The sequence below is a fragment of the Podarcis gaigeae genome (genome assembly GCF_964106915.1).
Source record: "Podarcis gaigeae genome assembly, chromosome: Z".
Classification (NCBI taxonomy): Eukaryota; Metazoa; Chordata; class Lepidosauria; order Squamata; family Lacertidae; genus Podarcis; species Podarcis gaigeae.
The window spans coordinates 18758833-18897390 of NC_139691.1; the positions used below are offsets into that span (position 1 = coordinate 18758833).

General features: G+C 44.8%; 3 protein-coding genes across 17 annotated transcripts; 2 read left to right on the forward strand and 1 right to left on the reverse strand.

Annotated features, from left to right (window-relative positions):
- The first annotated feature begins 10061 nt into the window (after positions 1–10061).
- Positions 10062–49419, forward strand: SEC16A (SEC16 homolog A, endoplasmic reticulum export factor). 14 transcript variants are annotated; one of them, XM_083721985.1, is made up of 32 exons: positions 10062–10162; positions 15614–19323; positions 21182–21324; positions 21930–22018; positions 23478–23598; positions 24727–24913; positions 26088–26250; positions 26365–26507; positions 27590–27651; positions 27751–27889; positions 28290–28532; positions 29131–29228; positions 29904–29985; positions 30370–30487; positions 30626–30737; positions 31252–31357; positions 32697–32837; positions 33686–33799; positions 34393–34600; positions 35281–35520; positions 36625–36713; positions 37937–37990; positions 38649–38798; positions 38933–39010; positions 39110–39166; positions 39478–39589; positions 40747–40893; positions 41862–41956; positions 42426–42500; positions 43523–43582; positions 46007–46069; positions 46681–49419. In XM_083721985.1, the coding sequence occupies exons 2-32, from the start codon at positions 15688–15690 to the stop codon at positions 46747–46749; spliced, it is 7194 nt and encodes a 2397-aa protein (XP_083578111.1). In that variant the 5' UTR covers positions 10062–10162; positions 15614–15687; the 3' UTR covers positions 46750–49419. The 14 variants fall into 14 exon arrangements, with proteins under 14 accessions (XP_083578111.1, XP_083578116.1, XP_083578106.1 ...); XM_083721978.1 differs by lacking the exon at positions 10062–10162 and adding an exon at positions 10924–11072; XM_083721987.1 differs by lacking the exon at positions 10062–10162 and adding an exon at positions 10924–11072 and having other exon boundaries at positions 40750–40893.
- Positions 49420–50417: 998 nt separating this feature from the next.
- On the forward strand, positions 50418–61749 carry INPP5E (inositol polyphosphate-5-phosphatase E). 2 transcript variants are annotated; one of them, XM_083722288.1, is made up of 11 exons: positions 50418–50605; positions 52025–52921; positions 54026–54149; positions 54866–54963; positions 56170–56294; positions 57664–57783; positions 58451–58558; positions 59301–59459; positions 59565–59680; positions 59890–60026; positions 60684–61749. In XM_083722288.1, exons 2-11 carry the CDS (start codon positions 52185–52187, stop codon positions 60814–60816), a joined length of 1857 nt encoding a protein of 618 aa, XP_083578414.1. In that variant the 5' UTR covers positions 50418–50605; positions 52025–52184; the 3' UTR covers positions 60817–61749. The 2 variants fall into 2 exon arrangements, with proteins under 2 accessions (XP_083578414.1, XP_083578413.1); XM_083722287.1 differs by having other exon boundaries at positions 50419–50605; positions 59298–59459.
- A 3044-nt stretch (positions 61750–64793) lies between these two features.
- On the reverse strand, positions 64794–73324 carry PMPCA (peptidase, mitochondrial processing subunit alpha). The gene is made up of 13 exons (XM_083722345.1): positions 73203–73324; positions 71471–71673; positions 71026–71105; positions 70511–70593; positions 69822–69916; positions 69191–69291; positions 68375–68638; positions 68132–68224; positions 67916–68034; positions 67617–67707; positions 67206–67268; positions 66839–66983; positions 64794–65320 (listed from the first exon to the last, which is right to left on the reverse strand). The coding sequence occupies exons 1-13, from the start codon at positions 73247–73249 to the stop codon at positions 65151–65153; spliced, it is 1554 nt and encodes a 517-aa protein (XP_083578471.1). The 5' UTR covers positions 73250–73324; the 3' UTR covers positions 64794–65150.
- Positions 73325–138558: the final 65234 nt, after the last annotated feature.

Consider the following 138558-nt stretch of genomic DNA (forward strand, 5'->3'; position numbering starts at 1 on the left):
AACGAACTTCTGGAACTGATTCCATTCAACTTCCAAGGTGCCACTGTACATTGCTTCAAGCAGCAAAACACTTTTTGTCTGGAAAGGCTTAAAGTTACTTAAGGGTATATCCAAGTAAGTTGGCGGATGCATTGAAATTAAGATGGATAGGTATTCATTTCACTAGGTCTACTCTGAGTAGGATCAACATTGGATGTGATCCCTTCTTTTTAAAAAAAAACATTGTAAAAATTAACTTCAAGCAGCCAACAATTTTGAGTAGTCTTGCATCTTGCTGATTCAGCAAAATCCTGCCTAGATATTACAGGTATACTCATTTATCAGGATGTAAAAAAAATGCAGAGCATTTGCCATGGAAACTCCCCACACACACACACAATTTAATGAGAGTCCTTTGAGGGATACCCTTTTAAGCACTGACCCTGAAAGGTGAGCCCTCCTTGCTGCAAAACAGAAGCCAGGTTGCAAATTTAACACTGGCCGCTAAATCCACCTTGACAGGTGGGGCCTGCATGTTTCAGCCACTCTGAGATCTCTGCTATTGACCTTTTCCACTATAAATAAAGGAGAGGCAGCAGCAGATCCCCACTGGGGGGTAAACAGCAAATCACCACAAAAGGAACTGTTTCTCTGACCAAACACCAGAAACCTGGAAGTGAATGTTCTGGTTTGCAAGCGTTCTTTGGAACCTGGACGTCCGACAGGGCTTCCCCGGCTTCCGATTGGCTGCACCTTGGTTTCCAAACATTTTGGAAGGCAAACGGACTTCTGGAACGGATTCCGTTCAACTTCCGAGGCGCCACTGTACATTGCCTCAAGCAGCAAAACACTTTTTGTCTGGTAAGGTTTAAAGTTACATAAGGGTGTATCCAAGTAAGTTGGTGGATGCATTGAAATTAAGCTGGATAGGTTTATACAATAATAAGCAGGCAGAAAATATAAGATCCCTAGCTTGGGATATGGGAAAAGGATCTAGGGGTCTTAGTAGACCTCAAGCTCAACATGAGTCAGCTGTGTGATGCAGTGGCAAAAAAGGCTAATGCAGTTCTAGGCTGCATCAAGAGAAATATAGTGGCCCAATCAAGGAAAGTTACAGTCCTTCTCTATTTTGTCTTGATCAGACTACAACTGTAGTACTGTATCCAGTTCTGGGTACCACAATCTAAGATGAATATTGCCAACCTGGAACATGTGCATAGGAGGGCAACCAAGATGATCAAGTGTCTGGAAACAAAGCCTCACGAGAAATGGTTGAGGGAGATGGATATGTTTAGTCCAGAAAATAGGACACTGAGAGGAGATATGATAGCATCTTCAATGTCTAAAAGGCTGTCACATGAAAGATGGAGTAAGCTTGTTTTCTCCTGTTCTGGAGGGTAGAACCCAAACCAATGGCTTCAACTTACAAGAAAGGAGATTCTGACTTAACATCAGGAAGAATTTTCTGATGGTAAAAGCTGTTTGAGACTAGTTTCTCACCATCTGGCTCAACAAATCATGGGGTAGAATCCAGCACCACGGAAGTGGACTTCTTGCATAAAAGGACTTCACCTTTCTCTCCTCATTCCTATAGCCCTCCACCCAAAGTGTTCCCCCAAAATCTGTTCTGGAGAGTCCCCACACCCTCTGGAAGTCCTGTTGTGTAAGCAAATGACATAAAAGGAGATTCCAGCTAAACATTAAGAAAAACTTTATGATTGTAAGAGCTGTTTCATAGTGGAACAGACTTTCTCAGAAGGTGGTGGACTCCTGGGAGAAGAGGAATGTTTATGCCTGGTGCCTAAAGATATGTAATGAAGGCATCAGAGAAGCCTTCCAGGAGAGCATCCTACAAACGGAGATGGCTTGCACTCATGTTGTCACCCTCTTGACCTCTCATGGAGGGCCTCAGATGGTGATTGCAGTTGTTCATATGGGGAGAGGTGGCCCTTGAGGTATTGTGGTCCTGAGCCGTTTACGTCTTTATAGGTCATGGGAGTGGTGGGGTGCAGGAATACCAAAGAAGGATGTCAAAAACATCAGAATGGCCAGTTCTAGAGAAGGTGTAGGCTTACAGCAAAGCAGCCTGCCAGTTCTCCTAGCCTTTGCAGATGTGAGACGGACACTGCAGCAAGGAGATGGCTTGTCTACACCCAAGCAAATGTCCATGCATTCTTTATCCACAAAGCAGCATACATCACCAGACTGCCCATCACTTCACCTAACCAGATGAGGGCATAGGTGGCAAAAACTCAAGTCTTACAGATGGCTTCCCTTTCTGGGCTCAGAGCCCAGCACCTCAAACCCCACAGATAAGGGTAACATCAAAGCAAGACAATTTGCTTATATCAAAGCAAGTGATATATGAGCTCATTGCTGCAACAGCTACCAATTAATTGTGGGCTTATCTTGACTACCAAGATGGCATTAGCAAATCTTCCAGAACAGTTCACCTTCAGTTCAACACAGGGGCCTATCTAGTCCAACCTCTTGTCTCAAAGCAACCAACCAAAGGGGATCCTGAAAACACAACAGCACTCCCCTCACCTTTGCAAACTATTCAATCCACCTCTGATATTGGAGGCAGTCAACAGCCATCATGCCTATTAGCCAGCAGTAGTCTCTTCTTCTGCTGTGGATTTGTCCAATCCTCCTTTAAAGCCATCCAAGTTGGTGGCTATTGGTGCCTTCTGTGGGAGCAAGCTCCATAGTTTAGCTATGGTCATTGATAATAAGAACCTGGCTGCTGGGTCAGGAATAATGTGGTCACAGGCAATTTTAGGCTAGTGCGATCAGTGTAGCTGCAGTGCTGCAGAACAGAGTGCGAGAGGTGGCAAGGGCACCATGTTTATTTAGCATTTCACAGGGCACCACTGATGGGGATACATCCAGTCCTGCATTCTGGCCTCACAGTGGACAGACAGGTGCCACAAAAGTAGGGTTGCCATATTTCAATGAGAGAAAAGTTATTGAGCATTTTTTAAAAAAGAAATCTTAACAAAAGACAATGTGTTTTTGAGCTGTTTTAACTGAAAATCACCAAAATCTATGCTGCCATGACATTTCAGCAATTTCCACCCAGACACTGCTTAAGGGGGCTGAATACCGCCTATGTCCAGGAAAGGGAAAGGGTAAAAGGCGGATCCAGCTGATTTTAAACAGATTCTCATAAATTCATATGATTTTTTCATTCAAATTAAATAAAACCAAAATGATACTGTAGATCATGTCTTACTCTATAAAAAAGGTAAAGGGACCCCTGAGCATTAGTCATGACCCACTCTGGGAAGGGAGCCGGCGTACAGCTTCTGGGTCGTGTGGCCAGCATGACTAAGCCGCTTCTGGCGAACCAGAGCAGCGCACAGAAACACCGTTTCCCTTCCTGCCGGAGCGGTACCTATTTATCTACTTGCACTTTGACGTGCTTTCGAACTGCTAGGTTGGCAGGAGCAGGGACCGAGCAACAGGAGCTCACCCCGTCGCAGGGATTCGAACCGCCGACCTTCTGATCGACAAGTCCAAGGCTCTGTGGTTTAACCCACAGTGCCACCCGTGTCCCTCTTACTCTGTAGGCAGCATCAAAAAAATCATGCATCCACTGTTTCGTGGGGCTGCAGTGGCGCAAAAACATGGTTAAAAAACACGGATCCTTGTGGATCCTCATGATTTTTGCACTAGATCAGCCCAAAGTCACCATCAGATCAAACATCATCGCCATGGGCACAGCCTGCACCACAAAAATCACGGATCCACGGCTTCCTGGCCATACCGTGGCCCAAAAACGTGGTTCTGAAGCACGGTACCTCATGGATCCTCACGTTTTTTGCATTGGGCCAATCCAAACTCGCTGTCAAATGGGATCCTCATAACAGAGGGTCCTGGTTGCTCTTGGGACCAAGAGCTCACCTGACAGGGTTAAAATGGGGGGGGGAGGAGCAGGAAGTCCTGGCCATTCCCCTGGGATCATGCCATGAAGTTTTAGCCAATAGCCAGTAGGTGGCGTGATCCCAGGGGCTTTTAAAACAGCAGTGTGATGCAAGTGGGGCACTTGTATTTGCACGGCTGAACACCTGCCCACCCTCCCTAGTTTAGGTCTTGCTTTGGTTTGGGTCGTCTGTTTTGGAACAGGGGCTGGGTGGGAATTTTTTCCATTTGGCAGATTGGCTTTAGCCATTTTGTTTTCGCCTACCTCTTAGCAAATCATCACAACTTGTAAGGTGGCAGTTAGGCATTGGATCCGTTGGATTGTGGGGAGGAGAGGTGCGGCCATCACCTGCCCCTCCAGGAACTGGGTATTCCGTTAAAGGAATTTGGGGGTCCTGGATCTCATCCGAAGTCCGCTTGAGGGGCCAGGACCACAGCAACCCCGGGGTGAGCTTAGGTTGGTCCTCATCAACCTTGCTCTCTCGTTTGGTTTACCCCATTGGACGATCACCCTGAGAGGTGGAGTCAGTTATAGTGGGGAGTCAATGCCTGTCAATACCACTCACATGATTGTATTTCAATAAAGTTGTGGCCAAAATTTGCCCCAAAACTTAAACTAATATGTGTCCATGTGTATTTATTTTGGGGGTGGGTCTGGGGCCTCGAGATGCAATCACACATCATGTCCAGGGGCACAGCCTGCACCCAAAAAAACCTAAAATCCATGGCTTCCTGGCAACCACACTACATGGCCCAAAAACATGGTTTTGAAGCACGGATCCTCAAGGATCGTCACACTTTTTGCAATGAGCCACCCCAAACTGACCGTCAAATCACACATCATATCCAGGGGCACAGCCTGCACCACAAAAAACTCTGATCCACGGCTTCCTGGTCATGCCATGGCCCAAAAACGTGGTTTTGATGTACGGATCATCAAGGATTGTCACACTTTTTGCAATGAGCCACCCCAAACTCACTGTCAAATCACACATCATGTCCAGGAGAACAGCTTGCACCACACAAAACTCGGATCCACGGCTTCCTGACCACTCCATGGCCCAAAAACGTGGTTTTGAAGAATGGGTCGTCATGGATCCTCACGCTTTTTGCATTGGGCCAACCCAAACTCATCATCAAATCACACATCATGTCCAGGGGCACAGCCTGCACCAAACAAAACTAAAATCCATGGCTTCCTGGCAACTCCATGGCTCAAAAGCGTGGTTTTGAAGCACGGGTCCTCATAGATTCTCATGCTTTTTGCATTGAGCCACCCTAAACCCACAGTCAAATCACACATCATATCCAGGGGCACAGCCTGCACCACAAAAAAACTCAGATCCACGGCTTCCTGGTCATACCATGGCCAAAAAACGTGGTTTGGAAGCACGGATCCTCAAAGATTCTCATACTTTTTGCATTAGGCCAACCCACACTCACTGTCAAATCACACATCATGTCCAGGGGCACAGCCTGCAACTAAAAAAACTTGGATCCAGGGCTTCCTGGTCATATCATGGCCCAAAAACATGGTTTTGAAGCATGGAACCCCATGGATCGTCACACTTTTTGCATTGGGCCAACCCAAACTCACTGTTTTTTGTGGTGCAGGCTGTGCCCTTGGACATAATGAGTGATTTGACAGTGAGTTTGGGGTGGCCCAATGCAAAAAGCATGAGGATCCATGACGATCCGCGCTTCAAAACCACATTTTTGGGCCATGTTGTGGCCAGGAAGCCATGGATCCTAGTATTTTGTGGTGCAGGCTGTGCCCCTGGCTATGATGTGTCATTTGACAGTGGGTTTGGGGTGGCCCAATGCAAAAAGCATGAGGATCCATGAGGATCCGTGCATCAAAACCACGTTTTTGGACCACAGTACGACCAGGAAGCCGTGGATCCGAGTTTTCTGTGGTGCAGGCTGTGCCTCTGGACATGATGTGTGATTTGACGGCAAGTTTGGGGTGGCCCAATGCAAAAGCGTGAGGATCCATGAGGATCCGTGCTTCAAAACCACGTTTTTGGGCCACGGTATGGCCAGGCCCCTTCATGGATCACTGCCTTGCCGTGGTGAAGGGGCTTGAATAACTCAGAGAAGCTATGAGCTATGCCGTGCAGGGCCACCCAAGATGGACAGATCATAGTGGAGAGTTTTGACCAAACGTGATCCACCTAGAGCAGGAACCGTCAAGCCACTCCAGTATCCCTGCCAAGAAAACTCCATGGACAAAGACAACAGGCATATAAAAGTTATGACACTGGAAGATGAGCCCCTCAGGTAGGAAGACGTCCAACATGCTACTGAGGAAGAGCGGAGGACAAGTACAAGTAGATTCAGAGCTGATGAAGCGGCTGGGCCAAAGCCGAAAGGACGCTCAGTTGCCGATATGCCTGGAAGCGAAAGGAAAGTCCAATGCTGTAAAGAAAAATATTGCATAGGAACCTGCAATATGACATCCTGGGCATCAGTGAACTAAAATGGACGGGAATGGGCGAATTCAGTTCGGATGACCATCACATCTACTACTGTGGGCAAGAATCCCGTAAAAGAAATGGAGTGGCCCTCATAGTCAACAAAAGAGTGGCAAAAGCTGCACTGGGATGCAATCTCAAAAATGATAGAATGATCTCGATACGAATCCAAGGCAGACCTTTTAACATCACAGTAATCCAAGTTTATGCATCAACCACTGGCGCTGAAGATACTGAAATTGACCAGTTCTATGAAGACTTACAACACCTTATAGAAATGACACCAAAGAAGGATGTTCTTCTCATTATAGGGGATAGGAATGCTAAAGTAGGGAGTCAAGAGATAAAAGGAACAACTGGCAAGTTTGGCCTTGGAGTTCAAAACGAAGCAGGGCAAAGGCTAATAGAGTTCTGCCAAAAGAACAAGCTGTTCATCACAAACACTCTTTTCCAACAACCCAAGAGACGACTCTACACATGGACCTCACCAGATGGGCACATCAAAATCAGATTGATTATATTCTCTGCAGCCAAAGATGGAGAAGCTCTATACAGCAAAAACAAGACCTGGAGCTGACTGTGGCTCAGATCATCAGCTTCTTATAGCAAAATTCAAGCTTAAACTGAATAAAGTAGGAAAAACCACTGGGCCGGTAAGATACAATCTAAGTCAAATCCCTTATGAATACACAATGGAAGTGAGGAACAGGTTTAAGGATTTAGATTTGGTGGACAGAGTGCCTGAAGAACTATGGATGGAGGCTCGTAACATTATACAAGAGGCAGCAACTAAAACCATCCCAATGAAAAGGAAATGCAAGAAAGCAAAGTGGCTGTCCAACGAGGCCTTACAAATAACGGGGGAGAGAAGGCAAGCAAAATGCGAGGGAGATAGTGAAAGATACAGGAAATTGAATGCAGATTTCCAAAAAATAGCAAGGAGAGACAAGAAGGCCTTCTTAAACGAGCAATGCAAAGAAATAGAGGAAAACAATAGAATGGGAAAAACCAGAGATCTGTTCAAGAAAATTGGAGATATGAAAGGAACATTTTGTACAAAGATTTCCATAAGAAAAGACAAAAGTGGAAAGGACCTAACAGAAGCAGAAGACATCAAGAAGAGGTGGCAAGAATACACAGAGGAACTATACCAGAAAGAAATGGATGTCTCATATACCCCAGGTAGTGTGGTTGCTGACCTTGAGCCAGACATCCTGGAGAGTGAAGTCAAATGGGCCTTAGAAAGCACTGCTAATAACAAGGCTAGTGGAAGTGATGATATTCCAGCTGAACTATTTAAAATTTTAAAAAATGATGCTGTTAAGATGCTACACTCAATATGCCAGCAAATTAGGAAAACTCAGCAGTGGCCAGAGGATTGGAAAAGATCAGTCTACATCCCAATCCCAAAGAAGGGAAGTGCCAAAGAATGCTCCAACTACCGCACAATTGCGCTCATTTCACACGCTAGCAAGGTTATGCTTAAAATTCTACAAGGCAGGCTTAAGCAGTATGTGGACCGAGAACTCCCAGAAGTGCAAGCTGGATTTCGAAGGGGCAGAGGAACCAGAGACCAAATTGCAAACATGCAATGGATTATGGAGAAAGATAGAGTTCCAGAAAGACATCTACTTCTGCTTCATTGACTATGCAAAAGCCTTTGACTGTGTCGACCACAGCAAACTATGGCAAGTTCTTAAAGAAATGGGAGTGCCTGATCACCTCATATGTCTCCTGAGAAATCTCTATGTGGGACAAGAAGCTACAGTTAGAACTGGATATGGAACAACTGATTGGTTCAAAATTGGGAAAGGAGTACGGCAAGGCTGCATATTGTCTCCCTGCTTATTTAACTTATATGCAGAATTCATCATGCGAAAGGCTGGGCTGGATGAATCCCTAGCCGGAATTAAGATCGCCAGAAGAAATATCAACAACCTCAGATATGCAGATGACACAACCTTGATGGCAGAAAGTGATGAGGAATTAAATAACCTTTTAATGAGGGTGAAAGAGGAGAGCACAAGATATGGTCTGAAGCTCAACATCAAAAAAACGAAGACCATGGCCACTAGGCCCATCACCTCCTGGCAAATAGAAGGGGATGAAATGGAGGCAGTGAGAGATTTAACTTTCTTGGGCTCCATGATCACTGCAGATAGTGACAGCAGTAACGAAGTTAAAAGATGCCTGCTCCTTGGGAGAAAGGCGATGGCAAACCTAGACAGCATATTAAAAAGCAGAGACATCACCTTACCAACAAAGGTCCGTATAGTTAAAGCCATGGTTTCCCAGTAGTGATGTATGGAAGTGAAAGCTGGACCATAAAGAAGGCTGATCGCCGAAGAATTGATGCTTTTGAATTATGGTGCTGGAGGAGACTCTTGAGAGTCCCATGGACTGCAAGAAGATCAAACCTATCCATTCTTAAGGAAATCAGCCCTGAGTGCTCACTGGAAGAACAGATCCTGAAGCTGAGACTCCAATACTTTGGCCACCTCATGAGAAGAGAAGACTCCCTGGAAAAGCCCCTGATGTTGGGAAAGATGGGGGGCACAAGGAGAAGGGGACGACAGAGGACGAGATGGATGGATAGTGTTCTCAAAGCTACCAGCATGAGTTTGACCAAACTGCGGGAGGCAATGGAAGACAGGAGTGCCTGGCATGCTCTGGTCCATGGGGTCACGAAGAGTCAGACACGACTAAACGACTAAACAACAACAACAACATGGCCAGGAACCCGTGGATGCGTGATTTTTGTGGTGGATGCTGTGCCCATGGCCATGATGTTTGATCTGATGGTGATTTTGGCCTGATCTAGTGCAAAAATCATGAGGATCTGTGTTTTTTGACCATGTTTTTGCACCCCTGCGAAACAGTGGATGTGTGATTTTTTTGATGCTGTCTACAGAGTAAAACATGGTCTACAGTATCATGGTGATTTTATTTTATTTAATTTGAATGAAAAAATCATATGAATTAATGAGGATCCGCCTAGATCCACCTTTTACCTTTTTCCATCAAGAACTACAGTATACAACTTTTAGAAGATATCTGAAGGCAGCCTTGTATAGGGAAGCTTTTCATATTTAATATTTTGTTATGCTTTTATATTTGCTGGAAACCGCTCAGAGTGGCTGGGGCAACACAGTCAGATGGGCGGGGTACAAATAATAAATTATTATTATTATTATTATTATTATTATTATTATTATTATTATTATTATTCAGTGTGGATGCAGGTGCAGATTTGGTTAGCATTTTAGCACAAATGGCTTGAGCCTCCACCCTGACCTTCAAAATATTTCCAGGCATCTTCTTCATGTAAATTAAATTTGGGTTGCAAAACTTTTGCGGAGAATTCTGCGAAGAATTTAAAACTAAATAAAAAGAAAGTGTTTGTAATAAAGTGGGGGGGGATGAGCGTCCTTCCCTCCGGGTCTCACAAGCTCAAGAAATGCGTGTAGGGCGAGGGAACTCTGTGCATGCTCAGATGCACGGTGGGGCTCTTAGCCAGCCTACTCCACGCACTAAAGATTCCGAGCTGAAAAGCCGGGGAATGATTTCAGCTCTTTCCGCCTCCTCCCGCCGGAGAGTTCCGAACTTCCTTAAAGGGATCGCCGTGGCCTCTCCTTTAACTGACTCATTGATTGGGGGCGGAGGACGGAAACGCGAGCAACGAATTACTGACGGCGGACGAAACCGTAGAGCTAAGAAAAGAAGGAGCAGCATGCCCACCCTTCAATTCCTGTTTCCTCTCACCGGAACACAAACACAGATGACAGGTAGGCGCTCTCATCCCAATTTCTATGGATCGATTCTTCCGATTCTAACCCACCCAAGAAAGGGCACCTGTACGTTAGCATACCTCTGTCTCGGGAGATCATGAAGGCGTGTGCTTTTGGGAGTTTAAGAGAAGCTGTTAAACTGTTGGAAGGTTACAGCGCCTTATGTGGCTGTAGAGACTGATATGGGAGAGAGATGTTTTGTTGCATTTGGAGCAGATGAAGGCACCCGGTTTCGCTGTTACAGCTGCACCATGGCGATTCTTCTCTCTGTGCTCCTCCTAGCAGTCATTCCTCCTCTGAGCACTGCTGTGGATCCAGCCACTCTGATCATCTGCAAGGGATTCACGCACGGCGAGGTTGATGTTGCCAACCTTCATGTCACGTTTGCAGACATCTTTGTAATGTACATAGCGATTCTCCCCTCGAAAGAATCCTGGGAACTGTAGTTCACCACACCTCAGAGCTACAGTTTTAGCACTTTTAAGCAAGCTGCAATTCCCACGATCCTTTGCTGGGTGGATTGGAAATATGATTTAAATGCAAGGCATTTCAGGCAGCCAAAGTTTCCAGTCCTCGTGGCTCTTAGGGAGCAAAAGGGGCGCGGAGTAAAAAAGAAAGAAAAACCTTCGCAAGTGAACTCGGAAGTGAAATCGTGCACGAATCTATATTCATCCCTTTTCGTAAGTCTACATGCATCTCTACCTTGTGTAGGAGCCGGCCAAAGCGGGGGGCGGGGGGCCGTGATGGCGTCACACGCATGGTTAGGGGCGTACGTGACACGTCTGCGCTGCCGGATGTTCCAAGATGGCGGCGGCGTTTGCTGCTTTTGCTTCTGCCTGCCTGTCACCGAGGCACCGTTAAAGCCGGTTGGCGCTGCTTGTGCTACTGCTGAGCGAGCGGTAAGCAGGTGAGTCCCCCCGGGGGTGTCGGGGGCGTAGGAAGGAGAGGGCGGAGTAAGCCGGTGCGGGGATAAAGGTGGAGCCTCCAGGCTCAGCGGCAGTCTACCTGGCAGGCCCTTCCTTTCTCCCACCCTCTCTTCTATCCGTCGCATGCTATTGTGGTGAAGGAGAATGTTATAAGGATGAGGATGCGGCGGTCGCGGGTGGGCTTTCTTCACGAGAAATAAATCAGCCTCTCAGGGCGAGGTTGTGACTTCTCTTGCATGCACGCAGGAGGGGCCCAAGTTCGGCCCCCACTCGTGCTAAGTTAAATATGCTGGCATTCTTGTTTAATTCAGCCCTTCTATTCATAACCACGAGGACCCGAAAATTATTCTAAGGGGAGGATGTAGCTCAGTGGTTAGAGCCTGTGATTTGCAGGGACAGGCTCCTATGGCGAGGCTAGGAACGTCCTGTGAGTCTGAGGCTGTCCAGTGCTGCTGCCGCTCCATGTTGACAGTGCTGAGCTACATGAGTCAAGTGATGTGACTAGGTAGAAGGTAGATTGGGAAAGGCTTCAGATCACCAGGTAGAACAGTTGCTTTGCATGTAGAAGGTCACAGGTTCAATCCCTAGTGGCAATTCAAGGTAGGCCTGAGAAGGACCCACCTATTTCTGAAACCCCAAACTATATTACAGCAAGTCGCTTCAGGACACCCATGAGTGTGAGAAGCTATATATAACTTAGAACAGGCTAACCAAAGTTAACTAAGTGGTTTGAGAAAGTTTAAAGGATTTTCACCTGAAGTCTAAAGAATATAAACTTGGCCTGACATGAACCTTATAGGAACACTGGGAACTGAATCAGACCCTTGATCTTTCTAACTCAGTATTATCTACACTGATTGGCAGCAGCTATTCTCCAGGGTTTCATGTTCAGAGGCCATTCCTAGCCCTATGTGGAGATGCAGGAACTGAACCTGGCATAAGGCAGGTGTTCTACCACTGAGCCACAGCCTGTCAAGATTTTGACTTCTGCTGCAGGCACCCTCCCCCTTAATACATAGCTGTGGACTCTGAAGAAGGATATCTGAACATAATTCTGATTTGCACCACTAAGGAAATTTTTGCACAGGAAATATATGGAAATGTCCTGCCAAACACTTGGCCAACTGCGTCAGACCAACACAGCTACCTACCTGAAACTTGTGCAACTCGTACTCTTTCCAGTGAGAGATGGCATCACCTGTTGAGTTTCTGCTCATCATTCTACAGGGGGGGGGGGACAGGTGCTAAGAAAAAGGGAGCCAATCCAGGAGTGCGGTGTAAAAACATCAGGACTGCTTTGTTGGTCTATATCTTAATCCCACATTCTGAGTCACTCAAAACAATTATTGGCAGTGATAAAAAGGGTGTTTGCCTGTGAGTGTGGTTAAGAGTTGCGGGGGGGGGGGGGCGGGGCGTGTTATAGAGTAGTGGATCTCCCTTGCAGACAGAAGGTAAGGTTGGGAGAAGCTCCTATTTGAAATCCTGGAGATTGGTTTAGTGGTCAGATGAGGTGAATAGACAGGTAGCATATTCAGTTTGCCAGGGAATTTCTAGCTGCCTTTTCTTTGAGCCAGGAAGCATCCCAGCCTTTTACAACTTGTGGTTAATAACAGCCCTGATTTTGCTTAAAGGGAGATTTTTGGATGAGTTGGCCTGAAGCCAAGGCCTGAAAGTCCAAACGCTCATTTCTAAAATCTCACATTTCTCGACTTCATTCACTATCACAGCCCCACACAGCTAACCAAATGAATTGGTCCAATTAAAGGATATCTCCTGAATCTGATTTGACCTTTGCAACTGTGATTTCCTTGCAGCTTGTGCACTGGCTTTAATTCAAGTATGACACGGGATGAAGTGTTTAACATGTGTTGTAAAGAATAAAATCTTATTTTCTTCAATCAAAAAAGCAAGTCTTTGAAAGCTTTGTAAATATTGCTTTAAAACTTTGTGTGTTTTAAGGCGGTGCGCGTGCACACACACACACACACACGCACACACACCAAAAAGCAAACAAACATGGATGTTGTGAACTCCATAAAGACATGAAGGTGTTGCTTTTAAAAGCCAAAACTAAATCTAGTGGCCTTTCCTGAAGGCATCTGCATCTGCATTCTTTATGCAATGGTGCCTTACAAATAGGGTAGTATGTTCCATGAAATCCAGAGCCCACACCCCACCCCCACCCCCGATGGCGGCCCAGACTCTACCTGAAGGCATCCTCCCCTCCCCTCCCCTCAATTATTGGTTTCATCGTTCCAGCTTCTCTTGCTGTCAAGAAGCTTCTTCTGACATTGGACTGGATTTTCTCTCTTCCTAGAACTTAAACCCATTACTTCTAAGTAATTTAGTCCTGCCCTCTATGGCAGCAGGGAACAAGTCATTTCCCCCTTCTATATAATGGCCCTTCAGGGGTTTATAGAGCACTGTAATTCCGTCTAACAGTCTTTTCTTCTGTTGAGTAAACATTCCAAGTTCCTCAAAACTTATTTTTCCATGCTGTTGACTATTTCTCTCATTTAGAAATCTTAAAGGAAGTGAGTGCCCAAAACTGGACCTGGAACTTCAGATCAAGCCTAAGTAGGGCAGAATAAAGTGGAGCTCATCATGTCCAGTGTAGATCAATTGCAGTCAAAGACTCATAGAGGAAGGAGCCCTGAGGATCATAGTCAGAACCTCTGCAATGCAGGAATATACAGCTGTCCCATATGGGGATTGGACCTGCAACCTTTGTGTTACCAGCACCATGCTCTAACTGACTGAGCTATCCAGGCCAGAATCCTTTCCATCTGCACTGCCGCCAAGTCATACTATACGTGGGCATTTGATCCACATGTAGTCCCTCCTCCCCACTCAGAACTCTTGATTTGGCACTCTGATTGTCTCCCTTTTAATAAAAATTAAACTAGGTCATACTTAAACAAAATATCCCAGGGGAAGTTTGTATTGGAGAAGCTTATCAGAAAGGGTGATGCTATTCTGCCTTTCTTGGAAGATTGTTCAGAGCTGGAGAAATTCCAAGCTCATCTTCAGACACCCCTGTGACTCCCATCAAGATCCACTGATCCCATTCTTCTTCATTTTAAAAATGGAGGGAGTTTTGCCTTTCTCTTTGGTTGGAAGGGTTGCCTGTTTTGTTGTGTGCATACCTGTTTGAGGGTGGGGGAGTTCTAAGCAATATCCATTTTTTCTTCTCTGAAATAGGCATTTAGCTTTCCAGAAAGACTGGGGCCCCTTTGCTTTGGGGTTCTAGGAACACGTAATAGTGCAGTGCATTTCAGATGAAAGATTTTGGTTCTGATCTAAAACCTCAGGGCAGCCATGAAAGTAAGCCTAGGAAAGCCCACTGCCATGTTTGCTAGCTTTCCAGGCTTCACATGCCAAGATTAGTTGTTTGGTACAACACTGTAGCCTAAAATGAGAGGAAGAAAGCAAGGCTTTTCTAAAGTGGGGGAGCATTGTTGTTGTTCAAGCACAATTGAAGCAACCATGATCAGGGATGCTGTGTGTGTGGAGGTCATCCCTCAACATCTGGAGGGCCACTGTTTAGTTGGACCTCTTTTTATGATTAATACACCCTACCAAGTTGCTTGCACAGAAACTTAGAGGTGATGAGGAGAGTGCCTGTTTACACATTTGCAGCAGGGCCTCCCTAATTTCAGGACATAGCCCCCTTGATTCCAGTGAGTTACCAAGCTAGGTGTAAACACTCACTGCAGGGTTGTATTTCCAAAGGGCTGACGTTTAGCAGGGTTTTGCTTATCATTTTAAGAAGGCTTCTGTCTTGATAGAGTAGCACTTGAAATTGTTTAGTGGGAGCACCTGGCTATAGGCATGTGCTTCAGTGGACTTCCTTTTCAATGCGGCCTTCTGTGAATGGAGAGCTATTTTCAGATTCTCACAGTAAAAAATTAATTGGCAGCAAATGAAAAATGAACTTAAATAATATATGCAAGTTAATGATGTGGACAACTTCCCACTCTGTTTTTCTATGATTAATTTTCAGCTTTTGGAAACAGGATATTTCTTTTTTTAAAATTATGTTATACTTCATAAACATTAATGTAGCAATGAAGGATTTCCTTGTTTCTCCAGAACTTGTTGATGTTAACAACTCTTCAAGCATGCTAAAATTGACATGTTGAATTTTCTCTGCCTTCCTTCCCCTCCCCTTAAAGTCTAATGTGGTAGAATAACATCCTGTTGAGTTGTCACATTTTAAAATATTTACAAACATTCCAAAAAATAATAATTCGTGAGTAAACATTTGCATTTTTAATTGTGATGAACAAGATGAACAAAAAAATCATCTTGCATAGGAAATAACCCTGTACTGGACTTGTTCCTCGAATTCTTTGGATGACAGCATTTCAGTAAACACTCAAAAGGATCCCCCCCCCCCCATCATAACAGTGACTTTTGGCAATGCTTAGTTCACACTTCTTATGAAGTATGAAGCCTCTTTAACTCTTTGTCTTCTCTCTCTCTCTCTCTCTCTCTCTCTCTCTCTCTCTCTCCGTTGCAGTGAGTGCATGAAGTGAAGCCAGTTCCACAGCATCCTCCAGTAATTCTCCTGAGCAACTCAGCTAGGAGTCTGTCATGCAGCCTCCGCCACAAACCATCCCCACTGGGGCAGGCGGGCCCCCTCCACTGGCAACATCACAGAACATGTATTGGCGAAGCAATCCGTTCGGCAAGCGGGCCACCGTGCCAGTCTCTGCAGCCGCAGGCCCGGTGCAACCCGTGACAGACCCCTTTGCCTTTGGCAAGCAAGCCCCACAAGGCACCCAGTTTGCTGCCAGCAACAACCCCAGAGGCAATCCACCTGTTGTGCAAGACTTTTCTCTAGCAGCGTTTCCTCCACATGCAGCAGACAGTCCTCATGGTCTGCTCTCATTTTCCCCAGCAGCGCCTGCCTCTCAACCTGGAGGAAACAGTGCATTTTCGAGTGTGGCAGCCCCCATGCCATTGTTTGCTCCACAAGTCACAAACAGTGCCGAAACGCCTTTGAGCATTGAGCCTGGCAAGCGTACCCATAGCCCTCTGGGGCAGCATCATTCCATGGGGATCGCTCTTGAAAATTCTGTCAGTGGGCACCAGGGGTTGGCTCCTATGCCAGACAGGCCTCTGAGCAGGCAGGAGGCTGGTGGGAATCCAAGCAACCCTGCTTCCCTGTCAGCATCTTTGTCTTTCTTCTCTCCTGCCCAGCAAACTGTGCCTCAGTGGAAACCCTCCCAAGGGAGCTCAGGGCCACCTCAGGGCCAGGCTTATTCTTCCTACCCAGAGCCACCATCCCAAAACACCCACTATGCTGTAACTCAGTCTGCTGCTGGTGTTTCCCAGCCAGGTCCCCACATGGAGCCCCATCAGAATTCTCTGCAGCAGCCTCTCATTCACAATGCTGCTCAGGCCCCATTGACGTATGGCGATGTCTCCAGCATGACTTCCAGCCAGAGCTCTGGTCACCATCACACTGCTTGGCAAAACACAGGAGCAGGGTGCCCTTGGCCCAGCCACCTCCCTCAAGAACACTTTTACCTGCAACCTCTTGAAACAACTTACACTCTTGGCAATCCCACCACTCAAGAAAACGACTCCTCAGCTGAACCTCAAGGCGCATCTGAAGCGGCCAGCAGGCAGTGCCCGACCAATACTGATTCAGGTACAGTTTCCATGTTTTTCAAAGGAGATGAGGCTGAGAATGAGGAAATCCTTTCATCAGAAGGAGCTGAGCAGGCCAGCAGCAGCGCTGACACTTTTCAACAGACGATGGGCCACACATACTACCAGCCCCTCCATTCTCAGCAGATCCCGGCAGCGTCTTTCTCTCCTATGCAGGCAAGCACAGCTGAGGGCCTGGAAGCTCAGCATCCCTTCAGAGCCACCTGTGAGCCACCTGATGCCCAGGCTGGCAAAAGTGCAGCCTTCCTCACTGAAGACAACGCCAGCCTTGCCGATGCTCGAGGGCCTGTCAGCACGCAGTACGAAAACATTGAGAACCTGGAGTGCGTTCCAAACCAGGAAGTCCTGCCGAGCGAGCCTACAAACCAGAGTCGTTTGTCTCCCGGGGTGGCCCCAGATCCGACCAGGTACACCTCACTGCTAGGCCCATCACTGCCGAAGTCTAGCGCCACCAGCCGTCTGGAAAGAGGGCCAAACCTTGAAGCGCCTGATCTGTTGCCTCACCCCATCCGGTCCGACAGTGTCTCCTCCAACTACAGCAGCCTGAGCCAGTGGAGTCTCCCCAGCGCATCTCAGCCACAGGAGCTGGGCACATTTATCCAGCAGGAGAGCGGGAAGCTCCCAGAGGAGGAGGCATCATCGTCTTCCTCCATGGGCTTCTTCAAGCAAATTGATTCCTCCCCTTTGGGAGGGGATGGTAGCAGGCAGAGCCCTGGCAAGAGTTATCACCATAGCGGCCCTCTGTCCCATGCACCCACCCCAAGCCCCCCCAAGCCCATGGGGGTCTTTCAGACGAGCGCCAACAGTTCATTCGAGCCTGTCAGGTCGCATGGGTTGGGGGTCAAGCCCCCTGAGGCCGACCAAGCGAAGATGGTGGCCGAGCTGAGAGAGAGCCTTTCAAGTGCCAAGAAGAGCCAGGCCACCCCAGTCGCCTCACCGGGGAACCTGGAGCAGCCTCCCGATAATCTGGAGACCCTTTTCGTGCCCCGGGACTACCCCTTGCCTCTCACATTGGGGAGTGGTGCTGCAGGGCCTCTGCAACCCAGCGGTGGGTCCTTGGTGGAAAACGTGCAGTCAGTCCCTGAGAAGAAACTGCCAGGCAGGGCCCAGGGAAACAGGAAAAAATGTGAGAGCCCAGCCACTACGCTCTGGGCCCAAAGTGAGGTGCCAAATTTTGGGGGGAATGTGCTGTTGGCCCCGGCTGCTCCAGCAGTGCAGGTGCCGACCAAGCAGGCAGCCCAGGTGCTCCAGCCACCCGAGGAAGGTTTGCCTGGCCAGCAGTCCCTCTCACCAGGGTCCATCCCCCACCCACCATCCCTGGCTGGGAATGTGTCTTCCGAAAACTTGGAAAACCCTCCCAAACTGGGGGAAGAAGAGGCTCTTCGCTCCCAGGCGAGTTCGGGTTACGCAAGCCTCCTCTCCTCCCCACCTACGGAGGCTCTGCAGAACCAGCCCGTCCTGATCGCCCAGCCGAATCAAAGCTACAGCTTGGCTCAGCCAGTTAATTTCTCCCTCACTGATCAGCTGAGCAAGAGTGAAAGCAGCCACTTGGCAAAAGATCCCGGGGGTGGCAATAAGCCTCTGCTGGGCTTCCACACTAGCAGAAACCCTCATAGTGAAACCATGCCTCTGGGGCAACCCAGACCAGCAGGTCAGGCATCTGTTTCTGCTGCTGCTCTGTCAAATTCTAATTTTTTACAAAATCCTCTCGGCACTTCTGAAATGGCCTCGAATAAACCTTCCACCTCACTGATTCACCCAGCCTCCGAAGGCACCTTCAACTTAGCTTCCGAAAGCCAAAAGGCTAGTGTTTCAGAAGGGCTTCCTTCAGACTTGTCTGGCAAGTCTAGGTCTAATGCCTCCAGTGTGACGTCAGCCCCTCTGACCCTCGCTACGGGCCCTGTGAACAGCAGTCCCAAGAACTCAGGCAGTCAGGAGCTTCCCAGAGTGCTAGATTTCACGGTAGCAAAGTCCCTGGAGCAAAGCAGCACCACCAGCTGCACCCAGGTGCATAACCAGTCACTCTCCAGTGGGCTGGTGTTTGGTCACCCTGGCCGAGGGGAGAATGAGGTTCAGGATCCACAGCATTTCTATCAGCAGGTCACAAAAGATGTGCAGCCTCCGGGTGGCACTTCCCCCCTGCAGCAGCAGGCAGCATCCTCAGGGCAGCCCCATGCTCCGTCCAACCCCCAGGTGCATCCTGCAAGCAGCTCTGCCCAGCAGCCACCAGGCCACAGGACTTATGAGGCTGATGGGGGTTTGGTAACCTACGCTCAGGCGTCCATGGAGAGCAAGCCGGTGTCGTCGAGCCAACCTCAGAGTGCTCCGGCTGCCACCAGCCAGACTAATGCAGTGACAGTGGCTGGTCAGCCAGCCGGGATCCCCTCTCAGCATGAGCCGCAGCACCCGCCGCCTTCTCAGACCCCCTGCCAGACCACCTTCATCCAGCCACAGAACCCTTACTACTACTATGGGCACCCCTACAACAGTTATCCTTCGTACCAGACGCCATACCCTCCAGTGGACCCCAGGACTGCTCACCTTTATTACCAGGTGGGCTCACAGGTTGTTTTTCCTCTGTGCCGTTCTGTGGTTGGCTGTAGGTGGGGTGGTGAGGTGGTAGGGAGGGTGGGCGTGTTAGCGGAAGCCCAGGGGGGAAAGCAATGGCTGGCTTAGTGAAAAAAAGGGGGGTTGCTTCCACATTGAAAATCTTCCTTTCCCCTTCTCTCAGTTTCTCTCTTCTGAACAGCTGATGGACAGATGTCAGCTGAGAATCACAGAATTGTGGAATTGGGAGGGACCTCCCCAAGTATCATTTAGTCCAACCCCCCTGCAATGGGGGTATTATCACAGCTAAATAATTTAGTTATTCATTTATTCATTCATTGAATTAAACTTCTTACTTGCCTTTTTGATCATCAGATCCCATGGTGGGTTATTTACAAGCATTAAACAAAAAAAATATGAAAACAATTAAAAGCAGTTCCATATATAGAAACATAGAATTCTGCAGTTGCAAGGGACCCCAAGGCTCATCTAGTCCACCCCCTGTAATGCAGGAATCACAGCTGAAGAATCCCTGATGGATGGACATACAACCTGTTTTAAAAACTCCAGTGAAGGAGAAAGTTCTGAGAAAGTTCATTCCACATTCTTAACAGCTCTCACCATCATAAAATCCTTCCTAATATTTAATCATAATCTCCTGACTTGCAATTTGAAATCATTAATTAGTATCCTCTGGAGCAGCAGAAAACAACCTTGCTCCATCTCGCATGTGACTGCTCTTTGAAGATTGGCTCCCACGTTGAAGATGGAACAAGCTTAGAATCATAGTATTGTAGAGTTGGAAGGGACCCTGCGGAACATCTAGTTCAACCTCCTGCATTGCAGAGGAATCTCAACTAAAGCATCTATGCCAGATGGCCACCCAACCTCTGCTCAAACACCTGCAAGGAAGGAGAGTCCACCACCTCCTGGGGGAATCCATTCCCCTGTCAAACAGCTCTTGCTGTCAGAAAGTTCTTCCTGATATTTAGTTGGAATCGCCTTTCTTGTAACTTGAATCCATTGGTTTGCGTCCTCCCCTCCAGAACAGAAGGGAAAAAAGCTTGCTCAATCTTCCATGTGATGTTCCTTCAGATATTTGAAGATACCTTGGTTTTTGCTGCTCCAGAGGGGGTTGGATGAAATCCCAACTGCAGACTAAGGTTCCCCACTCCTGATGCTCTCAAAATGCTTTCAACTAGAACTCTATCCCTGATCAGTTTCTGTGCGAGTTGCCAGGAGCTCTAATGCCAACATATCTGGAGTGCAGTGGCATGTGGGAAGGTCTAGCTTTGCCTATCATTTGAATGTGGCCAGAGGACTTGGCTGGTTTATGCCGCTCTTTGACTAGAGCCTTCTCCCTGCACCCAGTTTTAATTTGTTTTTGTCTTTTTTACTTTTGGCTATGCTTGCACAACTACCAGTTTCTGGAAACCACAGGAGGGGAGAATTGCTGTTGTGCTCGGGTCCTGCTTGGGAGCATTTTCCCATTGGGACATCTTTTTCCCCCACCGTGAGGACAGGAAGTTGGACTGATTGGGCCTCTTTTAGCCTGACCTGTCAGCCTTGCTGTTACGTTCTTAATTAGAAAGACATTCAGGGTGAAGGGATTTAGAAACTTCAAAAACCAGCAAAGGGGAGGATCATGTGGGTTCCCCCAAACATGTGATACCACTTGGCAATTGTTGAAAGGAATGATGGCCTAAACCCCCCCATTTCTCCTGACATCTGAGCCTTTATTCTTTCCAAAGCTTCTCTAGTTAGCAGTTGGCAAAAGGTCAGCTGGGAGAGGAAGGGGATCTAGATGTGGTGGACTTCGGCTCTTAAGCTTTCTGTTGAGTAATATATAACCTCTTGCCTCTAGGAGCATCCATATGGCCGATATGATCCTGCCTCCCAGCATTATGACACCACGGCACCCAGTAGGAACGCTAGGAGCTATCATCAGGGGGAGCCAGAACGCCCCAGCTCCAGAGCAAGCCACACCTCTGATAAACCCTCCTCCAGGTGTGCAGTCCTTGAAAGTGGTGTGGGGTGTGTGTGTTTATGTGTGCACCCCTTTCTGAAAGACACTTTAGCCAACCCTCACTCCATCCAGAAGTTTCCTGTTCATTTTTAAAAATGAAAATACTTCTATATTGCTTTTCATAAATAAATAAAATCAGAGCAGTTTACGACAATTGTGCATCAAACCATAAGACAAGCACCATATAAAAAAAGTAAACGTAAATCTGCTAACTATCGTGGAAAGTTGCATTCTTAATTGCCTGTGTAAGCCTGATGGAATATGAGCATTTAAAAGTTGACATAGAAGGCATCCGCCTGAACCTCTATTTGCAGAATAAATTTATGGCTGCTGCAGTGTGAAACTACAAAGGCCTGTTGTGTCCTGGCTTTACCAAGCAATCTGGTGCTTGTGAAGTGGTTCTAAAGCATCAGGAAGAACAAAGTAAATGGGAAGCCATCAGTTAAATTTTAGCAAGAAACAACCAGTTAAGAGCTTCAAGTTGTGTGATATCACTGCAGTTCAGTTGTGAGCTTATGGGCATGGATCTCTTTGATGATTGATGTTTAAAACAAATAAAACAACTCGCTCTTCCTTCCTCTTGCAGGCAGGGATATCCTGAAGATTACTACAACACCAAAGGCGGATGGAATGATTACTACTCGGACTATTATGTAAATCCCTATGATTATGGAGGTAGGGAATATCAGTGGGTTGCTGGTTTTTTTTGTCCTTCAGCAAAACACATTTTATAACCATTGCTTCATCTTATAGTTAACCTAAATCTAGCATTACATTCTCCCTTTTCCGCTGAGGACCCTTATAACGTTTGCAGAGTTTCAAAGATGGAGGCAAGCAGCAGGTTTATAGGGACGATCTTGTACTGGAGAAGAGCATGGTTGCTTAGGAATATTGGAAGATGCATCACATTGAGTCAGACCATTCTTCCATGTAGCTCAGTCATGTCTGCACTGACTGGCAGCAGCTCTCCAGGTTTTCAGGCAGGGAGTTTTTGCCAGCCCTACCTGGAGATGCCCCTAGAGATTGAACCTGGGACCTCCTGCATGTGAACCAGATGGTCAGCCACTGAGCTTTGTGGCCTTTCCTTTAAAAATAAAGTAAAATCTTAGTCATCATGGCTGTGAATAAATACCTTGGGCAAGATTCTTGTGTGGGAGGTTACAGACCAGATACAGGTGTACCTTAGAGGAAATGGATTTTGTAGATCCATTTCAATCAGGGTTTAGGCCCAGTTTTGGCACAGAAACTGCTTTGGTTGCCCTGTCACTCATTGTGCTCATGAAGCCAGTAAGGGAGCTACTGATGCTAATTTCAAGTTACCAAGTGAAGTTCTTCTTTGAACCTTTTATACTTCACTGACCTGGAAAAGTGTTTTTAAGATTTGTGAATAATTAATTTGTAAATCTACAGTAGCAGTTTTCTCATTCATGATAAAAGCTAATCCCTAGGTGTGGAATTGTATGTCAGTAATGAAATTGGCAACTTTACAAGTTTGAGGAGGAAAAAACCAAGCAGCATTGGTTGTAAGAAAATGGATTTGTATGTTTTGGAATGATGCATAGCAATGCCCCCATTTGCCTTGCTGAGGATGTTTTAATTTTATTATATATTTTGAGATGGATTTGTTTTGAAATTCCCAGGCTGTAGCCTTATGGATACTGACTTGGGAGGAAACCCTGTTGAACTCCCTGAGTGCCTCCATTGCTAAAGGTGGAAATGCGGGGTGTGCATGTCCCAGTAAATGAGCTCAGAGGTTAGGGTTAGGGTTACCTTGCATGGGATCTGGCTAAAAAATAATCTCAAACCTAAAAATAACATTTTCTGGAGAGAGAAAGAGGGCACTTCTTTGATGGCAAACTCGATCCTCTTCAAAACCTGACCCCATTAGTTTTCAGAGGGGACATTCCAGTTCTATTCTTAATTATAGCTGAAACAGCCTCAAGTTCACACAACTCTCTTATACACACCTTGTATAATAAATAGAGGGATGCCATTTTTAAATTTGACACGCCTGGATTTTCATATAGAATGCTAGCATGTGCTCTCTGTTTCTGGCAAGTCTTAAAATGTGGCTTGAAATGGTTGTGTGAAGCTCCTGGGATTACTGATTCTCTCCTGCCTTTGCCCTCCTAAGGTCCAAGCCGTTACCCATACGACGCCAGGTACAGAGACCCCAGTGTTTACGACCAGAGGTACTGGGATTACCCAGAACAGCACCCTTACCAAAAGAGAGAGGCCTATCCCTACACAAACAGGTTTGTGAACCTCTGGATGTCTGGAATGGTCTTGATGGGTGTTTATCAAAACACCAAGTGCACCTCCCACTCCCAGAGGATTGAAGCTCGTGAAGTAGCAGGATCACATTCTGGGCCTCACATTTGAGTAGAAAAAGCCCCTCCTTGGCAGGGAACTTCCTCTGTCAGAATTCTGCTGCCCTTGCAGGACCTGGCCATGGCAGCAGTGGCAGAAACAGCTAAGGTTCTCCTGGCTTCTGAGCCTGCATGCGATCCCAAAGGACTGGATGTCCAAAGGACTGGCAGAGGCTGGAGAACTTCAAGTGGATTGAGGTGTCTATCTGTCCTTTAGCTGTGATTCTCACATTATCTGTGATTCCTGCATTGCAGATGGATTGGACTAAATGACCCTTTGAGTCCCTTCCAGTTCTACAGCTCTATGATTTTGCAGACTTTGAAATCTCCCTGTAGTAGTGTGGAATACAGGTGACATCCACACCACACACTTAAAGCACTACGGTATAATGGTGTTTTTAAATGTACGGTGTAGATGGGACCTAATCACATTCACACCATACATTGAAAACAACATGACACCACTTTAAAAAGTCATAGCTAAGAAGTGTAGTTAAGGGTTCTGAGAGTTGTTACAAAACCCCTATTCCCCTCACAAAGCCACAATTCCTAGAGTTCACTCAGAAGGAGATTGATTGTTGAAACATTGAGAATTCTAGCTGTGGGAGGGGAATGGGAGGGGGCAGTCTCCCCACAACTCTCAGTACCCTGTACAAATTACAGCTTCCGGGATGCTTTGGGGAAAGAAGCCTTGAGTGTTTGAAGCAGTATAGCGCTGTGAACGTGGCCTCAGTTTTACAGTGGAAATTAGGATTTGAAGGGCCCTGTTGCAGGTCCACACCAAGTAGGCAGAGCTCAGCAGTGGCACCAGCAGGGCCTTTGAGGGTTAACAAGGCACTCTTGTAGGCCCCTGGGCCCCTGTCCCTTGTAGACTTTATGTGCCAGCACTGACCCCTTAAATCAGGCTCACTGGCAGCCTGTGCAGTACTTCCAGGACCTCTCAGTTTGGAGCTTCCCCACAATCCCAAGGCCTCCCTTGCACTTTCTTTTGTGTTTTGTTTCCATGCCTTGCAGCCACGACCAGTATGAGGAGCACTGGCAGTATGACCCCCGTTTCACCGCCAGTTTTGATGACCTAGAGCCTCGCCGGAACCTCTATGGGGACGAGTTTGACCGACACAGTGTTCACAGCGAACAGTCTGGCCACAGCCTGCGCAGCTCCCACAGCCGGCGGAGCAGCTTCAGCTCGCGCTCCCAGCAGGTAAGACTTTGTCCTGTCTCTGGAGAATCACCTGGCAGCACCAAAGAACCCCCAGTGCTGCAGTCTGGGTTCCCCCCTCCCCCTGCACTAGCTGTGCCTCAGCTGGGTCTCGCTGATTTCTCTCTCCACCTCCACCACCAAAAGAAACTGTCCCAGAGTTGTTGTTGTTGTTATGTATTTATTTATATCCCTCCTTCTTCCCTGACAGAGACTCAAGGTGGCTTAAGGATAAAATAAGAACAGCTAGAAACCTATGTGGGAGGTGGAGAAAATAATTTAAAAAGCAAGTAAACATTAACAGAAACACACACGCATATATATGATTTATTAAGGCCTACAAATAATTACAATAAAGATGTCACAGCACCAGCTCTTTTCTTAATAAAGATATGATGATGATGATACTATTAATACTATTCTTATTGATGTTCAATGTTTCATATCTTGCTTTTCTCAGAAGTTGGGGTTCAAGGCTTCCAAAGTTTAAAAACATCATTGTAAAATATAAAGTAATAAAAGGAAACTAGTTAAAAACAATACAGTGGACGCTCGGGTTGCGAACGTGATCCGTGCGGGATGCACGTTCGCAACCCGCAGTGTTCGCAACCCGCATTGCACACACACAGGTTGTGATTCGGCGCTTCTGCGCATGCGTGACCGCCGAAACCTGGAAGTAACCTGTTCCTGTACTTCTGGGTTTCGGCAGTCCGCAACCCAAAAAGACTCACCTGAAGCTGCTGTAACCTGAGGTATGACTGTACATCAAAACACATTTAAAACCAGCAGTTAAAAACTGAGTTTGCTCCGACAGCAGCCCAGTGGTTAGCACCACCTGCACCTTAGTCTTCCAAAGGTCGGTCTGTACAGGGAAGTCTCAGCCTGCCAGCAGAATTATAGCAAGGAGGGAGCCATCCTGACCTCTCTTGGGAGAAAATATCCTCAGGGAGCAGCTGAAGAAACTTCACTCTCTCTCACGTCACCCCCAACCATTCTTCTGATGTGGATGGCACCTAGAAGGTGCTTGACTGAGGATATTAGAAACCTGGGCAGGTCCTTGTGGTTTATTAGGACAACCTGGGCTCTCACTTGAAGGGCGGTGAGTAGCTTGTACCTTGCCATTTCCTCTGCTCAAACTCTGGCCCTTAAGCACTTCTTCCTTATGTTTCCCTTCCAGAGCCAGCTGTATCGAAGCAACCATGACCTGACAGCTGGCACCTATGAAGCGAATCACCAACCAGTCTCACTCCACACAGAGTATTCCTATGACCACTTTGGCGAGCAGTCCCCTTTCATGGACAGCTATGCAACTCAAGCTGCGTGGATGACTGTGGAACAAGGTAGCACCTGGGCGACTTCTTGGGTTTTATGCATCCAGTAAGGTGCAAACAGAGAGCCGACACCTGCCAGATGTTTGTTCTTAACCTGCCTGCCTGTTTCCTTCCCCATCGCAGCCCCTTCAAGGCCTCTGCCGCCTGAGAAATTTTCAGTGCCCCATGTCTGCTGCAGGTTCGGTCCTGGGGGCTACCTGATCAAGGTCCTGGCAAACCTGCCTTCAGAGGGGCAGCCAGCTTTGGTTGAGATCCACAGCATGGAGGTAAGGGAGGGGAATGCCTGCCTCAGCTGTGCTCCACCCAGGACTCTGTGTCTTGCTATTGTTAATGCTACAGAATCTCTCACTGCCTTACCAAGTTTGCAGGCTAAACCATCCTGTATAAAACATTGCTCTGTTCATTTATTTGTTGCATTTATATCCCACCTTTCCTTTGAGGAGCTCAAATATGAGGCCTAAAGTGGTGGAATGAACCAATTATTTAGATGGTGCAAAAAAGTTAAAATGGAGCTTTGTTGGAAGAGCTTCTATTTATTTGTTGAACTTGACTAATTAAGACTCTTTTTAAACAGACAAAATAGAGGAGGAGGCTTTCTAGGAAGCTTCCGGTTCATGCCCAGCTTTCATTGCTGTCCTTGCTGGTCACACACTTGAAGTGCCAGGTGATCTGGGACAAATGTATTTAATAATAATAATAATAATAATAATAATAATAATAATAATAATAATAATAAATAATGCTTAATAACACTTAATGTGTGTAAATGGCCAGCTCGTTTTTTAAAAAATATATGATGATATGCAATGAAACAAAGCTTGCCATTAATTTCACTAAGCCTTCTAAAATATTTATCCCATTGCTTTTCTATATGTGATGTGGTAGTAAACTGTACTTTATATTAATAAGTGTGTGTGTGAATACACACAACTGTTTTCATGGTTTTTATATGTAGTTATCTGTTTTATATATGTCCTTATATTGAAAATAACTTTGGCTTGCCTCATGAAATAATAAATTATTATTAGTATTTACCATGACATTTGTCACTTCAGGGGTATATTTTAGAACCCACCATATTTCTGTGATTGTAAGCTGTTTTAAACTGGTTTGCATACTGTGTTTTAATGTTGTAATCCTGCCTGGGACCTTTGGCTGATGAATGGGCAATACATTACTATTGTTGTTATTATTAATAGTTATGTCCCCCTTAATTCAGCAGAGCCCACTCCCCCATTGCTGAGTTCCCTAATTTGTGAGTTCAGCAGGGTCTAGTTAGTGCTGCCTTCAGTGTAATGAGATGCATCACAGACCCTGTCCATGATGCTCCCCTCTGCTTGCCTTGCAGATGGTGATGCAGCACTCTCTGGAGCAGGAGGAGATGAGAGCCTTCCCTGGCCCCCTCACCAAGTATGTGAAGCACTTGCCTTTCGTCACATTGCTCCGAGCTGCCTCCCTTGGAGGCCTAGTTCCCTGCCTCACCACTGCTTTCTCTTCTCCTCCTTATAGAGAAGAGACTCACAAAGTGGATGTTATCAATTTTGCCCAGAACCAAGCCACCCGGTGTTTTCAGAATGACACTCTGATCGACAAGGAGTCTGCCCGGCTCCTCTGGGACTTCATCATTCTCCTGTGCAGACAGAATGGGGTAAGAGTTCTGGGCTTCCTGCTAAATATCTGAAACAGTGAAATGCTTAATATCCTGCAGATTAATCCTTCCAACTCACTGTGCTTTCAGTTTTATGGGATGGTTGCAGTGATGTACAGGGAAAGGCATGCCCTGCCCTGCCCTCCCACCTTGAGCTTTGAAAGAATGCCTGAATGCAGAGCTAAAGAATGATAATCACTCATTGGGTATAGTCTACCAAACAGTTAATTTTACTAAACAAAGCAAAAGTCACACTTGACTGCGAACTCAAGTCCTGCAGTTTCTGGGCTAAGGGGGACCAGCTAGATGTTTCTCTCCCCACCCCCTTGCCAGGTTGTGGGACGTCTCCATCCAAGCTGCCCTTTTGAAAGAGTGTTGCTGTCCACTGCTTTCCTTGCAGACAGTGGTGGGCACAGACCTTGCTGAGCTCCTGCTGCAGGATCATCGCACAGTGTGGCTCCCAGGGAAATCACCCAATGAAGCAAACCTGATTGACTTCACGAACGAGGCCCTGGAGCAGGCAGAGGAGGAGTCTGGAGAAGCCCAGCTCTCCTTCCTCTCAGACAGCCTCATCGCCACCATTGGCAACCTCGAGAAGGAGACAGACCGGTTCCGGGAGCTCTTGCTCTATGGCCGCAAGAAGGTGACGGGCTAGGGATGGCTAATTTCCTTCTTTCTTACATAACAGTAATACGTATGTGTGTGTAAAATTTTAGTGTTGTTACTGAACCAAAGGCAACAAAAACAGCACTATGACTCCCAATTCTGGAGATACCTTAATCTTTGTTATAATAGTAATTTCCACCTTACAATGACAGATGTTTCTGTTAAAAGGAAGGGAGGAAGTGTTTCGCATGACATTAGTGCAAACTGCTGGGTACTGGTCCTGTTTGGTTTTGCATTTGTGATGGTGGTGATGTCCCACCAACTCTCCAGCAAAAGCATCCTTGTGTATTCTTCTTCTTTGCCAGTCATAGCTTGCATGTTGGGTTTTCAGTGAGGGCGATACACCACACCCTTCTATACCAAGATGTTGAAGTAGCCCCTTTAAGGTCTTTCTAGAAGCTGGCATTGACCCTAGGTGCTGACACCAAAAGAAATCTGATTAAAGGTTTCTCAGTCAAATGCTGGTTTCTTCCTGAGCATGTGTTAGAGTGAGGAGGAGAGCTATGGGTGCTGAGCACACCCCAGGGGAGATCCATGCCCAGCTTGACAAGTTTCTGTCCCCTCCCGCTCACCAGGACGCTCTGGAATCAGCCATGAAACACGGGCTCTGGGGCCACGCTTTGCTGCTGGCCAGCAAGATGGACAGTAGGGCTCACGCAAGAGTGATGACCAGGTAAGAGATACCTACCTCCATGTGCACTCCCAGCCCTTTTTCCAGTGAACTTCAATACATTTTTAAAACTCTGCTGCCGTCACCTGGTTACCCACACCTGTTCTTTACTCATCTCTTGCCTGGAGTAAGCAAATAAATGCGCTTACCACAATGGGTACACGTTCTCTCTCCACTATCAGAGGCAATATGCCAATGAATACCAATTTCTGGAAATCATAGGTGGGGAGAATTGCTGCTGTTTCCTCAGGTCCTGCTTGCAGGCTTCCCATCGTGGACATTTGCTTGATCACCATAAGACGGCTGGACTGCACAGTCTAGCAGACTTCTTATGGGTGGCTTTAAAAGGGATTTACTAAATCGAAGGAGGAGAAGGCTATCGGTGGCTACTAGCCACAATGGCTTTGTTCTGCCTCCACTGCCAGAAGCAGTATGCCTCTGAATACCAGTTGCTAGAAACCACAAGTGGGAAGAGTTGATGTTGTGTTCAGGTTTTGCATTTGGGCTTCCCATTGGAGAAACGTGTTGGTTGCTGTTGGACTGGCATGCTGGACTTGATGGGTTCCCTTTGCTTGATCCAACTGCTGCTGCAGGGCTCTTATGCCTTCAAAGTGCCGTTGGACTCTCTTAATGTCTCCTTAGAAAGACCCCTGACTTTGTGTGTTCTTGGCTTGTCAGGTTCGCCAACAGCCTCCCAATCAACGACCCCCTGCAGACTGTCTACCAGCTCATGTCCGGGAGGATGCCCGCAGCATCCACAGTGAGTCCTGAGTGAGAGCTTGCCTTGTCCCTGCCCATTGGAGGAGGCCACAATTCCTCATTGGGCAAAGGGCTTTCAGTTTTGTGCGTGCTTAAACAGGAATGTACTGTTAAGTGCTCCCTTAGCAGCCATGCACTTTGTGAATTTGTAGTTATTTATTCGTCAGACTTGCAGTGGCTCATCTTATTTTATATCTTTATACCTCCATTCACATTAGTCCCAAGGCAGTGTGCAAAACAATTGTAAAAGCAAAACAGTAAAATCACAGTACAGTGTTGTTGTTTTTAATGCAGAAACAAACTGAAAGGCAGAGGTAAAGACTTAGCAGTGTACTGGAAAATTCATTTATCCTGTCTTTCTCTCCCTGCCACCCCACCCTCCTAGTGCTGTGGAGATGAGAAATGGGGAGACTGGAGACCCCACTTGGCAATGGTCCTTTCCAACCTGACAAATAACATGGAGGTGGAGCACAGGACGATCATCACCATGGGCGACACGCTTGGTAAACCACAGAAGCAAATCCCACCTATGGAGATTGGGGTGGGAGGGAAGAGTGATCAGTTTCTGGGAACAGAGGGCCCCTGGGCCTCAGTCCTCTCCTGCCCCCGTTTTAAGGGATGCCTTCTGTCTTTTGCCACAGCTTCGAGAGGCCTCCTAGATGCTGCTCACTTCTGCTACCTGATGGCTCAGGTTGGATTCGGAGTCTACACGAAGAAAACAACTAAGCTGGTTCTGATTGGCTCAAACCACAGGTGGGTGGGGAGGAATGGGTTGCCATGAAGCCCTAAGTAATAAATTTATAACCCACTTTCTAAAGAGGGGTGAGCCTTCACAAAGCAGCATGAAACCACCAAATAACCAACACAAACACAGCTTCAAATGCATTGAAGCAGCCACCCTTCATTATCACCATTTTTTTTTAAAAAAAGAGCATTAAAGCTGCCTCTCCCTGACTCATGGTTGTGGTTGTTGTGCAGGAAAGCCTTGCCTTTGTGTACATTTTGATATGCACCTATTGCTGATCCCTGGGCCAATTGCAGCCTTGCTGAGGGACTGTGGCTTGTCTCTCTGCCCCTGTCCCAAGTTTCTATCTCTGAGGCCAAAGAAGGGCCATGGCAATGAAATTTGCTGATGGAGCTGTTCAAGGGGTGCCAGAGGGTCTTGCGCCTTTTTCTACCTCCATATTCTAAATGGCCTTCAAGTCAAGTGCCTGTGTCTCATTCACAAAATACTTTCCTATCCCACCCCCTTCTGTTTACCTTTCAGTTCACCTTTTTCAAAGTTCTCCACTAATGAAGCCATCCGAAGGACAGAAGCCTACGAATATGCGCAGTCCCTGGGGACACAGCCATGCTCGTTGCCCAATTTCCAGGTTTGGGGTGCCTCATGTCTTCTCAGTCTCCTGGGTGATGGCTGCTCTTTGTCCCCTTGTTGTTTTGCAGTGGTTGCAAATGCTTGACAGCTGTTGTCCCCTTCCACTTTGATCTTGCTTATAATGTGCAACACAGCTCAAGTTCTGAGAAAGCATGGAAAAGGAGCACCTTGCCCCTGCAGTTCAGGAGCCTTTCTTGGGAATGTGTGCTGGAGGAAGCTCCTTTTTGGCTTGTGTGTGCTGGGGGCGGTGGCAACCCCTAGCCCCACCTCCACCCCACCCTCTGGGCCACACAGCTTCAGGGCAAGAGAGAGGGAGAGGAAGGAAAAGCAAAAGATGGGAGTGGCCACAGAAGCTGGGAAAGGAGTGTTTCAGGTTGGATGCATGGAGCTGTGGAGAGATCAGATCATTTTTTTATACCATCGCAGACTTGCTAAAACAAGAGCACACACAGGATAAATCCTGAGCATGAAAACATCTGCTTGCTTAAAATGCATTGTAATACAGTTTCAAAGGATTTAGCAAAAGATAGAAACATAAGATTAAAAAATTGCAGCTAAAATGAGAGCATCGCCTTAGAATCCTAGAATTGTAGAGTTGGAAGGGACCACAAGGGTCATAAAGCCTCCCCCCTTGCAATGCAGGAATCTTTTTCCCAGTGTGGGGCACAAACCAAACAACCTTGAGATTGAAAGTCTCTTGCTCTGCCGACTGAGCTATCCCTCAGATCTTGAGAGACATTTGAGCAGAGGAGAGGAACTTGGCCACTAAGCCTGTTCTTTAACACCTGCTGAAAATATTTCTGTTTTGCCAGCCCTACACGGGCAGTTAAGAAGACATCCTTCTACAACTGTTAATTGCTGTCTTATTTCTAACTTTTTTAATGGCTTTTATTGCAAGCTTTTAAGGTTTTATTGTTGTGACCCATTTTCATTTTTTTAATGAAACATTGATCATACAAATACCTTTCTTAATTAACTTGCTTGCATCAGCCGAAAGCTATTCCAGGCACGATCCTGGTGTCCTCGAAGGGTGTTTCCTCATAAGGGGGCAAAGTCCCCTGTTACATTCCTCTCTATGAAGGCTACATGACCCAGACATGAGCTGTTGAGAAGAGTCCGGAGTGAACGCCAGGGCAGGGGCTGGGCACTAGGCACCTTGTAGGTTTGGGCTGCTTGAGAAGAAATGACAGCTCTGAGGTTCTGGAACATTGGTGCTGCTTGTGCAAGCAGCATGTCTACGCCAGGCACCCTCATGCTTTTAACTGCTGCTGCTGCTGCTGCTGCTGCTAAGGCCATGCTCCCAAATCACCTAAGATTCAAAATCCTCTTTCTTGCAGGTTTTTAAGTTTATCTATGCCTGTCGACTGGCCGAAGTGGGGCTGGCCGCACAGGCCTTCCATTACTGTGAAGTGATTTCCAAAGCCATCCTCAAGAACCCCTGTTACTATTCCCCGGTCCTGATTAGTCAGCTGATCCAGGTACAGTATATTGGGGGTGGGGGTGGGGAGGTTTAACTGCCTTTTTCCAGTGCTGTGTGTCTTGGTTAAGGTAGGCCCCTCCGAACACAACACACAGCCCTCTCCAATGTTTCTATGAGCAGTTAGTCCCTGGATATCTTCAGTAGAGAGGGAAACATAAAGTTAGAAATGACTGCAGTCTGTGCTTGAATGCAGCATATATTCTGGACTTGTCCCAAAACTTAGAACATTCTGGGAAGATACAGCAATGAAAATTTAAGTAATACCTGACTATAATTTACGTATGGAACGTCAGATTTTGCTATTCAGAAACGTTAAAGAAACTGTACTAATAGAGGACAGGGAATTGATGCAACATCTCTTGCTTGCTGCCAGAATTATTATCTGTCATGACTGGGGAGGAAATGAGAACACCATCCATGAGGAATGGATAACTAAAATCTGGAACATAGTTAACTTAGTTAAGCTCACATATATAGTGAGAACCAGAGAGGGCAGACTAAAAGATAGTGTCTTCATCAGGAAATGGAGGCTTTTTATAATGTACTGAAGTAATAAGGTACAGGAGAATGTTAACCCATTTCTGTCACTTGAAACTTTGTGATGTTAATTTATTATGTTGGATTTTAGCATGTAAATTTATTCCTACATGTTTAGCTATCCCGTTCTACTTTTGTCTTATTTAGTTTTATTTGGCATCCGCTATTATACTTTGTTATGTATTACTATAAATAAATATATGTAAATCTTTAAAAAAGTGGTTGCAGTTGCCTGCCCCAACAGAGCAGTCCCAGAAGCTCCCTTCTCTCTGTCCTCCTTTGACCATTTCCAATGGTTCTGCTTCACAGATCTCCCCTCGGTTGCGGCTCTTTGACCCTCAGATAAGGGAGAAACCTGAGCAGGAATTTTTTGATGAACCTGATTGGTTGGTACAACTTCGAAGCTTAGATGGGCAGATCAAGGTGAGTATGCTGTCGTCCCATAAGTTCAGTGTGTGAGATTCCCACGCATGTTCATTCAATCAGTGTAGCCCCGCTTTGTGCAGTATAAACAGAAGTGAGCTGAGGGTTTCAGCTGAAAACCTTTCCCTTATTTTTAAAGAGTTGCTTTGAAACATTAGCAGCCTTATACCTCATGTTGCTCAGGAATATTAAGAAAGCAAGAAAAAACCAGTGCAGTTTTGAAATCAGTTTTGAAAGGTTCAATCCACCATCTTGATTCAAAATTGCATCCTAGGGTCTCCAGACATGGACCAAAACTTGCTCCTTGATCTCAAGAACCATTGTACAAAAGAAAAAGAACCCTGTCTGTAACCCTGAAGGGATCCATTGCCAGTCAGTGTAGACAATATTGAGCTAGATGGGCTCAATGCTTTGACTCCTTGTAAGGCAGCGACCTGTGCTCCTCTCTCTCTGACTAAGGGATGGAGGTCACAGAGGGGCCTTTAACCTAGAAACCTTTTGCAGTGGTGGTCTTGGGCCTAGCAAAGGGAAACATGTAGATATGTCTGTCAGTTGAAAACTGCCATCTTTGATTTTTTTTTTTCTTCTCCCAGGAGGGTGGGATCGCTTACAGCGCAGGGAGATCCACACCTCAGCAATATGCCTGCAGCACACCAAGCTCTGAACTGGACCATGTCAGTCAAAGCGAGGGGATGGGGGCTGGCCATGAGATGCTATCCGGCTCTGACAACCCACTCCTGGCCTCTTTGCTTCCTGGCACAGGTCACCCTGTGCAGCCGAGTGTCCAGCTGATGCCTTCCGGTGGGTGTTCCTTGCCATTGTTTCATGGGGTAGGGAGAGGTCAGAGATGGGGCAGGGAGAATAAGAAACAACAGTGAATTGTAGGGTGGGAACCATTTGTCAGCAGTGTCCACTGTTGGAATGTGGTGGTGGGCTCCCCAGGACCCTTTGTGCTCCCAGTTTAAGGCCTTGTTGTGTTTGGTGTTAAGTACATCAGAGGAGCCCTGATGAGTCACTCCAGTGGCCTAACTAGTCCAGCTTCCTGTCCTCACAGTAGCCACCCAGATGCTGCAGTGGGAAGCCCACAAGCAAGAGCCGGATACAGTTGCTCCTTCCAACTGTGAAGGCAGCGCATAGCCATCGTGGCTAGTAGCCACTGCTAGCCTTCTCCTCCTCTGTGCCAGTAGTCATCACTTGGTTGGGGATCCAGTTTGCTCTTTTTGGTTATGATGTCTCAAGGCACACAGGCTGCCTGGGTGGAGCTTGTTTCCACAACCCATGCAGTTCATTGATAGTAGGTTTGACCTGCCAGCAGCCACTGAGCTGCTTCTGGCCATGCAAATTGACCCAAATATATTCTCATCCATCAAAGAGGGGTGGAATATTCTTTGGATTGATAGTGAGTTGTTCTGGGCTCCAGTCTGTTGTGGGTTACAAACATCCTAGATGTCCATTTACCTTCTTTGTCACTCCCTCCATAGCTCCTCAGGCCATCCTTGACAGCTCAGTCACTGCGGCACCTTCTTCCCATTCAGAGGCTACTGGCCATACGCCTTTCTACCCTGCGGCTCCTCCTTCTACAGGGCCAGGACCCAGCTATGCCCATGCCTATGGAGCCGAGCAGAACCCTCCATACCCCACAATGGGGATGGTGCCACAAACAGGTCCATCCTCTCAAGCAAATGAACTTCAGCTGCAGGAGCAGCTCAACCAAGATGCAGGTTTGTCCTGGCATTGTGGCAGGGGCGGGGTGTGACAGAAAGGGGTCTCTCTGCTTTTTTCCATTCTTGGAGAGCTGCACATGTTTCAAAGGTCCCCATCACTTGCTTATGTCCTGCATTGCAAAGTTACGGTCACATTGGGGAGTGCCATACAATATGGAATGTCCACACCAAAATATCATAAGAACATAAGAAGAAACCAGCCCTTGACCAATGTTCTGAACCGCAGGCCTAAAGAAGGGCTTGTATGAGTGGTTGAGTGCAGGGACACTAAAGAAGAATGTGAAAAACATCAGAGTGGCCAGTTCTAGAGAAGGTGTAGACTTACAGCAAAGCAGCCTGCCAGTTCTCCTAGCTTTTGCAGATGCAGGATAGACAACATAGCAAGCACATGGCTTGTCCACACCCAAGCAAGCATGCATACATTCTTCATAAACAAAGCAGCATATGTCATTTCACCTGACTAGATGAGGGCATTGATGGTAGATACCCAAGTCTTAAAGATAGTTCCCCTTTCTGGGCTCAGAGCCCAGCACCCCAAGCCTCACAGATAAGGGTAACATCAAAGCATCATTAGCCTCTATAAAAGCAAGTGACTGTAAATATATGTGAGCTCATTGCTGCAACAACTACCAATTAATTGTGGGGTTATCTTGACAGCCAAGATGTCATTAGCAAAGCTTCTGAAACAATTCACCTTTGATTCAACACAGACAGTAGCCCATCTCGTTCAGTATCCTGTTCTCACAGTGGATAGTTAGATGCCTTTGGGGATCTGAGCAGGATCTGAGCACAGGAGCCCTCTCCCCTCCTGTAGTTTCCAGCAACTGATGCTCAGAAGCATGGCTGCCCCCAGCTGTGAATACAGAGCATCGTGGCCACCCTGACTAGTGGCCATTGCTAGCTCTCTCCTCCATTAATTTGTCTAGTCCTCTTTAAAGCATCACCCTCTAGGTTGATGGCCATCACTGCTTCCTGTGAAAGCAAGTTCAGCAAACGTTGAGCTGGTTTATCCATTGATGCAATTTAATGATGCAATCATTCTTGTGCCTCCTTCCAACCCATTGCATACTCATCCTGATGTGTCTTTTATATCTGCCTCAGGAGTGCAGGGCGGCTCCCAGGAGACTCAAGCTTGGAAGGCCAGACCAGAGCCCAGAGAGGATGACTTCTATGGGAAGATGGCAAGCATGGTATCCATCCTGCTCTTATTCTTTTTTTAACTTTTTTTTTGTTGGGAGCACATAATGGCCATTAATTTGGAGCCAAATTCCACCCATGCCCCTGTCTGAAAGCTCTGTCCTTCCTTCCTCTCCGGTTTGTAGCTCAGGTTTGTACGAGGGCCAAGCAAAGGGGCACCTGGAGGTCCGCTTCTGGGTTCTGCTTTCGAATCCGTCGCTCGGAAGTGCTGTCCTCCCAGCTAGCTGTGCTGACGATGAGTGTGTGGCCATCCTCATCTGGCACACACATAAAAGGGTTGTACCCAACGTTAACCCGATACTCGGAGGAGACCCAGTGAAATTAATGGGACATGACTGATTTAGGCTTATTCATTTCAGTGAGTGTACACTGAGAAAAAAATTTGTTGTGTACAGCCCAGAAAAAAAAAGGTCTGGTATTGAAGGCGTGCTGTGAATCCCCACCCTTGTTTGTGTGTGCTGTGTGCATGCTCAGACGCCAGGGGCATGCTGAAGCAGAAGGCGAGGTGGCTCATTGGTAGAGTGCTGCTTTGAATGCAGAAGGACACAGGTTCAGTCCCTAACAGCATCTCCAGGTAGGGATGGGAAGGGCTCCCTGCCTGAAACCCTGGAGACAACCCTGAGCTGGATGGACTTGGTATAAGGCAGCTTCTCATGTTCCTAAGACCGTTTGTTTGGCAGAGTAGTCCCCTCTGTTTTAGGTGTGTGGGCCAGATTTTCTGGACACCCCCCCCCCCAGGATAACCTAATCCTCCTTTCCACACAGTCATACTGAAGAGTGGCCAAGAGCAGAGGAGCCAGGTGGTCAAGGGGGGAGTCCAGTCAAGACCTGCTACAAGCGTGGAGCTCCTATAGTCTTCTGGATATTGCTGAACTGTTGTTATAAACATTAATTACCTGCCCTTCACCCTAAGGTCCTTGGGTGGGTTGCAACTTTAAAACACAATATTAAAAGCAGTTTTAAACAACTGAAAACTTGCAACTCCCATCATCACACTTGCCACATTTGCTGGGGCTAATGGGAGTTGTAGTTCAGCAATTTCCAGAGGGCCAAAGGCTCCCCACTCCCAACCTGTTGTATCAGGCTCACCATACAGCCTTTGCCTTCCCACTTAACAAGCTCAACTTGTGGCTGAAGAATGTGCTGGTCTGACTCTGCATCCGCTGTTAGTAGGTTGGCTTAGCTTGCTTGTTGATGTACTGGCTTTGTGTCTAAGCAGGGCTCGGGCCGACGATCCAGATCCACCTCCCAGTCTTCTTCAGTTAACATGGTATGCCATGCGCAGACTCCCTACCTCTGTCGCTCTGTCTGTCTGTCTGTCTCTCTCTCTCTCTTTCATTCCTCCATTTTTAAAAAATATCTCACCCTTTCTTCACACCTCCATGCTGCATTGGAACTTTTTCTCTGCCCTGATGAACCTTGGGTTGTGTCCAACTAAGTTCTACTCAAGAGTAGACCCACTGAAACTGACGAACCAAAGTTAACAAAGCTGGTCAACCAAAGTTACCAAAGTAACCAAAGTTAGTCAACATCCATCCATCCATCTACAGTGGTACCTCGGGTTACAAACACCTCTGGTTACAAACACTTCAGGTTACAGACTCCACTAACCCGGAAGTAGAACCTCGGGTTAAGAACTTTGCCCCAGGATGAGAACAGAACTCATGCAGCGGTGCAGCAGCAGTGGGAGGCCCCATTAGCTAAAGTGGTACCTCAGGTTAAGAACAGTTTCGGGTTAAGAATGGACCTCCAGAACAAATTAAGTTCGTAACCAGAGGTACCACTGTATTTCAGCGGATCTGCTCTTGAGTCAGACTAACAGGGGACCCAGACTAACAGGGGACCCACAACACTTCTTGGCACCTGCTGAAGCTTCCTTCTCTTTTGGGGTTGTAATGTTATCCTGGTTCCTTTTGTAACAATTGCAGGGCTTCGGGGTGCGATCCCGGACCACCTCAGAATCCTCTGTGCACTCTGTTGGGCGAGAGAGACGGAACTCTGCAGCCAAGCAGCCCTCCCCACCCCCACCGCCCATCCCAGAAGGGAAGCCAAGCAAAAAAGAGCCTGAGCCTCGGAAGGTAGGCCAGCATTCAAGGTAAAAGTAGCAGCTTCATCTCTGCCCCCAGCTTTTCCAATTGGCTGGGTTTGTTGGGGGCGGGGCCATTGTCTTCACCCTCTTGCAAGACTTACCTTTCTTTTCTTTTCCCTGCAGAGTGGAGCAACGTGGCTTGGCTGGCTGATGGGGAAAGGCAAGAACGAAGCTCACCTCCCTGATGATAAGAACAAATCGGTAGGTCTACCCTGAATCCCAGTGGTTGTGAGTCCTTAACTGAACATCTGCACAGCCTGCCTGGTTTGCCTCCTAACCAGTTCCTATGTGTTCTCCTAGATTGTCTGGGATGAAAAGAAACAGCGGTGGGTCAACTTGGATGAACCGGAGGAAGAGGTAAATACTGGACAGAGCTGCAGTTCCCAGAGTTCCCTGTAAAAGAGGGATTGGCTGTTCAACCATTTTGGAAGCTGTAGCTTTGCGAGGGGTCTAAGGGGTCTCCCAGCAACCCTTGGCACCCTGAATGAATTCGCAAAATTATTCAGGAGAAGCCGTGACCGTCCAAAGTGGTATCACAGTGCATGATGTGAATGTGACAGATAGTCTGGGGTCAAGCAAAGAGCAGAGTTTAGTTCGTTTCCTTTCCTAATGCACCTGCCCCAGGAGGTGGCCTTGGTTTCAAGGGTCTGTTTTCCTCCTACTTCCAGAGCAAGCCACCACCTCCACCTCCTTCAGGGTTCCCTCAGGTCCCTCAAGCAGTTCCCTCTGGATCAGGAGGACCTCCCAACAGCTCCGTAAACATGTTCTCCAGGAAAGCAGGTAACTGTTCAGGTGTGAGCTGTGTTTTGGGCATTAATAGCATGCACAATAGACATGTTTGTTTGTTTCGGTCCTTGGCAGAGAATTCAATCTTTGCCAGTCATTACAGATGCAAGAAGCTGCATGTCAGGTCTGTTACCCTTACGCAAAATTATGTGTGAAACAAACAATTACTAGGCAGGGATTAGGCAGAGAAGTGTGTGTGTGTAATTATTATTTGACAACTATTAACAATAACCCACAGAACTACAGTATTTCCTATTTAAAATACCTTGCATACCTCAAAACCTACTGGAATCTGCTCTCAGAGTAGGCAGTTACTTTCCTGACAATAATGTATAAGGGGCAACCAGTTTTCCCAGATTTTATTTCCATATTCACTTGCAATTCTTGCTCTTGGACAAGCAGTTATTTTTTGCCATTATGACCAAAGGCCAGGTTTTTAAAAAAACAACAACAAAAAACTTTGTTAGTTGTTTTTTCAATATAAAGTGAGTAGTTTAAAAAACAGTTTAAAACAACAACACAGGAATTGAAAGTAATACAGCAAAGGTGGCTTCCTAACATCAAGGGGCAGGGAGTTCCACAGGGTAGGTGCTGCCACACTGAAGAATTGGTTCTTTGCAAGTGTGGAATGACCATTACATGGCTATTCTACTGGCACCTGTTGTTCTCCGCACTTCACACTCTCAGCGTTAGTGAGCTTGAATCCAGCTGTCCTGCTTAGAGTAACTGAAAATTCATTTATTTATTTAATTTATATGCCACCTTTTCCTCCAAGGAGCTCAAGGCAGTGTATATAGTTCTCTTCCTTCTTTGTTTTAATCCTTACTACACCAGATTCATAGGTAGTGACTGTGACCCATGGTCACACCTATTGAGATTTATAGCCAAGTGGGGATTCAAACCCTAGTCTCTCCCAGGCCCCAATCCAACACTTAACTGTTACATCATGCTGGCTCTCTGTGAATGAATGGACCTAAGTTAATAATGTCCATTAGTTTTAATGGGTTTGCTTGGACCCTTGCTAATGTGATTATGACTATTTTTGGAGCGTGGTCTTGCTTCCTGGTTGCCCTCACCCACCCACTCCCTGATCTCTACCTTCAGACTCCATCACTGCATGGTGATAAGCTTTCCTCCTTGCCTCTTTGCAGCAGCAAGCAGAGCCCGGTATGTCGACATCCTGAACCCTGGTGGGGCCAAGTCACCCAGTGGTGGTGCTGCGCCCCCTGCTCCATCAGACCTCTTTGCTCCCCTGGCCCCCATGCCCATCGCAGCAAACCTCTTCGTCCCAAACTCAGGTGAGTCGAGCCTGGAGAGGCCTCTCCCTGCCCCAGCCCACCTCCTCTGCCTCCCTTCCTCTTGTATAACTGTTTGAAGATCAGTCTTATTCCTCTTGTTTAGCCTCTTTCTTGTGCTATATGGAAAGGAGGAAATAAAAGTGTCGTGAGTTTTCACAGTCTTCATGGGAACTGCCATTTGGTGGGTGGATTCGCCAGCAGCTATAAGTATTTCTCTCTCTCTATAGGTGCCTTGGGTTTTATAATAATAATTTTTAAAAGTGGGATTTGAAGGTTGAACTAGATGACCCTTGGGGTTCCCTTCCAGCCCTACAATTCTCTGGTTCTTCCTTGAAATTTGAAATTTCCTTTACCAGTTGACTTGATGTTTGAACGGCCAGCACTAGAGAATATATTCCCCGATTGATCAATAGATCTAAAAGAGTAAAAGCCAAGGTGCTAAATAAACATGAGTTTCTACAACATAAAAATGAAAATACTAAAAAACATATTTAGAGTAGAGTATACAATATGAAGCAAACAATCTTTTATGGCTTCGTAACTCTGAAATGTAGACACTGTGTAGAACATCCCATTAACAAACAGCAATTAGTCTCCCCACCCCCACCCCTATTCAGTTTAGAGGGTGAAACTTTTTATCGCAGACAGCTGTTTTCTGGCAAATCATGGAAAGCTCTAAAGTGCAGAGGTGGCTAATTTGTTTCCCTCCAAACAACGTTGGACTCATCAGCCCCTGAGTCAGCATGGCTGATAATCATGGATGATGGGAGTTGTAGTCCAGCAGCAGGTGGAAGGTCTACTTGCTACTCACAGGGGCAAAGAGGAGTTATCCTTTGCTTGTGGTCTTTTCTCCTTGGAAAATGGGCTGCTCAGTCTTGGCCTCTCCCATGCGCACCTTTGGGTGCAACCACCCTGTCTGAAGAGATACAAAGCTTGTTTTGTGTACTAACTTGGGGTCTCTCCTGCAGTTCCAGAGGATCAGCTGCCTTTGGAGGAGAAAGGGGCGGGAGGGCAGCTGGTGCCAGGAAGCCAGAGCAACCCTGGAGTGGCTGCAGAACCCTCAGTAAGTTGGATTTGCAGTGTTAACACGTTCTCAGAGAATATTAAGACTGCCTGTGGCTACTAACTTGATGGATATGTTCTGCCTCCAGTGCTGGAGGGGCAGTGTGCCTCTGAATCAGACCACACATGTGGGGGCAGTGCTGCTGTTGTGCTCAGGTCCTTCCTGTGGCATAATAGGCATCTGGTTTGCCACTGGGAGAACAGGAGGCTGGACCAGATGGGCCCGCTTTGGCCTGATCCAGCATGTCGCTTATAAATCTTTAGGAGGTTACACAACCCTTGTTGGGGACTGATATGGATTTGTCCCATAGCAGGATTTCTGTTTTAAGAAAAGAATTTCGTAAAATACCTATTTTTTTCAAAAGCCTATTGATCTTTGGATTGTTGGTAGCATTTTGCTGGGCCTTTAGGGTCCCATTCCCTGGTTTGTTCTGCCACCTAATTCTGCTTCTTTGTTTTTCTCCCTGGAGTACTTAAATTCTTCCGTGTTGCCACCTGGCTCTGAGCTCCCTCCCTCCAACCCAGAGGACTCCCAGCCTGGAGAGGTAGGTCTGCATGGCCAAATGGGTGGGTGGGTGGGACCACTACAGGCAAGTCCTAAACCCTTAGATAAAGGGACAGCAGCAGCAGGTAACTGAGTCATGAGCAGATTTGCCCCTGAAGTTTCGTGTTACCTCCAAAATCAGAACCAGGAGTAGTTGGCAGAGGCTTTTCAGATCTGTTTTGGCATTTGGAGGTAGTCATCTTCCGAAATCCAGTTGCTAGAAATGACAGGAAGAGAGAGTGTTCTTGTGCTCAAATCCTGCTCTTGAACTTCTCTTTGGGGCATCTGGGTGGCCACTGTGTGAACAGGAGGCTGGACTAAATGCCACACCTTTGGTCTGTTCCAGCAGGCTGTTCTTTCAGGCTGGGCAGGGGGTGGGCGTGGGGGGTGCTAATTGAACAGGTCTCTGCATAAAAGAACAGAGGAGCCTGCCTTATCATTGGCTCAGTATTGTCTACACTGACTGGCAGTGACTCTCCAGGGTTTTCATACAAGGAGGGACATTTCCAGCCCTGCCAGGAGAGGCCATGGGGGCCTGTACCTGGGATCTTCTGCATGAAAAGCAGTTGCTCTTCCATTGAGCTGTGGCTTTTCCCCACAGGAAGGAGGTTGTGGAGGAAGTTTCTTTTTTTATGTGAAAAGGCAGGGTGGTAGATTCTCCTCTTTCCCCCTCTGTGCATGTGTGTGGTTTATCATATTAAATGCCATGCAGATGCATAACCGTAACCCCACTAGATTTACAAATCGTAGGCAGGCACCATTACCAGCTGCATCTTGGGTGTGTTTAACCAAAGAAGTTACTCTCCTGCCCTTTTATTTTTTATTTCTGCAATTTAAGCTAACTTACCTCCTTTTGTAATTCATATCATTTAACCATTGGTGCTGGAAGGTCCTTTCTCCACCCCATTTATTGAAAATAGGAGAACAGAGAGCTTGAGGCAGAAGCCTGCATGATGACTTTTTGATTCCCTTTTTTTGTGTGTGTTGTTGTGTGTGTATGTGTGTGTTTTTGCTGTTTTGTAGCTTTCGCGCTCTAGCTCAATGAGCTCATTATCACGTGAAGTAAGCCAGCATTTTAATCAGGTACATTTGGCTGGCCATCCTTCCTTAACCCTGGCTCTCTCCCTCTTTGAGTTCTCTCCTCATCCTCCCTACCCTCCATCTCTCTCTCTCTCTCCCCCCTTTTATGTTTGCTTTACTTTTTAATACACATCTTCTCCTACCTGCATTTCATGGGACTAACATGAGGCCACAAAGATGAAGTATTCCTCCTTGCCTTTAGAGAGTCGCAGTTGTGATCCAAGTTTAGCTAGGCTCCTTCCTCTCTTAGTAATCCTTCCCTTTGAGAATTTTGACTGCATTGGACATTCCACCTCTTTCTGTGGGGGACAGACACAACTTACTTAGTCTTTGCTGGAAGAAATAACTCAGGACTGAGAGCTGGATTTATTCCAGTCCTCAAAATATGGTGGTGACCCCCCCCCCATATTTATTTGTTGGAATTCTTGGACCAGCTTTCCCCAACCAGAAGCGTTGAACTACAGCTTAAAGGGAAGGCTGGTTTAGACAGTGTTTGATATGAATATTCAGGACATTGTACTTCAAACAGGAAAAGCATAAAGATAAACATGATGAATCTTTAAAGCTTAACACAAAGAACATTGAAACCAATGCAACAAAGACTCAAGAGCAGCATTGAAGAACCCAACAAATTAAACTCTCCTCATGTCAAACACTCAGATATAAGTTTTTACTGCCCTTCAAATACTATTGCAGTGGCTTCCTCTAACCTTGGTGTCTTCCAGAAGTTGCTGGACAACAACTTCCATGGTCCCTAACAGTGGGTGAGCGTGATGGCAGTTGTAGTCCTACAACCTCTGAAGTGGAGTTAGCATCATAATGCTGAAGGCTGTTGTACAAGGGGAGTGATACTTGGGGACATGGAACATGTGCCATCCCCAAGTGGACATGTTGCTGTTCTGCTTAAAAATAATTCTCTCTCTCTGAAAGTCCTTGATTCCCTGGGCAAAAGAGGGAATGTGGCAGACCAAGGTTTTTACAGCCACTGCATGGTGGTGCATCAGATGTACCAAAAGCATTCTGGTCTCTGTGTGATGCTTTGCAGGGGAGGTGTTGACCTGAGGAGAGCCAGGCTGGAGGTTCCGCCCACAGGGCCAAGATGTCACTAGCTGCCTCTGTGTGGTGGTTTATTTCGAAAATTTATAAACAGAACAGGCACTGTTACAGGTGCCACATAATACCCATTTCCCATTTGTAAGAACTTGGATCTTCTAGTCAGGTAGCACCAATGCACTTTGGAACCCCCTGCCTATTGATGTCAGACCTTTCCTGTACTCTTTTCAGCACTTGCTAAAACATTGTTGTTTAGATGAGCCTGCCCAGATGTTTAGAAAGTTGATGCAAGTTTTAATCTGTTTTTAGTCTACTGTTATTTTTACATTTTTGAAATTCCTAAATCATTACTGTAAATTCTTCTTAGTGTCAATTTTATTCTTTTGTTTTATTTAATTTTTGGTAAACCGCTTTGAGGTTTTCCTTTTGGATGTGAGGGCACGATCTGGCTGCGACATCTGTCACCCCATTTGGTCTCCAGCGTTTTCTTTTTACATTTGAGAGGTGTATAATTTTTATGAAACAAGCAAACGGGTCTGGATAGTCTTGCTGAAGCAGAAAAGTTTTCAGCAGGTATCTAAAGCAATAGAGCAAGAGGGCGCCTTCCTAACACCAATAAGCAGGGAGTTCCAGAGTTCCTACCACACTAAAAGACTGAATTTTCACAAATGTGGAATGGACGCTGTGGTGCTTCTAACAGCGCAATTTCTGGAGATCGAAATGATCTGATAATCGATCTGTCTGGGTTAAGGCCTTTTACGTTTGGAGGAGCCTCCAAAGCAGGTTTTCTTCATCTGGGCCTCTTAGCCTTTAAAATGCAAGGAGCGCAGAAGTCTTTCCCCCAGCTCTGTGAGGGAGAAGCCAAATGCTTCTTATACTTTCATGGGGGGGTGGGGGGCTCCTCTGATAACATGAATTGGGGCGAGTCCACCATGCGGTTCTCAAGCAAGGCATAAGCCTCACTAATGCAGGTTGCTGGCTGGTGCTTCCTCAAGCAACTGGCCACCATTAACCCCTTCTGCTCTTCCTCCCGCATGCCCCAAGCAAGCAAGTCATTTTGGGTCTGTGCATGTGCCTTGGTTTGGCGATGACCCTGCACCCTGCTGCTGCTGTTGAGAATGTGGGAAACTTCTTGAAGCGCTGGGGGGGGGGCAAGAATGCGTGGGTTTAGTTCCTTTTGTGTGTGTGTCTTGTGTGTTTCCATCCATGTATAACAACAAACTTCTGTTGCTCTGCACCTACTTGGGAGCGCTGGCGGTGTTATGCAACCTCTTCCTTCCATCTGTCAAGTGCACAAAATGAACTTGGTAAGAGACGGTGATGCCTCTTTTTGTTTGCATCTCACTAATGGAAAGCTCTCCTTCTCCACTGCAGCCACCTTCAGGAGGACCCCCAGCCGGCACAGTCCAGTTTTACAACCCTTCCCAGTTTGTGCAGGTAACGTTGTTCATTCCTGGAAACACACAAAAAACACATGTACATGCCCCCTGGTAAGGGAGATCCTCCCTCTTCTGCCCATTCTACAGAAGGGAGTTATGAGGGTCACAGAGGAGTTGTTGCAAAAACATCTCATAATTTACATCCTGAGCAAAGCCTATATTCTTTTGGGGGTGGGGTGAGTAAATGGTCAAGAGCAGGGAGTGGCGGGAAACCTTTGGGCCTCCAGGTGTTGCTGGACTACAGCTTGCCTAAGTTGGCTTGGCAAATTCTCCCTAGGTGTTGTGAGTTGGTGTCCTGCAACATTTGGAGGAACCACTGACCAGGAGACGTTTCTTTGTGTCTCACCTCAGCCCACAGGTTTGCTTGGGGGATGCTTTTGCAAAAGCCTTTCAGCTTTGGGGATTCAGGTTGATTAGTCAAAGGGAAGTAGTGTTCCCATACATTTATGAAAATGTCCCTGGTATGAACTGCCCAGAGACATACGAGTATAGGGCGCTGTACAAATTTAATAAATAAATAAAATGTTCTGTTTGTGGGTTGTTGATTTTTTTCTTCTCTTGTGTAGGTAGAAATTGGATTCAGCTTTGTTTTTTCTTGTCTTTTTCCAGTCTGCTGCAGCTTCAGGAAACTCAAGACATGGCAGAATTGGACAGAGAAAATACCCCACCTTAAAATAGCACCCAGCAAGTCTGTCACCTGGGCCGTCACACATGAATTTACAAAGAATTTCTCAAAATCCCATGCCACGTACAGAATCTGTCCTCTCTCATATTGAGGGGAAGATTCGTTTTGGTGGCTTTTCCCACTGAGACTCTTGACTTGCATCAGTCATCAAATGCACCCTGTTACGTAAAAGCCAGCTGGAGTGTTCTAACTCCAGAGAGAGACAAATCCCCAGTAATGAAATGGCTACTCTCTGCTGCAAGAATCAAAAGAGAGGTGGGGAGAGGGCTGTCCTCCCCCCCCCCACCCTTTGGCTGACTTTGATTGGAATCCATATATTCTTCAGTGGTTTCTGAATGCTTTAGGAAAGGGGAGCTCTTTCCCAATATTTAGGGGGATATTTGTCACCTTTAACACTGCAGTTTGTGGCCTTACAGGGATTGGGGCACAGTTTTATGCATATAAAACCACCAGCCTGCATTTGTTGCTTATCCTGAAGCATTTAAGAGATATTTGGCTGGGATTTTTCTTGACATATTGACCTTTCTCCCACAATACACCTCCTCCCTTTGAGTGGGAGGCAGGAAACATAGCTCATCCAAATAGATATATGTATAATGAATTAAAAAAAGGAAAAGGAAAACTGTGATTTGTAATTAAAAATTAATTGGAAGTGGATTTTCTCTAGTATGTATGTAGTTTGTGTTTAGGCTCCTTCTGCAGCCACTGTATAGTTAAAAAAACAAACAACTCCCAGAAGCTCTTTATATCGTAGATGATGCTCTTCTCTCTCTGGCGATTCCTCTTGAAGTGCAATATATCTCTCTCTTTCTCTCTCTCTCAAACTCTTGGTTATAAATCTCTAAATTAATGCAGTAATGGTTTAAAGGTTGTTGTTCTTTAAGTAGGGGAGGGTCTTTCTCTTACTTCATGATCAGAATCACTGTGGTATTCTATTAAATCAAGCAGATTTTGATTCAGCCAACCTTCCCTTTGAAGTAGGCCACACTCACACCCTCTTAAGCTTGACAGAACCCCAACAGGAGGGAGACTTAAATATTTATTTATGTGCTGGGTTAAGATTTGCTCTGGTAGTGATGGAGCCAATTCACTCACCCACCACAACCAATCATGCTGAAGAGATGAAAGAGATGTTTAGTTGGAGGCACTGTTATGCAGTGGTTCAGCTCTTTTCTCCTGCATCATGTCCAGAAAGGAGTGGGAAGTGAATGGACTCCTGGGCACTCACTTGTGGGGTGCCTCAGGTATCTGTCCTCTCCCCCATGCTTTTGAACACTGAAACCACTGGTAGAGATCATCAGGGGGTTTGAGCTAGATGTTCACCAATATGTGGATGATACCCAGCTTTACCTCCTGTTTAAATCAGAACCAGTGAAGCTGGTAAAGATACTATGTGGGTGTCCAGAGGCAGTTGGGGGATGGATGGCGGCTAATGGATTGAGGTTGAATTTTCACAAGACAGATGTACTGTTTCTGGGGGACAGAGGGTGGGCAGGTGTGGGGAATTTCCTGGTTCTGCATGGGGTAACTGGACTCCTTAGACCAGGTGTGCAGCCTGGGAGTCATTTTGGACTCACTGCTGTCCATTGAGGCATAGATCAACACTGTCCAGGGCAGCTGTCTTATCAACTCCATCTGCTATACATGCTGAGACCCTATCTGCCTGCACACTGTCTCGCCAGAGTGGTACATGCTCTGGTTTTCTCCCGCTTGGACTACTGCAATGTGCTGTATGTGGGGCTACCTTTGAAGGTGATTCGGAAGCTACAACTAATCCAGAATACAGCTGCCAGACTGGTGATGAGGAGCAGCTTCTGGGGCCATATAACACTGGTCCCAAATTATATCTACTTTGGCTCCCAGTACGTTTCCGAGCACAATTCAAAGTGTTGGTGCTTTAAAGCCCTAAACGGCTTTGTCTCTGCATACCTGAAGGAGCATCTCCACCTCCATCATTCAGCCCAGACACTGAGATCCAGCTCTGAGGGCTTTCTGGTGGTTCCCTCACTGCGAGAAGTGAAGTTAGAGAGAACCAGGCAGAGGGCCTTCTCAGCAGTGGCACCCTCCCTCTGGAATGCTCTTCCGTCAGATGTCAAAGAAATAATTATCTGACTTTTAGACGACATCTGAAGACTGCCCTCTATAGGTAATTTTAAATGTTTGATCTTAATTGTGTTTTAATTTGTTGGAAGCCACCCAGAGTGGCTGGGGTAACCCAGTCAGATGGGCAGCATATAAATAAATCATGATTATTATTACTGATTTATTAATATTGACTGGAGTCTTTATGGGTTATCTCCACATATTTGGAATCTGGAAAGCCTTAAATATATGACGAAGGGATTACTTGTGTTCAGGAGGAATTGTTAACGATCCACCTTCAAGAGCCCTGGACTTTTTGCTGACAGTGTGATGATGGCTGCTTCTTTTTTTACCTTCCAAGTCTTCTCAAATACTTGTGCCCCACTGGCCATTCTGCCCTTTTTGTGCAGCTGTCTCTGATTCTGTGTCTTTTCATGTGGACCCGCCAAAACATGTTCTCAGCTCAAGAGGTTTTCCTTGGCACAGAGAGCCTTCTCCCTGTCCTCTCTAAATGTTAGAATCAACACACTGTACATTCTTTAAAAAATAAAATATTTTGTGCTCTGAAGCACGTTTCACAATTTACTTTGCTTGTGGTTATTGAGGGGTCACGCAGAAGAATTGGGGTTCTCAAAATATATACCAAAGGGGATATACCAAAAATATACCAAAGGGGAGGGGCTGGTCACAACAACAGAAGACCCTACCATGCGCCACAGTAGAACCATAGGCATCTCCCCCTCAGCACCATGTTTTAAATAATGCTAATAAAAAAGCTGGAAAACTAGGATTGCCGTCTGCTCAGAGCATACCTACAGAAATCAATACACTGCCGTTAGTCGTGTCCAATCAGGTTCAGTGGGTCTGCTCTTAGTAGAAGCTAACAGTGGACACAGCCAGCTGGAGCTTGTGGCTCCTCAGCCTTACCTAGCTCACAGGGTCATTGTGAAGATCAAAGTGGGAGAGTTGGAACATAAATGTAGTAAATGAGTAAAACTCTGAATTTGAGAGGAGCAGGGGGAGAGCTGTGGTCCTTCAGGTGTTATGGGACTACAACTCCCATCATGCCTGGCCATTGGATGTGTTCTCAGGGGCTGATGGGAGTTTGAGTCCAGTAATCCCAGGAGGGCCACAGAGGTGCTCCTGCTTTTAAAGTCTTTCAGCCCACGGCTACAGTATGGGATTAACATAGGGATCCCTCACACAATGTACCACGGACACTTTTAGCGGTTCTCAACCTGTGGGTACCCAGATGTTGTTGGACTACAATTCCCATCACCCCTGAGCTCTGGCCTTGCTAGCTAGGGGTGATGGGAGTTGTAGTTCAACAACATCTGGGTACCCACAGGTTGAAAAACCGCTAAAAGTGGTGCCATACTATATAAAGTACTACTACTAATGTTGCTGTTGTTTCAAAGATAGAAAGGCAATATCCATTTATTTTAAAGTATTAAAAGCCCACGTCGTCGTGGTCCGTGGTGGGGAAGACACCCCCTCCAGGACACCTCTACAGGTGTTTCGGAACTCCAACTCCCATCATGCCCTGTCATTGGCCGCCCTCGCAGGGGCTGATGGGAATTGGAGTCCCCGCCGCTAGCCCCATCTCTGAGGCGGCGGTTCCGAGAAGGACTCGAGCTTCTGGCTCCTCTCGCGGAGTGAGGCGGCTGGGAGGAGCAGCAGGGAGGCCCCGCAGGAGGAGGCAGAGGAGGGCAGCGGCGACGAGAGGCCGGGGAGGAAAGCGGCCTGGCCTCATTCAGAGAGTTACAGGTTTGGGGGTGCTGATGGAGGCGGGGGGTGGGACTGGAGGGAAGAGGATGAGGGTGGGGGCTTGTCCCGGGACAGGGTGTCTCAACGCACGTTGTGTGTGTATACGCATGTTACTGTGTTACATATTATTGCTGTGAATAATATGCAGGGAAACGGTTTGAATCGCTCCTTCATCGGCTGCTTTAATACAAATGATATTTTTTGTTGGTTAATCACAATGACATATATATTATCTTGGTGACAAACCGCAATTCTAAAAGGGATCCAGCGAAAACTTTGATAGAGTTCCATTTCGGGCTTACATGCGTGTGTGTGTGTGTGGTTGTATGAAATACTGTATCACAGCAGCATTTTATTTTTTAGGTCAATATAAATGTATAAACACACACTGCAGAATAGTGGACACGACTAACTTAGTTCCATTAACCTCTAGTGGGTCTGCTCTATTCTCTGGTATAACATAGCTGGGTAGCTACTTAAACATCCCATTGAAACTCACAGTGTATGCTAAAGTTTTTACAGTTTCAAAACAGACCCTTGTTCTGCTGGCATCCCTCCTTTTGAGCTCTGGATCACTGCCTTGACAAAGGCCTTAGGATAGAGCCATCAGCCACTGCTGCTTAGCGTGCTTGAGCCTACAGAGGCAGCTGCTATTCCCATTTTATAGACAGGGCTAAAGAGGCTAAGCAAGAGCGGCTGTAGAAGAAGCAGGTCTTGAATCCAGTCCTGTCTTCTTCCCAAACACTGGGCCACATTGACTGCCAACCTCATATTTCTTGATTCAAGCAATCCCTGAGAAACCTGCTATGGAAAAAGGTGTGTTGGCTGAGTCAAACTGTTTGCTTGTAGCTATGGGTCCTTGCAGCTTCTCTAGGAAACGGAGGGGTGTGACTGAGCCTTAGAGTGGCAGCACCTTTCCGGAGCTTTAGACTTGAACAGCTACTGCCAGGCAGATTCTGTGTACACAAACACTGTCACTGCTCATGACGGTGTTCCCATGCAGTTGCAGGCTGTGGAAATAAAGCACCCCTGAATCAACTGATGCACCCTCATCCCAGGTTCCTGACTTGTGAGTCACTCAGCTGGCCACCTGTCAAATGGGAGTGATCTGGCTAATCAATAATATATTTAAATTATTTGCTTGTTACATCTTTGTCCTGCCCAAAGGGAGCCCAGAATGTCATATTCACAGTCCAACACGATAACAACATAAAACACCAAAAGCACTCCTATAAAAACTAATAAAAACAGTTATTCTAGAAAGCAGAGATCCTATGTGGAGGTTGGGAGCTTTAGATGGGAAGCCTTTAATAATGCCTGGAGATCTTGGCTAATCTTTTTTAAATAATAATAATAATAATAATAATAATAATAATAATACAAAATACATTGTTGTTGTTGTTGTTATTTTATTCCTAGGTGGATCCCAGCAATGCATCTTCATGTTCAGGCAACGGGCCTTCCGTTCCTGACACTGGTGTCCTGATTGGGGTTCTTTTCCCACTCAGGAAAACATGCCTAAGGTTGTTGCCTTGACTTCCGCATAGATGGGATATCCAATGGATTTTCCTAGGGGACAATGGAGCACACACCGAACACTGAGGACAAAGTACCACAAAACATACCACCCAAGGAGGCTGCTCGGGCTGCCAGACAGGAGGCGGGTGACAACGTGGATTTCCTCTCCAAGCACCAGCAAGAAATCCAGGCTTCCTTTTTCAACAACGCTTTGGAAAGCCATCTAGAAGGGTTCCAGGCCCACACAGAGCTCAGGTCATTCACCCCAAAGCCTCCCCGCAAGCCCCCAAGACTTGAGCGAACCTCTTCTCTCGATGAACTGATCTGGCGGAGGAGGAGGCTCTTCAGGATGAGCCGAGACAGCTTGGTGGATCCCTCCGAGATGGGCTCCTCCAATGGATCCCTCCAAGGGGAGAATCCTCTGGGACAGATGGCAGCCTCCACAAGCAATTCGCACTGTGACCAGGAATCCCTCTGTGGCTTGCAGCAAGCTTCGGAGGCGCCCCCCACCAGGCATGGCAACTTGCATGGGAAGCTGTCTAGAGTGATGCCCACCCATCCTCCGCCCCCTCTGGAGCTTGATGGCTCCTTCCCTTCTCTGAGGACAACTAATAGGATCGACCCAGATTGGGCGGATTACAGGCTTTGCTCCCAGAGTGCCTTTCCAAGGGCAGGCAGCAGCTGGAGTGACACCAGGCTCCACAGCCGCGGGATGGTTTGTGACAACTGCTCCACCACCTCCATGAAGTCCACTTTCAGTCTCTTGACCCCCATCCGCGTCAGGGATGTGCGGAACAGGTAGGGTCCTTGTAGCGTGGGGGGAGGTCAAGAGGGGGAGTTATGAGGAGCATTCCTCCACAGGTACACTTATGCTAATTCTCACTGAGTGCTCAGTGAGGTGGGGACGGAATTTTCTGTTGGAATAAAAAATCCCTGAGGTCGTCCCAGGGAAAGACAGGAACAGGAACAGGAGTTGGCAGGAATCTGATAACCCATTCTCATCTCTTTCCTGAAAGGGCCCCTTAGATTTTCAAAATATATTTGATTTAAACTTTTAGTTCATTTGCTTTCATCTTTTTATTTCCCATAGCTTATGAATATAAATACACACAAAAAGAAATAAATAGCACTAAGAAGCACAACTTGTTTGAAGAAAGGAATGAAGGGGGGGGGAGCAAATAAATAGAAGTACATAATATATTTTACAGGATTCCCAGTGGTGTTTATGATTCAGCATCCTGCTATATTTTGTTACACCAATACATAATAGAAGGGCACTACCTTTCAACTAGGTAATTCCCCACCTGCCTGCCTTCCCTGACTCTCATAGGATGTTTCCCAAACTCTGTTTTTGTTTTGTTTTTCATTTCCCAAGGAAGAAAGAATGAGGAAGGCAATCTGGGATAGTGGATTGTAGCATTACAGTTGTCCAGGTGACAGCCTTGGCCAGCAAGGCCCCAGCTCCCCTTAGACTGACATGCCAGCCAGCGCCTTGAGGGTGCAGATCTGGCCATAGTGACACATGCTTGAGTTACATCTTACAGTTTGATTTACTACTGCATATTCTCAATGGGAGGAGTTTGGTCTTGAATCTTGAATGCTCCTCAATTGGAGGAGTTTGGTCTTGAATGCAGTGAACAGGTTATGTGTTGGGTTTTAGGAGTGTATTCCTTCACTATCACAGTGGCATTATCAGCTGTTGTTCTGTTTCCAGACCCATCTTTCAAGCACCAAGAGTGCAGGATGTGGCAAGCACACCTCCACCTGTAAAGAAACCCCACCCAGGCAGGACATTAGTTCTGTTGCATCACTGGGCAGTTTTTACTTCAGCCTCAAATGAAGCAAATTTATAATATATATATATATATTTAAGAAATAACAATGCATTATCTTTACCTACAGAAGTTATTTGGAAGGCAGCCTTTTGGCGACTGGTGCACTGCTGGGAGCAGAGGAATTGAACCGGTATTTTCCTGACCGGAACATTGGCATCTTCGTTGCCACCTGGAATATGCAGGGCCAAAAGGTGAGGGAAGAAAAAGGCTGGCTGGGGGCTTTGCCTGGTGATTGGCCTTTGATCCAGGGAGCCTGGCCAAGTCAAGAATACTTATTTGGAAAGGGCCATCATAGCTCAATGGCAGAGTACCTGCTTTGCATGCATAAAGTCCCAGGTTCCATCTCCAGAGGCATCTTCAGCCTGCAGAGCCACTACTGCCAGTCATTGTAGACAATACTGAGTTAGATGGACTGACTCAGTATCAAGCGGCTTCTTATGTTTCTATGCATAGTTGTGTCCAAAATTGTCTGGGAAGCCTCTTCCTCCCTCTTGTCATGCACATCCTGCAAATCTGGCCACAATAACAGCTTTGCCCACATACAACAAGCAAGATGGCAGAGTAGCTCATTCCTGCTCACATCCCTTGTGACATTTTACATGTGCCACTTAAGAAGTGTAGACGTTCCCTGGTGATGCCACTTTATGATTCCTGTTTTGAACTTGTTTTATACCTTTATAGAAACCTTATTGGAAGCACACCAGGAGTGCATGATGTGTGTCTGTAAACCTAAAGAACTCTATTGGTTTAATGAACCTGCATGGGATTGATTAGTAGTCAGCTTGCTGGTTACATCCCCTAAACATGTTGGCGCTTGTATCCTTGAGAGTCCATTCCTTCTCCTTCCCTATCACCCTCCCACTTAAGTACTCACCTAGAGTTTGGAAAAGTCTTCCTTGTCTTGCAGGAACTTCCTGAGGTGTTGGATGATTTCCTGCTGCCGCCAGGCCCTGACTTTGCCCAGGACATGTATGTGATAGGGATCCAAGAAGGCTGCCCAGATAGGTATGGAAACCAAGAGAAGCTGGCTTTGGCCTCGTAACCCCCACCCACTGCACAGAGGGTGGTTTGCCTGCAAGGGGTCGAAGTCTGTAGCTGAGCACTGCCACTTGACCTCATGCAGGGCAATGCTCCCCTTGTAGAGTATAGCCAGTACAGACCTCCTGCTGCCTGATGCAAGTGTACCCTGTTTCTTCAGTTTGGATCATTGTCAGTGTCTGAAATAAGGGCTCCTGGGAGGCAGGAGGCCTTTGCCTCGCCTCTGTTGTGGGTGGAGCTGAGAGTTCCTTGCAAGGATTAGGAAGTCTGGGGTTGCATCCAGTACTAGTCCTACTCAGAGTAGATGCATTTAAGTTGATGGACATGGCTAACTGTCAGGGCTTGAGTCAAGTGTAGGTCAGTAACAAAAACAACAAATCACCCGAGGCCAGTGAAGTTAAATCTTTATTCAAGGAAACCAGCCACAGAGCTCAGGCCTAGTGGTCTCAGCAACTTTTCCTAGGAGGTCTTGCCCCAATGAAGCAGTTGCAAGGACTAAAGTTTCCTGCCTTCCCACCCCTCTCTAAGACTTCTTCTCTCCAGAGTTTTCCCCATGCAGTCGCAAACCACATCTGCACACAACTAATCACTGCTCTTTTCATTTCTCTGTGCATTCTCAGAGAATGGGTGAGGGGAGCTGGTCGCAGAGTAGGCGGAGATTCCCTGTATTCTTCAGCAGCCTCTTGATCCCTTTCCTCTTTAGCATCTGCTTCAGCCTCAGTCTGAACTGCCCTCTGCCACAGCCTGTTCCTGCTCACTAAACCCTGCCACCTCTACTACTGCTGACACCTCCTCCTTCCAGCCTGCTCCTTCTCCCTCTGACCACGCATCATAGTCTCAGCACAAATCCTCTGGCTCTGAGCCTTCCTCCCTTAGGGGTTCCCTAAGGGGTTCCCCAGCTCCTCTGCATCCAGCCAGTCCATGACACTAACTTACGTTCATTTATTTCAGTGGGTCTGCTCTGAGTAGGACTTTGCTGGGTACAACCTAAATCTGGGGGCACTGCTAAGGATTCCCTGCACTTTTAAGAACAGTGTCAGACATCCCATGTCATGTAAATGAGCCTGACACACGTCACTAGCAAGCCTTTTTGAAACATGTCTGGTGGAGTTCAAGGCTGGGTGAGGAGAAGCTCGCGCAACAGGTTTCCTTTCCTCTGCTTCCCCCTGCCAGGCGTGAGTGGGAGATCCGCTTGCAGGAGACGCTGGGCCCCCATTACGTCATGCTCTATGCGGCATCTCACGGTGTACTCTACATGTCAGTTTTCCTGCGGAGGGACCTCATCTGGTTCTGCTCAGGTGGGGCTTGCCAATTGGGTGGTCTTTGAAAAAAGTTTAAGTCATTTATGCATTGAATTTCTTATCGTTGATCTTGAATATGTAGTTTAAGTATTTTTGTTGCTTTGCATTTTTTTTTAAATTTAAACATATTTTTAATTAAAGGTTTCTTGGTTTTCAAAAGTATGTGCAATGTCTCTTTTTTCAAGTTACATTTTCTACAGTTCAGTTTCATTTGATGAGACATTAGTGTTATATTAGGAAGAAAAGGGGGAAAGAGGTGAAGAGGGGAATGGGCGAGGGGGTGGGGGTGGGTGGCAATGCTTCTACTTAGTGTATAGGTGGGGTTTTGTGTCAGCGTCACTTTTGTGGGTTCTCGTTACTATTCGCTTGTGTTCCTTTGGTGGTGAGAGAGGCTGGGGTTGGCTAGGGTGTGGTTGTTTGTTTGTGATTGGCCATGGTGAACTTTGTTTTCATGTGTGAGTGGGGTGGGTGGGTGTTTTTGCATCAGATTAACCACACTGATTTGTATGCTATTGGTGGATTCTTGTCGTCTTGTTGGGTTGTGTATGTGATAAAGGGGAGCCATACCGGGGTGAAGGTGTTTTCTTCTATTTGTCCCCGTATCAGTTTCAGTTTATTAGTTAGTTTTTCGTTGCTTTGCATTGTTAAGCTGCTTTGATTATTACTTGGATAGAAAAGCAAGGTATAAGTATTAAATCTAATCAAGCTGGATTCAAATTTATTTAGGGACAGTATTTATTTATTTATCCTTTAAGGGTCAAGGCAGCTTCCAGCAAATTAAAATAAACCATACATACTATTTTCTCATTCTTACTATGTTTCACAGAATAGGACAAAAAGGAAAAAAAATGTGCACATAATATATTACTCTTTTTAAAGTAACAAAAATAATAAACAGGGTCTTAATGTCTTCTCCAAACTTCTAATTCCAAACCAAAATTAAAATTGCTCTTTTTTTCAATAATTCATACAGAATATTTCCCCATGCATGGTTACAATAAATTAATTTATATTATACATTACTGCTATATCCCAAATCCTAGAAAACCATCCCGAAGTAGGGACTGGGAGATAGGAGAGAGAGAAGCTAGCCATTTATAATCAATCTAATTTTAAAAATGCCCATAAAACCGCAATATCCAACAGAATTAAAATGACTCAAACCCAGGGGTCGGTTGTTACTGTTTTTCTTCAATGTGATGAAATCTGCACCAATATAAGCAGAAGCTTCAACTTTTCTTGGAAGGAAAGTCCCTTGTTTAACCACCACCACTGGCCTGTGATCTTGGTTTATGCCAGAGGTCAGAGTTGGCCACGAGTTGGGTGCATCACCTGTGACAGGCATTCTCTCCCTCCTTCCTTCCAGAGGTGGAATATGCCACCGTGACAACTCGCATTGTGTCTCAGATCAAGACCAAGGGGGCCCTCGGAGTTTGCTTCACCTTCTTTGGCACTTCCTTCCTCTTCATTACCTCCCACTTCACATGTGAGTATCTCCCCAGGCCCCCATCCCCATATATAAGCAGCAGATGGGGCAAGGAACACTGCTGCCCCTTCTTTCCAGGATCAATGGTTTGAATGGGACCTGTCACCAACATCTCATTTCAAGAGCAAGCTCTAAAATGAACCATGCAGATCAGGCTGGGTATTTGTGGAATATGGGACTGTGTCTGTGAGAGAGAGACGGAAGCAGAGGAAAGGCAATTGACCAGATGTTTTCATCCAAGTCATAGATTACATAGAGCTTCTCTATGGGGTGGAGAAATTAATGTACTATCCTCTGTTGGCATTTCTGGGCTTTGTCCCTCTCCCCAGTCTTTGTCCTTTTCCCATTTTTCTGTTGCTGGATGTCTGTATTTGTATGTGTGGCATTTCTGGATCCTTGGACAGTCTGTTTTGAGGAAAATCTTGCTTAACCTGCTTGATGGTGCTGACTGCTAAATTGGGCTGCCTTGACTCAGCCTTGTGGACCACACCCCATCCTGCCCAGGACCTGTGCAGTACAGCTGGGTTTCAAAACAGAATCCATCGCCTCTTATCCATATAGGAATCTCTTGATAATTAATTGCCAGAGCAAGCTACCCATGAACTCTGTCCCCTGTCTCCTGTTTTCAAGAGGCCTTGCATTAAGCAGACTGTCTTTTCTTTTTCAGCTGGAGATGGCAAAGTGTACGAGAGGGTCCTGGACTACAACAAAACCATCCAGGCTCTTACACTCCCAAAAAACATTCCAGATACCAACCCCTATCGCTCCAGCCCTTGTGAGTAGCTTGATGACTGGAAAAAAGGCCCTTTTTTGTTGTGTGAAATACTTGCAATTTTGTAATGAGCTGCTCCTTCCCAGTAAATGTAAACCACCATGGAAAACTTGGTTCTAAAAAATAAGCTGATTTTCCTCTCCAAATCAGTGGTCTAGTCCTCATGTGGTTAATGGTAAACACAGTTAACACAAGCCAAAGTGAATGTTTTTGAGCTCCTCCTTCCAGCTGCAAGGCAGAGCCTGAAATTTGCTGGCGTTCCTCCTGCTCATGCATGTCATGCTAAACCACAGTTTAGTGTGACGTAGAGGAACTGCCAATTACATGCAATGGCTTTCCACTAACTAGAGGCTGAAACTTCTAATCTGCTGCCCTCCTTGCAGTGAAGGAGGAGGAAGTCCACAATCTTTAGAGAGATTGAAAACCTCATCACTTATAGTTTCTTTTCCTTTGGCCCAGTAAACATAAGAGAATGTATTTAGGCCACCATAAAGCCCTTGAAGAAGGGAGCTCCAGAGCTAAGCTGCTGTAGAGGCATCCCCCTTAATTTAGGATGTTAACAGTGGCAGTACTTAGCAGTTTATTTACGTGCTTCTTGAAGGTCAAGGCTTGTGACAATCTCATCAAACTCCTGCATCTCACAATTTGGTTGCTGAACTTCTGCATCTTGGATCTTCAGCTGAAATAGGGTCATGGTAAGATTCCTCACCTAATCCCAGCTCCCTTTCATTTGGCTCTGCAGCAGACGTCACAACCCACTTTGACAATGTATTTTGGTTCGGGGACTTCAATTTCCGCCTGAACGAGGATCGGGAGGTGGTGGAGCAGATCCTTAGCCAAGGGCTGGAAGCGGACATGTCTAAGTTGCTACAGCATGACCAGTTGATTAAGGAAATGGCCAGTGGTAAGGAGAATATCACAGCCATGTTTCCACCCCCAAACTAAAGCTTGATTCCGCCCTGATGAAGCCATGGGGAAAGTTGACTCTTTGCGTCCTTCCCTCCCACAGGATCAGTTTTCAAGGGATTCCAAGAGGCTCCCATTCTTTTCCGCCCTTCCTACAAGTTTGATGTTGGGCAGGACTCCTACGATACTACCTCCAAGCAGAGGACACCATCGTACACGGTAAGAACTTCTACATGAGCAGCAGACAGCATCTCACCTGGAAACTTCAGGAAGAATGATATTGTGCCTTGGTGGGAAAGAAGTACAGCACTTACCACTGAGTGTCTTTTATGCTTGTGAAAAGGAAAGTGCCCTTGGAAGAGAGCTGGCTGTTTCTCTGCTGTAGCGATTAACTCACCTTTCCCCTCTTTGCCCCTTGGACTTCTCAGGATCGTGTGATCTACCGGAGCCGTCACAAGGATGACATTCAAGCTGTGAAATACTCTTCCTGCCTTGGGATCAAAACGTCAGACCACCGGCCTGTATATGGGTTATTTCGTGTCAAAGTCAGGCCTGGAAGAGACAAGTTAGTATTGACACTTTGCATCGTGGTGGCCTTTGGCATGAATCTGATGGAGGGCTGGAGGTGAGGGGTAGGTACTAAGCAGCCTCCAAGAGAGAGCAGACTGGTAGCACTTGTTCCCCTGCTGTAGGGAACCACATTGGCACAGGAATTGCGTCGTGGGCAGGCAGCACAGGTCTTGCAGACTAGTCCCCAGAGATGGATGTGTGGTCTAATTCAGTAAAAAGTCTTGATTTTGCCAGTAGCATGATTAACCAGAGTGGCTGGGGCAACCCAGTTGGATGGGTGGGATATAAGTAATATATTATTCTTATTCTTATTCTTATTATACTCTCAACTCCTCTCATCCTACTCAGCCACTGGGGCTGGTGGAAGTCATAGTCCAGCAGCATCTGGACGTTCCCCACACCTGGCATGGATATCCCTTGACAGCAAGGATGGGGAAACAGAGGCCCTCTGGATGTTGCTGAATAATATTCCCCACCATCAGCACCAGCATCTTCCTTGAGCCTTGACAATGCTAGCTACTGGGGTTGCTGGGAGTTAAGAGTTCAACAAGTGTTGGAGATGCCAGGAGTCCTGCTTTTATGGCTTGTGAAGATGCAGCTTCCTCCACCTGCGTGTCACTTCCCACCTAAATGCTGCCTTGTCTCTTTCCAGCATCCCACTGGCTGCTGGCCTGTTTGATCGAGAACTCTACTTGATTGGCATCAGGCGACGTATCACCAGGGAACTTCAGAGGAAGCAAGCACTCAAGGACCAAAAAGCCAGTGCCGTCTGTTCTGTTTCCTGACCTCAAAGGGCCATCCAAAGAGGGCTTTTCTGAGCTGGGCACAAGAGGAGCTTCTGACTGCTCCCCGCAGTGAAAGGGCCTGTGCAGGAAAGAGCGCCAGCATCTGTCGCTTGGGGCCTCCTGCCATCAGGTCTTTGAAACTGCCTTGTCGCTGCTGTGCCTGGAAACATGGAAGGAATGCTCTTGAGGTTGACAGTGACTGGCTCTTTGTAGACACTTGATCACAAGAAGGCAACAAACTTGTCCAGTGGAGCTGGGGGGAGACTTTCCTAGACTGAGATGCTCCCTTGTCTCATTGATGCCGTTTTGGGAAACTTGTTGCCTGAAAAAGGGTCATGGGCATCCTTTTTGTGTTTTAAGACCATGTGCTCACACCTTGGTTTTCATCAGGTGCCTCTGGGGACCAGCTCTGGGAACATTCTGCATCTGTATTTTTACTCCATTCGTTCCCTGCCACCAAGAAGCTGAATATGCAGAAACATTTGAGCATGCTGCTAGCTTCATTTGCCCCCCAAAACACATGGTTTTCTCAATTCCAGAAAGAGCAAAGTTCCCATTTGGAACAGGCACATTTATTTTTGAAGTAGGAAGTGCCAGGGAGAGTGCTGATGGCATGTTGCAACTCCTGGGAAGGGCCTCGGATATCTTCCCTCATTCCCAGACCTGGGCATAGATTAGTAGTATTAAGAAATAGAAGGCTTTCTGGTTTCATTGAACCAAGAACCTTTGTTGCTTGTCTCTTCCCAGCTGGCTACAAAAATCAGTATTCTTTGTGGCAAGACCAAATTTTGACTTGTCAACAGGTGCAAAGCAGGGCCGCAGGCATGTTGGAGCTTTGGGTTTACCCTTCCACCATTTGGTTGCTTGTTACTGCTCTGGACTGCATTTGTGTCCATAATTTAATAAACCAAGAGCTGGATTTCTAAAAACTTATTTCAAATGTGTCAAGCTTTCCTTCTTCTTCAGCTGCAGTTTGCATTGTTGATTCACCATCAAACATCCTCACAAAGCAAACAGAAGGCATTCCATCAGGTTAGGATAAGCTTTCAGTCATTTAAAAAAGGCAGGACCCCACCCCTAAATGTTGTGACATGTTAAACTCTGCTCAGAGTAAATAATGCAAAAGGAAATTAATATGATTCCATGTTAGAGTAGGAGCTTGTGTCTTTAATAGGTTGAATTTTGTGCCTCGTGGCAAATTTCACACCTATAAATGCCCCAAAGATGCAGGAATCTCCCCTGTTCATCACTGTTGTGCACAAATGGATTTGGGATAGGGGGACATCTTTCTGGTAGTGACTGGTTTGAGTCGCCCCTCTTTCACAGAAGTTAAAACTTGGCTTCCATGTGGCAGGGGCCACCAATTTGAATGTCTTTTAAAAATTAAGAGTCCTGATGTGCCTCTGTGGATCTACCAGTCACTATCAGCCATGATGGCAGTGTACTGCCTCCGTTTTCAGTCACTTCCTTTTTTTTAAATATTTATTAAAGATTTTATTAATACAATAAAGAGAAAAAACAAAACAAAAAAAGAGATAGAATTTACACCTTATACAAAAAGCATACCACAACAGAATCAAATAGATAATAACCATATTTTCTTCGCTTTTTGGACTTCCTCACATCTCTCGTTCCTGCGTTCCTGATTTATAAAACTTTAACCAGCAATTTATCACCTTGTTTCAATTCTTATTTTGTAATTTTCCAATATTGTGTCCCTAACTTTAAATACTTTTATCTAAGACTTAAATACTTAATTTAGACATAATATTTATCCAAAATTTATCTTTTTCTTAAATTTCACTTGTTCTCATATTCTTTTCAACTAGCTTAGTGGTGCCATGTTATTTTCAGTCTTGCATCCTTCTTAACACTCATACAATTTGCAATATTTTTGTAAATAGTCCTTAAATTTCTTCCAATCCTCTTCCACTGCTTCCTCTCCCAGGTCTCGGATTCTGCCAGTCATTTCTGCTAGTTCCATATAGTCTATCAGTTGCATCTGCCATTCTTCCAGCGTGGGCAAATCTTGGGTCTTCCAGTGTTTGGCGACAAGTATCCTTGCTGCTGTTGTTGCATACATAAAGAATGTTCGGTCCTTCTTTAACACCCTCTGGCCAACAATGCCCAGAAGGAAGGCCTCTGGTTTCTTAGGGAAGGTATACTTAAATACCTTTTTCAGCTCATTATATATCATTTCCCAGAAAGCCTTAACCCTAGGGCAAGTCCACCAGAGGTGAAAGAACGTTCCTTCAGTTTCTTTACATTTCCAACATTTATTGTCAGACAGATGATATATTTTTGCAAGCTTGACTGGGGTCATGTACCACCTATATATCATTTTCATAATATTTTCTTTCAAGGCATTACATGCCGTGAACTTCATACCGGTGGTCCATAACCTTCCCCAGTCAGCAAACATGATATTATACCCAATGTCCTGTGCCCATTTTATCATAGCTGATTTAACCGTTTCATCTTGTGTATTCCATTTTAACAGCAAGTTGTACATTCTTGAGAGTACCTTAGTCTTAGGTTCTAACAATTCTGTTTCCAACTTCGATTTTTCCACCTGGAATCCTATCTTTTTATCCAAATTAAAAACCTCTTTAATCTGAGCATAATGTAGCCAGTCTCACACTTTATCTTTTAGTTTCTCCAAACTCTGCAGCCTCCAATTATCTCCATCTTTTTCTAGTATTTCCCAATATTTCGGCCGTTTTCAGTCACTTCCTGCCTCTGAAAACCGTTTTCCAGAAACCACAGGAGGGGAGAATGTTGTTGTACTCAGGTCCTGTTTGTTGGGTTCCCATCGGGGCATCTGCTTGACCACTGTGAGAATTGGATGCTGGACTAGATAATCCATTGGCTTGATCCAGCAAGGCTCTTTTGTACATGATGGGGCATTGCAAGCATACTTGAAGCTACCACTGGCTAAGCTGCTGTAACTCTATAGAGGCAGAGGAAAAGGCTGGCCATGGGTAAGTGGGCAGTAGGAGAGGAAAAGAATCCCATTCTTCAGATAGCCCAAATATTCTCCTGAGGCTTCCAGTCACTGTTAAGCACTTTACTCTTCCTGCCTAAGTGAAAGACCATAATAGTGGCATATACTTCTACACAAGTACTGTAGTAAGAATGTACTTCTACACCACTCTGTTTGTTACCCAGCTGAGGGACCACCTCTTAAATAAAACATAGAACCAAGGAAATTAATTCAAGTCCAGGAGGAACGCAGCATTGATTGTAGCTATTGCAATAGGCTAGAACTCCCAGTTAAGAAGTCTGCCATGAGGAGCATCAGAACAAGGGCTTTTTGGCAGCACACAAAGAGCCACAAAATATCTAAACATTCTTAAAACATAAACATCCTTCTATGTACATCAGGAAAGGTTATGGGTCATGAGAAGTAAAAAAACCACACACAACAAAAACCACGCATGGCTCCATATCAGTATCTTCACCCTTGCAGTCACTTTGGAGTGGCCCAAATGTGGCCAGGCCACTGGTCTCAAATGTCATGCTTCTATCACTGCTACTCTGGCAACCAGGTCTTTGGGCTATTGACATGCCTTCCTTGTACTCACTTCCCTTCTACTTTCTCCCAAGAAGCTTCAAGGATAGCTGGTTTTACAGTCCAGAACTAACTCATGATAGAACAACATCCTGGAGGGCCATCTGTGCCACCTTGTTAGATAGGGAACCTCACACAGCAATCAAACCTTTCCCTTTGTGCAATCTAGCTAAGAGGTTAAAAGCAATTAATAGTGAAATATTGAAATGTTACAATCAAAAATATACACCTTGGGTCTCTAATTTTTATATCAGTATATTCCTGTGGCAAAGCAAAAATCAGTATGTAATCACAACACGTGACCTGTTATATTATTTGTGTTCTTTACTACCATGGAGTGGAACAGGTCTTTGTCGCTGGGCTGCAGGCACCTGATTTAGGACAAAAAATCAACACAAACAGAAACTTTGAGAATAATAATAATAATTTTATTGTCTAAACCCTGCCCATCTGGCTGGGTTGCCCCAGCCACTCTTGGGTGGCTTGCAACACATATAAAATCAAATCAGCAGGCTGTAGTTTCGTGGACAGCTCTTTCCACTGTCTTTTCACTGGTGCATGCTTTGCAGTTCGTTTAGGAAACTTAAGAAGAAGCTGTTTCCAGAGACAAAGGTGCTTGAGGTGACAGGCCCAGAGTGCTCTTTTCAAAGTTATGAAGGTGCCCGGAGAACCTTCACAAAGCTTCCTCTCCTGGGCTCACACACACGGGAGCTGCTTTGGCAGGGAAACCACAAATCTTGACAAGTGGATCCAAGAGGGCTTGTTAACGGAAGAGCCGATACATCCTTGGAAGCCGCCCATCCTTGCTGGAAAGGGCTGCCTGGATGTGTTCATAACTGGGCAGCTCAGTCAAGTCCCCCAGGCAGGCTACAGCCGGCTTGTTCCTCAGCATCTTTGTCACCACCCTCTTGATGTCGCTAGCATTCACTTTGCCTAAAGAAGGGGAACAAAACTATCAGGCATGGCTTCAAGGGACATTCAGAACCAATACAAAGCAAAGCCACATTGCCGCTGTTTCTGCTTATGCAAATTTAGTTTTTAAAATTTGGTGCTGAGTACATGTAGGTATTGGCTATTGGACTGTAATGGTGAACTGTAAGAACAACAGGCAAATGCTTCCAGCCCAAGGGTCGCACCTTCCAAAGGCACTGAGTAGGGATAGAGCAACAGATGCAAATGTTATTCTGTTAAGATGGGAGGCAACATTCCAGTGGTGTAAAAGCCAAAGGTGTATTTTCACCCATACATCTCTCTAGCCTCCACCCAGCCAAAGCAAGAAACATCAGCACAGCTAAAGGACACGTTCCAAGCAGGCAAAGGCACCCAACATGGTGCAGAGCACACCCTCTGGAAAGTCATGAAGGCTGGATTGTGAGGCCCAGAGGGATGCATTCAGCCTCAGAGCTGGAGGCTCCTCACCCCACTATTAGCAGGAGATGAAACAAAAAAAATTCCTTCCAGTAGCACCTTAAAGACCAACTAAGTTAGTTCTTGGTATGAGCTTTTGTGTGCATGTACACTTCTTCAGATACACTGAAACAGAAGTTTCCAGACCCTTCTATATAGTGAGAAGGTGGGGAGGGGTATTACTCAGAAGGGTGGTGGGAATGGGTGATTGGCAGATAGCTGTGATGAGCCTGTTGACGACTCTTAACGACTGCAATAGGTCTTACAGGAAAAAGCAAGGGGTGAGAAGGTGAAAAATGGCTTTGTCATGTATAATGAGATAAGAATCCAAGGTCTTTGTTCAGGCCAGGTCTCTCCATGGTTTTAAGTTTGGTGATAAGCTGCAATTCAGCAGCTTCTCTTTCCAGTCTATTTCTGAAATTCCTTTGTAGTAAAACAGCTACTTTGAGATCTTGTATAGAATGTCCTGGGAGATTGAAGTGTTCTCCTACTGGTTTCTCTGTCTTGTGATTCCTGATGTCCGATTTATGTCCGTTTATTTATGTACTCCTCCTGTAGCAGGAGATGAGTTTGGGATGACTAGCACAAAAAGGGAAATCTAAACCAGGAAGGAGGTGCAGTAGGAGCAATGGAGATCAAGGGGCCAGCAAACAGCAGTCATGTGGCCCAGAGAAAGAAAGAAGTGGCTAGAGAAATGAGAGGGATTTAAAACTGCATTAGGAGCCAGAGCTTTGTGTGTGTGCCCAGGAGTGTCAAAGTGATGTGGGCACAATGAAGCTGGTCTTGGTAAGAGCCCAAAATAAAACTGATGGTTACAAAAATATATTCTCCCTCAGAAGAACATGAGAAGCTGCCCTCTAGCTGCATATTGTCTACACTGACTGGCAGCAGCTCTCCAGGATTTCAGGCAGAGGGCATTCCCAGCCCAACCTGCAGATGCTGCTGGGGACTGAACCTGATATGTTCTGCATGCCAAGCAGGTGCTCTGAGCTATGAGGCCCAGAAAAAGAAGAGACCCTAGAAAAGCCAGTCAGGTTTACTTACCAATCAAGACACAGAGCTCATGGGGCAGCTTCCTCATGCCAGTTGCCAACACCTGCCTTCCGACATCCTCAAAAATAACCGGCCGAGACTCCAGGTTCATCATCAGCATGGACTGCAATTGAGTCTTTGCTCGCTCAAGTTCAACCTGGAAGAAGAGACCGAGGACAAACGCAACCTATGTTTCAAGCTTTTGTTTCATGTGCTCCATGGGGAAGGAGGGAGCAGGGTCGGTGACCAAAGGCACCAGAAAGTCATGAGCAGCACAAACCTCCCCAGGAGCTCCTCCCAGGTACCCAGATGGGAATTTGCTGCTGCTGCTCTGTTTAAGAACAGCAGGTAAATTCTAGGAATATGGGGAACAGCTAACCTCTCCAACTGCTCCTGCCATTAAAATGAATTCCCGAGTGATTATTTCCACCATTTCTCGAACCTGGAAACAAATAATGAAGTAAGTAGATGAAAAGCAGCAATGAAGGTGGCTGTCAAGTAGGGACAGGAAGGATGGAAGGAAGGAAGGCAACTGTATAAAATGCTGATCACCAATGAGTTCTTCCTGGAACCCACAAAAGATGAAGAGTATCACCCAATCTTGCCCCACTGAGAGCAGTGGGATTCCAGGGCTGCCTGCATGCCAGCCTGGAAAGCTTTTAGCTGTGGTTGTAAATGCATCCCCACACTGCAGTTACCACAGATCAGCTCATGAGGTGGCCAGAGGAGATGCCCAAGACTGGACACCAAGTGGTCTGTGATGTGAAATCAGTCCAGGAAAGCCACCCACCTGTCTGGGGTCTGCACTGGCATGGATGCACAGGAGGCCTGTGTCTTCGTAGCTGTGGTGGTAGGCTGTGGCATTGTACATCCAGTGATGCCTGGAAAGCGGAAAAGCTAAGGTGAACTCCCACAGGCAACAATTCTTGCTGACTCCTCCACCCTCATCTTGCTCTTCCCCTCTGCTCAAAACCTCCCGTGTACAAATGTGCAATTCATCCCAAATGCAGAAGCACAAGTCTGGGATCTCAGACAAGAAGGTCTTGTGAGGGGATCTGTCACATTGCCCCTTGAGCAGAAGAGACTCACCGGTTGAGCACGTTGAGGTACAGCCGGGTGAACATGCCTTTGCCTGGCCCTCCAGCAGAAAAAGACCCACCTCCTCCCATCATCATGTTCAGGACGGCAAAGGGGATAAAGTCTTCCTCCTAGAATGTGGGGGAGCAAAGGCAGTGGGTGGCTGAGAGTTCGGCGTAAAGGATGTGGAGTGCAAGCAGAGGCTTCAGGGGGCGGAGAGGTCCTTACCAGAAATGAACAGGTTTCCAGCCCAATCATGATGTGGGTCAACTCTGGGATAGGGGTGGGCCCCAAACTCACATCTGACATGTCTTTCTCCAGCTGCAGAGGGAGAAAATAATCAGAAAAAGAAAACAGATGCTCACCGCAGACTGTGGCTTCTTCCAATACGAAGCTTGCGCCACCAATTCCACCTGGAAGCACTTCTTTAAGCATCCACTGGCTAGCAGTAGTGGATTTTCTCTGGCTTACCTTGAGGATCCCTCCTGTGTACTGGGCGACAGACCTGTCCACTGCTGCAGCTGTACTGCTCCCCCACACAGGCTCAGCTCCAAGGAAATACTTCCGGGCGCAGTCCACCAGCTGGTCGTGCTCGATCCCAACGCCAGCCAATACCATCCTATTGGGTGTGTAGTAATTCCGCATGTATGAATGGAGAACCTTCCTGTCAATTTTGTCTATGTTTTCAGCCGGGCAGAATCTGTTCAATCCTACCGTGTTTTCACTGAAAGCTGCCTATTGGGAGAAAAAACGGATGGAGAGGCTCTTTTTTGGGGGGAGGGGGAAGTGATCCACAAATTCATTTGCATTCCCTTGCCTTATAAGAGATGAGTCCCAAGAGTCTAATTAGCAAGAGATTACCACTGGCCTAAATATGTTTATCAGGCAAGACAATAAAAGTTTTTGCCTTCAGCAGAAATTCAACTCTTGTGAACATAGAGCACCAGCAACAAAACCAGTGGCTTAATCACAACAAGATGGAGATCCTCTAAGTGAGCTGTTCTTGTGTCCAGGAATTAGGAAGGTAGCCTATCCTAGAACAGGTACACAGTCTGGGAAGGCTCTCAGAACCAGCACTGGGCAGCTGCTCTGGTAATGCCCCTATTTGGCCCACTGACAGTGTCGTTCCAAAGAGCACCCTCATAGTCAGTTCAAGAGATAAGCGGTCTCTTAGCTACTGCTCTTTTTCCTAAGCTGTGCAGCTGAGGGATTCTCAAGCATCACACACAAAGCGCTCAATTTCAATCTCAAAAACATGTTCCTGGAACAGATTCAAACAGGACCTACTGCATGAATCATCTCTGTAAGCAGTGGCTCTGGATCAGGCCTCATGTTCAGGTCCTCCAACTCAAAGCGGACCGCCATGCGTGTCATCTCAATTTCCTCATCTGTTCCAAGAGAAAAAAGCATCCTAAGAACATACGAAGAGCCATGCAGGGTCAGACCTGTGGCCCATATAGTCAAGCATCTGGTCCTCACAGTGGCCAATGAGGTGCCTCCATGGGAAAGGCGCAAGCAGGGTCTGAGTACAAGAGGGTCCTTGAATGCAGCTCACAGAACCAAACTCAAAGCAAGGCCACTCCTTGACCTTTTGGTCAGTGTACAACAGCACATTTACTGAAGCTGCATTTACGACGGCACATTCACATGCCGTTCTCATGTGGAAGGAAAGTCCTGCCTGAACCGCAATATGGTCCTCAAAACAGAGCCAAGCCTCTGAGTTGCCAACAAATAAATTTCAGAGGACATGCATTTATGTCCCCATGCTACTCTTCTCCTGCCCTGAATCCCCATATTCATGCTATCTGCTGCAGCAACCATAGCCCCTGTTATGTCTTTATCTGTGGAAACAGGGGCTCCCCAAGCCAGGGTTTCAGTCCTCTCTCTCGCTACAGTCTCAAGATTTGTACTGCCTCACCTGATAATCTGGGCTGTAGCACCACATCAGACAGCAGACTGACAACAGTATCCAGGCCTTTGGCATCGGCTGAAACAGCGTACATGGTGGTGTCCCTGCAATGGTGGATGAATTTGGGTTGATGAGCAGTTTAGGACATTCAGCCTCAGTGAAGTCATGGCCCTGAGACACCTCCTACATTGCTGTGATTCTGCTGAGGCCCTTTCTTAAACTATATGAAAAAGCAGTCTTAACTGCATGTGAAGAAATGTGCACCAGACTTAAGAAACCCTGGAAAGCTGCTACAAGTCAGAACAGTTTTGTTATTTATTTACTGCATTTCTATGCCAACTTTTCTCCAAGGAGCACAAAGTGACCCACGTTGTTCCTTCCTCGCTTAATCCAGGTTAGGTTGAGAGAGGCAGCGACTGTCCCACAGTCACCCAGTGAGCTTCATGGTTAAGTGGGGATTTGAACCCTGGTCTCCCAGGTGATACTCTAACCACAACACAACACAGGCTCTAATCTGAACCCTAAAAAGGATTAACATAAGAGCCTGGCGTGAAAGTAGGTCCAACAGTAAAAGGCCTATTTTAGAGGTCCATTTATTGTTTAGCTTTTTAAAAGAGTGAATAAAATACAAATTCGACAGATGCCCATTTGTTTCCTGATCATTTTGTCTTCAGCAGAGGATGCTTAGATTGACATACCTTGACGCCTGACAATCACAGATGCCACCATGCTTCTCCAAAGTGAGGAGGATTTCGTCCTTACTGCCAAACTGAGCTGTAGACTGAAAGCACAACAGAAAAAGCAAGGAAGGATGTCAGCATAAACCATGTTCTAGCCATGGGTGACCATGGCTGTAGCCTAAGAGAGGGGGGGGTTCTCTCAGAGACTTATAGGATTAACAGGACATGGGGAGGAGGCTGGATATGAAAAAGGTGAGGGGAATTATAGGGCACATACATGCTACCAAATAACAGTAGTAAGGATCACAGGTTATTATGATAATTGCTGCTGCTGCTGTTGTTATATCACTTATTAAATTTATATACCGCTCTTCATCAAGAGACCGCAAGACAGTTTATAATAATATGTTCAGCGTGATACCTAACATTAGTCACAGTCTGATTGGGTCCACTGACTTCAATGGATGTTGGTCACCCATAATTGCAAAGAGTAAGTTCAAGTACATATGACTATCACTCATCACTTTACTTACAGAAAAAGCAAGCTTTTCAAGAAAGTGTGAAATTCCACCAGTATGTTTTGCTTCATATCTTGAGCCTGAATTTATAAGGACTGAAAAAAGGGCAGGAGAGAGAGAAGAAAAGAGAATCAGTTTGTTTACCCTCCAAAAGTAGTGTGGACACTCAGATCTTCCTGCGCGTGGGATTGGGAACCCAGTCAGGAGGCATGTCAGGAGGAAAGGCTCAAAAGCCTCTTCACAAATATGACCCCCACCCCAAAACATAAGGCTCTTTGCCAAAGCAAAATTATTCCCATCCCTTTAGATTGGAAAACCAGGATGGGTTTGCTGGTGGGAAGAAAGCAGAGAATAGTCTGTTTTTCCCATCCTGGACCACACAAAATGTGTCACATAATATACCCAAGCAGATAAATCTGGTACCAGGAAACCTGCATAGCTGCAACTGAAATCAACTTACTCCCAACTGTACAGAATTGTCCAAATTTGTTCTGGGAAGCCACCTGCATCCCGTTCTCCAGGGTGGTCACTTTGGTTTCAAAGCCCTCTTGGCCATCAACAGTGGCAAAGACGGGCTTTGGCACTCCAGGCAGAGGAGCTGTCAGAGGGATGTTGGGATAGCTGCCCCCACTGCTGTATTTCCGGTAGGCAACTAGGCCAAACCTACAGAAGAATAAATAAGAATTTACATGGATTTAGAAATAGTTTCAGCAACTATAGGTTGCATTCATTTGCTAGATCTACTCAGACCCATTGAAAAATAATGAGCATGGTGTAATGTAGAGCTATTCGTTTCAATGGGTTTAAGCAGACTTAGTTGGATTTTAATTGCTTTACTTTTATATACTGCAGGTTTATATATGACACGTGCTTCGTTTGTAAGAACGGCAGGATACAAACAAAATATATTAACAGTATATATATATATATATATATATATACACACAAACACACACACACACACACACACACACATACACACACACCAGACTTACATGAAGATATCAATGCAGTCCATAGGAGCCAAATACTAGGGAGGTCCCTTCATCCCCCCCAAAAATAAAATATTAGAGGGCACCAACTTCCCCAAGTTGATGTACATTGCCATTTGAATGGTGTGCAGCGCATCTTGTGATCAATTATGTGAGGTGGGGCTTACCTGGGCCCCCCAATATTTTATTCAAGTTGGTGCCTCTGATGCAGCCACAACATAGCTGTCAACTTACAGATTTGAAAATAAGGGACCAGCAGCTTCGAAAATAAGGGATCAGCAGCCCAAATAAGGGATTTTGCTATTGTAAAGAGTTACATACATTGGTAGGATTGACAGATGCTGTCAATCTGGCTTGAGGTAGTTGCGGCGCTGCGGCGGCCGCAGAAGCGCCACCCTTCTGCGTCCTTCCCCATCCCCTCCTCTTCCTCCTCCCTTAGGCCGCCTCCTCAGCTGCTACCACCGCTGCCACCTCCGGGCTCGTGGGTGGCGTGGGCAACAGTCTCTCTCTCTCCCCCCCCCCCTCGGGCAGGGAACGGCCAATGGAACTCCTTGCGCAAGGATGACGGCGCCAGCACGCGCTCTCTCTCACCGCGGAGGACCCCGAGCCACTGCTTCCCTCCCGAGCTGGGCGAGCATGAAACTCAGGAAATTTAAGGGACATCATCAATAAGGGACAGCTGCGGGACACTGCGCTGGGATAAGGGAGTTTCCCGCCAAATAAGGGACGGTTGACAGCTATGAGCCACAACCTTCCTGGTTCCTGCTAGGAGACCTTGTTCAAACCACTTAGCATGACCTACATCACAGGGGTGTAGTGAGGATAAAATTGGAAGTGGCAGGGGTGGAATGGGGGTGCTGGGGGACGCAGCCACTGCCTTGAGCTCACCACGGGGAAAGCGGTGCATAAACGATGCTTGCCGTTATATTGAGTTAATACAGCGTGGAGGGAGGTCTGTGCTGCACCCACCGGGAGCTCCTGCCCTCCCCGCGAGTTCCACAAAAACGGTTTCTCCCTCAGGGAAAGGGGCCGCCTCTTGGCGCGCTCTCTCTCTCTCTCTCAGGAGGGGAGAATCTCGTGGGCAGGAAGCGTCTCCCCATCGTCCCCACTGAGTGACAAGCTGAGGGAGGCGGGGCTCACTGCTAACGTTTCGCCCCCAAATAACGCCCCCCACCCTCGCCGGGTCCGCTCCAGCCTCACCTCCGCGCGGAGCCCCAGGCGCCCCGACCGACCACCTTGGCCGCCATTTTTGCTTGCCTTTACGGCGAGGGCGGAGAGGTGCCAGTCACGAGACACGCGAGGTGAGCGCCGATTGGCCAGTTGAGGAGGGCAGCGTGGATTGGCCGGCGGCCGCCTTTACGGGGCGGGGCTTAAGTCAGCTGCTGCAAGAGGGAGAGAGAAGATAGGAGGGCGAGAGTAAAGAGGAAAGGAGAATAAGGTTCCTGCTTGACACTTCCAAATCTCAATGGACCCCTATCCCTAAGAGGTTTGACGGGCAGATTCTTCGTGCCTCCTCCGCCCTACGGTTTTTTGTGCACTCTGAGGGGGCACTGTGCTTCAGAGCCTTGCTTTTCGATCCCCTACAGCCTCTATGGCTTGCGTGGCGTAGAACTCCTCCGCTCTCGCTTTGCGGTGGCGCCCAAAGGCCCGCCTCTCTCCTGGACGCGAAGCGTATTGGCCTCCTATATCCCCTCCCACCACAAGAGTTCTGGGAATTGTAGTTTGCTGTTGAGGAGTGCCCTTCACTGAGGGGCAATAAGTTTCCTGACTCCATATGCGGGGAGGAAATCACACGCGCAGGCGTGTGCCAGGGGCAGCAGTAGCTATCCAAAGATTTTGGGCAGGTGTCTCTTCAGCCCTACCTGTAGAGATGCCGCTGGGAATTGAACTGGAACGCCTTCTGCAAGGCAGCGCAGGTGCTCTGCCACTGAGCCATGAATAAGGACACAATGGGTTCTGATTGCACTAAGAAGCCAGTTGCTCATTGCTTGCACAGACATGGCTAGATCCGTAAGAGCCTTGGGGCACAGGTCCATGGCATAAGTTTGCATTGCAAAGTTGAGAGAGACCCACATGGGCGTGGCCAGGATTTATTTATGGGGGCGCAGAACCGAGTTATGTGCAACACAATTGGTCAGTTAGTTAAACATTTTTATTTATTTACTTTGTTTACGGGGCAACTACGCCTCCCTGGCTACGCCACACTCAGAGCCACACACTCAGGGCCTGGTAGAAAGGACCAGGAGTGTGTGTGTTCTATCCACCTGGGCAACCCCTTAACAACACCTCTGGTGCCACACGCCCACCTTTCCAGTTCTCCATCGCTGAGAAAGAGCTGGAGGCTGGGGTGTGGGCAATTATAAGCAGATCCTTCCATGGAGATTAACGGTTTCTGACTTTTCAATGGTTTTTATTGTGTGGTGCTATGTTTTTATTGATGTAAACTGCTTTGATATATTTTTATCTTTATTCAACATTTTTAATTTTATTGAAGAAATTTTAACATAGTCAAACATTCAAATTACATTTTACAATTTCAATTAACACCCCCCCCCCCAACTTCCCACGACTTCCCTTCCTGGTTTATAGCATATCTGGTTTACACTGGGATATCTAAAGTCCATGATGGCAGCCTTTTTACATTTCAACTTCAGAACAGGAGCTGGCAGAAACAAAAACAAAATTACGTGTCTGAGCTATTGCAGTGATGGAATGTCCCTGGGGATTCATTCAAGATAGGGATGGTGGTGAAGGGAAGGGAGAAGAGTATTGGCACCTTTCATAGTTTTGCAGTTATCCTTTTATTTTATTTTTTTATAATATTTTTTATTAGTTTTATGAAATACAGAAAAAAGAATAAAGAGCATATTATAAAAGTAGAAAAAAAAAGTTACAAATTTTCTTGTTCTTTTTTCCAAATCTACTGGACTTCCCCGCGTTCTCCCAATCCTGCATTCTCTGTGATACATTACATCAGCAATTTGTTAACTTGTTTCAATACTTGTTGTATCCTTCATTTTATCATGTTACCCAATTTCAAATATATTATGACCCAAATCATGTACGTTTTCATTTTAACACAATAAAGTTGTTTCATTATTCTATCTCTGACTTCTTGTACCTTAATTTCCATTTCTTTAGTTTAACATTACTGAAGCTAGAATTTCCTAAAAGGTGCGTTTTTTAACATTCATACAACTTATAATGTTTTTCCAAATAGTCTTTAAATTTTTTCCAGTCCTCCTCGATTGTTTCTTCTCCCAAGTCTCGGATTCTGCCAGTCATTTCGGCCAGTTCCATGTAGTCCATCAACTGCGTTTGCCATTCCTCCAGTGTGGGTAAATCTTGTGACTTCCAATATTTTGCAATCAAAATCCTTGCTGCTGTGGTGGCGTACATAAAAAAAGTTCTATCCTTCTTAAGCACCCTCTGGTCCACCATGCCCAAGAGGAAGGCCTCTGGTTTCTTAGGTAAGGTAAATCTAAGTACCTTTTTTAGTTCATTATGAATCATTTCCCAAAAGGCCTTCACCCTCGGGCAGGTCCACCAGAGGTGAAAGAATGTCCCTTCCGCCTCCTTACATTTCCAACATTTATTATCAGACAGGTGATATATCTTAGCAAGCTTGACTGGGGTCATGTACCACCGGTATATCATTTTCATAATGTTTTCCTTCAAGGCACTACATGCCGTAAATTTCATTCCGGTGTTCCATAACCTTTCCCAGTCTTCAAACATAATGTTATGCCCCAAGTCCTGCGCCCACTTTATCATTGCGGATTTGACTGTCTCATCCTGAGTATTCCATTTAAGCAGCAGGTTATACATTCTCGAAAGTAGTTTACTTTTTGGTTCTAACAATTCTGTCTCTAGTTTCGATTTTTCCACCTGGAATCCAACCTTCTTATCTACTTTAAAGACCTCTTGAATTTGTGCATAATGCAACCAATCTCGCACCTTGTTTTTTAGTTTTTCCAAGCAGGATGAGCTTCAGACACCATGTTTTTTAAAAGCAGGATGAGCTTCAGACACCATGAAGACTTTTGCAAGTCTACACAGAAGAGCAACAACAAAACTAAAGCAACACTTGTGACAGCGTTCAAGCAGCAAATTGGTTAAACAAACCAGGCACTGTATTAAAAAATGTGTATAGATAGAAAAAACAAAAAAAAATCCTTCCAGTAGCACCTTAAAGACCAACTAAGTCAGTTCTTGGTATGAGCTTTCGTGTGCATGCACACTTCTTCAGATACACTGAAACAGAAGTTTCCAGACCCTTCTATATAGTGAGAAGGTGGGGAGGGGTATTACTCAGAAGGCTGGTGGGAATGGGTGATTGGCAGATAGCTGTGATGAGCCTGTTGACGACTCTTAACGACTGCAATAGGTCTTACAGGAAGAAGCAAGGGGTGAAAAGGTGAAAAATGGCTTTGTCATGTATAATGAGATAAGAATCCAAGGTCTTTGTTCAGGCCAGGTTTCTCCATGGTTTTAAGTTTGGTGATAAGTTGTAATTCAGCAGCTTCTCTTTCCAGTCTATTTCTGAAATTCCTTTGTAGTAAAACAGCTACTTTGAGATCTTGTATAGAATGTCCTGGGAGATTGAAGTGTTCTCCTACTGGTTTCTCTGTCTTGTGATTCCTGATGTCCGATTTATGTCCGTTTATTCTTTGGCGTAAGGTCTGGCCTGTTTGTCCAATATAGAGAGCTGAAGGACACTGTTGGCATTTGATGGCATACACAATGTTAGACGATGAGCAATTAAATAGTCCCGAGATGGTATGTGTGATGTTGTTGGGGCCAGTAATGGTGTTGTCCGGGTGTATGTGGCAGCAAAGTTGGCATCTGGGTTTATTGCAGGCTCTGGTGCCAGTGTCCGTGTTAGGTCTGGTTGTAGTATTATTGTGGGTTAGGAGTTGTTTAAGACTGGGTGGCTGTCTGTAGGCAATGAAAGGTCTTCCTCCCAGAGCTTGAGAAAGAGAACTGTCATTGTCCAGGAGAGGTTGTAGATCTCTGATGATGCGTTGTACTGTTTTAACTTGGGAGCTGTATGTGATGACTAGAGGTGTTCTGTTATTTTCTTTTTTGGGTCTGTCTTGCAGCAAGTTCTCTCTGGGTATCAGTCTGGCTCTGTTGATCTGTTGTCTAACTTCATCTGTTGGGTATTTTAGTTCTAAAAAGGTTTGCTGTAGATCTCTTAGGTGAGAGTCTCTGTCTGTAGAATTGGAACAGATGCAGCTGTAACGTAGTGCCTGGCTATATACAATGGACTGTTTGGTATGTTTGGGATGGTAGCTAGAGGCATGTAGATATGTTTGTCGGTCAGTTGGTTTACGGTATAAGGTGGTGTCTATGTGCCCATCCTGTATTTTTATAGTAGTGTCCAAAAAATGTATTTCTTGCATAGATTGATTCATAGTTAGGTTGATTGTGGGGTGAAAATCATTGAATTTCTGGTGGAAGGTGTTCAGGGTCTGTTGACCATGTGTCCAGATGATAAAAATATCGTCAATGTATCGCAGGTACAAGAGAGGTTTGAGTGGGTAGGAGTTTAGGAAACGTTCTAAATCTGCCATGAAGATGTTGGCATACTGTGGAACTATAGATAGAAAGATAGAGATGGAAGCAAACAAAAAAGAAGAGTAGATTAAAGGTAAAGAAAAAGGGGAGGAAAGTAGAGATATGCATGCACTTTTCTCCTCCCAACCATGCTCTACAAAAAGAAGACTAATAAGCTGTATAAATGCTCAAAGTGCTGAGGACGCATTGATCAATCTGGATTGTACAATCGGCACCTTATTTAGTTTAATTTAAATTGTTTTAGTTCTCAATGTCACACTAATTGCTAAGACAAGTAATGCCTGGACTTGGCATGGTTCCCTCCCAAGGCTTCAAGGTATCATGCATATCATCTTTTGTGTTGCAATAGATGGTGCCAGATACAGAACATGGGTACAACAGTGATTAACATACAAACAAAATGGGTAACTGGAGCCATGACAGTAGGGAAATGTGTAAATAAAACAGCCATCTATAGGCTAGTAGTACTTTTAACACATGAGGTGGTGATGAGAACAGTTTATAAGCTTTCTTGTTGAGTGTCCCTCCATGGACACCTTCCCTTTCCCATGACCATAATCAATGCTGGAGTACACAAGGAAACAAGGATGAACAGAATTAAAGAAAGAATAACACCTTTCCCCACCAATAAAGGGATACAAAGGAGACACAGGTTCATACCCCATCACCCTGCATTGCTAATAAAGTTTCCACAGTGTAGCTTGAGGCCAGGAAAGTTTAATAGCAATTTCCCCTAATACTTAACAGTCTGCCTAGCAACTAGAACCCAGAGTCTCTCAAGTATTTTGCTATTGAGTATGCCTTCTTATTCAATCTGCCTCCATGGACCCCTTCTTTGCCCATTACAAAGACCAAGACTTAATGCTCTGAAAGATGCCATCAGCCGTTGCTGTCCAGACGTACTTGGCATCACAGTAACTGACAATGGTGGCCTCCTGGCAGTAGCCATCACACATCAGGTTATCCACGTAGCTCTGCCAGCCTGCCATCTTCGGCTCACGCCTGGCAGGTCGCTTTTCCGTCTTTGAGCTAATAAAATTCTGGCCGTTGTTGTTGCATACATGAATAGATTTTTCTTGTCTTTTGGTAAATCCTGCCCTAAAATACCTAACAGAAACGCTTCTGGTCTTTTAACAAAGGTTATCTTAAACATTTTATTCATTTCATTATCAATCATCTCCCAATAATTTATAATTATTTTACAATTCCACTACGTATGAAAAAAGGTACCTTCTTTTCCTTTACATTTCCAGCACTTATTAGAACTTATTTTGTACATTTTTGCCATTTTCACCAGTGTAATATACCACATCATCTTCATATAATTCTCTTTCAACAATATGCAATGCGTAAATTTTAGGTTACTTTTCCATAATTTCCCCCAATCATCCATTTGTATATTATGTCCTATATCTTGTGCCCATTTAATCATTACTGACTTCACCTCCTTATCTTTTGTCTCCCATTCAAACAGTAAACTATATGTTTTCTTTAATAATCTATTATTTCTCTTTGGAATCTAGATACAGTATACCTGAATCCCTTCTTATTGTCTTCCTTAAATGTCTCGTTTAATTGTTTATGTTGCAGCCAGTCATAAACCAAGTCTTTTATTTCCTCGTAATCTTTGAGTTTTAATTTCCCTTCTCTTTATTTGATATATTTTTAATGTCACAGCGGTCATACAAATAAACAAAAAATCCTGGCATGTCCACATTCCTTTTTCCCCCTTTTTCCTTTTTTTTTAATAATAATAAAAAAACTTTCTTCAAACGACCTCCTTTCAGTTCAGGTAGCTGCTCTCTAGCGTGAAAGAGCTGCAGAAGGTGGCTGAATTGCTGGAGTCAATAGGCAAAATCTCCGAGATCTCAAAATTGTCTCCATTAAAACTACTAATGTGGAAATCAGGGGTCGCTGGTGCAGCGCACCTCTCAGAAAAGGACCTCGCGATTCCGCATGGTCCATTTGTCAGGAACTGAAACCAAGTCTAGGTAAAACAAAGTACAGTGGTACCTCAGGTTACATACGCTTCAGGTTACAGACTCCACTAACCCAGAAATATTAACTCGGGTTAAGAACTTTGCTTCAGGATGAGAACCGAAATCGTGCTCTGGCGGCACGGCAGCAGCAGGAGGCCCCGTTAGCTAAAGTGGTGCTTCAGGTTAAGAACAGTTTCAGGTTAAGAACGGACCTCTGGAACGAATTAAGTACTTAACCTGAGGTACCACTGTAGCTAGTAAGGCTGATTTTTAATTGTTAAGACGCTTGCACTTCATAGAGGCAACAAGAAGAAGCCCCAAACGAAAGGATGCAACTCCTTTTCAAATTTCCATTTCCTCCTGAAATCCACCCCCCAAAAGCGTAATACAGTCAGCATATTATGTCACAGAAAGGGGTGGTGATGTGCATAAATTCGAGTCGCTGACCTGTCAATTGTCAGTCAAAGTGTCTTTCACCTTTTGGGCAACAACTTACATATCTCTTTGACATATGACAGATAATATCGGTCTAATCCCATTCACTCAACCTCTTGTTCAAATAGTCCTTTATTTATGATTAGATAACCGTCTTCCTTCCCTGGAAAAGACCCTGATGTTGGGAAAGATGGAGGGCACAAGGAGAAGGGGACGACAGAGGACGAGATGGTTGGACAGTGTTCTCGAAGCTACCAGCATGAGTTTGACCAAACTGCGGGAGGCAGTGGAAGACAGGAGTGTCTGGCGTGCTCTGGTCCAGGGGGTCACGAAGAGTCGGACATGACTAAACGACTAAACAACAACAAACCATTTTTCTGCCTTTTGTTACCCGGTATTGCTCATTGATAGCTTGCTGGAAAGGTCGAGTACCGGAATTGCGGCTGCCAATTACCTGGCTGCTCGGGACCACCCGAACATTTGGGAATATTTACTGTGTTTTCATTCATAAAAATGAGTTTACCCGCATTAATACCCTAAGTCCCGCGAGGCGCGTTTCTCTACTTTGCCCCCTGCTGTTTGATGGATACTCTGCAGAGGTTTTGCAGAGTCTAGCCTGCTGCTTACAAGGCTATTCCTATAGAGACTGCTGTTTTATAAGGGGATTTAAAATCTAATGGGCTACAGGTGCTTGTCAGCGATGCTATCTGTCTGCGCTGTGCTTGTGCATACTCGAGAGTAAAAATGTACTTTCCTACGAGCATATTTTCCATAACACTAGGAGCTGGAACTTTGAAGGCAAATGCTTAACTGGGAATCAGGGCAGCAGTCCCTTGATCATAATCAGTGGTCAGTGGTGGATGGGGAACCATTGCCACCTGCATCCTCACATACGTGGCCATTCTCAGGCGGGCACAAAAACTGCGTCTCTCCAGTCTGGCTTGGAGTGGCAAGGAGCCCACCCCTTCACATGCTCACTGGGCCGCTCATCCGCTGCTCTGGGCGGTCGGCCATCTCGGCGGAGGAATCCAGTTGCTTGCATGGGTCATCAAAGCAGAAAGATGGGGAAAGAGAGCAGGAGAGAGATGCAGGAAGAAGAAAAAAGGAGGGAGGGAGGAGGCAGAAATGACAGCAAGGAGTGGGGGGGGGGGAGGAAGAGGAGGAGGCAGGCAGGCAGGCAGGCAGATGGATCAACGGAGGAGGGAGGGAGGGAGGCAGAGCAGACCCCAATGGCTATTGGCAGAGTGGGAAAGGTGACGAAAAGCAACATTTTTAAAGTTTCTAGTCCATGGTCTCTCCCGTCTTCGGAGGCGCCAGGGGCACAAGAGACCAAGAGCGCATCTGCAGCTCCTTGCCAAGGGTGCAAGGGAGATTAGGTACGCTGCTGCCCCCACCTCCAGGTGCTTTTGATACCTCTTCTTCCCCGCTGCTCTCTGCTATCATTGTACAATCCCATGCTGTGTCCGCTCATGGCTTCGCCCCGCTAGCTTTGCTTCTGCCTCGCTTGCCTCAGCCACCCGAGAGGAAGAAGTGTGCACAGTCCCTCGCCTGAAGGATAAAATCCCTCGCCTGGATAAAATGGACTGTTTCAAGAAGTGGCAGAGAGATATTTCTAGATTTGTCTGGCAGGGCAAGAAGCCCAGAATAAAATTTAAAATACTAACTGATGCAAAAGAAAGAGGTGGATTTGCCCTGCCAGACTTTAAACTTTACTATGAATCAGCTGCATTTTGCTGGCTGAGAGAATGGCTGCTTCTTGAAAACACAGACATTTTGGATTTAGAAGGTTTCAATAATGTATTTGGGTGGCATGCATATTTGTGGTATGATAAGGTCAAAGCACATAATGCGTTTAAAAACCATATTGTCAGGAAAGCATTGTTTAATGTCTGGACAAGATAAAAGGACTTACTGGAAAATAAAACCCCAAGGTGGTTGTCACCGATGGAAGCGAAGGCTCAGAAAAAGCTCAATGTGGAGGCCAAATGGCTGAAATATTGGGAAATTTTGGAACAAGAGGGAGATAAATTAAAATTGCAGAGCTTTGAAAAACTAAAAAACAAAGTGCGAGGTTGGCTTCATTATTATCAAATAATGGAGGCATACAATTTGGACAAGAAAATTGGCTTCCAGGTGGAAAAATAAAAATTGGAAACAGAACTGTTAGATCCCAAAACTAAGACTCTGTCAAGGATGGAATGCTGCTGAAATGGAATGCTCAGGATGAAACGGTGAAATCTGCTATGATTAAATGGGCACAAGATGTTGGACACAACATTATGTTGGCTGACTGGGAACAGTTATGGACCACAGGTATGAAGTTTACGGCATGTAATGCCTTAAGAGAGAATATTATGAAATGATATACAGGTGGTACATGACACCAGTCAAGCTTGCAAAAATATACCATTTGCCTGATAATAAATGCTGGAAATGTAAAGAGACTGAAGGTACATTCTTTCACCTTTGGTGGACGTGCCCAAGGATTAAGGCTTTCTGGGAGATGATCTATAATGAAATGAAAAAGGTATTTAAATATACCTTTCTGAAGAAACCAGAGGCCTTTCTCCTGGGCATGGTCGGCCAATCGGTGTTAAAGAAGGATAGAATTTTTTAAATGTATGCTACAGCAGCAGCAAGAATCCTTATCGCAAAGTATTGGCAGACACAAGATCTACCCACCCGGGAAGAATGGCAGATGAAGGTGATGAATTACATGGAACTGGCGGAAATGACTGGCAGAATCCGAGGCCAGGGAGAAGAATCGGTAGAAGAAGGCTGGAAGGAATTTAAAGACTATCTACAGAAACACTGTAAAATTAAGGAATGTTAGAAGGATGCTGGAATGAAGTTATGTGGTTTTAGCAGTAATGTTACAAAGGAGTAAGTAAAAATGGATTGTTAACAGGTGAGAATGTAAAGTTACAATATATTAAGATAAATTATTAAGATAAAAACAAAGATGGAAAGGATTTGCTGAATTAACTAATTGAACTAGAATACAAAAAAGGGAGGTGTGAGGAGGTCAAGGAAACAAGCAAATGAAAGATAAGATATGGAAAGATTGACTTGTTTATAATTGTTTTTATTTTTCTGTATTTTGTATTTTCTTTTTATTTATTTTTGTAATTTTTTGAAATTTCAATAAATATTATTATTATTTTTTAAAAAGAACTTAATTCATTCCGGAGGTCCGTTCTTAACCTGAAACTGTTCTTAACCTGAAGCACCACTTTAGCTAATGGGGACTCCCGCTGCTGCTGCTGCGCCACCGCTGTGCGATTTCTGTTCTCATCCTGAAGCAAAGTTCTTAACCTGAGGTACTATTTCAGGGTTAGCAGAGTCTGTAACCTGAAGCGTCTGTAACCTGAAGCGTCTGTAACCCACAGGACCACTGTAGAAGTGCTAAGTCAAGAATGGTTTAAGAGTCAAAAGGTGTTTTTTATTATTACATGCACAGAATCATAAGGAAACCATTTCAGGTACATTCAGTAAAAAGTTCCAAGTAAAAAGTTGGTTTCTGAAAGGTTTCGTTAGAGAAAACAGCAAAAATCAGGTCTAAATAGCACTTTTCCTTTGCATATTTGAGTCTTCCTCTTTCAGTTGACTCCCCGCTGCATAGATTAACATGCCACTTTAGCTTGTTAGCATGTATTGGGTGAATTTATCCACACACTGTTCAGACAAGAGGTTGTCTGAACCTCAAGAGGTTGTCTTGTCTGAACAGTGTGTGTGTGTGGATAAATTCACCCAATACACTGTGTGTGTGTGTTTTCTGTGTGCATGTTCGTCTTCTTCTTCTTCATTTACAACAGCAGAGCCCCAGAGCAAAGAGGGCAGCATCAACCACAGCAGAGCACTAGAAAGTACCGGTAGTAACTGACTTGGGGTCTTGCATACTCCTGGTGGTTCCCCGCTCCTATTTATGCTGTTCTTAAATTTCTGGTGACTACTTTAACAAGATACCAAAAAAATAGAGAGCTACATACAAAGTCATCAGTTACAACAGATCCCTTTAGGGAAAATGGAACAGTTACGGTAAATTGGCTAATAATGGAACAGGTGATAGAGATGGCAATAAAAAGAATGAAGATAGAGAAAGCTCCAGGCCAGGATGGTATTTCGGCAAAATATTATAAGATACTAAGCGGGCAATTATTGCCGATGCTATGTGAGGTTATGAATAATATTTTGAAAGAAGGGAAAATTCAGAATACATGGAAAGAGGCGTACATTACCCTGATTCCAAAGAAAGACACTGATGGTTTGAATGTCAAAAATTACAGGCCTATCTCATTATTGAACAATGACTATAAGTTATTTGCAGATGTACTGGCTAATAGATTAAAAATTGTGTTAAATGAAGTAATCCATAAGGACCAAGATGGTTTTTTACCAGGTGGACAACTGAAAGATAACGTCAGGAATATATTGGATATAATTGAGTATTTGGAGACCAGGAATGATAAACAAGCAGCACTAATGTTTATCGACGCGGGAAAAGCGATTGATAATATTTCGTGGCATTTTATGCAAGAAAATTTAAAAATGATGGGAATAGGGGAAATGTTTTTGAAAGGTATTGGTGCCATATAGTCAGAACAAAAAGCCAAACTCATAATAAATAATAATTTGTCCGATAACTTTGATATCTCCAAAGGTACCAGGCAGGGTTGCCCGCTGTCACCATTGTTGTTTATTATGGTCCTGGAAGTATTAAATTAGATTTTGAGAGAATTGCCAGAAATCAGAGGTATTAAGGTGGGGGCAAAAGAGTTTAAATTAAAAGCCTTTGCAGATGAGCTAGTCTTAACAGTAGAAGATCCAAATAATAGTGTACGAGAAGCTCTGGTGAAAATAGATGAATTTGGGCAAGTAGCAGGATTAAAACTTAATAAAATTAAGACCAAAATGTTAGTTAAGAAAATGAATAAAGAATAGATAGAGGAATTGCAATGTAGGTCAGAAATTATGGTGGCTATGAAAGTGAAATATCTTGGAATCTGGCTGACATCAAAAAATATAAATTTATTTAAGGATAATTATGAAATCACATGGAGGGAAATCAAGAAAGACCTTGAGATTTGGAATAGATTTGAACTGTCATTTTTAGGCAGAATATCAGTGATAAAAATGAATGTTTTGCCTAGAATGTTATTCTTATTTCAAACAATCCCAGTGATCAAGGGGACAGGACAATTTAGAGAATGGCAAAAAATATTATTGAGATTTGTCTGGCAGGTGAAGAAGCCAAAATATTAACAGATATAAAAGAAATAGGTGGATTCTCCATGCCAGATCTGAAACTCTATTTTGAGGCGTCCTAAGAGAATGGATAATATTGGAAAATACGAATCTTTTGGATTTGGAAGGTCACGATAATAGGTACGGGTGGCACTCGTACCTTTGGTATGATAAGGTAAAAGTTCATAAAGGTTTCCTAAACCACGTGATTAGAAGGACAATTTATGAAGTATGGGAAAGAAATAAAAACTTATGGGAAAGAAAGACACCATAGTGAATATCACTGATAAAGGTACTGACGGTTAAGAAAGTAAATATGGAGGGAAGGCGAGCCACCTATGAGGAAATTACCAGAAGAATGGAACAAGGGTTAAAGCTTAAACCATATGAACAAATTGAAGGTTTGTTAACAGGTTGGTTGCAATACCACCAGTTAATGCTATACTTAAAGAAGACAAGAGGAAAGCTGGGTTTGAAGATAAAAAAAAACAAAATTTCAAATACAGTGGTACCTCAGGTTACATACACTTCAGGTTAGACTCCGCTAACCCAGAAATAGTACCTTGGGTTAAGAACTTCGCTTCAGGATGAGAACAGAAATCACACAGTGGCAGTGTGGCAGCAGCGGGAGCCCCCGTTAGCTAAAGTGGTGCTTCAGGTTAAGAACAGTTTCAGGTTAAGAACGGAACTCCAGAACGAATTAAGTACGTAACCAGAGGTACCACTGTAGAATTGTTGGAAGGCAGAGGTAAATCACTATCAAAAATGTACAATCTGTTGTTAGAATGGTTTACGAAAGATGAGAAAGTGAAAGAAGCTATGATAAAAAGGGCTTTAGATTTTGGGTACAACACTGAATTGGATGCATGGATAAAATTATGGAATGAAAGTATTAAATTTACAGCTTGTATGGCTCTGAAATAAAATTAAATGAAGATGATATATGGGTGGCATTTGACACCGGTAAAGTTAGCAAAATTGTACAGGATGAGGGATAAAAAATGTTGGAAATGTAAAGATGGAGATGGAGAATTCTGTCACATGTGGTGGACTTGTGATAAAGCAAATACATTTTGGGAGTTGATCTACAACAAATTAAAGAAAATTTTTAGATATACCTTCCCCAAAAAGCCGGAACCTTTTTTGCTTGGCTTGATGGGAAACAAGATTATGAAGTTAGATCAAAGATTATTCATGTACACCACAGTGGCAGTGAGGACTTTGCTGTCCCAAAAAAGGAAATTACAATAAATTCCTACTATTGCGGAGTGGCAGGCGAAGATGATGGGTTTTGCTGAGTTGGCCAAACTGACTTGCAGGATTCGAGACCAGGACGATCAGAAATTCCAGAAAGACTGGAGTAAATTATTGTATACTTAAATGATTACTGTAAAAATTTAAAGACACTAGCAGGACTGAAGTAACTCCTACAATGTTGATAAGCTGTAAAGAGTCAGAATGCACGATTGGATTTGATAAGGGATTCCAGCTGAAGGGAAGGAGGGAAGTTGTTAGCTCGGCAGAGCAAAAAGGTTTATATGTTGATCAATGTATTGTCTGAAAAAGTGTGTAAGGAAAATAATAATAAAATATTGGAAAAACAGAAAACAAAAACTAGTACTGTACAGTACGATTGCATCTTATGCAGGGGTTGCATTCCAGGGATGACACATATGCAAAAAGGTGTATACTCAAACCATCCCTACACAAGCACTCCTAGCCTTCTGGAACCAGTGTTCTGAGGGGGCTTGACCCCCAGCATAGAGAGATTAAAAGCATAGAGAGATTAAAAGCTTTTTTTTGCACTTGGCAACCCAATCCAGTAGATAAAGCTTTTACACTCTATTCTTCGCTTGCATTTTACTAGCAGAATTTCAACCAGACAGCCTTCAACCACATATGGTTGAAATTGCGTGCGTTAAATGCATGTAAGTTACATTTGTGTACTGTAATGCAATCATTGACTGTTATGCCTTCATCCAGGAGGGTCTTCAGCCTCCTCAGGCATGACAGGGACAGCAACACCTTGTTTGTGGTATTTTGGCAGCTCCTGGAGCCTCTGGACCATGCAGTGGATGCCAAAATGAATAAGCCACTTAAAGCTTGCCCGTTGATGTTTCTTCAGCTCCAGGAATCTATTGGAGGTGATGCCACCCCAATGCCCTTGTCACTGATGTTGAAGCAGATCAGGTCAAGGGTCCTCAGCCTCTTCAGGTGTGACCGAGAAAGCATGTCTTGACCATTATTACTTAACACATTATTATCTGAGGTCAAGGGGTGCAGGCAGGGGAGATTCTGGGACAGATAGTGGTCACTGTAATTGCTGAGCCTATGGCAAGTCATCAGTCTGAGTTGCTTCAGCTCCAGGCAGCCATTTTCAGGTGCCTGATGCTCTCATTGGTGATGAAGTCACATAATTTCAAGTTGAGAGGCCTCAGCCTTCTCAGGCATGACAGAGACAGCCTCATCTGTGATTTGACAGCAACAAAGGCCAAGGTGACATAGGCAGGAGAGCTCCTGGGCCAGATACTGGACTCTGGGGTCAGTGATCAGGCTGCATCAGTTCAGTATGAATCTCTTGAGATGCCCCAAGTCACTGACAATGAGCAGGAGGCTGGTATCAGCGACCTTTTTATATCTGCTCCAGAACTTCCAGGCTTTTGAGGTATTTGAAATTCCTGCCTAGGAAATTCCTGTCAGTGAAGGTCCAACACCCACAGGGAGAGCAAGTCTCCCCCCAAAACATATCTCAGCTCATCCAGTGAGACCAAAATAGTCACTGACGTTGAGGATCTCCATGACCCCAAACTGCCAGACACCAAGTGCTTCCAGGCAGACCAGTAACAATTCTCAGTGAAGGAGTGATTCAGGACCAGCTTGCCCTCCACACCCTACCACATAATGTGGAGATAGGCAGCATCTTACCAGGCCTGGCACAGATACACCGCCCTGCCCTTGTTCAGGTACCCGAATATGTTGACTACCAGCTCTGGACACAGGCAAGAAATGAGCACCTGCACCACCTAACTCTGCTTGGCTTATGTTCTTTGTGCAGTCTCAGAGCTGCTGTTTCCACCATCAGGGCCCTCCTTAAGCTTATTCCTGTGGGTGTCCATTACCCATGAAGCTGAGCTCCTGCTTCACTTGCTCTTGGATATTCTGGAATCCTTGTAACCGGCTGGCTGGCTTGCACAAGCTACTCTTCCATCCTTGGTTTCCTTTTTCCTGTTCTGGCACTAAGCCCAGCCTAGCAAGTGCAGGAAGACCTGTTCAAATGCTAAACTAGCCTGTTTCAGAGAATGATAGAATGATAGAATTGGGGAGTTGGAAGAGACCTCAACGATCATCTAGTCCAACCCCCTGCAATTCAGGAATATCAGCTAAAACCTACATGACAAATGGCCAACCAACCTCTGCTTAAAAACCTCCACGGAAGGAGAGTTCACCATTTCCCAAGGCAGTTCATTCTACTGTCAAACAGTTATTTCAACCAGAAAGTTATTCATGATGTTTTGTTGGAATCTCTTTTCTTGTAACTTGAATTATTTTGTCTGGGTCCTACCCTCCAGAGCAGGGGCGGGGGGAAGTTTGCTCCATAATCCATGGGACATCCTTTGAAATATTTGACGATGGCTATCATATCTCCTCTCAGTCTGTTTTCCAGGCTAAACATACCCAGCTCCCTCAACTGTTCTCATAAGACTTGGTTTCCAGACCCTTGATCATCCTGGTCACCCTCCTAAACACACATTCCAGCTTACCAATATCCTTGTTAAATTGTGGTATCCAGAACTGGAAACAGTATTCCAGGTGGAGTTTCACCATTGCAGAATAAAGTGGAGCTATTACTTCTCTTGAACGGGACACTATGCTTGTGTTGATGCAGCCTACGATAGTATTAGGGTTGTTTGTTTGTTTTGCTGCTGCTTCACACTGTTGACTCATGTGAAGCTGTTGTCTTCTAAGACCCCAAGGTCCTTTCTGCGTGTATTACCGGCAAGCCAGGTGTCCCTCAGATTATATTTATGCATCTGGTTCATCCTGCCTAAATGTAGAACCTTAACTTTTTTGCAATTGAAATTCATATTGTTAGTTTGGGACCAGTTCTCCAATCTGTTAAGGTCATCTTAAATCCTTGATTCTGTCTTCTGTTGCATTGGATAAAACTCCTTGAGCTTCTATATAATTCAACATGAGCAGTCTTATGTGTGGCCACTCTGAAAGAAGCCCCACTTTATTTATTTATTTAAACCCCTCAGCCAAAATGGGTCTCAGAGCACCATACAAAGATTCAGTAGTAACACATCCCTTGCCTGCATTTGGTACTTGCACTCTTAAAGGACACAGTACATAGAAGGAAGGAAGGAAGGAAGGAAGGAAGGAAGGAAGGAAGGAAGGAAGGAAATTTTTATTTATTCCCCGCCCTCCCCAGCCAAGACCGGGCTCAGGGCAGCTAACATCAAATATCAAATACATTAAAACACAATCGAACAATTGATTAAAATACAGCATAAAAATTAGAATCAGGGTAAAATTAAATGACTGCCCACAAATTACAACCATACGGATCGGGAACCTCAAGTATTCATCAGGGCCAGCTATCCATGTTGGTCTCACATGAGCCAATAAAAGGGTCCCATAGAGGGGGGTCAAACTGGGCCAGGACCGAAGGCCAGGTGGAACAGCTCCATCTTGCAGGCCCTGCGGAAGGATGGGGACAAAGGGATGGAGAGGAAAGAAAAAGAAAGTATAGGCACCATTTCTTGAGGTTACAGTTCTCAGAAGGCAGAGATACAGTTATTTTTGGGGTATCTTCCATAGCTGATGGCAGAGGTGGGGAGGGAGGAGGAAGAGTCGCCAGGTGGCACATATCAGCATTATGCTTCTGCATTATTAAAATCAGGTGACAGTTCATTGTCAAACATTGGAAGTGTTCACTCATTCATCAATCAATCAATCAATCAATCAATCAATCAATCAATTCCTTCATTTAAATACTGCACTACTACCAATGAATGAAAGGCTACTTGAAGCCCTTTTCATTTCTAACCTGCTTTTCTTATAGGGTATATTTCTCCTGAGGTACTTAACTCTGTTTCCTGTCCATTATTCCTGTTTACATTTTTACATGTCGCTATGCAACTTCAGTCCTATCAAAATCCGAATGACCTCTAGTGGTGGGTCCCCAGAATTGCATAGATACTTCCTTGTACAAAAAGATATGATTAAACCTCTGCGCTTAATTCTGGTTCTTCTAATTATGGTTTCTGAGAAATTAAATTGTCCTTCTGCGGCAGGTTTTTAAAGGCATCTGTTTCATTACTGCAAAAAGACCCATCCCCTTATCTCACTTTAATTGAAAACTGTCGCTTATATAGTAAATAAGTTTATGAAGACTTATGGGATATCTTCAGGAGAAAGGGCTAAGGAGCAAACCCTACAGACATCCAGAGTGGAGCCACTTAGGCAGTTGGATGGCACCTTGAATGCCTCCTTGGGGCATCTCCTGCAGCCAAGCTGATGTCAACCATGCACCTCTGCTTTAAAGGTAAAGGTAAAGGTACCCCTGCCCATATGGGCCAGTCTTGACAGACTCTGGGGTTGTGCGCCCATCTCACTTAAGAGGCCAGGGGCCAGCGCTGTCCGGAGACACTTCCGGGTCACGTGGCCAGCGTGACAAAGCTGCATCTGGTGAGCCAGCGCAGCACACGGAAACGCCGTTTACCTTCCCGCCAGTAAGCGGTCCCTCTTTATCTACTTGCACCTGGGGGTGCTTTCGAACTGCTAGGTGGGCAGGCGCTGGGACCGAGCAACGGGAGTGCACCCCGCCGGGGGGATTCGAACCACCGACCTTTCGATCGGCAAGCCCTTGGCGCTGAGGCTTTAACCCACAGCGCCACTTTTGACCAAATCAGTGCTGCCTAGTGGGAGAATCTTGTTGTCTGGGGAGCTTTGGTCTGCTATACACATTGCCCTTGCTTGTGCCCGAGAGAGGTCACTTTGCTGCTGCTAATGCAGCAGAACCAACATTAAGGGTGGATTTTCTTGTATATATCCCTTTGTCTCAGCTTTATTATGCATCTGCTAGCTAGTGTGATAAGAACAGAAGCAGGTGGCAGTGGGCGGAGATATATACAGCTTCACTCATAAACAAAGAAATGTACATCATTGGTTATGTCAGGGCAGGATGCAGGGGGGCAAAATCGGAGGCCCCTCTCAGCTGAATGTGGAGGAGGATTTGGGGGAAGGAATAAAATCAGAAACCTCCAAAACCTGCACCCCAGTAAGGTGGAGGACTGCTTACCTGGCTTTGGGAAGGCAACACTAGGGTTCTGGCAGCATCCCATAGTCCTCCCATATCTTTCCTAAAGCCTGGTAAGCACTTGCCCAGCTTTGAAAAGGGTAGAAGGGCTCTAGACTTTACCAGAACCTGGGAGTGTCCTTCCCAGAGCCAGGTGCCTAGCTCAGCTGCAGCGGCAGTTCCGGATTGACAGTGGTGACAGCAATTTCTCCACACAGGGCGCTGCTGAGCTGAGAGATGCACAATTAAGAAGATCCACTTGAGGGCGCCAATACAGGCTTCTTGCGGGCACCATTTTATGAAGGATTGCAATCTCCATCCATTTTGTGTGGCTTTTGGAGCACGGCGTGAAGGCTCTGGGATGGTCAGAGCCCTGCCCCCCCTTCCGAAAGCCGGAACCCTTTCAGCCGCTCCAAGTCCATGGAAAAATCAACTGGGCTCATTTACTTCAGAATTGATAAAAATAAACCTTGTCCTGTTCTTTAAGTATCTTTCTTCCCTTTCCCCCTTCTTTATGTGTGTGTTTGTGTGTGTTTCTGTGTCTCCTTCATATCAAAGAATTGACATTTTTCATGTTTAGTAATAGAATTAATTTTTTAGGGAACAATCTCTCACCTTACATTTGATATCTATATTACTAATTAGCTTTTAATTAATACAGCTTTTGATTTAGAGAAAATGTGCTAATTTAAAAATTACCTGTACTATAGAATCACAGTTGTAAAAATATGTTAAAAATAAAAATGTATTCATTTCAGACCCCTTAGCAGTAGCAGTTGGCAGGACATAACCTCATTCGCCTCTACACAGTTCTGTCCTTATTTCAGACATCGTGTTATCTCGGTACACCGCAATGTTTAGCTGCCGACATATCACGATGTTGAAAACCAGACAGAGCCCAGCCCTAGTTTCAGTCCTTTTCATTTCTGACATATGTTTTTGTAGCATGCTCATTTCCATTCTCCATGTCTTTTCAAGTAGCAGAACCTCATATATGATCCCATACATTGCCTGTAGGAGCTGCTTTTCTTGTAGGGTATATTCTCCCTGAGGTACCTAATGCTTTTTCTTGTCTATTACTGTTCTCATCTTTGCATAGTGCTATGCTATTTGAGTCCTTAAAAATTCCAGACCGCACCTCTAGTGGTGGAACCCCAGAATTGCAGAGACTTCCTTGTACAAAAAGGAGTGCTTGATTTTTTTGCACTTAATAGTGGTTCTTCTGATGAAGGCTTATGAGAAATGAGGTTGCCCTTCAGCTGCCAGTTTTTAAGTGCTTTTGTTTTGTTACCTCGGGAGAGCCATCTCATTATCTCACTTGAACCGACAACGGTCTCTCCTGTCATGTAGAGGGTTTTTTGGGAAGATGGAACAAAATGTATCCTTTTCCTTGTGGGATATGTTCTGGAGATGAAAAGGATAAGGAATAAGCCCTGCACAATTCTAGAGTGGAATCCCTAAATCGGTTGGATGGCACCTTAAAAGTCTCCTTTGGGCAACTCCCACAGCCAAATTGATGTGAACTGAACATCTCCTTTCCTTTGGATCCCATTAGTGTGGCATGTGTGTCTTTTTGTATGGAAATCCACACACACTGTCCAGGCTTGTTCCCCAAAGAGGTCCCTTCAGTGCTGCTAATGCAGCAGAATCAACATCAAGGGTGGGTCTTTCTTGTGCATATCACTTTGCCTCAGCATTATCACAAATCTGCTAGCTAGTGTGACAAGAACAGAAGCAAATGTTAAGGGGGAGCTGATATGCAGTGTCAGCTTTGAACCGTCACTCCATTATTTTGCTGCAAGGATATGTGCATCATTGGTTTCATCAGGGCAGGACACTGGGGGGCAAAATTGGAGGCCCTTCTCCTGAATGTGGAGGATTCTGCATATGGGAAAAAATGAATAAAACCAGAAACCTCCAGAACCAGTGGTCCCAGTAAGTGGAGGACTGCTCACCTGACTTTGGGATGGCTGTAGGAGGGCTCTGGCAGCACCCCAGAGCTTTCCCATTGCCTTCTCAATGCTTGTCCAGATTTGGAAAGGGAATAAGGGCTCTAGGACCCCGCCAGAGCCTGGGAGCATCCTTCCAAGAGCCAGGGGCTTTGCTCAGCTTCAGTGGCGGTAATGGCTTGACAGTGCTGCCTGAAGCTTCTCTGCCCAGGGTGTGCGCTTTTGGAGAGGGGCACAGGGCTCTGTGCTGGAGCCCTGCTCCCCCTCCGAGCCTTGCTCCCCCTCTGTTCCCGCTCCGGAAAGCTGGAAGCTTAGTAAGTGCTTGCTCAGCTTTTGGAAGGAGGGAGGGGCTGCCAAAGCCCTGACACCGCCTTCCAAAAATAAACCTTATGCAAGCACAGCTCTTTGGCTTGGAAGCCTCTCCTAGTCCCTTGGTAAAATAAGTGGAGGTCATTACTTCAGAGTTGAAAAGAAAGAAAGAAACCTTGCCCTGCAGTTTGAATATCATTCCTCCCTTCTCCCCTTCTTTGTATGTGTGTCTGTGTATTTGTGTGTGTGTTCTCTGTCTCCCTCATGTCACATAAATTTATTTTTTCATCTTAAAATTAAAATTTTAGGCAACAATCTCTCACCTTACCTTTGATATCTATGCTACCATCCTATCAATCACTTCCACAACTTTAATCTTAGAGAAAATGTGCTAATATAAAATCATCTCTACAATACAGAGTTGTAACAAAATGTTAAAGGTATGTCAAAAAGAATCTATTTCAGATGCCCAAGAAGTAGTAGTAGGCAGGATATTACTTTATTTGCCGCTACTTACTTCCATTCTTATTTAAGACATTGTGTTGTCTTGGTATAACACAATGTTTAGCTGCTGACATAACAATGCTGAAAAGCAGACATAGCCCATGCCTAGTTGCAGCCTTTTCATTTCTGAGCTATGTTTACGTAGGGTGCTCATTTCAGCTGGTCAATCTCCATGCCTTTTCAAGAAGCAGAACCTCATATATGAAATAATACATTGCTTGTAGGACCTACTTTTCTTATAGGGTATATTATTCCTGGGGTACTTAACATTCTGTCCAGTCCTTTCCTGTTATTTTCATTTTTACATAGTGCTATGCTTTTTCAGACCTAAAAAAATCCTGAATTTGCCTCTAGTGGTGGAACCAGAGAATTGCATAGAGAATTGTTTGTACAAAAATACGGTTGAACCTCTGTGCTTAATATGGTTCTTCTAATCGTGGTTTATGAGAAATGTAGTTGCCCTTTCTGTGCGTTTTTAAGGGCTTTTTTTTTTGTAACCTCAAGAGAGCCATTTCCTAGTCTCACTTTAACCAACAACTGTTACTTATGTAGACAGGGGCTGTGAAGACACCACAATCCCTACCCACTGCCATGGGCACAGGCAGGATTCATATGTGGGGGCAGGATTGATGTTAGGGGGACAAAACCAAGCTTTCCGGGATGCGATTGGTAAATTAGTCTTGATTCTGGGGGGGAGCAGCTGCCCTCCAGCCCCCCCCAACTTGGCTCTGCCCATGCCCTATGTCTTGTGGGTTATCTTAAGGAGAATAAAAGGCCAAGGAGTAAACCCTACACAAGTCTGGAGCAGAGTCCTTAAGGTGGTTGGATGGCACTTTGCACACCTCCTTTGGGAAACTTTTGCCGCCAAGCTGTTGCCAAATGTATAGCTATGGGTTCCTTTCAACCACATCAGCAGGACCAAGAGGGAGTCTTATCCTCTGGGAAACCCAGGACTTTCTAGGCTTGGCTTGTGCCCCAGAGTGGTCATTTCAGTGCTGCTAATGCCGCAGAACAAACATTAAGGGTGGTTCTTTCTTGTGCATATCCTTTTGCCTCAGTCTTATTATGCATCTACTAGGTAGTATGACAAGACCAAAAGCAAGTGGCAGAGGGAAGGTGTATGCAGCTTCACTTATGAACCATTTCAGCTGAATGTGAAAGAGGATCCTGCATATGGGAGGGAAAATGTGTAAAACAAGAAACCAGCAGGAAGGCTCTGGCAGCATTCCAGAGCCCTACCATCACCTTCCCAATGCATGTTAAGTGCTTGCACAGCTTTGTGAAGGACAGAAGGGCTCTAGACCCTGCTAGAACCCAGGAGCATCCTTCGCAGAGCCAGGCGCCTGGCTCTGCCGCAGTGCCGGATTGAGAGCAGTGCCTGTGACGTCAGAGAACTGCACAGGGCGTGCCTAGCTGAAGTGGTGCACAATTAAGAAGATCCACTTGAGGGCGCCAATAAGGCTTCTCATTTGTTGTTGTTGTTTAGTCGTAGGGCGCCATTTTATGAAACATTATAAAGACGTCCATTTTGTGTGGCTTTTGGAGCACGGTGCGAGGGCTATGGGAGCTGGAGCCTTGCCCCTCCCCCCTTCTGAAAGCTGGAAGCCTAGTAAGTGTTTGGCCAACTTTGGAAAGGAGGGAGGGGTTGCTGCCAGAGCCCTGACTTGGAAACCTTTTGCAACGGCAGCTTTTTCAGCTTTTAAGCCTCTCTGAGTCCCATGAAACAATGTATACTGGGGTCATTTACTTCTGAATTTTTAAAAATACAAATAAATGAAGCCCTGTTCTTTAAACCTCTCTCTTCTGTTTTCCCCTTTCCATGTGTGTTTGTTTGTCTCTGTGCGCTTCTGTGCACGCTTCTTGCTACATAACTGTCTTTTCTCATGTTTAGTAATAAAATGAAATTTTTAGGGAACAATCTCTCACCTTACCTCTGATATCTATGCTACAAATTAGTTCTACATAAAATGTGCTAAAAATTATCTGTACTGTAGAATCACACTTGAAACAATACATTAAAGGTAAGTTTGTTTTAGACTCAGCAGAAGCAGTTGACAGTGTATAACTCCGTTCGCCTCTACACAGTTCCGTCCTTATTTCAGACATCGTGTTCTCTCGGTATACCACGATGTTTAGCTGCTGACATATCACGATGTTGAAAACCAGACAAAGCCCAGCCCTGTTTCAGCCCTTTTCATTTCTCACCTCTGTTTATGTAGGATGCTCATTTCAGCCAGTCAATCTTCATGCCTTTTCAAGTCACAGAACCTGATATATTATATAATACATTGCCTGTAGTAAGACCTGTTTTTCTTGTAGGTTATATTCCTCCTGCCCTACCGTACTTAACGCTGTTTCCAGTCCATTATTTCCGTTCTCTTTTTTACATGCTGTTATGCGTTTCAGACCTTAAAAAATCCCAAATGCACCTCTTGTGGTAGAACCTTATAATTGCCTAGAGACTTGTACAAAAAGGTAGAATTTAACCCCTGAACTTTTTTGTGGTTCTTCTAATGATGGTTTTGGATAAATGCAGCTACCCTTTACCTTTCAGATTGCAAGGGCTTCTGCTTTGTTACCTCAGGAGGGCCATTTCTTTATCTCACTTTAACCAACATGCCCCTCACATAGAGGGCAGTGAAGGTCCTGAAGGCGATTGGAGGATGGATGGCAGCTAACACATTGAGCTTGAATCCTGACAAGACAGAAGTAGTTTTTGGGGGACAGGGGGTGGGGGGTGGGGGACTCCCTAGTCCTGAACAGGGTAACTATGCCCCTGAAAGACCAGGTGTGCAGTCTGGGAGTCATTTTGGAATCACAGCTGTCCATAGAGGTGAAGGTCAATTCTGTGTCCAGGGCAGCTGTCTACCAGCTCCATCTGGTACGCAGGCTGAGACCCTACTTGTCCACAGACTGTCTCGCCAGAGTAGTGCATGCCCTGATTATCTCCTGCCTGGACTATTGCAATGTGCTCTACCTTTGAAGGTGACTCAGAAACTGCAATTAATCCAGAATGTAGCAGCTAGACTGGTGACTGGGAGTGGCTGTCAGGACCATATAACACTGGTCCTAAAGGATCTTCACTTGCTCTCAGTACGTTTCTGAGCACAATTTAAAGTGTTGGTGCTGACCTATGAAGCCCTAAATGGCTTTGGCCCATTATACCTGAAGAAGCATATTCATCCCCATTGCTCAGTCTGGACATTAAAGTCCTCCTTCAAGGGTCTTATGCTGGTTAGGGAACCAGTTACAGGGAACCAGGCAGAGGGCTTTCTCAGTAGTGGCACCCTCCCTGTGGAACACCCTCCCTTCAGATGTCAAGGAAATAAACAACTACAGTATCTGACTTTTGGAAGACATTTGAAGGCAACATTTGAAGTTTTTAAGGATGCTTTATTATGTTTTTAGATATGTTGTAAGCTGTCCAGAGTGGCTGCGGAAACCCAGCCAGATGGGCGCTGAATAAAACCATCACCACCACCTCTTGCTATGGGCATAGCCAGGATTTATGTTAGTGGGGCTGGGTTTATGGGGGGGGGGGCAGCACTGAGCATTCTGTGACGTGGTTGGTCCATTGGTTAAGTATTCGTTTCTATTTGCTTGATTGGGGGGCACTGCTCCTCTGCCCCCTTTGGCTACATCCATGCCCACTGCATTGTGGGATTGCTTCTGGAGAAGAGAGGCAAAGAAGTAAAACCTGCAGAAGTCCAGAGTGGGGTCCCTTAGGCACAGTGTTATAAATGGAGATATTAAAGGTAGGGGCTAAATGGCACCTTAATCCTAGGTTAAGGACACAAAAATGGAATGTCTCGACACACTTTGTTATAACAAGAATACAAAGCTGAAAATTAATGAACTGCAACTAAAATATTAACTAAAATCATTCTGCCTCAGCCTTACTCTGATTCCACTACCTAATGTGACAAAAACAGAAGCAAGCGGCAGGGGTGAGGTGTATGCAGCTTCATTTATGAACCATGGCTCCACTATTTATTCTGCTGCAAGGATATGTGACTCATTGGTTTTGCCAGGGCAGATGCTGGAGGGAGAAATCTGAGGCCCCTCTGAGCTGAATGTGGAGGATCCAAGAGCCCCCCCCCCATTTCCTTCCCAAGGCACAGTAAGCTTCCCCAAGCCAGGCGCTTTGCTCTGCCGCAGTGCGGTATTTGAGAGCGGTGACGACAGTTTCTCTGCACAGGGCGTGCCTAGCTGAAGTAGTGCACAATTAAGAAGATCCACGTGAGGGCACCGTACAGGCTTCTCACAGGGAGCCATTTTATGTAACGTTACAAAGTCCGTCCATTTTGTGTGGCTTTTGGAATACTATGCAAGGGCTCTGAGATTACCAGAGCCCTGCACCCCCTTCCTTATACCGGAAGTTAAGTAAGCACTTGACCAACTTTGGAAAGGAGGGAAGGGCTCTGGGATGCTGCCAGAGCCCTGACACATAAACATTATGCAAAGGCAGCTTTTCAGCTTGGAAGCCGCTCCTAATTCTGTTGAAAATAAACTTGGGTCACATACTTCAGAGCTTAGGGGTGGGGAAGTCTCCTCTTTTGTTTAAGTCTCTTTCTTCTCTTCTCCCCTTCTTTAGGTGTATGCATTTGTGTGGGGGGGGGGTTGTGTCTCCTTTATGTCACACGATGGGCATTTCATGTTTAGTAATACTGTACAATTAAATTTTTGGGAACAATCTCTCACCTTTCATTTTATATCTATGCAACTAATTACTTCTACAGCTTTATTTTTAGAGGAAATGTATGAATGTCAAAATTATCTGTATTATCGAATCACAGTTGTAATAATATATTAAAGGTAAGTAAAAATTTAGACCCCTAAGCAGTAGCAGATGGCACGACATATGCCTTGTTCACCTCTACGTAGTTTCATCATTATTTCAGACACTGAGTCATCTTGGTAAACTGTAATGTTTACCTGATGACATATCACGATTTTGAAAACCATCCATAGCCTACTTGCAGCCCTTTTCTTTTCTAACCTATGTTTATGTAGGATGCTTATTTTAGTCTGTTAATCTACATACCTTTCAAATAGCCAAACCTTATAAATGATATAATAATTGCCATAGGACCTGCTCCCATTGTAGGGTATATTCCTCCTGAGGTAGTAAACACAGTTTCTTGTTCATTATTCCTGTTCTCATGATTAATAGTGCTATGCTATTTCAGTCCTTTAAAAAAATCCCATATGCTCTTCTAGTGGTCCAATCCTAGAATTGCATGGACCAGTGGTTTTCAACCAGTGTGCTGTGGCACCCTGGGGTGCCTTGAATGATGGTTAGTGATGCCGTGGGCAACACTGGCCTCTTCCCTCTTTCATTCCCTCTCTCCTCTGATGCCCTCTTGCATCTCTTTCTCTCAAAGGCTTGCACAGCTGTTTGTTGTAGCAGGCTTGCTACTGCCACTGTTGCCTTCCAAGGTAAGGTGCTTGCCTCACATTCACCTTTGGCCAGTCTCCATCAGGCCACTAAGGCTGGGAACATCCTCTACCCAGGCCCCTGTGGAAAGGTGTGAAGAGGCACCACTCTTTGGGGTGGGATGAGGGAGCTCAGAGACCAGGGGCAGCAGCAGTGGCTACCCAGAGGACTCCCAAGGAGATGTGAGGTGAGGTGAGAGGAGGTTGAGGGAATACTCCACAAGGGAGATGTTCAAAAAAAGGCTGCCAGCTCTGCAGGCAAGGGGTGACATAACTGGGCCCCTGAGCCCCAAAGGGGTGTCACAGAAAGAATATAGTTGGTCAAGGGAGCCGTGGACTCAGAAAAGTTGAAAACCTCTGGCATAAACACTTCCATGTACAAAAAGGTATGGTTGAACCTCTGCACTTAATTGTGGTTCCTGTAATGATTGTTTTTGAGAAATTAAGTCGCCCTTTGGCTTTCAGATTTTAAAGCCTTCTGTTTTTTTACCTCAGGAAGCCACCCCATTATGTCACTTTAACTGACAACTATTTATTTGCTTGTGAAGATGGGAGAATCCATATCAGCTGCCATGGGTATAGCTGGGATTGAAGTTAGGGGGGCATGACATATGTTTTTTTGGGGGGCAGAACTGAGCTATCGGCAATGTGATTGGCCAATTAGTAAAGTTTTCTTTATTTACTGTATTAGGAGGACAGCAGCTGCCCTCCCAGCCCCAGCCCCCTAGGCCAAACCCATGTCAGCAGCTTTGTGGGATATCTTCAGGAGCAGAAAAGGCCAAGGAATAAATTCAACACAAGTCCAGAGTGAGGTCTTGTACGCCACCTTGGGCAGCTCCTGCAGCCAAGCTGGTGCCAAACATATAGCTCTGTCTTCTTTGGACTGCATCACCTCAGCCAAAATGGGGAAAAGGGGGGTGCTTGCCATCTGGGCAGCCCAGGACTGCCCAGGCTTGTGCCCCAGAAAGGTCCCTTCAGTGCTGATAATACAACAGAACCAACATTAAGGTTGGTTCTTTCTTGTGCATATCCCATTGCCTCTGCCTTATTATGCATCTGCTAGCTAGCGTGACATGAACAGAAGCAAATGGCAGAAGGGAGTGTCTGCAGCTTCACTTATGAAATGTGGATGCACTTTTCATTCTACTGCAAATATATGTGCATAATTGGTTCACTGGTGGACGAAGGTGGGGGTGGGGTTCGTCCCAGGTGCCATCTCTGGGGTGTGTGACAAAAAAAAACCCTTGCGGATCTTTGCAGCCGCGCTCCTTCAATGCCGGACATCTCGTGCAACCCCGTTGGGTGGTGCTGGCACCCCCACTGGGCATTGCGTGCACCCACTGATCCCGCTTCCTTCCTCTTCCCTTCCCTTCCCTTCCCTCTCGTTATTTACTCGCCTGCCTCCTTCCCGTGCTCTCCCCTGCCCGCCTGCCTGCCTGCCTGCCCGCCTGTGAAACCTCCCAGGACGCTCGCAGGCTGGCTGGCTGGCAGGCAGGGAGAGGACAGGAAGGAGGCAGGTGAGTAAATAACAGAGGGGGAAGTGTGGGGGAGAGGAAGAAAGTGAGATTGGTGGGGGTGTGCAGCTCCCTCCATGCCCCGCCCCCCCTCAAGAGAGTGCCCACCCTGGGCAGCACAGACATATGCTCCGCCACTGCATTGGTTTCATTAGGGCAGGATGCTGTTGCACAAAATCAGCATCCTGCGGAGGAGGATCCTGTACGGGGAGGGGGGAGGCAAAAAACCTCAAGAACAGGGGACCCAGCAAAGCAGATAATTGCTTACCAGACTTTGGGAAGGCGGTTGTGTGAGGGCTCTGGCTGCACCCCAGAGCCCTCCCATTTCCTTCCCAAGGCATGGTTAGCTTCAGAAAGCCAGACGCCTTGCTCTGCCGCAGTGCAATATTTGACAGCATGGTATGGCAGCAGTTTCTCTGCACAATGCATGCCTAACTGAGGTGGTGTACAATTAAAGAGATGTCCTTGAGGGCAGCAAAACAGGGCACAATTTTATGAAACATTACAAAGCATGTCCATTTTGTGTAGCTTTTGGGGCATGCGAGGCCTCTCAGAGGGGTGCCAGAGCAATGCCACCCCCCATCCAAAAGCTGGAAGCTTACTTAGTGTCATGGTCCTGGGAAGGGGTAGGGGACAATTCCCCTCCCCAAACAATACAACCCCCCCCCCTTAACTAATGGAGGTCCTTTCCCACCTAACATGAAGCCTGCCCACCTTACATAAATCCTGGCTACACTCCTGGTAAGTGCTTGCCCAGTTTTTGGAAGGAGGTGGGGGCCTCTGGGAAACCATATGCAAAGGCAGCTTTTCAGCTTGGAAGCCACATGGAGTTTTGTAGACAAATAAACTGAGGTCATTTTCTTCAGAGCTGAAAAAAAGTTAAAATAAACCTTCCCCTGGTGTTTAAGCCTTTTTCTTCCCTTCTCCTTTTGTCTGTGTGCATTAGTGTTTCTGTGTCTCCTTTTGTCAGAGTATTCCTTTTTTTAATGCTTAGTAAAATAATTAAATTTTTAGGGAACTATCTCTCACCTTACCTTTGATATCCATGCTTCTAATTACTTATACAGCTTTAATCTTTGAGAAAATGTGCTAATATAAAAATAATCTCTAATATAAAATAACAGTTGTAACAAAGGTAAGTAAAAAATGGTCTGTTTTAGATGCTTAAGAAGTAGCACTTTGCAGTATATTACCCAGTATGCCTCTACTTACTTACATCCGTATTTCAGATATCATTTTACCTCAGTGTACTATGATATTTAGCTGGTAAGATATCACAATGTTGAAAAACAGCTATAGCCCAGCCCTAGTTTCAGCCCTTTTCATTTCTGACCATTTCATTTCATTTCATTTATGTAGGATGCTCATTTCAACTGGTCAATATACATGTCTGTTCAAGTAGCTGAACCTCATATATGATATAATACATGGCCCACATGACCTGCTCCACTTGTAGGGTATATTCTTCCTGAGGTACTTAATGCTGTTTGTTCATTATTTCTCTTCTAAGTTTTAATAGCATTATGCTATTTCAGTCCTTAAAGAATACCAGCTGCATCTGTAGTGGTGGTTCTCAGAATTGCATAAAGCCTGGAACAAAAGGGTATGATTGAATCTCTGGGCTTAACAGTGTTTCTTCTAATGGTGCTTTCTGAGAAATGAATTTGCCCTTCAGATGTCGGCTTTAAGGGCTCCTGTTTTGCTACCTCAAGAGAGCCATTGCCTTACCTCAGTTAACCTCTTGTGTAGAGAGGGTTTGTGCAGCTACATCAATCCTTACCTGCTGCCATGGGCATAGCTAGCATTTATGCTGGGGGGGGGGGGGCCAAAACCGACCTATCTATGATGTAATTGCTCAGTTAGTCCGGCATATGTATTTTTATTTGATTCATATAGGTGGGCAGCTGTCCCCCTGCACTTCCTTGGTTTTACCTATGGCATCTGCCTTATGGGATTGCTTCTGGAAAAGAAAAGGTTAAGGAGTAAACCCTACACAAGACCAGACTGGGATCCATAAGATGATTGGATGGTGCCTTGTACATTTCCCTTCACGCCTACTTCAGGCAACATTTTCAGCCAATTTGGTGCCAATCAGATAGCTCTGCTATCCTTTGGACCACAACCACACAACCAGAACTGTCCAGAATCCTTTAGTGTTGCTAATGCAACAGGAACCAACATTAAGTGTGGGTCTTTGTTGTTCATATTCCTTAGTCTTATTGTGCATCTGTTAGCCAGCACTACAAGAACAGAAGCGAGTGGCAAGGGGGGAGTGGTGTCTGCAGCATCACTAATGAACCTAGACGCCACCCTTTATTTTGCTACAAACATATGTGAGTCATTGGTTTTGTCAGGGCAGGATGTTGGGGGGGAAGAATCTGAGGCCCCTGTCAGCTGAATGTGGACAAAGATCCTGTATATGGGGGGGGGGAGAGTGAAACTACCAGAACAGGGGGCACCAGGAAGGTGGAGGTCTTCATACCGGATTTAGGGAAGGCGGTGGGAAGCCAGAGCCCTCCCATCTCCTTCCGAAAACATGATAAGGTTCCCAAAGCCTGGCGCCTTCCTTTTCCGCCCTGTGCTGGCAGTTTCTCTGCACAAGTCGCCGCCAAGCTGAAGTGGCGCTCAGTTTAGAAGATACACTTCAGGGTGCCTATATAGGCTTCTCACAGGGATCCATTTTATGAAACATTACAAGGTCCTTCCATTTTGTGTGACTTTTGGAGCACTGTTGCCAGAACCCTGCCCGCCTGTCCCCCCCCTTCTGAAAGTTGAAATCCTAGTACTGTAAGTTATTGTTCAGCATTAGGAAGGAGGGGAGGGCTCTGGAATGATGCCAGAGCCCTGACACTTAAACCTTATGCAAAGGCAGCTTTTAGCCTTGGAAGCTGCTCCTAGTTCTTTTGAAAAGAAACCAGGGTCATTTACTTCAGAGCTGAAAGAAAAGAAACAAGGCTTCCTTTTTTTGTCTAAGCCTCTTTCTTCCATTCTTTGTCTTTCTTTCTTTCTTTCTTTCTTTCTTTCTTTCTTTCTTTCTTTCTTTCTTTCTTGGTGTTTGTTTGTTTTTCTCTCATGTCACAGAATTGGCTTTTTTCATGTTTAGTAATAGAATTAAATTTGTGGGAACCATCTCGCCTTTCCTTTGATATCTGTGGTACTAATTAATTCTACAGCTTGAATTTTAGAGAAAATGTGCTAATTTAAAAATTATCTGTACTTCAGAAACACAGTTATAACAAGATGTTAAATGTAAATCAATAATAATCTGGTTTAGACCTCTACACAGCAGTAGTTGGCAGAAGTTCACTCCCTTCACCCCAAATACTTTAATCTTTCTTTCTGACACCGTGTTATATCAGCATAGAGTAAGGTTACCAGATTTTTTTCAATGAATCCAGGGATACTTTTAAACTTCCTACTAAATAGATGGATTTTGTCAGGGGATTGATTTGTAAATCTGGAGACTGACCCCAGGAAACGGGGACGTCTGGTAACCTAAGCATAAGGCAATGTTTTACTGGTGACATACTATATCATGATGGCCCAGCCCTACTTGCAGCCCTATTAATTTCTGACCTATATTTCTATGGGATACTCATTTCAGCCAGTCAATCACCATGTCTTTCCAAGTAGAATAAAATCCTATATGTTGTATAATACATTGCCTGTAGGACCTCCTCCCGTTATAGGACATATTCCTCTTGAGGTCCTTAAGCCTGTTTGTTGTCCATTATTTCTGTTTTCAGTTCTAATAGCGCTATGCTATTTCAGTCCTTAAAAAATCCCAGCTGCATCTCTAGTGGTGGAACCCAGAACCCAGAATTGCATAGAGCCTGGTACAAAAGATGATGACTGAACCTCTGGGCTTAATTGTGTTTCTTCTAATGATGGTTTCTGAAAAATGAAGTTGCCCTTCAGCTGTCGGTTTTAAGGCCTCCTGTTTTGCTACTTCATGAGAGCCACTCCTTTATCTCACGTTATTCAAAGTTAACCTCTCATGTAAGGGGGTTTGTGAAGATGCATCAATCCTTACCCGCTGCCATGGGTGTAGCTAGGGTTTATGCTGGGGGCGGGGAACTGACCTATCTGTGATGTAATTGCTCAATTAGTTTGGCTGATGTAGGGCAGCAGCTGTCCCCTTGTACTTCCTTGGTTTTGCCTATGGCATCTGCCTTGTGGGACTGCTGCTGGAAAAGAACAGGTTAAGGAATAAACCCTACACAAGACCAGACTGGGGTCCTTAAAGTGATTGGATGGCGCCTTGTACATTTCCCTTCAGGCTTACTTCAGGCAACATCTTCAGCCAATTTGGTGCCAATCATATAGCTCTGCTTTCCATTGGACCACATCCACACAAACAGAACTGTCTAGATCACCTTAGTGCTGCTAATGCAACAGAAACCAACATTAAGTGTGGGTCTTTGTTGTGCATATCCCTTTACCTGAGCCTTATTATGCATCTGTTAGCCAGCACGACAAGAACAGAAGTGAGTGGCAAGGGCGGAGGTGTCTGCAGCATCACTAATGAACTCCAGCCTTTATTATGCTGCAAACAGATGTGCGTCATTGGTTTTGTCAGGGCAGGATGCGAGGGGGGCAGAATCTGAGGCCCCTGTCAGCTGAATGTGGACAAAGATCCTGTATATGGGTGTGTGTGTCATACCACCAGAACAGGGGGCCCCAGGAAGGTGGAGGTCTTCATACCGGATTTAGGGAAGGCGGTGGGAAGCCAGAGCCTTCCCATCTCCTTCCGAAAACATGGTAGGGTTCCCAAAGCCTGGCGCCTTCCTTTTCCGCACTGTGCTGACAGTTTCTCTGCACAAGTCGCCGCTAAGCTGAAGTGGTGCTCAGTTAAGAAGATACCCTTCAGGGTGCCTATATAGGTTTCTCACAGGGATCCATTTTATGAAACATTACAAGGTCCTTCCATTTTGTGTGGCTTTTGGAGCACTCTTGCCAGAGCCCTGCCCCCCCCCTTCTGAAAGCTGAATGCCTAGTAAGTTCTTGCTCAGCTTTGCAAGGAGGGAAGGGCTCTGGGATGCTGCCAGAGCCCTGGAAATTAACCCTTATGCAATGGCAGATTTTTAGCTTGGAAGCTGCTCCCAGTTTACAAGAAGCCACGGTCATTTACTTCAGAGCTGAAAAATAAAAATAAATCTTCCTCTTTTTCTATTTATATTTCTTCCCTTCTTTGTATTTATTTCTTTCTGTGTGTGTGTGTGTGTGTGTGTGTTTTTATCTGTCTATATTTCTGTGTCTCCCTCATGTCACAGAATCGGCTTTTTTCATGTTTAGTAATAGAATTAAATTTGTGGGAATAATCTCTCATCTTTCCTTTGATATATGTGGTACTAATTCTACAGCTTGAATTTTAGATAAAATGTACTAATTTAAAATTTATGTGTACTACAGAATCACAGTTTTAACAAGACATTAAACATAAGTCAATAATTTTATGTTTTGGTCCTCAAAACAATAGTAGTTAGCAGAAATCCACCCACTTCACCTCTATATACTTCCATTCTTATTTCAGACACCCTGTTATACTATATCAGCTTACAGCGATGTTTTGCTCATGACATAATCTATCATGATGTTGGATGCCAGACATGGCACAGCCCTACTTGCAGCCATTTTATTTCTAACCTATGTTTATGTAGGATCCTCACTTCAGCCAGTCGATCTCCAAGCCTTTTCCAGTGCAGAAAATCTCATATATGATATCAATTGCCTGTGGGACCTGCTCCCATTGCAGGGCATATTCCCCCTGAGGTACTTATGGCTGTTTATTGTCCATTATTTCTGGTCTCAGTATTAATAGTACTATGCTATTTCAGACTTTAAAATATCCCAGCTGCATCTCTAGTGGTGGAACCCATAATTGCATAGAACCTAGTACAAAAGCGTATGATGCAATCTCTGTGCTTAAATGTGGTTCTTCTAATGATGGTTTATGAGAAATGAAATTGCCCTTCACCATCTGGAAAAACTGGACTTATGGCAACCCTATTGTTTACCACGTAGAGGGGATTTGTGCAGAAGACAGAACAATATGGACCCACTGCCTTGTGGTATAACTTAAGGAGAAGAAAAGGCTAAGGAGTAAACCCTACACAAGTCCAGAGTGGAGTCCTAAGGCAGTTGTATTGAGCCTTGTATGCATCAGCTTGCCAATAAAGGTCCGTATAGTTAAAGCTATGGTTTTCCCAGTAGTGATCTATGGAAGTGAGAGCTGGACCATAAAGATGGCTGATTGCCGAAGAATTGATGCTTTTGAATTATGGTGCTGGAGGAGACTCTTGAGAGTCCCATGGACTGCAAGAAGATCAAACCTATCCATTCTTAAGGAAATCAGCCATGAGTGCTCACTGGAAGGACAGATCCTGAAGTTGAGACTCCAATACTTTGGCCACCTCATGAGAAGAGAAGACTCCCTGGAAAAGACCCTGATGTTGGGAAAGATGGAGGGCACAAGGAGAAGGGAATGACAGAGGACGAGATGGTTGGATAGTGTTCTCGAAGCTACCAGCATGAGTTTGACCAAACTGCAGGAGGCAGTGGAAGACAGGAGTGCCTGGCGTGCTCTGGTCCATGGGGTCACGAAGAGTCTGACACGACTAAATGACTAAACAACAACAACAACAAATGCCTAGTTCAGGCAACGCCTACAGACAAGTTGGTGCCAATATATAGCTCTGCTTTCTTTGGGCTACATCAGTGCAGCCAGGGGTGGGGTCTTGTCATATGGGCAGCCCAGGATTGGCCAGGCTTGTGCCACAAAGAGATCCCTTCTGTGTTGCTAATGCAACAGAACCAACATTAAGGGTGGCTCCTTCTTTTTAAAAAACATGTTTTATTAAAGTTTTCTTGCTTTACAAAAGTATGTGCAATGTCTCTTTTTTCAAGTTACATTTTCTACAGATCAGTTTCATTTATTGAGACATTAGTGTTACAACAGGAAGAAAAGAAGGGAGAGAGGTGGAGGGGGGAATGGTGAGTGGGATGGGGTTGGGTGGCAATGCTTCTATTCTACTTAGTGCATAGGTGTGGTTTTGTGTCAGGGTCACTTTTGTGGGTTCTCTTTACTATTCGCTTGTATTTCTTTGGTGGTGAGAGAGGTTTGGTGTGGCTTAAGGTGTGGTTGGCTGTCTTTGTTTGGCTGTAATGCAACTTGTTTTTGTGTGTGTGTGTTTGGATCATGTTAGCCAGATTGATTTGTATGCTGTTGGTGGGTTCTTGTTGGACTGTGTATGTGATAAAAGGTAACCATACCGGGGTGAAAGTGTCTTCTTGTATTTGTCCCTGTGTCAGTTTCAATTTGTTGGTTAGTTTTTCTAATAAGGCTGTTTCCCATACTATTTGATACCATGGGTCTATGCTTACTCCTGACAGGTCTCTCCAGTGTCTGGCTATGATGCTTCTGGCTGCTGAGAGTGGGTGGCTCCTTCTTGTGCATAAACTTTTGCCTCAGCCTTATTACCCACCTGCTACCTAGTGTGACATGAACATAAACAAATGGTAGGGGAGAGGTGTTCACTTATGAACTACACCTCCAATCTTTATTTTTCTACAATAATATGTAGCTTATTGGTTTTGTCAGGACAGGATGCTGTGGCACAAAATATGAGGCCTCTCTCAGCAGAATGTGGAGGAGGATCCTGTACAGGGGAAAAAAGGGAAAAAACAAAAATCTCAAGAACAGGGGACCCAGCAAAGTAGAGAACTGCTTATCTGACTTTGGGAAGGCGGTTGTGTGAGGGCTCTGGCAGCATCCCAGAGCCCTCCAATTTCCTTCCCAGGGCATGGTAAGCTTCAGAAAGCTAGGCGCCTTGCTCTGCCGCAGTGCAGCATTTTAGAGCTGTGACAACATTTTATTTGTAGAGAGTGGGCGGACCTGATGTAGTGCACAATTAAGAAGATCCACTTGAGGGCGCCAATACAGGCTTCTCACAGGGCGCGATTTTATGTAAGGTCCTTCCATTTTGTGTGGCTTTTGGAGCACTGACGCAAGAGCTATGGGCTGCTGCTATAGCAATGTCCCCCCCCCCATTGGAAAGCCGGAAGCTTGTAAACCTTACGCAAAGGCAGCTTTTACGCTTTGAGACCCATGGAAAAATAAGCTGGGGTCAGTTTACTTTAGAGTTCAAAAAAATAGAAATAAGCCTTGTCCTATTGTGTAAGCCTCTTTCTTCCCTTCATCCCTTCTCTCTCTCTCTCTCTCTCTCTCTCTCTCTCTCTCTGTGTGTGTGTGTGTGTTTCCGTTTGTTTCTATGTTTCCCTCATCACAGAATTGGCTTTTTTCATTTTTAGTAATAGAGTTAATTTTTTAGGGAATAATATCTCAGCTTACCTTTGATATCTCGGCTACTAAATGTGCTTTAAATGTGCTAATTTTAAAAAATGTGCAGTATCGAATCACCGTTTTCTCAATATGCTAAAGATAAAGAAAAATTTATTCCTTTCAGACCCCTAAGCAGTTGCAGTTGGCAGGACCATTACCTCGTTCCTCTCTGTATACTTCAATCATTATTTCACACATCATATTATCTCAGTAAACCACAAGTTTTAGCTGGTGACATATGACATTGTTGAAAACCAGACATGGCCACACCCTAGTTGCAGCCCTTTTCATTTCTAACCTATGTTTATGTAGAATGTTCATTTTAGACTGTCACTCTCCTTGCCTTTTGAAGTATTTGAACCTCCTATATTATATAATACATTGTCTGTTGGGCCTACTTCTTTTATAGGATATATTCCTCCTGAGGTACTTAACACTCCAGTCCAATTTATGCTGTTTTCGTTTTTACATAGTGCAAAGCTTCTTCAGTCTTAAAAGAAACCCAAATATGCATCTAGTGCTGGGACCCCAGAATTGCCCAAAGACTTCCTTGTACAAAACGATAGAATTGAACCTTTGCACTTAATTGTGTTTCTTCTAATGGTGGTTTCTGAGACATGAAGTTGCCCTTCAACTTTTGGCTTTAAAGTGCTTCTGTTTTGTTACCTCAGGAGAGCCTTATCTGAATTTAACCGACAACTGTGTATTATGTAGAGGAAGTATTTGTAGATGGAACAATCCTTACCAGCTACCATAGGTGTAGCCAAAATTTATTTTAAGGGGGCAGGATTGATGTTGGGGGAGAAGAACTGAGATATTTGTGACACAATTGGTCAGTTAGTTAAGTGCTCATGTTGTTTTTTGCTTTATTTCGGGGACGGCACTACCCCTCCACCAGATATGCCCATGCCAGCTGTTTGTGGGATATGTTCTGGAGAAGAAAAGGCTAAGGTGTAAACTCTAAACAAGTCTGTAGTGGAGTCCTTAAGGCGGTTGGCTGGCACGTTGTGCCAAACATATAGTTTGCTTTCTTTGGACTACATCAGCACACCCAGGGGTGGGGTATTGTCATCTGGGCAGCCCAGGACTGCCCTTGCTTGTGCCCCAGAGAGGACCCTTCAGTGCTGCTAATGCAGCAGAATCAACATTAAGGGTGGGTCTTTTTGTGCATAATCCTTTGCCTCGGCCTTATTAAGCATGTGCTAGTTGCTGTGACAAGAATAGAAGCAAATGGTAGTGGGGAGGTGTTTATAACTTCACTTATGAATTGTCGCTCCATTCTTTAATTTGCTGCAAAGATATATCCCTCATTGGCTTTCCCAGGGAGGATGTTCGGGGACAAAATCTAAGGCCCCTCTAAGCTGAATGTGGAAAAGGATCCAGTATTGGGGGGAAAGGTGTAAAATAAGATACCCCCAGAACCAGGGGCCCAAGCAAGGTGGAGGACTGCCTTCCCGACTTTGGGAAGGTGGTTGGAGAAGGGTTCTAGGATACTGCCAGAGCCCTCTTCCAACTACCTTCCCATCTCCTTTCCAAAGCATGGTCAGCTTCTGAGAGCCAGGCGCCTTGCTTGCTTTGCCGCAGTGCGGTATTTTAGAGCTGTGACCGCACTTTCTCTGCACGGGGAGGGCGGACGTGAGGTGGTGCACAATTAAGAAGAGACACTTGAGGGCGCCAATACAAGCTTCTCATAAGGCTCCATTTTATGAAAAATTACGAAGTCCCTCCATTTTTTGTGGCTTTTGGATGCTGCTAGACCCCTTTCCCCCCTTCAGTATCCCGGACGCTTAGTAAGGTCTTGCCTAGCTTTGGGAAGGAGGGAGAGGTTCTGGTATGCTGCCAGACCCCTGACACATAAACCTTATGTAAAGGCAGTTTTTCGACTTGGAAGCTGCTTCTAGAATAAACTGGGATCATTTACTTCAGGGTTGGAAAAAAATAACAATAAACCTTGCCTCGTTGTTTTCCCCATATCACCGAGTTAGCTTTTATCAATTTGAGTAATGGATTTAATTTTTTAGGGAACATTTTGTCACCTTACCTTTGATATCTATACTACTAACTACTTACAGAGGTTTAATTATAGAGGAAATGTATGGCAAGTTTTTATTTAAAAAATTATCTCCTTCAGGCCTACTTAGCACAACATCTGCAGCAAAATTGGTGCCAAACATATAGCTCTGCTATCATTTGGACCACATCAGCAGAACCAAAAGGGTTAAAATCTGGGCAACCCAGAACTGCCCAGATCACTTTAGTGCTGCTAATGCAACAGAACCAACATTAAGTGTGGGTCTTTGTTGTTCACATTCCTTAGTTTTATTGTGCATCTGTTAGCCAGCACGACAAGAACAGAAGCGAGTGGAAAAGGGGGGGGGGGAGGTGTCTGCAGCATCACTAACAAACCTAGACTCCATCCTTTATTTTGCTGCAAGCATATGTGTGTCATTGGTTTTGTCAGGGCAAGATGCTGGGGGGGGGGGGCAGAATCTGAGGCTCCTGTCAGCTGAATGTGGACAAAGATCCTGTATAGGGGGGGTGTCAAACCACCAGAACAGGGGGCCCCAGGAAGGTGGAGGTCTTCATACCAGATTTAGGGAAGGTGGTGGGAAGCCAGAGCCCTTCCATCTCCTTCCGAAACACGGTAGGCTTCCCAAAGCCTGGCGCCTTCCTTTTCCACACTGTGCCGACAGTTTCTCTGCACAAGTCACTGCCAAGCTGAAATGACACACAGTTAAGAAGATACACTTCAGGGTGTCTGTACAGGCTTCTCACAGGGATCCGTTTTATGAAACATAAAAACATACAAGGTCCCTCTATTTTGTGTGACTTTTGGAGCGCAGCTGCCAGAGCCTTGTCCCCCCTTCTGAAAGCTGAAAGCCTAGTAAGTTCTTGCTCAGCTTTGGGAAGGAGAGAAGGGCTCTGCCCTGACACTTGAACCTTATGCAAAGGCAGCTTTTTGCTTTGGAAGCTGCTCCCAGTTCTGCTGAAAGGAAACCAGGGTCATTTACTTCAGGGAAAAGAAATGTCTTCCCCTTTTGTTTAAGCCACTTTCCCCCTTTCTTTGTGATTATTTGTTTGTATATGTGTTAAAGGTAAGTCAATTATTAACTGTTTTAGACCCCTAAGCAGTAGTAACTGGCAGAACTTCACCCCTTTCACCTCTATATACTTCCTTCCTTATTCCAAATACTGTGTTATATTATTATACAGCGATGGTTTGCTGGTGAAATACTATATAATGATGTTGGATGCCCCACATGGCCCAAACCTACTTGCAGCCCTTTCCCCCCCCGACCTACATGTTTATGTAGGATGCTCATTTCAGGCGGTCAATCTCCATGCCTTTTCAAGCAGCAGAAAACATAATATATGAAATAATACATTTCCTGTAGGAGCTGCTCCCGTTGCTAGGTATTATTCGTCCTGAGGTACTTAAGGCTTTTACTTGTCCATTATTTATGTTCTCAGTTTTAATAGCGCTATGCTATTTCGGTCCTTTAAAAAGCACAACTGCATCTCTAGTGGTGGACCCAGAATTGCAATTAGCCTAGTACAAAAGGGTATGATGCAACCTCTGTGCTTAATTGTGGTTCTTCTAATGATGGTTTCTGAGAAATCAATTTGCCCTTCAGTTGTTGACTTTAAAGAGCTTTTATTTCCTTACCTCAAGAGACCCATTCCCTCATCTTAGTTTAACCGACAACCATTGCTTAGTGTTGCCATATTTCAAACAGTGAAAATCTGGATGGAAAAGTTGTTGAGCTTTTCTGGGCAAAATCACTATTTTCATGGAAGAAGGGCTGCCATTCGTCCATAATTTCCTATACATTTTCTGTCCAGATATTCACTGTTTGAAATATGGCAACCCTACCCTAAGCAGGATCAGTTGGCAAGACAATACCCTGTTTGCTTTACATACTTCCATTCTTATTTCAGACATGGTCTTATCTTGGTATACCACAATGTTCAGCTGGTGAAATATCAGAATGTTATAGTCCAGACAGATCCCAACCCTAGTTGAAGTTCTTTTCTTTTATGACCTATGTTTATGAAGGATGTTCATCTCAGTCTGTCAATCTCAGTGCCTTTTTGAGTAGCTGAACTCCATATTTGATATAATACATTGTCTATAGGACCTGCTTTTCTTTTGAGCAATCTCTTACTGAGCTACTTAATACTGTTTCATTTCCATTATGCCTGTTCTCACAGTGCTATACTAAAAAAAATCAGTTCTAAGAAATGGTACAACCCTAGAATTCCATATAGAGCTTTCCTTGTACAAAGGTAGAATTTAACCTCTATGCTTAATTGTGGTTCTTCCAATTTCTGTGAAATGAAGTTGCTCTTTAGCTGTCCGCTTTAAGGACTTCTATTTTGTCACCTCAGGAGAGCCATTCCATTATCTCTCTTTAACCAACATGTCTCTCATTTAGAGGGGGTTTGTGAAGACAGAAAAATCCTTACCTACTGCCATGGGCACAGCCAGGATTTATTTCAGGTGGACAGGATTTTTGTTGTGGGGTGGTGGTGGCGGCAGAACTGAACTATCTGTGACATGATTGGTCAGTTAGTTAAGTATTTTTTTTTAATTGCTTGATTGGGGGCAACTGCCTCCAGCACCCCCTTGATATGTCCATTCTCGCTGCCTTGTGGGATTGCTTCTGGGGATGAAAAAGCTAAGGAGTGAACCCTACACACAAAAAGAGTGTAGTCCCTAAGGCATATTGCACCTCTCCTTCAGGCAACTCCTGCATCCAGATTGGTGCCAAACATATTACTCCCTTTTCTTTGGAGCAAGTCAGTGCAGCCAGTAGGGTGGGTCTTGTCATTAAGGCAGCCCAGGATTGTCCAGGCTTGTGCCCCAGAGCTTCAGTGCTTCCAATTCAACAGAATCAGCATTATTAAATGTCGTTCATTATTGTGCATATCCTTTTGCCTCAAACTTATTATGCATCTGCTAGCTAGCGTGACAAGAACAGAAGCAAGTGGCGGGGGGAGGTATTATTAAGCTTCACTTATTATTATTAAAGAGTGACTGCAATCTTTATTTTGCTGCAAGGATCCGTATGCCATTGATTTTGTCAGGGCATGATGTTGGGGGGACGACAAATTCCGAGGCCTCTCTAAGGTGAATGTGGACCGAGATCCTGTTGGGGGGAACACACACATGAAACCAGAAACGTCCAGAACCAGGAGCCCCAGCAAGGTGGTGGACTGCTTACCTGACTTTGGGAAAGCGGTGACAATCTCATTCCCAAAGCAAGGTAAACTTCCCAGATCTAGGCTTCTTGCTCTGCCGCAGTGCGGTATTTGAGAGCTGTGACAGCACTTTCTCTGCACGGGGAGGGCGGACCTGAGGTGGTGCACAATTAAGAAGATCCACTTGAGGGCGCCAACACGGGTTCTCACATTTTATGTAACATTACAAAGGCCCCATTTTATGTAACATTACAAAGTCCTTCCATTTTGTGTGGCTTTTGGAGCACAGTGGGAGGGCTCTGGGATGCGCCAGAGCCCTGCCTCCCCTTCTGTAAGCCGGAACCTTACTAAGTGCTTAGTAAGTGCTACCTGAGTCCTGACACGTAAGCCTTATGCAAAGGCAGCTTTTTGGCTTGGAAGCCACAATGAGTCTCATGGAAAAATAAATGGGTAATTTTATTCAGAGTTGGAAAAAAATAAAAATAAACCTTCCTCTTTTCTCTGAGCCTATATTTCCCCTTCTCCCCTTATTTGTGTGTGTGGGAGTGTTTCTGTGTCTCCTTCCTGTCACAGAATTGGCTTTTTTCATATTTAGTAATAGGATTAATTTTTTAGGGAACAATTTCTCACTTTACCTTTGATATCTATGCTACTGATTGCTTCCATAGTTTCCAGCCATGGCCCAGCCCTACATGGAGCCCTTGTGAAGATAGAATAATCCTTACCTGCTGGCATGGACATAGGCAGGGTTTATTTTAGGGTATCAGGATTTATGTGGACAACACAATTGTTTCTGTTATTAAGCTTTTCCTTGATTTAGAGGAGGGCAGCTGGTCCCCTGCACCGCCTTGGCTGCGCCCATGCCAGATGCCTTGTGGGCTACCTTTGGGAGAAGAAAAGGCAAAGCAGAAAACCCTACACAAGGTGGTTCTGGCATTTTGTAGACTCCTGCTTTCCTTTGGACCACTGTTGCGAGACGAACTGGGCAGCCAGTCTTGCCATCTGGGCAGCCCAGGAGCTCTGCACAAATTGCCTAGGTTTGTGCCCCAGAGGTCCTTTCAGTGCTACTAATGCAACAGAACCAACATTAAGGATGGCTCTTTGGTGTGCATATTCCTTTGCCTCAGCCTTATTACCCATCCGCTAGCTAGTGTGACAAGAACAAATAGAAGTGGCATGGCAGAGGTATATGTAGTTTCACTTAGGAAATGTTTGTCCACTCTTTATTTGCTACAATGATATTTAAGTCATTGGTTTTGACAGGGCATGATGCTGGGGCAAAATCTGAGGCCCCTCTCAGTTGAATGTGGAGGAGGATCCTGTATAGGAGAAAAAAGGTGCAAAACCAAATACCTCCAGAACAGGGGACCCCAGGATGGTGCAGGACTGCTTACCTGACAGTGGGAAGGCAGTGGCATGAGCCCTCCTATCTCCTTCTCAAAGCACAGTAAGGTTCCCAAAGCCTGGTGCCTTGCACTGCGCCAGCAGTTTTTCTGCATAAGTCGCCTCTGAGCTGAAGTGGCGCACAATTAAGAAGATCCACTTGAGGGCGCCAACACGGGTTCTCACATTTTATGTAACATTACAAAGGCGCCATTTTATGTAACATTACAAAGTCCTTCCATTTTGTGTGGCTTTTGGAGTGCAGCATGAGAGTTCTGGGCTGCTGCCAGAGACCTGCCTCCCCTTCTGGAAGCTGGGAAGCTTTGGGAAGGAGGGAGGGGCTCTGGGTTGATACCAGAGCTCTAACATGTAAGCTTTCTGCAAAGGCAGCTTTTCGGCTTGGAAGCCGCATTGAGTCCCGTGGAAAATTTTCCACGGGACTCAATGCGGCTTCCAAGCCGAAAAGCTGCCTTTTCTTCAGAGTCGAACAAAATAAAAATAGACCTTGACCTGTGGTTTTTGTGTTTGTTTGTGTGTATATTTGTCTGTGCGTCTGTGTTTCCCTTATGTTACAGAATTGCCTTTTTCATGCTTAATTACAGAATTAGATTTCTGGGAACAATCTCTTACCTTACCTTTGATATCTATGCTACTAATTACTTCTACAGCTTTAATGTTATAGAAAATGTGCTAATTTATAAATAAATAAATAATAAAAAATTATAAATGAATAACCTGTATTGTAGAATCACAGTTGTAATAATATGCTAAAGTTAAGTCATAAACTAAGTCACTACTAAGCAGTAGTGGTTGGCGGCACAATACCTTGTTCGCCTCTACATACTTCCCTCCTTATTTCAGACATCGTCTTATCTCGGTATTCCACGATGTTTAGCTGGTGAAATATCACAATGATGAGAAGGAGACAGAGCTCAGTCCTAGTTGCAGCCCTCTTCATTTCTGGTCTTTGTTTTTGTAGGATGCTCATTTCTGTCAAACTCCATGCCTTTTGAAGTGGCAGAAAGTCATAGAACCTACTTTTCTTGTTAGGTTTATTTTTACTGAGGTACTTCATGCTGTTTCCAGTTCATTTTTCAGACCTAAAAAAAATCCTTCATGCATTCCTAGTTGTGGAACCCCAGAACTGCATAGCACCTTCTTTGTACAAAATGTATGATTTAACCTCTGCTCTTAATTGTGTTTCTTCTAATGGTGGTTCTTAAGAAATTAAGTTGCCCTTCAGCTTTCAGCTTTTAAAAGAGCTTATTCCGGCACATCCTGCAGTCAAATTGGTGCCAAACATACAGCTTGGCTTTCTTTTGGACCACATCGGTGTGGCAAAAAGGGGGGGTCTTGTCATCTTTCTTGTCCATTTTTCTTTTTCTCATTTTTATATAGTGCTATGCTTTTCCAGTCCTAAAAACATCCCAAATACACCTCTGGTGGTGGAACCCCAGAACTGCACAGAGTCTTCTGCATACTAAAAGGTACTATTGAACCTCTGCGCTTAATTGTAGTTCTTCTAATTATGGTTTCTGAAGAATTTGCACTAGCTGCCATGTCGTAGCTAGGATTTCTGTTGGGGGGCAGGATTATTGTTGGAGAAACTTGAACCATGCTCACAGTAACATGGCTGGTTAGTTTGTTAAAACATTTTTTTTTATTTGCCTGATTTAATAGGGAAGTTGCCCCCCTGCCCCCCTTGGCTACGCTCATTCCTGCTGCTTAGTGGAATATCTTCAGGAGAAGCAAAGACTAAGGAGTAAAAAGGAACAAGTCCCGCAAAGCTCTGCTTTTCATTGGACTGCATCAGCGCAGCTGTGGTAGCGGCGGGAGGAGGGCAACCCAGGACCTTGGTACACACTGCCCTGGCTTGTGTCCCAGAGAGGTCACTTTTATGCTGTTAATGCACCAAAACCAACATTAAGGGTGGGTCTCTCTTGTGCATATGCTTTTGCCTCAGCCTTTTCAACCATTTGCTAGCTAGTTTGACAAAAACAGAAGCAAATGGCAGGGGGGAGGTGTATGTCGTTTCACTTATGAAACGTTGCTGCACTCTTTCTTTTGCTGCAAATATCTTGTACATCATGGATTTTATCAGAGCAGGATGCTGGGGAGCAAAATCTAAGGCCCCTCTCGGCTCAATGTGGAAGAAGATCATGTATGTGGGGAAACCAAAACCCTGCAGAAGGGGCCTCAGTCAGGAGGAGGACTGCTTACCCAGGTGCCCTGCTCTGCGGCAGTAAGGTATTTGAGATCAAGTGGTGAGGGCAGTTTCTTTGCACAGGGCGTCACTCTGAGGTGGTGCACAATTAAGGAGATCCGCTTGAGAGCACCAATACAGACTTATCCAAGGGCACCATTTCATGAAACATTACATAATCTGTCCACTTTGTGTGGCTTTTGGAGTGCAGTGCAAGGGCTCTGGAAGGGGGGGAGGCTTCCCCAAACCAGAAACCAGAGCTTTGGAAAGGAGGGAGGGGCTCTGGGATCCTGCCAAAGTCCTTTGAAAGCTGACCTTATGCAATAACAGCTTTTCAGCTTGTAAACAGCTTTTCTTCTAGTTCTTTAGTAATAATCTGCGGTCAGTTTACTTCAGAGTTGAAAAATAAATAAAAATAAACCTTGCCCTCAGGTTTGAATCTCTTTCCTCCTCTTCTTTGACTTTGTTTCTTTGTGTGTGTGTATTTCTGAATCTCCCTCCTGTCACAGAATTGGAGTTTTTTCATGTTTAATGATAGAATTAATGTTTTAGGCAACAATCTCTCACATAACCTTTTATATTTAGGCTACTAATTACTTCCACAGCTTGAATCGTAGAGAAAACATGGTATTATAAAAGTGAAGTGTACTATAGAATCACAGTTGTAACAATATGTTAAAGTTAATAAAAAATTATCCATTTTAGACCCCTAAGCAGCAACAGTGTTCAGGACATTAAAGCCCCCTCACCTCTACATAGTTACATCCTTATTTCACACATCATGCAGAACCCTCCCATCTCCTTCCTAAAGCATGGCAAGTGCTTGTGCAGCTTTGGGAAGGACAGAAGGGCTCTAGGACCCTGCCAGAACGTGGGAATGTCCTTCCCAGAGGCAGGTGCCTTGCTTTGCCTCCTTGCTCTGGTTGAGAGCAGTGTGTATGCTGGCAGTTTCCATGCACAGGGCACTGAGCTGATGAGCTGACAGCGCAAAATTAAGAAGATTCACTTGTCGGCACCAATATAGGTTTCACATAGGGCACCATACATGTATTATGGAAAATTATAAAGTATGTCCATTTTGTGTGGCTTTTGGAGCACTGCTCAAGGGCTTTGAGATGCTCAAGAACCCTGCTCCACCGCTTCTGAAACTTGCCCAGCTTTGGGAAGGAGGGAAGGTTTCTAGGATGGCTTGCAAGCTGCTCCTAGACCCATGCAAAAATAAAAATGAATCATTTACTTCACTGTTTTAAATATCTATCCACCATATCTACATAGCCCTGTTGTTTAATCGTCTCTCTTCTTATCCCCCCTTCTTAATGTGATTGTTTGTTTTTCTGTATGTTTCTGTGTCTTTTATTTTAGACATGGTGTTATATTGCTATACCACAGTATTTAGCTGGTGAAATATCACAATGCTGAAAAGCAGACAGAGCCCAGCCCTAGTTGCAGCCCTATTCATGCCTGACCTACGTTTATGTAAGATGATAATTTCAGCCAATCAATCTCCATGCCTTTTCAAATAGCAGAACTACATATGCGATCTAATACGTGGCTTCTAGGACTTCTTTTCTTATAGAGTCTGTTCCTCCTGAGGTACTATTTATTGCCCATTATTCCTGTTCTCATTTTTACACAGTGCTAAGCTTCTGCAGACCTAAAAACAATCCCAAATGCAGCTTTAGTCATAGAACCCCAGAATTGCAAAGAGACTGTCTTGTACAAAAAGGTTGAATTGAACCTCTGTCCTTATAGTGGTTCTTTTAAATATGGTTTCTGCAAAATAAAGTTGCTCTTCATATTTTGATTTTTAGGGCTTCTGTTTTGCTCCTTCACTGACAACTGACAACTGTCTCTCATGTGGAGGGTTTTGTGAAGAAGGGATGCTGCCAGAGCCAGGCGCTCACCCTCCCAAAAGCTGGAAGTCTAGTAAGTGCCCAGCTTTGGGAATAAGGGAAGGGCTCTGGGATGATTCCATAGCGCTGACATAGCCATCTAGAAGCCTGATAAAAACCATGCAAATGCAGCTCTTTGCATCTAGTTCCATGGAAAAATAAAATGGGGTCATTTACTTCAGAGTTGAAAAAATAGAAAAGAACCTTCTCCTGGTTTAAGCCTCATTCCTTACTTTTCCTCTACTGTGTGTTTGTGAGAGTTTCTTTGTCTCCCTCCTGTCACAGAATTGGCTTCTTTCATGTTTAGTAATCTAGTTAAATTTATAAGAACAATGTCTCACCTTACTTCTGATACCTATGCTACTGATTACTTCTACAACTTTAATGACAGCGAAAACATGCTGATTTAAAAATTATCTGTACTATAGAATCACAGTTGTAACAATATGTTAAAGTTATGCAAAACTTTATCCATTTTAGACCCCTAAGCAGTAGCGGTTGACAGAACAACATCCTGTTTACCTCTACATAGTTTCATCATTATTTCAGACATGGTCTTATCTTGGTATACTGCAATATCACAATGTTGAAAACCAGACATAGCACAGCCCTAGTTGCAGCCCTTTTCATTTTTGACCTATGTTTATGTAGGATGCTCATTTCAGCTGGTCAATCTCCATGCCTTTTCAAGTAGCCGAACCTCATATATCATATAATACATTGCCTGTAGGGACTTAGTGCTGTTTCCTGTCCATTATTCCTTTTCTCATTTTTACATAGTGCTATGCTTTCCCAGTCCTAAAAAAAATCCCAAATGCACCTCTGATGGTGGAACACCGGAATTGCAAAGAGAATTCCTTTTACAAAAAGGTACAATTGAATCCCTGCACTTAATTGTGTTTCTTCTAATGAAGGTTTCTGTGAAATGAAGTTGCCCTTCAGCTGTCGACGACAATCCGTACCTGCTGCCTTGTGGGATATCTTCTGTAGAATAAACGGCAAAGGAGTAAACCCTGCACAAGTCCGGAATAGAGTCCCTAAGGTGGTTGGATGGCACCTTGGATGCCTCCTTTGGGCATCTCCTGCAACCAGGCTGGTGCCAAAGGTATAGATAGCACTGCTTTCCTTTGAACCACATCAGCGTGGGGGGGGGGCTCTTGTCTGGACAGCCCAGGAGAGGGGGCTCTTGTCTGGACAGCCCAGGACTTTCTAACAAACTGCCCAGGCTTGTGCACTAGAGAAGTCACTTCAGTGCTGCTATTGCAGCAGAACCAACATTAAAGGTGGGTCTTCGTAGTGCATATCCCTTTGCCTCAGCCTTATTACCCATCTGCTAGGAAGTGTGACAAGAACAGAAGCAAGTGGCAGGGGGGAGGTGTAGACAGCTTCACTTATTAACTGTGGCTCCATTCTTTATTATGCTGCAAGGATTTGTAGGTCATTGGTTTTGTCAGGCAGGATGCTGGGGGGGGGGGACACTGAGACTCCTCCTAGCTGAATGTGGAGGAGTATCTTATATAGGGGGAAAACACATAAAACCAAAACCAGGGCCCCCCAGAAGGGTGAAATAAAGTTTACCTGACTTTGGGAAGGCAATGGCATGAGAGCTCTGGCTGCATCCCAGAGCCCTCCGATTTCCTTCCCAAGGCATGGTAAGCTTCAGAAAGCCAGGCGCCTTGGTCTGCCGCAGTGCAGCATTTTAGAGCGGTGACAACACTTGCTTGCAGAGAGTGGGCGGACCTGAGGTAAGAAGATCCACTTGAGGGCACCAATAGGCTTCTCACAGGGCGCCATTTTATGAAACATTACAAAGCCCGTCCATTTTGTGTGGCTTTTGGAGCAGGGTGCGAGTGCTCTGGGATGCTGTCAGAGCCTTGCCCCCACTTCTGAAAGCCGAAAGTTTGTGCCCAGCTTTGAGGAGGAGGAGGGAAGGGCTCTGGGGTGCCACCAGAGCCCTGATAAGTAAACTTAATGCAAAAGCAGCATCTTTTCGGCTTAGAAGCTGCTGCTAGTCCCGAGAAAAAATAAACTGGGTCATTTACTTCTCCGTTTTGAAAAATACAAATAAATTTAGCCCTGCTGTTTAAGCCTTGTTACTTCCTTCTATTTCCATCTCTCTCTCTCTCTCTCTCTCTCTCTCTCTCTCTCTGTGTGTGTGTGTGTCTTTCTGTGTCATCCTCATATCACGGAATTGTCTTTTATTGCATTGAGTAATATAGTTGGATACGTGAGAGCCATCTCTCACCTTAACATTAATTACATCTACAGCTTTAATTTTAGAGAAAATGAGCTAAGTTAAAAATCATCTGTTCTATAGAATCTTAGTTGTAACAACTATGTTAAAGGTAAGTAAAAATTTATCCATTTTACACCTCTAAGCAGTAGCAGTTGGCAGGACATTCTCGTTTGCCGCTACACAGTTCTGTCCTTATTTCAGACATCAAGTTATCTCGGTATACCACAATGTTTAGCTAGTGAAATATCACGATGTTTAAAAGCAGACATAGCCCAACCTTAGTTTCAGCCTTTTTCATTTCTGACCTATGTTTATGAAGGAGGCTTATTTCACTATTTCAATGTTTTTTCAAGTAGCAGAATTTCCTATATTATATAATACATTGCTTGTAGGACCTGTTTTTTTTGTACGGCATATCAGAGCTGTGGCTTGGGGAGGGGAGCCATCTAGGTTTTCTGCACAAGTTAAGCTTCCAGATTGACGCCATTGAGGCTCCCAGCCTGTGTGTGTGTGTGTATGGAAATGCGCATATGAGTGCCAAACTGGGTCTTTGTTCTGGGTGAAATAAAACTGTAGGCTGAATCCACCCCATTACTCCTGTTCTCATTTTTACATTGTATGTGGTGTTTTAATCTTTTGAAAATCTGAGGTGCACCTCTAGTGGTGGAATGCCAGAATTGCATAGAGACTTCCTTATACAAAAATATATATTTGAAGCAATGTATTTAATTTTGGTTCTTCTAAAGATGATTTTGGAGAAATGAAGTTGCCCTTCAGCTTTTGGCTTTTAAGGACTTATGTTTTTCTTACCTCAGGAGAGACAGCCCTTATCTCATGTTAAGTGACAACTGTCTTTCCTCTCATTAGGGTTGCCACCTTTGTTCTGTCAAAATACAGGGCAGGGTGGGTGGTGATTTGTTTTTTCATCTAGTGCTGAAGTGACTTCAAAGTAATCAATTACAATTTATTGCAGCCTAACAGGACCAGCCCCCGGGAATTTGCTGCACACACAAACACAAATTTGTAAATCAGTCTGTGTTGGCTACCCAGAGCTATGATACATGATCTTTTGCACACCCTTTCAAACACATGCATTTAGAGAGGATCCATAACTTGGTAGAGAGAGGGTGGGAAGGGAGAAAGAGAGGAGACCTGAAATACAGGGCAAAAGTGTATCAAACAGGACATAGCATTTTACATTGAAATATAGGACAATCCTGTATTATACGGGACAGGTGGCAACCCTACAGTGTAGAGGTTCTTTTTGAAGATGGAGCAGCAGAACCAACATTAAGGGTAGGTCTATCTTGTGCCTGGGGGGGGGGGAATCTGACCCACTCAGCTGAATGTGGAGGAGGATCCTGAATGCGGGTGCTGGGAGGGAGGGCAGAAGCATAATTCCAGAAACCTCCAAAACTGTGCTTGCACACCTTTTGGAAGGACAGAAGGGCTCTCTCTACTAGAGCCTGGGAGCGTCCTTCCCAGAGCCAGGTGCCTAGCTCAGCTGCAGTGGCAGTTCTGAATTGACAGTGGTGACAGCAGTTTCTCCACACAGGGCGCTGCTGAGCTGAGAGATGCACAATTAAGAAGATCCACTTGAGGGCGCTCATACAGGCTTCTCACAGGCGCCATTTTATGAAAGATTGCAATCTCCATCCATTTTGTGTGGCTTTTGGAGAACGGCGTGAAGGCTCTGGGATGGTCAGAGCCCTGCCCCCCCTTCCGAAAGCCGGAATCCTTTCAGCCGTTCCAAGTCCATGGAAAAATCAACTGGGCTATTTACTTCAGAACTGGGGGGAAAACCAACCTTGTCCTGTTATTTAAGTGTCTTTCTTCCCTTTCCACCCTTTTTATGTACATGTTTCTGTGTGTTTCTGTGTCTCCTTCATATAATAGAATATTTTTCATGTTTAGTAATAGAATTAAATTTTTAGGGAACAATCTCTCACCTTATATTTGATAGCTATATTGCAAATTAGGTTTACACCTTTTAATTTAGAGAAAATGTGCTAATTTAAAAATTATCTGTATTATAAAATCACAGCTGTAATATGTTAAAGATAAGTAAAAATGTGTTAATTTTCTATCCTTAAGCAGTAGCAGTTGGCAGGACACTACCTCGTTCATCTCTACACAGTTCCGTCCTTATTTCATACATCGTGTTATCTTGGTATACCGCGATGTTTAGCTGGTGAAATATCACAATGCTGAAAAGCAGACAGAGCCTAGCCCTGGTTGCAGTCCTTTTCATTTCTGAGCTATGTTTATGAAGGAGGTTAATTTTACTCTCCATTCCTTTTCAAGCGGAACCTCATATATGACACAATACATTGCTTGTAGAACCTGCTTTTCTTGTGGAACCTTCTCCTGAGGTACTTATTACCATTTCCGTCCATTTTTCCTTTTTCGTATTTACGTAGAGCTATGCTATTTCAGACCATAAAAAAATCTGAATACACCTCTAGTGGTGGAACACCAGAATTGCATAGACACTTCCTTGTACAAAAAGATAAAACTGAACCACTGTGCGTAATTGTATTTCTTCTAATGATGGTTTCCAAGAAAAGCAGTTGCCCTTCAGTTTTCGGCTTTTAAGGGCTTCTGTTTTATTACCTCAGGAGAGCCATCCCCTTATCTCACTTGAAAGGACAACTGTCTCTCCTCTCATGTAGAGGGGATTTGTGAAGACAGACTGACTTGATTTGTGCTCCAGAGAGTTCACTTCAGTGCTGCTAATGAAGCAGAACCAACATTAATGGTGGGTGTTTCTTGTGCCTGGTGGCAAAATCTGACCCGCTCAGCTGATTGTGGAGGAGAATCCTTTTGAGGGTGGGGGCAGAGGTGTAAAAGCATAAACAACCAGAACTGCGCTTGCCCACCTTTCGGAAGGACAAGAACGGCTCTAGAACCCTGCCAGAGCCCGATAATTTTATTCCCAGAAGCTCAGCTGTAGTGGCACGGCTGGATTGACAGTGGTGCCAGCAATATTTGAGAGGTGCTGTCAGTTTCTCTGCACAGGGCGCCTCTTAGCTGAGGTGGTGCACAATTAAAAAGATCCACTTGAGGGCACCAAACATAGGTTTCCACAGAGGGTGCCATTTCAGGAAAGATTGCAAAGTCCGTCCATTTTGTGTGGCTTTTGGAGTGCAGCATGAGGGCTCTGGGATGCTGCTAGAGCTCTGCCACCACCCAAAACAGGAAGTCTAGTAAGTGCTTGCACAATTTTGGGAAGGAGGGAAGGGCTCTGGGATGCTGCCAAAGCCCTGACAGCGCCTTCCCAAAGCCTGGTAAACCTTATGCAAATGTAGCAGCTTGACCTGTGGAAAAATAAACTGGGGTTATTTACTTAGTTAAAATAATGCAAATAAATCTTGCCCTGTTGTTTAAGCCTCATAGCTCCCTTCTCTCCTACTGTGTGTTTGTGTGTGTGCATTTCTCTGTGTTTCTGCGTCTCCCTCATGTCACAGAATTGGATTTTTTAATATTTAGTAATAGTTAAATTTGTGGGCACAAAATCTCACGTTACCTTGGATGTTTATGCTATTAATTACTTCCACAGCTTTAGAAAAAATGTGCTAACTTAAAGGTTTTCTGTATCTTAGAGTCACAGTTGTAACAATATGTTAAAGTAAGCAAAAATTTATCTGTTTTAAACACCTAAGCAGCAGCAGTCAGCAGGACATTACCTCAATTAGCCTCTACATAGTTCTGTCATTATTTTAGATATAATATTATTCTGGTATACTGCAATATTTAGCTGGTGAAACATCTTTAAAACCAGATATAGCCCAACTTTACTTGCAGCCCTTTTCATTACTTTTCATTACTAAAATTAAAATTAAACATATGTTTAATTTCTGACCTACGGTGTTCATTTCAGTCTTTCAATTCCCATGCCTTTTGATATAGTAGAAACTCATAGATGATTTAATAATAGTAATAATGTTTTATTTATACCCCACCCATCTGGCCGGGTTTTTCCCTGCATACCAGATGGAACTGGTAGACTGCTGCCCTGAACACAGAATTGACCTGTGCCTCCATGGACAGCTGTGAGTTCAAAATGACTCCCAGGCTGCTTACCTGCTCCTTCAGGGGCACAATTACCCCATTCAGGACCAGGGAGTCCTCCACACCCACCCTTTCCCTGTCTCCCCAAAACAGTACTTCTATCTTGTCAGGATTCAACCTCAAACTGTTAGCTGCCATCCAGTGTAGCCTTTCTAGGCCCTTTTAACCATGGGTAGGAAAGCGTTGTCCCTGGAGAGAAACGAAAAGAGTAAAACGACATCAAGGGGGTTAAATCCAGAGAAAGAGCTTTATTCTGCCATTCCCAAGGGGGGGGGGCAGAAGGAGCAAGTGTGATAGATTCACAAAACAAGCACAAGTTCATAGTCATTTGCACAGTTCCCTCCCCTTTCTCCTCCTCTTCAAGAGTCCTGCCCCATGTGTTTCCTGAGCATGAACAGAAAGCTCCTGTCTTGGGACTCTTTTGGACTCTTCCTAGGAAAGGGGGTGAGAAGGCAAGGGGGTCGAGGAGCCTTGCGGTTCAGCATGTCCAAGATGTTGCAACTGAAATCTCCAGGGCCGGACGGTTTAACCTCAAAATATTATAAATCTTTGAAAGACTGGTTAATTCAACCACTAAAGGAGGATTGTAATGAAATTTTGGAGGGGGGAAAAGCGCCAGAGTTGTGGAAGGAAGCTTATATTACACTTATACCAAAAACTGAGTCTGAAAAAACACAATTTAAGAACTACCGCCCCATATCCCTACTCAACGTGGATTACAAATTTTTTGCAGATATTCTGGCTAAAAGACTGAAAAAAGTACTAGTTGGGGAGATACACAAAGACCAAGCTGGCTTTCTCCCAGGTAGACACTTGTCTGACAACACGAGAAACATAATTAATATTTTAGAGAAGCTACAAGTGAACATTAATACTAAAGCAGTTTTGATATTTGTTGATGCGGAGTTTTTTCTCTTGGAGTTTTATGAAGAAAAATCTTCAGGGGATGGGGGTTGGTCAAGGTTTTGAAAATGGTATAGGTGCAATTTACTCAGAACAAAAGGCCAAATTGATAGTTAATAACGTGGTGACAGAAGAATTTAAGATGGAGAAAGGGACACGACAAGGCTGCCCAATTTCCCCACTGCTTTTCATTTCAGTCCTGGAGGTTTTGCTAAACATGATTAGAAGGGACCAGCTGATCAAAGGTATTCAGGTCGGAGTTAAACAGTATAAACTTAAAGCGTTCGCAGATGACTTAGTATTGACATTACAGGAGCCAGAATCTAGTACTAAAAGAGTATTAGAATTGATTCAGGAATTTGGTCAAGTGGCAGGATTTAAGTTGAACAAATTAAAGACTAAGGTTCTTGAGAAAGATTTAACACTGATTGAGAAAGAGAGGTTTCAGAAGGAGACGGGTTTAACATTGGTTAAGAAAGTAAAATACCTGGGGGTTAATATGACCGCTAAGTATTTAAATTTATTTAAAGACAACTATGAGAAATGTTGGTCAGAAGTGAAAAAGGTTCTTGAAATATGGTCAAACTTGAAGCTTTCCTTGTTTGGTCGAATTGCTGTTATGAAGATGAATGTATTGCCAAGAATGTTATTTTTATTTCAATCATTGCAAATTTTGGACAAAATGGACTGTTTCAAGAAGTGGCAGAGAGATATTTCTAGATTTGTCTGGCAGGGCAAGAAGCCCAGAATAAAATTTAAAATATTAACTGATGCAAAGGACAGAGGTGGATTTGCCCTTCCAGATCTCAAACTTTATTATGAATCAGCAGCATTTTGCTGGTTGAAAGAATGGCTGCTTCTTGAGAACACAAACATTTTGGATTTAGAAGGTTTCAATAATGTTTTTGGGTGGCATGCATATCTGTGGTATGACAAGGTTAAAGCACATAAAGCATTTAAAAACCATATTGTCAGAAGAGCATTGTTTAATGTCTGGACAAGACATAAAGACTTACTTGAAAATAAAACCCCAAGGTGGTTATCACCAATGGAAGCGAAGGCTCAGAAAAAGCTCAATATGGAGGCCAAATGGCCAAAATATTGGGAGATTTTGGAACAGGAGGGTGACAATTTGAAATTGCAGAGTTTTGAGAAACTAAAAGATAAAGTGCGAGATTGGCTTCATTATTATCAAATAAGGGAGGCTTACAATTTGGACAAAAAAATCGGTTTCCAGGTGGAAAAATCAAAATTGGAAATAGAACTGCTAGATCCCAAAGATTTTATCAAGAATGTATAACTTGATGTTGAAATGGAATAATCAAGATGAAATGGTTAAATCTGCTATGATTAAATGGGCACAAGATGTTGGACATAACATCATGTTTGCTGACTGGGAACAGTTGTGGACCACAGGTATGAAATTCATGGCATGTAATGCCTTAAGAGAGAATATTATGAAAATGATATACAGGTGGTACATGACACCACTCAAGCTTGCAAAAATATATCATTTGCCCGATAACAAGTGTTGGAAATGTAAAGAAAATGAAGGTACATTCTTTCACCTTTGGTGGACGTGCCCAAGGATTAAGGCTTTCTGGGAGATGATCTATAATGAATAGAAAAAGGTATTTAAATATACCATCTTGAAGAAACCAGAGGCCTTTCTCCTGGGCATGGTCGGCCAATTGGTGCCAAAGAAGGATAGAACTTTCTTTATGTATGCTTTAACAGCAGCAAGAATACTCATCACAAAGTACTGGAAGACACAAGATCTACCCACCTTGGAAGAATGGCAGATTAAAATGATAGACTATATGGAACTGGCGGAAATGACTGGCAGAATCCGAGACCAGGGAGAAGAGTTGGTGGAAGAAGATTGGAAGAAATTTAAAGACTATTTGCAGAAACATTGTAAAATTAATGAATGTTAAAATGATGTTGGATTGAAATGAAACGGCTTTAGCAACAAGGTTAAAAAGAATATGTAAAAATGGATTGATAATCAGATGAAAATACGAATTTATAATATGTTAAGATATAGAATTAAGATAAAAACAAAGAGGGAAAGGATTTGCTGAATTAACTATGTGAACTGGAATACAAAAAAGGGAGGTGTGAGGAGGTCAGGAAACAAGTAAATGAAATATAAGATACGAAAAGATTGATCTGTTTTTAACTGTTTTTTATTTTTCATGTATTTTGTATTTTTCTTTGTATTTTTGTATTTTTTTTCTTTTTCTTTTTCTTTTCTTATTCTGTAACTTTCTTTTGTCTGTAAAACTTCAATAAATATCATTAAAAAAAAACCAAGATGTTGCAACTGAATGAGATAAAAGTCAGTTCTCATGCTTGCTCTGACAGAGTCTATTCATTAGCTTTTTGAAGCCTTCTCGTACTGATAAAAGTAATGGTTTACCTATGCACAGCATCTTGTGAGAAAAGCAGAGGAAAACTTTAGCTGTGGATTTTTAGAAGAGAGAAAGGAATTTTGGACAGTTTTGAGGCCCGGTTGGGGGTGACTTTGGGCCTAGGTGGGGTCACCTGTCCTCACCTCCTTCATTCCCTCCTCTTAATTTTTGGACAGCCTTTCCAGGCTCGTCCCAAATGGGCCACTAACCTTTCTTGCGGCTACTGATGCTTGCTCCAATTTTTGGGAGCTGCCTCCTGCAATTGTTGCTAGGTCAGCTGAACGCCTCCTTCGACGGGGTGCAGAGTTTATCGGGTCAGGAAGCAAACTCCATGCTTGCCACATGTTCTCGTTCTTGAGCAGATACACTACCTCCCCCTTCTGAAGCCCACACCAAGCCAGAAAGAGTTCCTGCCGTGGACTCAGGCATAACGGTTTGGGCTGGGAAGGTACGATTGCAGATGGAGGTCTCTACACATGTCAGATTGTTACTGGCACTCTTTGATTTATTTTGACACAAAGCTAGCCAGTAATTCGGTGAACCTGGAAAAGGGATGGAATGATTCCATTAAAAAAAATGGTTGCCCAGAGGGAGGAAGGCAAGAATCGGAGCTGTAACTAAGGACTCATTCCAAGGAACAGGAAGGAGGGGCAGTCCCCCCAGAGCATCTGTAGGTGCCAGAGTGCAGACGGTGCAATTGGTTTGATTTGCAGAATAAGCCATAATTTCTGCCATTTGCAAAAATACCATCATGGGTACCCACAGCCTTACCCATGCCATTTGTGCACAGGGATCCAGTTATCTATTACCAAGTCAGTGCTGTGGGCCCAGGGGGGCTTCAGTTAACTTCTGGAGGCTCTGGGTAGAGCTCTGCCAGGTGGCAAGATAATGAAAGGGGCGGGGGCATAATTTCCCTGATTGAACGTCCCACAAAAACACCCTCCTCTGCAGGGGTGGTGTAAGGCTTTCCAGGGGCCCAGCAGCCTTCTATAAAAACTGTATATGAAAAGGGAAAGAAAAGAAAATGAGAAAATGTCCTCTTTCAATCCATGTTGGATTCTTGAGCCGTGCAAAACGTCAGCGTCCAGGAGTGACGTCAGCAGTGCGGTAGTTTCGGGTCATCTGGTGGGCGTTGGGCATCTTGGGTCCCTTCCAACAAGGCTGGAGTGGCGTCTGGGTCCAATCACTTCCTCACCCGGTTGATAGGGCGTTCTGGCAAAAGTCCACCTGTTAAGAGAAGAGAAAACAAAGACGGCAGCGACTGCACAGAACATATCATTTTCACATAAGGTATACGTCTAGGGAATGTGGCAGGAAGACTTCGCACATGGAACTGGGCAAGAAGTTAACATGGCAACCCAATTTGACAGTCCTTTTCTTGGGTTAAGTTTTGCCAGCTGAGATTTTAAAAAGTATTTTTCCTGCGTTCTGCTTTTTCAGAGCTTTTGTGTGTAATGTTCAGCTCATCTGCCAAGTGATTGCTAGTTCTAAGCAGGAGGGACATGGTGTTCCCGTGCACTGGCAAAGTTTCAAAGTTTCAAATTCCTATGCTGCGCATCTTCAATAGCACCTAAAAAGAAAAAGTTTTTGACAAAGTTCACAGAAAGCATTCACTTGCTTTTTAAGAAAGTCACTTTCCAGGTTAGTACTTGGGGCAGGGGGGTGGGTAACCCTTGGCCTTCTGGGTTTATGTCGCTTGACTGTAAATCCTAATTGGCTCCAGACAGTAGCAGGTCAGAGTAGCTGGCTGGTGAGAATGCAGCAGGGTCTTTCTGAGATAGCAGCCAAGAGATAAGCGCTCTAAAGCTACTTCGAGCGGCTGGCACAAGTAAAGGGGGGGGGGGGGGAGCTGATGTCCTGTTACTTGCATGATTTTTTAAAAACAGTCTGTTCACTTGTTTTTTGCTGCAACAGTCTTTGAGCAAGAACAGAGATGAGAAAAAATCATTTTTTATAATTCTTATTCTGCGAGCTGTTGGATCTTTGCCCCAGGCTGGTGAGGTGGGGTCCAGGCCATGGGGTAATACCCCAGGACCTTCAAGAGAGGTAGAGCTGGGTATCATCTGCATACTGATGAACACCCAGCCCAAACCGCCTGATGATCTCTCCCAGCGGCTTCATGTACATGGTAAAAAGCATGGGGGGAGAGGACAGAACCCTAAGGCATCCCACAAGTGAGAGCCCAGGGGTCTGAACACTCATCCCCAACATCAATTTCTGAACATGGCCCAGGAGGAAGGAGTGGAACCCTGTATAACAGTGCCCCCAGCTCCCAGCCCCTCTAGACAGTCCAGCAGGATGTGGTGGTAAATGGTATCAAAGGCTACTGAGAGATCCAGCAGAACTAGGAAACAGATTTCACCTTTGTCTCTAGCCCATTGGAGATCATCAACCAGGAAGTTTCAGTCCCATGATGAGACCTGAATCCCAACTGGAAGGAATACAAAAGGTCTGAATCCGCCAGGCGTGCCTGGACTTGTTCAGCAACCACCCGCTCAATCACCTAGCTCAAGAATGGAAGATTTGAGACTGGACAATAGTTGGCCATATTGGCCGGGTCTAAAGATTATTTAAAGCAGAACAAAAAGCCAAACTAATTATAAATCGGGTAATAATGGATGATTGTAAGATCCAAAAAGGAACAAGACAAGGATGCCCATTATCACCATTATTGTTTATTCTGGTCTTGGAAGTACTTGCCAAAAACATAAGAGCAAATAAAGAGATTACAGGTGTAAAAACTGGGAAAAGTGAATTCAAGTTAAAAGCGTATGCAGATGACCTAGTGATAACAGTGGAAGAACCTAAAACTTCACTCGCTAAAGTAATAGAAAAAAATCAGAATTTTGGGGAAGTGGCAGGATTTAAGCTAAATAGGAATAAAACTAAATAATTAGTTTTAGAACTAATTAGAACAAAACATTGAGATTGAAGTCCATAAAAAGGTTAAATATTTAGGGATTTGGTTAACATCAAGAAATATAAACCTATTTAAAAATAACTATGAAAAAATTTGGCTTGAGGTAAAAAGAAATTTAGAAATATGGAGCAGAATGAATCTCTCAATGTTAGGAAAAATATCGGCGATTAAAATGAATGTGTTGCCAAAAATGATATTTCTTTTTCAATCAATACCAGTCATCCTGAAATATTAATGCTTTAAAAAATGGCAGAAAGAGATTTCAAGATTTATAAAAACATAAAACATAAAATACTCACAGATGTAAAAGATAGAGGCGGGTTTGCCCTCCTAGACCTTAAATTTTATTATGAATCTGCTTGTTTGGTATGGATCAGGACTGGATGAGATTGGATAAGCAAAAGGCATTAGAACTAGAAGGACATGACAACAGATTTGGCTGGCACACATACTTATGGTACAGGAAAGGGAAGGTTCTTGGAGGTTTTTACAACCATATTCGCCGAAGAATTGATGCTTTTGAATTATGGTGCTGGAGGAGACTCTTGAGAGTCCCATGGACTGCAAGAAGATCAAACCTATCCATTCTTAAGGAAATCAGCCCTGAGTGCTCACTGGAAGGACAGATTGTGAAGCTGGGGCTCCAATACTTTGGCCACCTCATGAGAAGAGAAGACTCCCTGGAAAAGACCCTGATGTTGGGAAAGATGGAGGGCACAAGGAGAAGGGGACGACAGAGGACGAGATGGTTTGACAATGTTCTCGAAGCTACCAGCATGAGTTTGACTAAACTGCAAGATGCAGTGGAAGACAGAAGTGCCTGGCGTGCTCTGGTCCATGGGGTCACGAAGAGTCGGACACGACTAAATGACTAAACAACAACAATCAAGAAATCACTAATGAGAGTATGGGAGAGATACAAAGACTTATTGGAACAAAAGACCCCGTGGTGGCTTTCACCACATTAATCATTACTGCTCAAACCACTTGGAAAGAAAGGAAAATGGCTCACATATGTTGATTTATTAAAGGAACATGATGGAAAATGGAAATTAAGAGATTATGATGAGATCAAAGACCACTTTCAGAGTTGGTTGAATTATTGACAACTATATGAAACACATAAAGAAGACAGCAAGAAAGGATTTAGTTATACTAGATCTAGGTTTCAAACGGAAGTGATTGAAGGGAAAGTGAAACTACTGAAGGCCGCATACTATTAGAATGGACGACGAAAGATGAAGAGGTAAAATCAGTTATGATTAAATGGGCACAAGACGTAGGTCACAACATTATGATGGAAGATTGGGAAAAATTATGGAAAACTGACTTAAAATTTACAGATTGTTCCCTATTGAGGAATTATATGAAGATGATGTACAGATGGTACACAACACCAGTGCAGTTAGGGAAAATGTACAAAACTAGTTCAAATATACAGTGGTGCCCCGCAAGACGAACGCCTCGCAAGACGGAAAACCCGCTAGACGAAAGGGTTTTCCGTTTTGGAGGCGCTTCGCAAAACGAATTTCCCTATGGGCTTGCTTCGCTTGTTTCTGGATAATATGTTTTGTTTTAATTTTGAATAAAAGTTATTTTTTTAAAAAAATATATTTTAATAAGCAGTTTAATAACCGCCTCTTTCAGTAGGTCTGGGAAGGCTCCCTCACAGAGAAAAGCATTCAGCACCCTGCGGAGCCCACCGTCCAGCCCTTCCCAGCTTGCTTTTATGAGCCAGGATGGGCACGGATCCAGGAGACAGGTGGTTGGCTTCACTCGTCCAAGCATCCTGTCCACATCCTCAGAGGTAACAGATTGGAATTGATCCCACACAACTTGACTAGACAGGACTCCAGCACTCTCTCGCCCAATCCCTGCTGCCATGGTGGTGTCTACCTCCTTCCGAATCTGAGCAATTTTACCTGTAAAAAACGTAGCAAAATCATTGCAGGAGATATTGGGGCCCTTTTAGTGAAGGTGGTGCTGTTAAATTGCGAACCACCTGAAAGAGTCTTCTGCTGCTGTTTTCTGCAGATGCAATAGAGCCAGTGAAAAAGGTCCTCTTCGCCATTGCTATCGCCACTTGGTAGGCTTGATGTTGAGCTCTAAGCCATGTTCAGTCAGATTCAGAATGAGTTTTCCACCACTGGCGCTCTAACCATCCCAATGATTGTTTCATTGCCCTCAGCTCTGGGAAAACCACGGGGCTGTCTGGGCTCCATGCAATTGGAGAGGGCGCTTCAGAGCCAGACAGTCAATAGCCCTGGTTAACTCCACATTCCAGTGGGCCATCAGGGAATCAGCTGAAAGGCCATCAACATGGGATAAAGCATACCCTACCACTCTCTGGAAACCATTTGGATCCATTAAGAGGAGGGGGAGGACCATCCGAATCGGTCCCACCTCCCTGCAGATGGAAAGGGTCATGGAGAAGTCCAGTTGCACCAGGAGGTGATCCAACCATGGCACTTCTTTTGTTCTGCTTTTACTTAGTGTCAGATCACCCACATCCATAGAGGTGAACACCAGGTCTAAGGCATGTCCACGACTATGAGTTGGGTCAAACTTATTCAGGGACAGCCACATGGAGACCATGCTTTCCATGAAGTCCCGAGCAGCCCCTTGTAAGGTCATGTTGGCGTGGATATCAAAATCCCCTAGGAGGACAACCAAACTAGGTGACTCCAGGAGAACATCCGCCACAACCCGAAGCAACTTGGGCAGGGAATCCTTTGTGCAGTGGGGAGGTCGGTGCACCAAAAGGAATCCTGTACTGCCCCTATTGCCCAACTTCCAGAACATGCACTCAGAGAACTGGGTCTTCCCAATAGGACGCCTGGTGCAAGCTAATGACTTCCTAAAAATCACTGCAATTCCCCCTCCCTGCCCACATGACCTGGGTTGTTGTGCGTAAGAGAAACCTGGTGGACAAGCAGGGGCAAGAACAGGCCCATCTGCTTCATCCAACCAAGTCTCTGTTACACATGCCAGGTCAAGTCCTCCATCCATGATCAAATCATGGATGGCAGTGGTCTTAGCATTGATCTGGCATTGCACAGCAGCACCTACAGGTCATGTGGGTCTCACTTGTTGATCCCAGGATCCATCCAATCAAGACCAGACCCGGAGGCAGGGATAGTTCTCAAACAGTGACTAAATCTGCTTCCTTGGTAATGATATGGTCTGGTCTTAGCATAACTCCTCCTCCTACCTGTGAACACTGAGATTGGTTGTCCCATACATTGTAATATATATTGTAATATATTGCCTGTAGGACCTGCTTTTCTTGTAGGGTATATGCCTTCTGAGTATTTAAGGCTGTTTCTTATTTTTACATAATACTATGCTATTTCAGTCCTAAAGAAAAAAACCCCAATGCACCTCTAGTGGTGTAACCCCAGAATTGCACAAAGTCTTCCTTTTATGAAAAGGTACTACTGTATTGAGCTTCTGTGCTCAATAGTGGTTCTTCTAATGCTGGTTCTGAGAAATGGTTGCTGGCTCTTAAGGGCTTCTGAATTGTTTCCTCAGGAACAAACCCTACACAAGTCCACTGGATGGTGCATTGTACACGTCTTTGGGCAATTTCTGTTTCCAAATTGGTGCCAAAGGTATAGCACTGCTTTGCTTAGGAGCACAGCTGAGAGGGGAGTCTTGTTGTCGGGGCAGTCCAGGACCTCCATATACATTGCCCAGGCTTGTTCCCTGGAGAGGTGTTATTTCAGTTTATTATGATGTTTAGCTGGTGATATATCCATTTTTAAGGAAATCAGCCCTGAGTGCTCACTGGAGTCGGACACGACTAAACAACAACAACATACTACAATATGGAAAAATAGACATTGCATAGCCCTAGTGAAGTTTGGTGCCCCACCCCCACTAGCAGCTTTACAATTTTAAGATACTAAGGAGAAATAAATTACGTAAAGTTGCCCTGGACTATATATTGGTTCCCTTCCCCCACCCTGTCCAAAAAGTATATTCATTCATTTTTTAGATTTGGATCAAATTCTTCATCACCTGTCCTAGTGTTGCAAACAAAAATTGCCCTTTTCCCTTATGGGGTGTCCAAGAGCCTATATAGTCCTTACATAGGTTCCCTCTTGGTAGGAGAGAATAACAGAGGCCAACCTGAGAATATTGAGAAGCAAAGCAGCTATTAAGCTTGATCTTTATTGATCTGTTGCAACAGGGTGCTCCCCTCACCCGCAGGAGAGAGGAGGGACCCAGAAAAATGGCATGCAAGGCCTTATAAAGACTTTTGAAATTCCCATCCTGTAGATCAAGACCACCCCCAGAAACATCATACATACATCACAGAATGGGTGTAACCTAAGACCTCCCCTCAGATAAATCACACCTACATCACAGAAAAGTGTTTATCTTCTGTCTGGCAGGTTACTTGATTGGATCGCCTGGGGAGCCTGGCCATTCTTTTGTAGTGATAAATACTTAGTTCCTGGGCCAAGTCACAGGCTCACACCCTATTCAAACACAGACATACCCTTAAGACAGGATTTGTGAAGGAAAAGACAATGGGGAGGCTTTTCTACTTTGACCTTGCAGAGAAAACATTTGCTCAGTTTAGGAATCAAAATGGCTTCAGGTCGGTCTTCCTGTGCTGATCTATGTACGTGTGGTTATGAACATTACCATATATCCAAGACCTCAAAATTCCTATCACACTAGGACCTTTTGCTTATGAATTAATTAAGGCAGCCAAGATAGCTTTGAGATTGTTCTGTGTAATGAAATAAAGTGTGTATTTTTTAACAGAATATTTCCTAATTTTGAATGGTGAAGGATTGGTTTTCTGTTGAGTGTGGCCTGCTATGTATATGCACCTTAAAATTATTAAAAGAGGGTGACTGGCTAAGAGATCAAAATAATAAAATAAGCAGAGATCTTGACCACTCTGTGGCATATTGTTGACACCAACCGTCGCAGAAGCCTTCTCTATTAGCCTGAGGATTCCAGGAGTCAGATTATTCTTCCCACCACCCCTTGCCAAAAAAGAAAGTGTGCCAAGGAAGCTTCCTGAACTTTCTGAATCTGACCTACCTCACAAGGCTGTGGGGACACCACTTCAGCATCACCTTGGGCTCCTTGGAGGACAATAGTAATAATAATAATAATAATAATAATAATAATAATAATATGCCACTCATTTAACTGGTTTGCCCCAGCAACTCTGGACAGCTCCCAACAGAATATTAAAACACAAAAAACCACAAACATTAAAAACCTCGTACAGGGCTGCTTTCAGATGTCTTCTAAAAGTCAGGTAGTTGTTTATTTCCTTGACATCTGATGGGAGGACATTCCATAAGGTGGGCGCCAGCACCATCAAGGCCCTCTGCCTGGTTCCTGTAACCTCACTTCTTGAAATGAGCAGGGATATTTTAAATAATGAAATAATAAAAATCATTGTTAAAAGAAAACCAGTGGGGTGGGGTACTGCCTAATTATATGTTAATAAATTAGTTGGTTAATGATTAAGAAATAATTAAAATAGCATAATTAGCAATTAAATAGCAATTGAAACAATTAAAAAGAAAGGGACTCAACCTCTTAATACATTTTGAAGAGTCACGAATTACATGTACATTATGTACTGAACCTCATTTGTTGTAATGTTTTATTTTGAAATCTTTATATTTTAGTTTCCTGTTAATTATGTTGCTTTGAATGTATATGTTATATTTGACTTTCTCAGGTAATGTTTTATTCTGGGTTGTTT

Coding starts and splice junctions, on each gene's coding strand:
- SEC16A (XM_083721985.1), top strand. CDS start 15,688: ATGCAGCCTCCGCCACAAACCATCCCCACTGGGGCAGGCGGGCCCCCT. Junction 30,738..31,251: donor CTGATTGGCTCAAACCACAG/GTGGGTGGGGAG, acceptor TTTACCTTTCAG/TTCACCTTTTTCAAAGTTCT. Junction 43,583..46,006: donor TAAGCCAGCATTTTAATCAG/GTACATTTGGCT, acceptor TCTCCACTGCAG/CCACCTTCAGGAGGACCCCC.
- PMPCA (XM_083722345.1), bottom strand. CDS start 73,249: ATGGCGGCCAAGGTGGTCGGTCGGGGCGCCTGGGGCTCCGCGCGGAG. Junction 70,594..71,025: donor TTGAAAAGCTTGCTTTTTCT/GTAAGTAAAGTG, acceptor TTGTGCTTTCAG/TCTACAGCTCAGTTTGGCAG. Junction 68,639..69,190: donor TTACAGAGATGATTCATGCA/GTAGGTCCTGTT, acceptor TTCTCCCAATAG/GCAGCTTTCAGTGAAAACAC.
- INPP5E (XM_083722287.1), top strand. CDS start 52,185: ATGGAGCACACACCGAACACTGAGGACAAAGTACCACAAAACATACCA. Junction 56,295..57,663: donor CCTCATCTGGTTCTGCTCAG/GTGGGGCTTGCC, acceptor CCTTCCTTCCAG/AGGTGGAATATGCCACCGTG. Junction 59,681..59,889: donor AGAGGACACCATCGTACACG/GTAAGAACTTCT, acceptor TGGACTTCTCAG/GATCGTGTGATCTACCGGAG.